At 43.9% G+C, this 144,179-nt stretch overlaps 1 protein-coding gene across 2 annotated transcripts; it reads right to left on the bottom strand.

The window, feature by feature from the left end:
* Positions 1–66,103: 66,103 nt before the first annotated feature.
* On the bottom strand, positions 66,104–126,115 carry TUBGCP6 (tubulin gamma complex associated protein 6). Of its 2 annotated transcripts, none has more exons than XM_040412040.1 (26): positions 126,042–126,115; positions 119,269–120,091; positions 118,620–118,783; positions 117,430–117,640; positions 116,970–117,143; positions 115,746–115,867; positions 114,501–114,576; positions 113,828–113,937; positions 102,040–102,131; positions 101,815–101,954; positions 100,106–100,255; positions 94,393–94,474; positions 94,226–94,314; positions 93,613–93,728; positions 84,481–84,619; positions 84,281–84,388; positions 82,992–84,183; positions 80,774–80,829; positions 79,475–79,673; positions 78,554–78,722; positions 78,319–78,460; positions 74,704–74,898; positions 74,259–74,391; positions 67,235–67,448; positions 66,477–66,676; positions 66,104–66,248 (listed from the first exon to the last, which is right to left on the bottom strand). In XM_040412040.1, exons 2-26 carry the CDS (start codon positions 120,013–120,015, stop codon positions 66,157–66,159), a joined length of 5,112 nt encoding a protein of 1,703 aa, XP_040267974.1. In that variant the 5' UTR covers positions 120,016–120,091; positions 126,042–126,115; the 3' UTR covers positions 66,104–66,156. The 2 variants fall into 2 exon arrangements, with proteins under 2 accessions (XP_040267974.1, XP_040267981.1); XM_040412047.1 differs by having other exon boundaries at positions 79,475–79,664.
* Positions 126,116–144,179: the final 18,064 nt, after the last annotated feature.

Below are 144,179 nucleotides of genomic sequence, written 5' to 3'. Positions count from 1 at the left end.
GCTGAGAGCTGTGTCTAAATAACATAACACATTAAAGGGATTCTGTCACCAGGTTTCACCCCTGTCAGCTAAAAATATGCTGATGTTCAGGGCGTCTTCACGATTCCTAATGTGGGCTTATAAATGTCATCTGTGGGCTTATTTAGCTAAAAAACAGCTTTAACTAACCTGTCAGTCAAACAAATAAGGTGCCCAAGGGGATGTTAATGAATGCAAGGTGTCGGCCGCACCCGCCGCCGTTCGTGCCCAGCGCCGGACTTCTGCGCCGCCTCCTAATCCTCTGTGCCGCCTCTCGCTCTCCCTCCCTCCCCCCTCCTCCTGCTGTAAGATCTCGCACATACAGGGGTTGAGCGAAGTGCCGGCGTATGCGCACTTCGCTGTAAGAAGCCAAATGGAGAAGTCTGCACGGGCGCATCAGGCAGAGCCCTGTGCGCAAACGCGAGATCTTACAGCAGAAGGAGGGGGGAGGGAGGGAGAGCGAGAGGCGGCACAGAGGATTAGGAGGCGGTGCAGAAGTCCGGAAAGGCGGCGCTGGGCACGAATGGCGGTGGGTGCGGTGGGCATCTTGCACCCATTAACATCCCCTTAGGCACCTTATTTGTTTGACTGACAGGTTAGTAATAGCTGTTTTTTAGCTAAATAAGCCCACAGATGACATTTATAAGCCCACATTAGGAATCGTGAAGACGCCCTGAACATCAGCATATTTTTAGCTGATAGGGGTGAAACCTGGTGACAGAATCCCTTTAAAGAAATTACTGTTTCTAGCTGCTGTGGACTGTGGACTAGCAGCTAGAAACAGTAATTTCTTTAATGTGTTATGTTATAGAGACTGAGCTCTCAGCATGCTTAGCCAGTCAGTAATTTTCATAGTGCTGTTATGATTTATGGACACAGCGCTCAGCATGCTTAGCCAGCCTTCTATCTGGCTGTGCTTCTTGAGAGTCACAGTCCACAGGCTGTTTCTGAGCCTGTGGACTGTGACTCTCAAGAAGCACAGCCAGATAGAAGGCTGGCTAAGCATGCTGAGAGCTGTGTCCATAAATCATAACAGCACTATGATTGCCCTCCCTTCCAACTGGATGAGTTTATCTGATACCTGCCCTGCTCCAGAAGCTCCTGCTATCTCACGGGCTGGTGTGGCTGAGCGCTGTGGGCCGTGTGCTGGTCGAAACTGCTGAGTAGGTTGTACACAGCGCAGCGTGCAGGAGGGATAACCGCGGGCGCACTGAGGTCATATCCGGCGGGCCGGCATTACAGGAACCGCACCAGCTGCTCTGACGTCCTGCCGCCGGATATCCTGTGACGTATATCCGGCGACAGGACGTCAGAGCAGCTGGTGCTGTTCCTGTAATGCCGCGGCCCGCCGGATATGACCTCAGTGCGCCCGCGGTTATCCCTCCTGCACGCTGCGCTGTGTACAATAGTGATGGGAAGTTCGGATCTTTCAGATTAATCGGTTCATGAATCGGATCTTCGGTTCACTTGCTGAGTCACTGACTGCTGAGCTGACTCGCAAGTGAACCGAAGACTCTAGGTGCCGGTGCGCATGCGCAGATGCTATTCATTCGATTCACTTGCTGCTGCTGACTCAGTCGGCTCTTCAGCTCTCTAATGAGTGAGTCCGGATCAGGAAGAGTGATTGATTATAGTGATAGTGAAGGGAAGCTGAGGCTGACGCCGGACAGGAGGACTCAGGAGCTGTCACTGTGGTATGCATTGTTGTCTGTTGTGCATTGTTACCCACAGTGACAACAGTCTGACACTGACAGTAGTACAACCAACCAAGTGAAGTGAAATGTGAATGCACGCACAGGGAAAACTATGTGCTGAATTGATAACAGTATTACAGTAACACAGTCACTGGCTGATAATAAAATAGTCCCCACAGTCCCCACTTAACGGAATCCATAAAGGAGATGTGAACCCACCCTTAGTTATATAGCTACTGAATGAGATGCCTTTAACATATATATCTCCTGAGAAGCCAATTTGATCCTAAAGGGTTAATTCAACCTGTAATCTAAACTCTGTGTCATCTGTCACTTCTCTTATCTCTCTGCTCCTGTCAAAGGCGTACATAGAAATCACTGGGCCCCATAGCAAGAATCTAAATTGGGCCCCCATTCCCCTTTTATAGCCCCTCCCACTACCCATTCCAGGCCTCTCTCTTTGTTGCATGAACTATGTTCGCTGCTGTTTTATAATTTATGCCATCAGGGCCGGATTGGCACACAAAAGAGGTATAATAGATACAGTGTGTACAGATGTATACAGCAGTGTACTGATATGTGAGGAATGTGGTATAATATATGCAGTGTGTTCAGGTATATAGTATATACAGCAGTGTACTGATATATGAGGTATAAATTACAGCTCGTACCTCACATATCAATCCAATACTGTATATACAATATACCTGTACACACCATCTATTATACCTCGTACCTCACATATCAGTACACTGCTGTATATACTATATATCTGTACACAGTGCATCTATTATACCTCGTACCTCACATATCAGTACACTGCTGTATATACTATATATCTGTACACAGTGCATCTATTATACCTCGTACCTCACATATCAGTACACTGCTGTATATACAATATATCTATACACACTGCATTACACTGCAGTACACTGCAATATATTATATATCTGTACATATTGCATCTATAATACTGTTTAATATATGCAGTGTGTGTGTATATATATATATATAGATGTGAGGCATACAAGGTATAATACTGTAGATGCAGTGTTTATAGAAATATATGGTCAGTTATACATTATGGTCACTGTGTGTGTGAGGTACATGATGTAGTGGTCACTGTACCTGTCTGAAGTATTATACATGAGTGAGCAATGAGTAAAAACAGGGCATGGAGGGGGGGTAAATGATGAAAAGTGGAGGACCTCCTCTTACCTCTCCATTCCAGTCTGTTTGGATCAATGCAGAGCTGCTTGTGAACTTCTAATACTTGCTGTTAGGGGTTGAAGGACCTGTGATGATGTCATCACAGGTCCTGGCAGATGTACCTTTCAAACCTAGGAACTACACCATTTTTGGTGCAGTTCCTTTGCTAGATTCTGAAGGACCTGTGATGCTGAAGATGATGTCATCACAGGTCCTGGCAGATGCACTGTTCTAACCTGGGAACTACACTTTACACTGTGCAGTTCCCTTACAGGACCTGTGAAGAAGACTCCCTGTACTACTCAGACCTGCTAGTGCTTGCCTTGCCTCAGCTCTGATTGGTTGGTGGGCGGGGAGGGGAGGGGCTGGCAGAAGCATCTTCCACTCTAGGATCATATTACGCTCCTCCCAGTCCCTCCCTCAGGCTCCCTGCTGCCAGCGTGAGGTGAGCGTCTCTGCATTGTCTGTGTGCTGTGTGACGCTGTACAACAGAGGACTTTTAACCCTCCCGACGGCCTTTTGGCTGGCGGATGGGCCTATTTTATGGTAGGGGCCTGGAGCTGCAGCTCCATCAGCCCCTACGTTAATCCGGCCCTGACTGCACCGCTGAACGGCAAATATATATATTTTTTGCCACTATTACACGACAAAAAGGGCTTTATATCATATAATCGTACAGCTGAACGGCAAATATATTTTTCTTTTTCCACTTATACATGCCACAAAGAGCTTTATAACATATATACGGTAACTGCACTGCTGAATGGCAAATATATTTTTCTTTTGCCACTAATACACTCCACAAAAGGCTTTAGAACATATAACTGCACCGCTGAACGGCAAATATATTTTTCTTTTTCCACAAATTTTAGCTACAAAAGGCTTTAGAACATATAACTGCATCGCTGAACGGCAAATATATTTTACTTTTGCCACTAATACATGCCACAAAAGGCTTTAGAACATATAACTGCACTGCACTGCTGAACGGCAAATACAGTTTTCTTTTGCCACCAATACACGCCAAAAAGGGCTGTAATTTTCACACTTCTCAACACAACAGCTAATAAGCCCTTTTTTCCCCACTAATACAAGTCAAAAAATGCTTTAGAACATATAACTGCCAATTGCTCTTTTCTATATGCATATATTGTACAATGATTGGTGGAGATATACTTGTTATATTGTTATATGCTATTGTTTTATACCAATTTTGCATCTGTGATTTGAAAAAATTAAGACATATACTGTCATGTAATAAGTCAATTTTATTTGGTCAATAAAAACGATTTGATTGGAAAAAAAAGAACATATAACTGCACCGCGCAAGGGCAAATAAGACATAGAAATATTTCCTTGTAATAAACCCTGTTAATGGCTGTAACACCCCAATAACAAGAATGGTTTGCTGGAATTACAGAGCTGTATAATGGCAATTTGGGTCCTCAGTCAGTGCAGCAAGGTGTAATAGGATTGTTCCTATTACCCAGGATGTAACCTCCCCTACTGAACCCTGTTTAACATAAATGCTGTGGAATGATTCCTTCCTAGCCTTTCCCTGCACCTTGAATAATCTTCCCCTGCACTTGTAAATCGTTCCCCTGCACAATGAAGTTTTTTTCTAACACTGTCCCTAGTGACTGCTGACGTCTCTCCCTGCACTAAGTACACTGGTACTTGGCAGAATCCAAGATGGCTGAAGCTATTTATAGGGCTGTGACATCACAGGACTGGCTGCTGATTGGCTGCATGCATGGCATTATGGGTGATCCTACCTTCCCAGAGTTCCTTGCTCCATGTCCTCATACGTGCAGCAGCCATTTTAGGGAAAAATGTGATTCGTTACCACGAAGCGTGAGGAAATTCTAAATATCCGAAGTTTAACATCGTCCTAATCATACCAATTTACTGAATAGTTAAATTTATCAATTTCAAAAGTGGCATAAGAAAGTTGCAAATTATGACTCATATGTGAACCATAATTTGTGACTTTTTACACTTCTCTACACTTTATTGACGTGCAAGGAAAAGGGGCGTAGTCTAGCGTGAGGGGCGGAAGTTATAGCTGAAATCTACTGCAGCCAGTAGCTGGCGTAGACTTCAGCTTCTGACGCACAGCAGGACAGAGATGCCCCTGATTTGTTAAAAGACATCTGCCTCTTAGTAAATGTATGGGTACGCCAGTCTTGATAAATGTCCCTCATCATGTTATTTATACCACACAGTGAATGCTGTAAAAAAAAAGCAATAAATCCCACCCTGGATCCTTTCCTGTATGCGTTAAAAGCGTCCTTAAAAGGTAGTATTTTCTGAAATACTACATGTACAATGAGACACACAAGAAAGGCAGCGGGAGATTAGGGAGGTTAACAAATGGCTCAAGAACTGGTGTAGGAGGGAGGGGTTTGGGTTCCTGGAGAATTGGGCCAACTTCTCAGCTACAGCTACAGGGCAACTTCTCAGCTACAGGCTCTATCGTAGGGATGGGCTGCACCCCAATGTATAAGGTGCAGCTGTTTTGGGGGAGAAAATGGCTAGAAGGTTAGAGGAGTTGGGGGGAGGGAGTAGAACAGTTCATAAGGAAAGGTGTAGGGTAAAAAATATATATAAACCTCTCAATTGTATGTATACTAATGCTAGAAGCCGGACTAATAAAACTGGTGAACTGGAATTAGTGATGTGTAAGGAGGACTATGACATCGTGGGAATAACTGAGACATGGCTGGATGATAGCTATGACTGGGCAGTTAATGTACAGGGTTACAGTCTGTTTAGAAACGATCGCCAAAACGGAGAGATGGAGGAGTCTGCCTTTATGTAAAGTCCTGTCTAAAGCCCACACTCCAGGAAGTGAGGAACATGAACATGTGGAGTCACTGTGGGTTAAAATACATGGAGGCAAAAACAATAATAAAATCCTAATAGGCGTGTATTATAAGCCACCTAATATACCACAGAAAATCTACTACTAAAGGAGATAGATGAGGCAGCAACTCATGAGGTTGTTATTATGGGGGACTTCAACTACCCAGATATAGACTGGGAAACTGAAACCTGTACATTTCATAAAGTTAACAGGTTCTTGGCAATAACCAAAGACAATTACCTTTCCTAACTGGTTCAGGACCCGACTAGAGGGACAGCCATACTGGACTTAGTATTTACCAATAGACCTGACCGAACAACAGATGTGCACGTTGGGGGAGACACCTGGGAAATAGTGACCAATCCTAAACTCTAATTGTGAGAGGTACATACCTTATGGGAATAAAAGGGTAAGGAACAAGAAAAAAACTATGTGGATAAATATAATTGTAAAGAAAGCAGTAAATGACGGAAAGAAAGTATTTAAATCACTAAAACAGGTGGGTAGCAAGGAAGCATTGAACAAATATAAGGAAAAAAAATAGAATATGTAAAAGACAAATAAAAGCAGCCAAACTAGAGACAGAGAGATTCATTGCCAAAGAGAGTAAAACTAATTCTAATATGACTTAGTAAATATATTGGAAATAGCTCACTAGTCCCACAACCATAAGAGGTGCACAATCTGATGAATTCACCCTTCAAATTGTATAACTGTCAATGTAGGATTGGCACACTCAAAACATGCGGAGCCCCACGGAGTTGAAACAATTTATTATAACTACGTTTGATAAAATATGATAAAATACAACAAAATACATAAAATAAATTAAACAATGGTAGTAGTTTTGTAATGTTCGAATCAACTTATTGTAGACAAAGTATCCTGGATGTTCTCAATAGTGGATGGATCAATGACACACAATAGATGCTTAACTGCAGATCCTAACAACAGGGTGTTGTCTTGCAAATAAAACGCACTCTAGGTCACTACAGTCCATATGTATACAAGTCACAAAATATTCAGAAGGACTGTTTGAATTCCAGGAGGTTGCATCAAACTCTGGTTATATTCATATGCAAGAAAAACGCACTGAGAGACTCTACATGCAGAAAGGCGCATACAGTGATTTCCTATGCAGGCACTATATTCCTATCTCTGTATATCTACAGTTTCTGCAATCCATGCATTCCAAGGTTGTTATAGGAGTTTTATAAGAATTTTCTGCATGCATTTATATTTGTATTTTTCTCAAGAATTCTATTCAAGAGGATCCTCAAAGAAGTTATTCCACACAAAGTCCCGATTGCAATATTCACATATGAACGCTATATTGTTGTTTCGTTATAAATGTAAGTTTGTAACGATAACCCACACTTGTGGGCTTACCTGGCCTTTTTATTCAGCTGTTTTTTTCTGGGTGATTGTCGCTTCTGACTTTAGGCCGGCGTCCCGGTCTTTGCTGTGTCAGCGGCTTAGTATTCCCCAGTGATGACTTTCAGCTGGTTGCAGGCAGGTTAATATAGAGCGTCTTGTTTGAATCCTCGATATTCTCTGGTTTTTAACAGTGCACTGTTATTTTGGGGTTCAAATCCTTCAGGGGTGAAACTCTCGCCAGACGCGTTTCGAGGACACTCTCCCCTTCCTCAGTGGCATCACCCCTATGAGTGAATGGTGGGTTTTTATATCCCTCACGGTCTTGTGTGGAAAAGGATCATGGGAAAATGGTATTCTGGAAAAGAAGGAGTATGGATTCTCCCAATATAGGTCTTCCCCTACCATATTTCTTTTTCAATCTTATTCATCCATGATCATTCAAGGATTGATAAATGATATAATTTTCTTAATTTTCAAAATATTTTTATGCATGCGTTTTTTGCATGCGTTTTTTTTATTTTTATATTTGTTTACATTCTTTACTCCTGAATCTGCTGTAAACCATATTTTCTCAGAATAACATTCATAGATAGTTCAAAGTTCATAAGTCATACGATATTGTTGCTTTTCATACATGCGGTTTTTGGTTGTGGTTATTGTGCGTTTTTTTAAGATTGCGTTTTTTCACCATTTGTTGCATTTTTTGAAAATTTGTTGTGTTTTTACTTCGAAATGTACTATACCCCATGTTGCATTAAAATAACATTGATATTTAAAATTGTAGGGCAATTTTAGCAGCTTAAAAATGACCTCAAATTGGGTCGGATGGCGATACATGAACGTGTCAGATGTATCGCCATCCGACCCAATTTGAGGTCATTTTTAAGCTGCTAAAATTGCCCTACAATTTTAAATATCAATGTTATTTTAATGCAACATGGGGTATAGTACATTTCGAAGTAAAAACACAACAAATTTTAAAAAAATGCAACAAATGGTGAAAAAACGCAATCTTCAAAAAACGCACAATAACCGCAACCAAAAACCGCATGTATGAAAAGCAACAATATCGTATGACTTATGAACTTTGAACTATCTATGAATGTTATTCTGAGAAAATATGGTTTACAGCAGATTCAGGAGTAAAGAATGTAAACAAATATAAAAAAAAAAACGCATGCAAAAAACGCATGCATAAAAATATTTTGAAAATTAAGAAAATTATATCATTTATCAATCCTTGAATGATCATGGATGAATAAGATTGAAAAAGAAATATGGTAGGGGAAGACCTATATTGGGAGAATCCATACTCCTTCTTTTCCAGAATACCATTTTCCCATGATCCTTTTCCACACAAGACCGTGAGGGATATAAAAACCCACCATTCACTCATAGGGGTGATGCCACTGAGGAAGGGGAGAGTGTCCTCGAAACGCGTCTGGCGAGAGTTTCACCCCTGAAGGATTTGAACCCCAAAATAACAGTGCACTGTTAAAAACCAGAGAATATCGAGGATTCAAACAAGACGCTCTATATTAACCTGCCTGCAACCAGCTGAAAGTCATCACTGGGGAATACTAAGCCGCTGACACAGCAAAGACCGGGACGCCGGCCTAAAGTCAGAAGCGACAATCACCCAGAAAAAAACAGCTGAATAAAAAGGCCAGGTAAGCCCACAAGTGTGGGTTATCGTTACAAACTTACATTTATAACGAAACAACAATATAGCGTTCATATGTGAATATTGCAATCGGGACTTTGTGTGGAATAACTTCTTTGAGGATCCTCTTGAATAGAATTCTTGAGAAAAATACAAATATAAATGCATGCAGAAAATTCTTATAAAACTCCTATAACAACCTTGGAATGCATGGATTGCAGAAACTGTAGATATACAGAGATAGGAATATAGTGCCTGCATAGGAAATCACTGTATGCGCCTTTCTGCATGTAGAGTCTCTCAGTGCGTTTTTCTTGCATATGAATATAACCAGAGTTTGATGCAACCTCCTGGAATTCAAACAGTCCTTCTGAATATTTTGTGACTTGTATACATATGGACTGTAGTGACCTAGAGTGCGTTTTATTTGCAAGACAACACCCTGTTGTTAGGATCTGCAGTTAAGCATCTATTGTGTGTCATTGCAGATCCATCCACTATTGAGAACATCCAGGATACTTTGTCTGCAATAAGTTGATTCGAACATTACAAAACTACTACCATTGTTTAATTTATTTTATGTATTTTATTGTATTTTATCAAACGTAGTTATAATAAATTGTTTCAACTCCGTGGGGCTCCGCATGTTTTGAGTGTGCCAATCCTACATTGACAGTTATATAATTCTAATATGTTCTTCAATTTCAATCAGTTTCTATGAGGAGGTAAATTCTAGACCTGACAGCGGCGAATCAATGGATGTCGTATATCTGGACTTCTCCAAAGCATTTGACACTGTACCACATAAAAGGTTAGTATAGAAAATGAGAATGCTCGGACTGGGAGAAAACGTCTGTATGTGGGTAAGTAACTGGCTCAGTGATAGAAAACAGAGGGTGGTTATTAATGGTACACACTCAGATTGGGTCACTGTCACTAGTGGGATACCACAGGGGTCAGTATTGGGCCCTATTCTCTTCAATATATTTATTAATCATCTTGTAGAAGGCTTGGACAGTAAAATAGCAATTTGTGCAGATGAAACTAAACTTTGTAAAGAAATGACCATGGAAGAAGACAGTATACTACAGAGGGATCTGGTTAAATTGGAGGCTTGGACAGATTAGTGGCAGATGAGGTTTAACACTGACAAATGTAAGGTTATGCACATGGGAAGGAATAATGCAAGTCACCAGTATAGGGAGGCGGAGCCTGACCGCCGAGCATGATGGAGGTCTGAGACGGAGCTCCCGCTTAACAGACCCGCACTTCTAGTTATTAAGATGCCCAAATCCGACTTATAATGGTCAAGATTGGAAAGGATAGATCCAGGGACTCTCCCATGTCCCCCAGGCACAGAAAGGGGCAAGCAGACATGGACCGCTTCGTGAAGAAGAGGTTCGCACGCTCACCAGCGCGCATGGACAAGAAGGTGCAAAGATCCACTATGCCTGACTCGGAGGAGGAAGAAGCTGGAGCATGTGTGGCATAGAGAATGAGAAACGACTCTCAGGTCGTTTCTGTCTTCTTAGTTTGTATATATAGAAGAGAATAATAGCCTAACAAGGGCTTTTCTTACAGAATCTCTCACCCAAGCACTAGCCCCTGTGCTACTGCTACAAGAACTGAGAGAAATGCGGGATGATATGCAATCTTTAGGTCTCCGAGTGGAATCCTTGGGGACTAACCAGGGCATGCTATCAGAACACAGCCTGGCCGTCTCTAAGGCTACTTTCACACTTGCGCCAGGACGGATCCGACATGCTGTTCACCATGTCGGATCCGGACCGCCGCTCCGTCCCCATTGACTATAATGGGGACGGGGGCAGTGCTCCGGCGCAGCGCGGCAGTGCACGGCGAAAGCCGCCGGACTAAAAAGTCCTGCTGCGCCGGAGCTCCGCCCCCATCCCCATTATAGTCAATGGGGACGGAGCGGCGGTCTGGCGGCACGGCGAAATAGCGGAAGGACGGATCCGACATGGTCAACAGCATGTCGGATCCTTCCTTCCACAAGTGTGAAAGTACCCTTAGGCCTCCTGCACACGAACGTATTTTTTTGCGGTCCGCAAAAACGGGTCCCGTTTTTCCGTGATCCGTGACCGTTTTTTAGTCCGTGGGTCTTCCTTGATTTTTGGAGGATCCACGGACATGAAAAAAAGGTCGTTTTGGTGTCCGCCTGGCCGTGCGGAGCCAAACGGATCCGTCCTGAGTTACAATGCAAGTCAATGGGGACGGATCCGTTTGACGTTGACACAATATGGTGCCATTTCAAACGGATCCGTCCCCATTGACTTTCAATGTAAAGTCTGGAGTCCCTTTTATACCATCGGATCGGAGTTTTCTCCAATCCGATGGTATATTTTAACTTGAAGCGTCCCCATCACCATGGGAACGCCTCTATGTTAGAATATACTGTCGGATATGAGTTAGATCGTGAAACCTCATTTCCGACAGTATATTCTAACACAGAGGCGTTCCCATGGTGATGGGGACGCTTCTAGTTAGAATATACTACAAACTGTGTACATGACTGCCCCCTGCTGCCTAGCAGCATCCGATCTCTTACAGGGGGCCGTGATCAGCACAATTAACCCCTCAGGTGCCGCACCTGAAGGGGTTAATTGTACTATCATATCCCCCTGTAAGAGATCAGGGCTGCCAGGCAGCAGGGGGCAGACCCCCCCCCCCCCTCCCCAGTTTGAATATCATTGGTGGCCAGTGCGGCCCCCCCCTTCCTCCCTCTATTGTAATAATTCGTTGGTGGCACAGTGTGCCCAAAGCCCCCACCCCCCCCCCCTTCCTCCCTCTATTGTAATAAATCGTTGGTGGCACAGTGTGCGCCCCCCCATTGCCCCCCCCCCTCTATAGCATTAACAACATTGGTGGCCAGTGTGCGGCCTCCCATCTCCCCCCCCCACCCCGATCATTGGTGGCAGCGGGTTACTAGCAATAGTACAATAGTAAAAGATTCATACTTACCTGCGAGCTGCGATGTTCGTGTCCGGCCGGGAGCTCCTCCTACTGGTAAGTGACAGTTCATTTAGCAATGACACTTACCAGTAGGTGGAGCTCCCGGCCGGACACGAACATCGCAGCAGCCGGTAAGTATGAATCTTCTACTATTGTACTATTGCTAAGTAACCATGGCAACCAGGACTGTAGTAGCGTCCTGGTTGCCATGGTTACCGATCGGAGCCCCAGCGATTAAACTGGGACTCCGATCGGAACTCCGCTGCCACCAATGATGTGGGGGGGGGGAGATGGGAGGCCGCCACCAATGTTGTTAATGCTATAGAGGGAGGGGGGGCCGATGGGGGGCGCACACTGTGCCACCAACAAATTATTACAATAGAGGGAGGGGGGGGGGGGGGCGCACACTGTGCCACCAACGAATTATTACAATAGAGGGAGGGGGGGGGGCGCACACTGTGCCACCAACGAATTAGTACAATAGAGGGAGGGAGGGGGGGGGGCGCACACTGTGCCACCAACGAATTAGTACAATAGAGGGAGGGGGGGCCGCACTGGCCACCAACCTATTTTTACAATAGAGGAAGGGGGGGCCCGCACTGGCCACCAATGATATTCAAACTGGGGAGGGGGGGGGGGGTCTGCCCCCTGCTGCCTGGCAGCCCTGATCTCTTACAGGGGGCCGTGATCAGCACAATTAACCCCTTCAGGTGCCGCACCTGAAGGGGTTAATTGTGCTGATCACGGCCCCCTGTAAGAGATCGGGTGCTGCCAGGCAGCAGGGGGCAGTCTTGTACACAGTTTGTAGTGTATTCTAACTAGAAGCGTCCCCATCACCATGGGAACGCTTCTTAGTTAGAATATACTGTCGGTTCTGAGTTTTCACGAAGTGAAAACTCAGCTTTGAAAAAGCTTTTATGCAGACGGATCTTCGGATCCGTCTGTATAAAAACTAACCTACGGCCACGGATCACGGACACGGATGCCAATCTTGTGTGCATCCGTGTTCTTTCACGGACCCATTGACTTGAATGGGTCCGTGAACCGTTGGCCGTGAAAAAAATAGGACAGGTCATATTTTTTTAACGGCCAGGAAACACGGATCACGGATGCGGCTGCAAAACGGTGCATTTTCCGATTTTTCCACGGACCCATTGAAAGTCAATGGGTCCGCGAAAAAAAACGGAAAACGGCACAACGGCCACGGGTGCACACAACGGTCGTGTGCAGGAGGCCTTAGTGTGTGTCTGCACACATGGATTCAATCAATAATGCATACCTCCTAATAGAGAACTAGGAGAACCGGAGCAGGAGGAAAAATATCCAGTTCAAGGGATTACCGGAATCCATAGAGCCAAACGCACTACGCTCTGCAGCTTTACAAATTTTCACTACTCTTCTAGGTGAAGAGAGGGCTCAATAATCATTGAACGGATCCACAGATCCCTGCTACCCCTTCCGGGGAAAGGAGATCCACCACACAATGTTGTCTACAGTTTTCTTAGCTTCTGCGATACCGCGAATCTGCTTCAAGCTGCAAGGGGCCACAAGGACCTGATGCACAAGGGAACGCATATACAGCTATACCAGGATATAGCCCCCTCAACGCTAAACAAACGCTGTACTTTCAAGCCACTCACAGATTATTTGCAGAGTCACAAGATACTTTATTGTTGGCTCTACCCCTTTGGCCTTACTTTTAGCATAGAGGGGGTACGCTGCACTATTCTAAAGCCTTCAGACCTGCCCACGGTGTGGTCACATCTGGGAATTGACCCCTTGCATATAGACTCATGGCTACCATTAGACAGCACCGCAAGAAAGCTGCCATCTCTGCCCAGGCTGGATCTGTGGACGAATGTCTCCAGATATAAGCCAGCAGCTGCCAAGAAGTCTAAGAATTGAACTTTCCCTCGCGGGCAGCAGTGATTAGCTGTTATCTTCCCTTGTTAGCTAATTCCTTAAAGGATAACTGTCACATTTAGACCCTAATTTCAATTTTCATATATGTAGTTACTAATAACATGATATTCCAGAATCAGTTACTATTAGACTGACTTACTCCATATTTAATAAGATTCAGCCCTTAGCAACCAGTCTGCATAAAACTGCAATTTCACTATTCAGTTAAGATGGCGGCCACTGCCCTCACCCTGAGGCTAATCCCGCCTGCCCTCACTAGCCAGTAACAATAGCCCCCCAAAAGTGTCAGTAACCAGAGCCCTCCCCCCTAAAGGGTTAATCTCCTGCAGCACAAAGGGGTCCTCTTACCACATGTTGCTTTCATTTATACACTGAGCAGATGGTCTGCTGAGGGAGGGAGCGTCTGCCAAGCGCAGGGACAGGGAGAAGTGCACACAGCCCAGGCACTGTTATCAGCTGCTGGGGAGGACCTGGCTTTAATCATTTACTTACAGTCCCTGGCTGTCAGTAATCTGACCTTGCAGGCTGCATTCTCCATCTATCTGTTTAGACAAACCATACCTAGCAACCCTATTTTAAAGGGGTTGGCCACCATACGCAAAAAAAAAAAAATGGCTCCAGATAATAACTAAAGCCAAGAGGTATTAGTATAATGAGAGATATACTGTGTATGTATAATTTTTCTAATGTGTTCAGCATAGTATGCTCCCATAGATGACAGGCTGTGTGGGTGGAGCAGCTGCAAAGTGAAAGTAAAAATCCCAGCATACATCACAGAAAGCATCTTCAGAGGAGTGGTCACATGACATCCCTGGCCAACTGTGATACCATAGTAACAACAGCACCTCAGGTGTCATTTCATCACAGACAAGTGAGCATAATGATGAGAATCTCCCATTACCAGCAATGAATAAAGATTATTACCGTTCACCAGTGGCGTACCGTCAATATAGGCAGACCACGCCGTTGCTATGGGGGGCGGAGCGCAGGAAAGGCCCCACCCAATCTGTTTGGCCCCGCCCACTCCGTTTAAATTTGGCCTCTTTTTCTCACGCTCCCTCTCCAGCCTGGAACCCTGATTCCCTGCCACCCGTGATCACCATGGTAGGCGCATAAAAGAACATCGAAAGTTGAGCAGATATCAAATCGGGTCCCGAACTCGAACTTTTTTCCGAAGTTCGGCCGAACCCGTACATCCAGGTGTCCGCTCAACTCTAGTTATCAATTGAAGCATTTTTATTCGATTTTCACTATAATAATAATAATTTTTTTTTACTTTTTTAATTTTTATATTTTATATACATATTCTTTTTTATACTCTTTTTTCATACCATTTTATATCGTGCATCTCTAATGTTCCATTTATACTATACTATATCTTAACTATACCATATATTCAGTGATGGCAATCACCAACAAAATCTGAATACTACTATTGGTCTCCATATGCCCAATAATAAAGTATCCAGTCCAGGATTTGGGAATGACCCAATTTAATCCAGGCAACACCCCCTTGAAGAAAACTATTTAAAAACCCTCACTTGTTTCCAGTATACAACTATTAACCACTGAGGAATTCGCAGGAATTCGCTCCAAAACATGTCTGGTATAAAGGAACTGTGAGGAATACAAAAGCCGGGATAACTACGAATCGCTGCGGTTTATCACTTAACCAACTGTATACTACGCGACATTAACAACCGCATTTCCCCCGAATCTAGAAGTTTCAAGAAGACCTATCAGGAATCCCGAAACAAGTGACGCATCCCCCGCCCAAGTCACGTGGGACGCCGCGTAGGTCCTTGCAGGACAAAGCAAAGAACAAAGTGGCGAGGGGCGGAAATGTACTCAATCTCTCCTTAATAACTTTAATGCAGGCTGCAATTGAACATAAGTTATCTTGAAATAGATACAGTCTTGCATATATATAACAAAATATTGAACTGTCTACCAGCAACCTTGGTACGAGAATTTTGAGTACAACATAACCAGTGAAATATGAGGAATTGATTTCTCCTTACAAAGTGAGGACTACAATCACTGAAATCCCCATCTTTTAACATACAGCAATCTTTTGGTGTCAATAATAGGCAGACATTCAACTTATGTGATAAGTGCTTATATCTTAATGCTATATACTATCCTATATTATCTTGTCAAGACCTGACATTCTGGATACTTGGCCCATGCCTGAACTAGCTACTTTGCCTCATCATATATAATATTTATATTAACAAATTCTATGCAATTAATCTACCTTTGGATCCTATTCTTGTGTATCTGCATCCAAAATTCTTGTGTATCGAAACCAACAATTCTCGTATACTTAGCTTGTAAATACAGCATATTTCTGTGTATTCAGCCAGCACGCAGCACGTATGTACCCAGCTAGCATTTAGCACCTTTATGTACAATCCCTGTGTACTCAGCCTATACAGAGTCTATTCTTGTGAACCTAGTTTGCACACAGCACTTTTATGTACCCAGCTTGCACATAGCACTTTACTCAGCCTATCTGAACCAAGCACATTCATATACCTAGCTTATACGTAGCACTTTGTATATTCAGCCCTACGCATCTACACATATATGTATTCAGCCCATGCATAGCACTTTATGTACTTAAGCACTTCAATTTATTTTCGATATTCATACCACATTCAGGTAAAAGATAAGCCACACTATCATTGAAACATATAGTATACCAATTCACAAGACCCCTAGAGATCCCCCATCAGTGACCATACATCACACCTTCCAAGGCTTTCTGAATATATTTTATTTCTACCAGCATACAAGATTTTTCCTGTTTTTTATGCCATTAATAAAATATATGTTTTTTTTATCTCAAAACAACTATTTTTTCATTCCATTCTATACCAGATGAGAGTGTGCCATCACATTTTTACATATTACATTTTTTTCTTACCAAATGGTTTCTGGGTGTACTGGTGATTGAGCACCTCTATCCATAATACATAATTGGTGAGCCACTGAACAACTACTTTGCAATATAAATGTTCTGCCCATTTTGTGCATAATAAATGTATGTAATGTGCTGTAAAGATTATACTGAAATGTTATGTTTGACGTTGCTGCCATCTAGTGGTCAAAGTTAGTTTCTACTTTGCCAGAACTTTACATGAAGTGTATTTTTCTCGGAGTCAGAGGCAGTAACCTTTAACCTGGAACTGTATTTCCTCCATTTCATGACTGCTCTTGGATATAGCAGGCTGCATGCAGAGGAGCTCTTGATCTATTCCTGGACTTATGATGGAATTGTCTGTGAGTACTCTCACTGATGGAGTGAGGCTGCTGTATTATGTTTAATGTATTTACACATATGTTTATGTTTATATTGTAGTTTTACAAAGTTATTCAGAAAAAAGAATACATACAGATCTGATGTCTCACGTTTCTTGACTTCTGAATTATTGTTAAGCTGTCTGACTAGTGTTATACAACAGTCAATAACGCGAAGCAGAACAGTAAAAAGACAACCCACGTGGCGGTCTGGAATAAACTGAGACGCCATTACTGCAGCATGAGTCTAAGATCAGGAACAAAGTACCAGGCTGATGTCACGCTACCGCCGACGTAGCAAGGCAGGGAGAACATTCCTAGTGTCCAGCAAGACGATGCAAAGTCGCATGTGTCCAGAACTTCACAGGCTAGCAAGATGTCCTCAGCAAGTTCCTCAGCAGTTAGAGCTCGTGCCAAGGCAGAAGCTGCCCGCGTCCAGCTACAGTACGCAGAAAAAGAAGCCATGATGATGCAGGAGTTAGCAGCAAAGAAAGCTGCCATAGCACAAGAGAAAGCAGCGAGGGAAGCTGCCATAGCACAAGAAGAAGCGGTTTTAGAATCAAAATTGCTCATCCTGCAGCGACAGACTGCAGTTGCTGAAGCAGAGGCTGCTGCCTACATGGGAACAAGTCGGTCAGGAAGTGAAAAATCATATAAAGACTCAGAGGTTCCAGAAAAACTCTGCAGATCGTACAAGTGAGTACGTCCAGAACCTTTCTGATGCGCATACAAAGGAACAGTCTCTTAAACCTGAAGCAAAGGAATTCAGGCCGAGATCAACATACCCCTGAGCAGGCCCAATTACCACACAAGGTCAGCGGCTGCCAGCAAACCAAGAATGAAGCACCAGAAACCTTTAAGAACAAAAAACAAGTGTTCCCATAACCTCAACCTATAGATTACATGCGCGAACAACAATGTGCAGTGGATGTCACCAAATATCTCATCCGCAAAGAAATGGTTAGCTCGGGCTTTCTCCAATTTGATGACTGTCTATTGGGCATGGAAATCTTCCTTTCTGAATGCCACTGAAGGTCTGAACTTATCACCAGCAGAATGATGAAATGGCTTGGTACTGAGTCAGCAGAGCATGCTAAGAGGATGAGAAGAGCAAACCTGTTCAACCCTGCAGTAGGACTCAACATGACCTGGAGAAGACTAGAAGAAAAGTATGGATCCCCAGAGGTAATAGAAGGAGCACTGTTGAAAAAACTTGAAGTCTTTCCCAAGGTGGGCTACAGAGACAACGTGTGGCTACAAGAACTAAGTGAACTTCTACTAGAGATAGAATATGCCAAAGAGGAGGGCTACTTGCAAGGACTTTCGTATCTAGATACAGCTAGAGGCACTCAATCCCATAGTAGAGAAACTACCCTCAAATCTGCAAGACAAGTGGATGTCTGTAGGAGGTAAATTCAAAGAAGATTATGGAGTCGCTTTTCCCCCTTTCTCTGTGTTTTCTAGGTTTGTCCGACAGCAAGCGAAAATCCGAAGTGATCCCAGTTTCGCCTTCACCACCAGCGGCAATCAATCACACAGACCTGAGAGACCTCACAGACCTCACGGTAGGACCTATGTATCCACACACAAAACAGCTGTACCTTCAGAAGTCACAGACTACCAAAGCACCCACAAGGTACACACCATAGAAAACCCTGATAGACATTGCCCAATACACAAAAAAACACATCCACTAAAGAATGCAAAGGCTTTAGAAGCAAACCCATTGCAGAGCGGATTTCCTTCCTTAAACAAAACGGCATCTGTTTCAAGTGCTGCGGATCTACTTATCACATTGCCAAAGACTGCAAAATACTAGTAGAATGTACAGAATGTGGCAGTGAGAGACATATTGCAGCTTTGCACCCTGGCCCTGCTCCTGCCCCACTAGAGACTGTAGAACCCAGGAAAGATCAGGGCAGGGAGCAACAAGAGACCCCACTCTCCTCTGTAATGTCTAATTGCACCGAAGTATGTGGACAAGGCAAGAGTGCACAATCATGTTCTAAAATCTGTCTAGTGACTGTGTATCCCACTGGCAAGAGAGAAAGGGAAGTGAAAATGTATGCAGTGCTAGATGAACAGAGAAACAGATCCCTTGCAAAGTCAGATTTCTTTGATATCTTTAACCTTAAGGCAAGTGCAGTTCCATACACTCTAAGGACATGTGCGGGGACAATTGAAACCACAGGAAGAAGAGCTACTGACTTTACCATTGAATCCTTCAATAAGAAAGTGCAGTTCCCACTTCCTACCCTAATAGAGTGTGGCATGATACCTGACGACAAAACTGAGATTCCATCTCCAGAAGTAGCTTATCACCATCCTCAACCTCCGCTCAATTGCTCACCTTATCCCAGCTGTTGAGCCAGATGTTTCTATCCTTCTACTTCTTGGAAGAGATATCCTTCAGGTACACAAGGTATGCCAGCAAATCAATGGACCTTATAATGCCCCATATGCACAGAGACTGGATCTGGGGTGGGTCATTGTAGGAGAAGTTTGCCTGGGGACAGTGCACCAGCCTGACAACATTAGCACTTTGAAGACGTCTGTGTTAACAAATGGACGCACATCTCTTCTCAGTCCCTGTCACAACAACTTCATTGTCGAGGAAAGCTTTGGCAGGTCAACACAACACTGTGACTCTTCTACACTATATGGTAAAGAAGAAGTCAATTCCAACATCGAGACAGACAATCTAGGGATAACAGTATTTCAGAAAACTAAAGATGATGATAAACAGGCCCTCTTTATAGAGGATCAGATCTTCTTGCAGATAATGGATAAAGAGGCTTACCAAGATGACAATCACAGTTGGGTGGCTCCTCTCCCCTTTCGCACACACAGATGTGTTTTGCCTAGTAACAGGGAGCAAGCCATGAAGCGTTTGCATTCACTCAGCAAAACACTGCAGAGAAAGCCAGAAGTGAAAAGAGATTTCACTGAATTCATTAAGGGGATGCTAGACAATGATCACTCTGAAGTTGCAGGACCACTTGAGACAGACAGGGAACACTGGTATCTACCAATGTTTGGTGTTTACCATCCACACAAACCTAACCAAATCAGAATAGTTTTTGATTCCAGCGCAAAGTATAAAGGAGTCTCTTTAAATGACGTACTGTTGAGTGGCCCTGACCTAAACAATACTTTGCTAGGTGTCCTCATGCGCTTCAGAAAAGAGCCCGTTGCTTTCACAGCAGATGTGCAACAAATGTTTTATTGCTTTCTTGTCAGAGAAGACCACAGAGACTTTCTACGTTTTCTCTGGTACAAAGACAATGACATAGACAAAGAAATTGTCGAGTACAGAATGAAAGTGCACGTATTTGGCAATAGCCCCTCTCCTGCCGTCGCTATATACTGCATGCAAAAGGCGGCCCAGAAAAATGCAGAGTGCTATGGACAAGAAGCCAAACACTTTGTATTGAGACATTTCTATGTAGATGATGGACTCGCTTCTGCTAGCACACCTGAAGATGCAATATCCATCCTTAGTAAAGCAAAACAAATGCTGGCAGAATCCAATCTGCGTCTTCATAAAATCGCTTCCAACAGCCAAAAAGTAATGGAAACCTTCCCTGTAGCAGACAGAGCTAAGGACCTTAAAGATCTTTGCCTAGGTACAGACACCCTTCCCTTGCAGAAAAGCCTAGGCCTAAGTTGGGATCTAGAAAATGATAGTTATGATTTCAGAGTTTCCTCAGAGGAAAAGCCTTTTACACGTAGGGGTATTCTATCCACCGTAAATAGCCTCTATGATCCCCTAGGGCAGTGATGGTAAACCTTTTACAGACCGAGTGCCCAAACTGCAACATAAACCCACTTATTTATCGCAAAGTGCCAACACAGCAATTTACCTTGAATACTACAGTCTAATATAGAATATCTTCCATGTACTTTATCATTTAGCTATAATAGCCTGCCTACATTCAGTGCCCTGCCTGTGCTGTTCATAGTGCGCCCTGCGCTGCTGAATGGCAGGAAAAGTCTAAGGCATATTGGTACACCATAGACTTTTTCCAGGGTGTGGGTGCCCACAGAGAGGGCTCTGAGTGCCGCCTCTGGCACCCGTGCCATAGGTTCGCCATCACTGCCCTAGGGTTTGCATCACCTGTGACAATAAGAGGTAAGGCCTTAGTTCGTGAACTGTCATCTGGGAAAAGTGAATGGGATGCATTGCTTCCACAAGAGAGACTAAGTGAGTGGGTTCAATGGACAGAATCCTTGCAAGCGTTAGAGCACCTAAAGATAGACAGATGCTATGTGCCTATATCTCTATCATCAGCTTGCAGGAAAGAACTATGCATCTTCTCAGACGCATCCACCACAGCTATAGGTGCAGTAGCTTACTTGAAAGTAATTGATGCAGAAAACATGTGTCATGTTGGATTTGTCATGGGAAAGTCCAAATTAAGCCCTAAACCAGCCCACACTATTCCTCGTTTAGAGTTGTGTGCTGCCGTACTTGCAGTCGAAATGTCTGAGCTAATCACAGATCAACTAGACACTGATTTTGATTCTGTGAAATTCTTCACTGATAGCAAGACTGAATTAACCTCACCAGAGCGTTTAGCTTGGGGGGAAGCATGGGGGCAATGACACCTTAGGTAGATTTAAAGTTAGGGGTAGCTTAGGTTGTTCTTTTTTCCCTTCCCTGTCTCTCTTTTCCCGCCTTTTTTCTATTTTAGGTAAAATCACCTCAGAAAGCTGTTTACCTGCATTCTAGATGATTCCGGCTTCTGTGAGTCAAGAGTGCAGCTGATTGGTCGCTGCCTATTGCTGGGGTAGATTTCCAGCTCCCTGATTTGTTGCTGGTCTGGCGGCGGGAATCTGTTCCCCTTTATATTTGCAGGTTTGGCGGAGCTTGCTCAGATGTGCCTGAAGAATTGAACAGCGTCCCACCCCCCCTTCCGCCCACTTTTTTCACTAAGTCACCTGTCGCTGGGCTTTAGAAGGGAAGTGTCGCTCAGCTCATGCTGAGTGGATCTTGATCTTTATATGGTTAATTTATTATTGGTCTTTTGGTAACTGTTATGGTGGCATTTTTAAATTAATTAATTTAATTTATTGTTGTAAAATATTTTTAAGTGACCCTTAATAAAGCACAGCGGCTATTTCCTCCACTATGTTGTTGGTGTCAATTATTTATTTAGTGGCTAAGTTAGTATTAGAGTGTGTCATTTGCCCCCATGTCCTAGGGTACATTTGCAACACCACTAGGAGGTTCTATCTGTATGTCTCCAACAGAGTGAATAGAATCAGGCAATCTACACACCCAGATCAGTGGTTCTATGTATCTACAGAGCAAAACTCTGCAGATTATGCCACTAGGCCTACTCAAGCAGCAATCCTGCAGAACTCTATTTGGTTCTCAGACCTATCCTTTCTATACCAACCACACTGTGAGCAGATAGACACTGCTAATGTTTATCCACTCATAGAGCCTGAAGCTGACCATGAAATCAGATCTGAAATTGCAAGCTTCAGCACCAGAGCTTCTGAAGCCACACTTCACTCACATTGCTTTGATAGATTTTCTTGCGGGAAGATATTAGTTAAGACCCTAGCCAGACTCATCCATGTCGCTAAAACCTTCCAGAGGGAAAACAGCAGCAATCAGGTCAGAAGGTGGGAAAGTTTCCATGAACAAGTTCATGCTAAACAATGGAAGCAAGTACAATGCTTGGCAGACACATTTGGGAAAAGATGGAAGAGGGAGTATATGTCAAATCTGCAACGCCGTAGGAAATGGACTGAGGATCGCCCAAATGTAAAAGTGGGTGATGTTGTTCTGTTGAAGGACAATCAAGAGAGCAGGAACGAGTGGCCTGTAGGACTTATTGTTAATGCTCTACCAAGCAGGGATGGCAATGTTAGGAGGGTGGAGGTCAAGATTGCAAAGAATGGGACTTCCAAAATTTATCTTAGACCTATAACTGACATTATAGTTTTAGTTTCAGATTAGCTAGGATTCCATTTCCTGTTTATATGTTTTTTCTGCATAGCAGTAGCTATTTAGGTAGTGACATAATAAATTATGCCAGGCAGGGAGTGTTCTGCCCATTTTTTGCATAATAAATGTATGTAATGTGCTGTAAAGATTATACTGAAATGTTATGTTTGACGTTGCTGCCATCTAGTGGTCAAAGTTAGTTTCTACTTTGCCAGAACTTTACAGGAAGTGTATTTTTCTCAGAGTCAGAGGCAGTAACCTTTAACCTGGAACTGTATTTCCTCCATTTCATGACTGCTCCTGGATCTAGCAGGCTGCATGCAGAGGAGCTCTTGATCTATTCCTGGACTTATGATGGAATTGTCTGTGAGTACTCTCACTGATGGACTTAGGCTGCTGTATTATGTTTAATGTATTGACACATATGTTTTGTTTATGTTTATATTGTAGTTTTACAAAGTTATTCAGAAAAAATAATACATACAGATCTGATGTCTCACGTTTCTTGACTTCTGAATTATTGTTAAGCTGTCTGACTAGTGTTATACAACAGTCAATAACGCGAAGCAAAACAATAAACATTTTAGACAACAACCTTGATCATGCTATCCTTTTTGTTTTAGAACTGACAAAAAATGGCAAGAAAGCGGATTACAGTCAAAAAAATTTAGCTGGAATTTAATTTTTCCAAAGAATCTACAATTTAATCTCTTTTTCATCTAATTTCTTATTAAAACAAATATTAAAAGGTCTAAAAAGAGGCAATTCAGTCAAATTCAGAACTAGGCCTTTATCGCTAAAAAACTTAAAAAATTTCCTTGACTACTTACCTTATATCTGTATGTCTTCTTACAAAGTTTCCTTATTCAAAGCTACATATTTAACTGCCTTTTTCAGAGCTTTCTGAATCAGCGAAATCGTAGCTGCGAATAAATTAAAAGAAGCACATTACAAGTTAGTGATTTACTCTTACATCCGGACTACATCAAATTGTACTTAAAAAGATCAAAAACTGACCAATCAGCAAAAGGAAAAATGGTAAAATAAAATAAATTCCAATAGTCAGCACTGTACCCAGTTCAGGCCTTGAAAGAATAGGTAACCAATAGGTCATGTAAACCAGGCCAACTATTTATGCACAAAGACAGATCCCGAGGGCGTGGCTTGGCTGCCGAAGGCAATGGCCGCATGAGTGATCAGCTCCCACAGCAGAGCGACTTATCTACAGCTATACCTCCGCTAAAAGGCCTTTAATAAGCAGCCCCACTGTTTAAATATCTCCCTAGCATCATGGGGAAGACTAAAAGGACCCTGCCAAGGATAAACAGTGCAAACCTGGAGTCCTTCTTCGAGAAGGGGAAAAGCAAAGATGGCGCCGACTCCCAGAGCAAAAAGGCATCCCCCGCCTCCATCCGCAGCATGTCTCCCGCGCTATCCCCGCAGATGAGACCGGAATCCCCATCCTCCCTAGAGCCCTCCATACCTTCACTACCTCCCACGCCTGAAGGAGAAAGGCCTCCACCATTGCCAGGGAGGGTTTCTCAGCATGGCGCCCAGCATGAGCGGACCGCATCGTCTCCGTCTAGCAGCCCTTAGAAGCAGAAGCCAAAGTTGGACAAACCAGACATCTCACAGGTCATTGCCTCCTCAGGGAGTTGTACACAACAAGATGCCCAAGCTGACTCGCTCCTTAGCCTACCTACCTCAGATAAACCACCAACAGAGGCGACTCTAAAACACATGTTAATGGTGCTAAAAGCCTCCATACAGCAAGATATTGTCGCAGTGATCCACCCTGTATCTGCTAGATTACAGGAGATGGAAACAAAAATGGGCGAATTTGCCGCATCTCAGAACACTGTGATAGATGCCCACAATGATATTACAGAGGAGGTTGAAGCTATTAAAAGGAAAATGGCGATCACGTAGGAACAACATCAAGCTTAGGGGCATTTCTGAAGATGTACCCCCCCAGGACCTGTCTGCCTACCTTAAAAGGCTCTTTTGCAAGCTCTTGCCGGAGCTGACACGACAAGATCTCATTATAGATAGGGCTCACAGAGTCCCAAGGCCGAAACACCTAGGCCCTGACATTCCCAGAGATACCTTGGCGAGGGTTCACTTTTTTCATGTAAAAGAGGCTATAATGTCGGCTGCCAGGAAAGCTGGCACCTTTCCTTCTCCTTTTCAGTCAGTAAAATTATTCACCGATTTGTCCGCAATGACCCTGAAACAACGGCGTACCAACCTACCTATTACAATGTCTTTACGCAACTTCAACATCCCTTATCGCTGAGGCTTTCCCTTAAAGCTATTAATATCTAAAGATGGACACATCCATGTAATCCACACCTTTGAGGAAGGCAAAAGCCTGCTCCAGGACTGGAAAATCCCATTGTCTCACCCGGAATCCAGGAACCCCCCTACTGTCTCCTCAATCCCACAAGAATGGAAGCAAGTGTCCCACAGGAAAAACCGAAAAACCTGAGGAGACTTATAGAGGCTTTATAATAGCCTTTTACCTGACCCTCATGACCCTTTATTGCAGGCCTTACTGCCTGCAAAGACCCACTTGTGGTGGAATGTAGTTTCTGATGGGGCTTATAAGTCGATGTTATGGAGGTTTTCTTTCCTTTTGTTGTGCTTTTTTCATAGGTGCAGTCTTTTCAATTGCCTTGAAGGGAGCTGAACCATCCTCAAGTTCCTACACTCTCAGCTTCCTTGCAAGGACTTTTGCCCCAATTAACCTCATACTGTTAACATCGATCTGGTTATTATATTCTTCTTTCTGTCATTCCATTGGTTATGTTTCTTTTTGCTGTTGACCTCTTTAAATTGTTTACAGGCACATTATGTTGATTCTCTCAGGCAGCGCGCCATTTACACCAAGTGGTGCCACTCTACAACATGGGAATCAAAATAATGTCATTGAATGTCAAGGGGTTGAACTGCCCTAAAAAAAAACATTCATGTGGAGGGAAGCATTGTCTTTGAAAGCTGATGTTTTATGCATACAGGAGTCTCATCTTTTGAGTAATGATGCCCATCAAATCAAACACCGTCTGTTCCCCAAACTACTCCATTCACACCACTCCAAAAAAGCTAGAGGAGTCTTCATAGCCGTTAAGAAGTCAGTATCCTTTACACTTATTTCCCAAAAGGTGGACCAGGGTGGGAGATATATCATTATGGTTTGCTCTATCAATAATATTGTTTACACTTTGGTCAACATTTACACCCCTAATGAACGCCAGCTATCCTTTCTCCACAAAGTAATGAGGCATGTACACAAACTCAAACAAGGTAAACGAATTAACTCATTTTATGCGGGAACTTTAACTCCATATTAGACCTCTCCCTAGACTCCACCAACCCCACTAGACGCTCCACGAGCAGTTTGTCCTCCTTTATCCACTCTGAAGGCCTCATTGATCTTTGGCGCAGACAGCATAGTCTTGAGAGAGACTACCACCTTTTTCTCCCCTTTCCATAGATCATATTCCCGTATAGACATTTTCCTGGTGGATCAAACCACTCTCCTTCACGCCACATCATTTGAAATTGGTCTTATTAGTAGCTCAAATCATGACCTCATCATAATTACTTTAAACGATCAGTACCAGCTTCACACAGCCCCTGTGTGGAGGAAAAACTCCTTATTTAACATCCCCTCCTATCACACGGAGATTGTACAATCATTGCAAGAGTACTTCCTCTTTAATGAGGGGTCAGTTTCGGACCCTTTTAAAATTTGGCAAGCTCACAAGGCCTTTATTCGTGGCCTTCTTATTAAGATAAATCACAAAGAAAAGAAAAGAAAAGAGCAGACAGTTAAGACGCTATTAGAAAAAATCTTCAAACTAGAAAAAATAAACAAGCAAAAACCGTCAGCCCCAATCTCAGAAGAGTTAAGAACAGAGAGGGATAAACTGAGATCAGCGTTGTTACAGGACAATGAAAAGGGATTACTTAGACTAAAATCTAAATATTATGCACAAGGCAATAAAGCCGGACGATTGTTAGCTAAACAACTCAAATCCCAACAAATCAAATCTAGGATCCCCTATATAATCCATCCCCAATTGATAGATGCCAGAGATATTGCTGAACAATTTAGACTTTTCTATATACCTCTAGGATCTTAAAAATACTATCACATTGCCAAAAAATTACACCACTCTAGTTTCAGACTTCCTAGTCTGAGGCTGCACTACCCTCACTTACTCCAGCCCAGCTGGAAGCTCTGAACTCCCCTCTTACCAAACTGGAGATTCAAAAAAAAAATTCAGCTCTGCCACAGGGAAAATCCCCAGGACTGGATGGCCTATCAAATGAATATTACAAGCAGTTCCACTCCATACTTATCCCCCACCTATTACCTATTTTTAGACAGTGTACGCTGGGTACCCCTTTCCCAAAGAACATGTTACATGTTTATTATAACGCTCCCTAAACCAGGCAAGCTCAACTACATTCCACAAAACTTTAGACCTATCTCCCTGCTAAATTCGGATATCAAGATATTCGCGAAACTGTTGGCCTCTAGGCTTTCTCCTATCCTCCCTTCATTAATAAAAGCGGACCGAACTGGCTTTATTAAGGGACATTTAGCTTCAGAAAACATCCGCGGAGTAATAGATCTCTTTAATTATGCTGAAGCACATAAGTCCCCACTACTGGCGGTGGCTCTGGATGCCGAGAAGGCATTCAACCGTCTTCACTGGCCATTTGCCTTCTCTGTTCTGGATGGGATGGGTTTCCAAGGCCCTAATTTAAATGCCATATCTAGTCTATACTCTAACCCGACTGCGAAGGTTTTTGTGAATGGTGTGATATCTACTAGTTTTCCAATTACTAATGGTTCCCGTCAGGGATGTCCACTCTGTCCCCTCCTTTTTATTTTAGCCTTGGAGCCCCTGGCACAATACACACGGAGCACAGATGGGATAGACGGTTTTGTAGTGGGTTCATCCGTCCACACCATTTCGCTATACGCGGATGACATTATACTTACCCTGTCAAATCCATCCAAATCCCTTGGGGTCGCACTAAAAAGTTATCTCCCACTTTGGTTCACTGTCTTATTATGAGGTTACTGAGTCAAAATCACAGGCAAGCTCCCTAAACCAGGCAAGCTCAACTACATTCCACAAAACTTTGGACCTATCTCCCTGCTAAATTTGGATATCAAGATATTTGTGAAACTGTTTGCCTCTAGGCTTTCTCCTATCCTCCCTTTGTTAATAAAAGCGGACCGAACTGGCTTTATTAAGGGACATTTAGCTTCAGATAACATCTGCAGAGTAATGGACCTCTTTAATTATGCTGAAGCACATAAGTCCCCACTACAGGCGGTGGCTCTGGATGCTGAGAAGGCATTCAACCATCTTCACTGGCCATTTGCCTTCTCTGTTTTGGATGGGATGGGTTTCCAATGCCCTAATTTAAATGCCATATCTAGTCTATACTCAAACCCGACTGCGAAGGTTTTTGTGAATGGTGTGATATCTACTAGTTTTCCAATTACTAATGGTTCCCGTCAGGGATGTCCACTCTGTCCCCTCCTTTTTATTTTAGCCTTGGAGCATAGACGGTTTTGTAGTGGGTTCATCCGTCCACACCATTTCGCTATACGCGGATGACATTATACTTACCCTGTCAAATCCATCCAAATCCCTTGGGGTCGAACTGAAAGTTATCTCCCACTTTGGTTCACTGTCTTATTATGAGGTTAATGAGTCAAAATCACAAGCACTTCCGTTCAACATCCCCCTCACTGAGACTAGACGACTAAGGGCTCTTTATCCCCTAGATTGGCAAACATCAGAGTTAACATATTTGGGAATCAGACTTACTAACCCCAACTCTCTTTTATACAAACAGAACTACGAACCCCTCCTGACCACCTTAACACAAGATCTTAATAGCTTTGCTATGAAGGAAAAATCCTGGGTGGGTAGAATAGTCTCTTTTCAGATGATGACTCTACCTAAAGTTATCTATGTATTCTGGGCCCTCCCCATTCCTGTACCTGAATCTTTCTTTACGAAAGCACAGATGCTCCTGAGTAGGTATCTTTGGAAATTGGGTCATCCCCGGATAGCCCATAATTTGATGACGCAGAGAAGGGGAGCGGGAGGATTGGGCCTTCCATCTATAAAATACTATTACTGTGCAATAGGCCTATCGTTCCTGAGAGAATGGTGGAGTGAATCATCTGGTAAACATTGGATTCAAATTGAATCAGAGTCCATAAAGAATTGTTCTTTGAAAAACTACTTAGTTAAATTATTATGGAACCCCAGACCTCCTAAAACTACATTAATCACAGTAGCTTACGCGGGGACTATATGGCAACGATTTCACCACTCTCATAGAGAGTTGGGTAAAATCCCGGATAGATGGGTCTCTACCCACACCCTAGAAAGAGGCTCTGAGGTTCTTAACCTCTCCATTTGGCGTACAGCGGTAATACACACCTTGGATTAGATTGTCCAAGGGAATTCACTGCTTTCTTTTGAGTCTATAGAAGAGTCTTCCATATCCCTCACAGGGAATTTTATAATTACTTAAGAGTGAGACATTATTACGATACATGCTTAAAAACATCTCCAAAAGTTAACCCTGATATTATTAGACTCTTCCAAAATCCAATGCTACACAAAAAAAAATCATCAAGGTACATATATGACCTGATTAGCGCCAACGCAAAGTTTGTCAAATCCAAGCCCTTATTAACGTGGGAATCAGATCTGGGACAAATATACCCAGAGGTGTCTCAGGCCATTAGCTTTCTCACTTCCAACTTCAAATGCGTTACACACTATGAAGCAGGAGTGAAGACCCTCCTGAGATGGTATTTCACGCTTGACAGGTTGAGCCAAATGTATCCGGGAGTGTCTGCTTGCTGCTGGAGGGACTGCGGAGGCATTGGCACTCTGTACCATATCCTGTGGTCATGCCCTAAACTGCATAACTACTGGCAACAAGTCTTTACTTTGGTGTCTCAAATCACCTCAACCACAACTCCTCTCTCCCCGGCACTGGCCCTTTTATTTATGGGCATTCACAAATTCCACTGCACTCCTACAAACCTGGTAGGGCATATATTATTAAGCGCCAAGCTAGTTATTACTAGACATTGGAAGTCAGTGACCACTCCAAATATACAAGAAGTCAACTGTGAATACTACATGTAGATATAAAAGACGCCTTCCACCCTCCATTATTGTTCCCCGTAAGAGAGATACAACCTGGGCCCCTTGGTTAGCTCATTCACTTTAAACCCTATGAAGAGTGATTTGTACCTTTTATGAAACTTCCAGATACTACCACACGGCTTGAGAGAAATGTTCCTTACACCGATATTAATTTTTCTGTTGTTTTTTACAAACTGTATGTTAATATGCTGTATTTACCTTCTGAGGGAAAGTGAAATTGAGGAACAATCTTCCCCTCAGAAAGATCTATGTATCATCCTTATTTCCACTATTGGGGGATACCCCTGAGTATATACTAGTGCCCATTGCACTCTCCTTATCAATTGTACTTGCATGCTGATAATATTCTTTATGTTATGAATGATATACTTTATTGTTTGTTGATCACTTCTGCAAAACTTAATAAAAATGATTATTCACAAAGACAGATCCCCATGAACTAAATTTCAATACAATTCCATTTTGTGTAAATGTAAAAACCATTCGGTTTACAAAAATAAAAAATTACAGCACATTCTTTCCGCATGGTGCGGCAACTTTAGCTTCTAAGATAGGTTTAAAGGGAAAAACTATAAATAAAATTGGCAGATGTAATTATACAACAACATAGTCCACTCGAAGAGTGACTTAACCCATACCGGGTTAAGTCACTCTTCGAGTGGACTATGTTGTTGGTTAAGTTATTATGTTTATTGGATTGCAAAATGTGATTGAAGTAGGCTTCGGTGCATGTTAGCCATACAGCTTCGCTTTATGGCGGTATGGGTTAAGTCACTCTTCGGGTGGACTATGTTGTTGGTTAAGTTATTGTGTTTATTGAATATGGATAATTTAATTGGTTAGTTATATTATATAATAGGTAACATTAAGCACTGTGGCCAATATCTTTCCACTAATAAAATATTTAACAAATTTAAGGTGGTGTGGGGTTTCGCTCTGGTAGATAGGGTAAGCAGGCGCAGTACAGAGGCAAAATACAAGTTCTTAACTCAAAACTTCAGTGTGTATTCACACTTGAGGCATTCGCACAAAACAGCACGTAACTTTGCAGTCTTGGTGTTAATTCACACACAATGGAAAGTTCATATAACACAAGTCACCTTGCTGGCAGTTCTGCCTCCAGTAGTACACAGCAGGCTTTAGGGGGCCTGTTTCCCTAGCGTGCGGCTCTCAGCCCTCCAGCACGGCACAAAGCCTCAGATCCTAAAAAAAGAGAAATCTCTGCTGAGCGCAGCTGCTTATTAAGGACAGCCAGGTGCTGCCAAAATCCTGACCAGCACTTAAACTCCGGTCCGGTATTGGACCTCACCTGGCTGTAAACCAGCCCAGCCACACATGCTGAGAGGAAAATACCTGCCTTGCCAGACACAACCCCTCACTGTGTCACAGTGGTTAATCATTATTTACTAATGACTAATAAATAATCACAATTGGGATCTATGACACCATGCACACATAGGTGCGCTCCATCCCCAGACTGCACTGGATTTTCTGATACTATGTCAGCAGGGCCGGTTCTAGGTGAAATGGGGCCCTGGGGCGAAAAACAATAAGGGGCCCCACCCCACACGACACTTGCTGACTTTAACGTCCCCCCAGATCACTACAGAAATACAGCGCCCGATACCTCTTACATCCAGTGACATCTCCTTTGATGTACTGTAGATGTTCTCTGTCCTCGTCTTCTCCTTTCAGACCTTCAGACCAGACCACCATTTCGTCGCCATTTTCCGTCTCTGCAGTTTGACAACAAAAAAAAATCTTAGTTTACTACTTTTCCATCATCCTCTCATCTTCTGGACAAATCATCCTACTACCCCCAATACTGTGCCGCTGTGCTCCCCAATACTATACTGCAGAAACAGATAATACCCCTGATAATACTAGTACCACACAGAGCCCCCCATATAAAATACCCCTTTCTTTGTGGCCTCAGTAGAAGCCCCCATAGTGCCCCAAAATAATGTGCCAGTATCAAGTGCCTCTCCATGCCCCCCATGTGCCAGTAACAAGTGCCTCTCCATGCCCCCCATGTGCCAGTAACAAGTGCCAAACCCCCCCCCATGGCACATTTCTCCCCCTCCATGAGCCAGTGGCAGCAGCACATATCTCCTCGCCCCCCCTCCCCAATAGCAAATTTCTCCAGCACATAATTCTAACCCCTAATCTACCCCCTGCCCAAATGCACATTCCTCCAGGCTAGCACATCTCTAGGCTTCCCTGGCAGACAGTGGCTGGCGCTCGCTCGCTCCTTCTTCTTCTCTGGGGGTGGAGCTGGCAGTGGTAACGTCACAGACGCCAAGACGTGCCTGTGCGGCAGCGGTGGCACGCTCCAGCAGCCACTGCTCTCTTAAAGGGGCAGGCATCAGAGAGGGGCTCAGAGCGGCCGCGGGCCTCGATGCAGTGTGTCTCGCCGGCACCGCCTCAGTCTTTCCATTAATCCAGACTCCAGGACCATCCGCTTAGCGCAGACACCACATTCCCTCCATGCACTCAGGCACACTCATTTCATGCCATTGATTGTTAGCCCTACAAGGATGCATTCATTGATTCAGATGCTTTTTCTCTCTATTTCTGGATGCTCATTTGGACCAGCTAGCCTAAAATGCCTTGCACAACCCTCCCGACATGTTTTGCAGACTATGTGGCTTCATCAGGACATGGCAAGTTGTAGCACGAGGACTCCAAATCCTCGCTCTCAAAAACCTTGTATCACACTCGTCCCTGGAGCCGCACCAATGAAAGAGCGCTAATATGACCGGCAGTACGCTGGAAATAATCTGCTGTTGGTGTATTTTGTGTCATGGATGGCGCATCTGTAACCTAGGTGACACGTCCAATAATAATCCCCCAATTACGGGGTAACTACTTGTACATACATTCCGGGCTGGCTCCAGGTTCATGTGGGCCCTTGGGCGATAAAGACACTGTGGGCCCCCCTTGTGGTATTTTGCACAAATTACTCAGCAATGAAACTGCAGTGGGGGGTCATACTGTATGGAGGGGGCACTAGGGGACAATATACTGTATGAGGGTCACTGGGGATAATTATACAGAATAGGGGGCACTGGGGGTCATATTCTGTGAGGGGGCCAAAGGGGGTCATTATAATGTATGGGGTGCTACTGGAGTCATTATATTGAATGGGGGGGGGGGGGAACTGGGGTTCATTATACTGTATGGGGGCTCTGGAGGTCATTATACTATCGAGAGGGCCATTGGGATCACTATACTGAAAGGGGGGCACTGGGGGTCATTATACTGTATGGGGGGCACTGGGGGTCATTATGTTAGGGGCAGTATACAGTACACAGTATAATTACCCCCCAGTGGCCCCCTCACACAGTATAATGATCCACCCCAATGGCCCCCTTACACTATATAATTCCCCCCCAATGGCCCCCTCACACAGTATAATGCCCCCACAAATGGTCCCCTCACATATCTATTGCTGCTGAAGTGCAGGGAAGCCACAGCTCATCTCCCTATCAACTTAATTGCAACCTGAAATTTCCAGGTCAGGAAGTGATACCATACACTGTCCAGCAGAGGGGTTCTCAGCGTCATAGTCCAGTCCAGCAGAGTGGATCACACTCCATGCAGAGTGTCTGGTGGGATCCAGCACCTACCTGCTGCTCTTAAAGCTCCAGAGTGCGGGGGAGCACAGCTCCGGGTGCCCAACCCCTCTACTCCCACTCTACACAAACAGAGTGCTGGCCACTCAGATTCTCCTCCCCCTGACAGCAGCTCCAATGTGTTGGGCGTGGTTACATAGAACAACCATGCCTCTATGCAAATATTGAACAGGCCTTCCCCCTCTTCTACTACTAAACACGCTCCTTTGAGTGGTGACGTCACTGCATCATGCAGAACGTATGTCTACTGCTCAGGGATCGGGACGGGGAGTGTCAGGGCCCCAGCCCCCCCCTCTTGGCACACACTGTGCAGTGGGCCTCCCCAGGAGCAGTGGGCCCCAGAACTTGCCCAGGTTGCCTCAGATCCCAAAAACAGAGAAATCTCTGCTGAGCCCAGCTGCCTATTTAAGGACAGCCAAGTACTACCAAAACCCGGACTGACTTAAACTCCGGTCTGGTATTGGACCTCACCTGGCAGTAAACCAGCCCAGCCGCACATGCTGGGAGAAAAATACCTGCCTTGCCAGACACGACCCCTCACTGTGTCACAGTGGTTAATCATCATTTACTAATGGATAATAAATTATAATCACAATTGGGATCTATGACACCATGCACACATAGGTGCGCTCCATCACCGGACTGCACTGGATTTTCTGATAAAATGTCAGACACCACAATCCCTCCATGCACTCAGGCACACTCATTCCCTGCCATTGTTTGCCCTACAAGGATGCATTCATTCAGACGATTTTTCTCTCTATTTCTGGTTGCTTATTTGGACCAGCTAGCCTAAAATGCCTTGCACAACCCTCCTGACATGTTTTGCAGGCTATGTGGCTTCAGTCTTGTATCACCCTCCTCCCTGGTGTCGCACCAATGAAAGAGCGCTAATATGACCGGCAGTATGCTGGAAACAATCTGTTGCTGGTGTATTTTGTGTCATGGATGACGCGTCTGTAACCTAGGTGACACGTCCAATAATATTCCCCCAATTACGGGGTAACTACTTGTACTTACATTCTTTGTTTTTCTCTGTTATTTCAACTTTTGAAATAAAGGTTATGTTTTTACAAATACATCCTTTTTGACCTTGAGTTTTTTTTATAAAATTAGTTAGGTCAGTAAAATGCACTTGAAGGAGTTGTCTGATCTGGCTGTTTCCAGGGGGAGATGGGGCTTCACTCTGGCTCTAGGTCTTCATGCTTACAGAAACAGCCAAGCAGGCTGGCTCTCCGCTGTTTCTGTAACTTCCATTGTAGTGAATGGTGGCTTTCAGACGAGCGAGTTGTACACTCCGGACTCGGAGCGTGAGTATAACACAGATCCTGTCCTGGACTTCCAGCACTGCTGGGGTCGCATAGCATTATATTGATTTATGATGCCATGTAACCCTTAGAGGTTTGTAATGTATTGGTTAACACTGACAGCATTATTTCAGTGTTAGGGCTCACGCACATGACCGCATGTATTTTTCGGTCCGCAAAAATACGGATGACATCCATATGCATTCCGTATTTTGTGGAACGGAAAATATGGCCCAAAATAGAAAAGTCCTATCCTAGTCCATTATTCAGACAATAATAGGACATGTTCTATTTTTATGCGGAACGGACATATGGAAAAGGAATGCACGCGGAGTAACTTCTGTTTTTTTCCGCAAAAAAAACGTAATGGACATAGAAATAAAATACGTTCGTTTGCACCGCAACATGTGAACACAACCTTAGTTTAATGAATTGGATAAACCTTTGGATATGCCAAAACCATTTTTCTCTGATATTTGGATAGATGCAATTAAACATGTAGAATGTATATGCAGGACTATATAAAATATATGAAATGGAATCAGTCATCAGTTTTATGCTGCACTATCTGAGGTGAGAATAAGGGCTCATGCCCACGAGCGTACTTGCTCAGTGCCCGTATTGCAGATTATAAACAGCAAGTCCACAATATACAAGCACTGGTCATGCGCACTCCGTATCACGGAATGGGTCCTCATTCGCCAGATAGACTGAAGATAGGATTTCACATATCTTTTTGCGGTACGCAGGCATGGATCGGAAGCCCACACAAGCACTACAAAGCATTTCCGTAGTCTTCTGGCCCATGCCTCTGAACCGGAAAAAGATAGAGCACGTTCTATCTTCGGCGGTATGTTGCGGATTGCAGACCTTTTCAAGTCAATGGGTGTGTATCCAAACGCAGGGTGCACACTGGGCAAGTTTTTGCTCGTAGGCAGGAGTCCTAAATTAGTGATAGAGATTCTGATATGAAACTGTGGATGACTTTTATTGGCTTGTCATTGCCTTACCGTGGTTATCTATCCAAAACAGCTTAACCTGCAGAGGGCGCCACACACATAACTAGGGCATGGCTCACAAATCTTCATAGATACAGGGATATTATTCCTTCCACATTATTATCTCCATATATACTGATAACATATGTCACATGGCTAAGAGAAAAGCTATATACAATAAATGACATTAGAAGCTGCAGCTTTAAAGCATGAATATTTTATTAATAACATAAAGCATATGATGTAATATCAGTAATATTAACTCTTGCCGGGTCAGTCTTCTTCCTCTTCCATCATGGCATACAGTTCTTTAGCCTTTTTCACAGGGAGTTTTTCATATTTTGCGTACATATTTCTCAGGCGACGTATGCCCAGATAGATGCCCGGACAAATTAAAATGATTAGTACACCCAGTCCTATAAGTAACCATTTGGTCAGGGAAGATACAGCTTCTTTAATTTTTACCTAAGGATGATCTTGATTGAATGGTCTTTTCCTCAGCGTGGTCCTTGTTTGGTGGGTGGTAAGATATATCCTCTTGTATTTCTGTAGGGGACGCAGTGCTTCTTCCCATCAGTCTTCCACACAGTGTGTTCTTCCTTGGCTTGACTAGGACTCTAAATTGGTGTCTATTTAAAGGAACAGTGTCATAGTAGTCCAAGTAGTCATCGTCATATTCGTTAGTCTGTTCCTTTGGTAGTGGCCTCGTTTCTAGAGGACCCTCAAGGAGCAGGCAACAAACAAATATAAAGCAGCGAATAAACATATTTGTAATCCTCGGCTCCAGTAACTTTTGAGCTTGAAAGCAGGTGAGATCGGTAGCTGGACACTTACTCGTGAAGAGGCACCAAACAACTGAAAGAATTACAGTGTACATTCACTTACCTAATGCTAACTGCTTATGACATCACTTGATTGTAACTTCATCTCATTATAATATTTCTATGACCTCACCTCATTATAATATTTCCATGATGATTATAGTGCACTTTCACTTACCTAATGCTAGTCACTTATGACATCAGTTGACTGCGACATCACCTCATTATATTTCTATGACATCAACTCATGTTAATATTTCCATAATGATTAAAGTTCACCTTCACTTACCTAATCCAGCTGCCTGTGACATCGCCTCATTATCATATTTCCATGACATTACCTCATTATAATGTTTCCATGATGATTATAGCGCACCTTCACTTACCTAATTCTTGCTGTGACATCACTTGTTTCTAACATTCCAATGGCCCTATGGATGTGACCTTTGAGGAACTTGGTCTGAGGGAAATATAAGCTAATTTTAAGTTGAATATGAATATTTTATTAATAACATAAAGCATACGATGTAATATCAGTAATAATAACTCTTGCCGGGTCAGTCTTCTTCCTCTTCCATCATGCCATACAGTTCTATAGCCTTTTTCACAGGGAGTTTTTCATATTTTGCGTACATATTTCTCAGGCGACGTATGCCCAGATAGATGCCTGGACAAATTAAAATCATTAGTACACCCAGTCCTATAAGTAACCATTTGGTCAGGGAAGATACAGCTTCTTTAATTTTTTTACCTAAGGATGATCTTGATTGAATGGTCTTTTCCTCAGCGTGGTCCTTGTTTGGTGGGTGGTAAGATATATCCTCTTGTATTTCTGTAGGGGACGCAGTGCTTCTTCCCATCAGTCTTCCACGCAGTGTGTTCTTCCTTGGCTTGACTAGGACTCTAAATTGGTGTCTATTTGAAGGAACTATGTCATAGTAGTCCAAGTAGTCATCGTCATATTCGATAGTCTGCTCCTTTGGTAGTGGCCTCGCTTCTAGAGGACCCTCAAGGAGCAGGCAACAAAGAAATATACAGCAGCGAGTAAACATATTTGTAATCCTCGGCTGTAATAACTTCTGTGCTTGAAAGCAGGTGAGATCGGTAGCTGGACACTTACTCGTGAAGAGGCAGCGAACAACTGAAAGAATTACAGTGTACATTCACTTACCTAATGCTAGCTGCTTATGACATCACTTGATTGTAACTTCATCTCATTATAATATTTCTATGACCTCACCTCATTATAATATTTCCATGATGATTATAGTGCACTTTCACTTACTTAATGCTAGTCACTTATGACATCAGTTGACTGCGACATCACCTCATTATATTTCTATGACATCAACTCATGTTAATATTTCCATAATGATTAAAGTTCACCTTCACTTACCTAATCCAGCTGCCTGTGACATCGCCTCATTATCATATTTCCATGACATCACCTCATTATAATATTTCCATGATGATTATAGCGCACCTTCACTTACCTAATTCTTGCTGTGACATCACTTGTTTCTAACATTCCAATGGCCCTATGGATGTGACCTTTGAGGAACTTGGTCTGAGGGAAATATAAGCTAATTTTAAGTTGAATATGAATATTTTATTAATAACATAAAGCATACGATGTAATATCAGTAATAATAACTCTTGCCAGGTCAGTCTTCTTCCTCTTCCATCATGCCATACAGTTCTATAGCCTTTTTCACAGGGAGTTTTTCATATTTTGCGTACATATTTCTCAGGCGACGTATGCCCAGATAGATGCCTGGACAAATTAAAATGATTAGTACACCCAGTCCTATAAGTAACCATTTGGTCAGGGAAGATACAGCTTCTTTAATTTTTTTACCTAAGGATGATCTTGATTGAATGGTCTTTTCCTCAGCGTGGTCCTTGTTTGGTGGGTGGTAAGATATATCCTCTTGTATTTCTGTAGGGGACGCAGTGCTTGTTCCCATCAGTCTTCCACGCAGTGTGTTCTTCCTTGACTTGACTAGGACTCTAAATTGGTGTCTATTTGAAGGAACTATGTCATAGTAGTCCAAGTAGTCATCGTCATATTCGATAGTCTGCTCCTTTGGTAGTGCCCTCGCTTCTAGAGGACCCTCAAGGAGCAGGCAACAAAGAAATATAAAGCAGCGAATAAACATATTTGTAATCCTCGGCTCCAGTAACTTCTGTGCTTGAAAGCAGGTGAGATCGGTAGCTGGACACTTACTCGTGAAGAGGCAGCGAACAACTGAAAGAATTACAGTGTACATTCACTTACCTAATGCTAGCTGCTTATGACATCACTTGATTGTAACTTCATCTCATTATAATATTTCTATGACCTCACCTCATTATAATATTTCCATGATGATTATAGTGCACTTTCACTTACTTAATGCTAGTCACTTATGACATCAGTTGACTGCGACATCACCTCATTATATTTCTATGACATCAACTCATGTTAATATTTCCATAATGATTAAAGTTCACCTTCACTTACCTAATCCAGCTGCCTGTGACATCGCCTCATTATCATATTTCCATGACATCACCTCATTATATATTTCCATGATGATTATAGCGCACCTTCACTTACCTAATTCTTGCTGTGACATCACTTGTTTCTAACATTCCAATGGCCCTATGGATGTGACCTTTGAGGAACTTGGTCTGAGGGAAATATAAGCTAATTTTAAGTTGAATATGAATATTTTATTAATAACATAAAGCATACGATGTAATATCAGTAATAATAACTCTTGCCGGGTCAGTCTTCTTCCTCTTCCATCATGCCATACAGTTCTATAGCCTTTTTCACAGGGAGTTTTTCATATTTTGCGTACATATTTCTCGGGCGACGTATGCCCAGATAGATGCCTGGACAAATTAAAATGATTAGTACACCCAGTCCTATAAGTAACCATTTGGTCAGGGAAGATACAGCTTCTTTAATTTTTTTACCTAAGGATGATCTTGATTGAATGGTCTTTTCCTCAGCGTGGTCCTTGTTTGGTGGGTGGTAAGATATATCCTCTTGTATTTCTGTAGGGGACGCAGTGCTTCTTCCCATCAGTCTTCCACGCAGTGTGTTCTTCCTTGGCTTGACTAGGACTCTAAATTGGTGTCTATTTGAAGGAACTATGTCATAGTAGTCCAAGTAGTCATCGTCATATTCGATAGTCTGCTCCTTTGGTAGTGCCCTCGCTTCTAGAGGACCCTCAAGGAGCAGGCAACAAAGAAATATACAGCAGCGAGTAAACATATTTGTAATTCTCGGCTGTAATAACTTCTGTGCTGGAAAGCAGGTGAGATCGGTAGCTGGACACTTACTCGTGAAGAGGCAGCGAACAACTGAAAGAATTACAGTGTACATTCACTTACCTAATGCTAGCTGCTTATGACATCACTTGATTGTAACTTCATCTCATTATAATATTTCTATGACCTCACCTCATTATAATATTTCCATGATGATTATAGTGCACTTTCACTTACCTAATGCTAGTCACTTATGACATCTGTTGACTGCGACATCACCTCATTATATTTCTATGACATCAACTCATGTTAATATTTCCATAATGATTAAAGTTCACCTTCACTTACCTAATCCAGCTGCCTGTGACATCGCCTCATTATCATATTTCCATGACATCACCTCATTATAATATTTCCATGATGATTATAGCGCACCTTCACTTACCTAATTCTTGCTGTGACATCACTTGTTTCTAACATTCCAATGGCCCTATGGATGTGACCTTTGAGGAACTTGGTCTGAGGGAAATATAAGCTAATTTTAAGTTGAATATGAATATTTTATTAATAACATAAAGCATACGATGTAATATCAGTAATAATAACTCTTGCCGGGTCAGTCTTCTTCCTCTTCCATCATGCCATACAGTTCTATAGCCTTTTTCACAGGGAGTTTTTCATATTTTGCGTACATATTTCTCAGGCAACATATGCCCAGATAGATGCCTGGACAAATTAAAATGATTAGTACACCCAGTCCTATAAGTAACCATTTGGTCAGGGAAGATACAGCTTCTTTAATTTTTTTACCTAAGGATGATCTTGATTGAATGGTCTTTTCCTCAGCGTGGTCCTTGTTTGGTGGGTGGTAAGATATATCCTCTTGTATTTCTGTAGGGGACGCAGTGCTTCTTCCCATCAGTCTTCCACGCAGTGTGTTCTTCCTTGGCTTGACTAGGACTCTAAATTGGTGTCTATTTGAAGGAACTATGTCATAGTAGTCCAAGTAGTCATCGTCATATTCGATAATCTGCTCCTTTGGTAGTGGCCTCGCTTCTAGAGGACCCTCAAGGAGCAGGCAACAAAGAAATATACAGCAGCGAGTAAACATATTTGTAATCCTCGGCTGTAATAACTTCTGTGCTTGAAAGCAGGTGAGATCGGTAGCTGGACACTTACTCGTGAAGAGGCAGCGAACAACTGAAAGAATTACAGTGTACATTCACTTACCTAATGCTAGCTGCTTATGACATCACTTGATTGTAACTTCATCTCATTATAATATTTCTATGACCTCACCTCATTATAATATTTCCATGATGATTATAGTGCACTTTCACTTACCTAATGCTAGTCACTTATGACATCAGTTGACTGCGACATCACCTCATTATATTTCTATGACATCAACTCATGTTATTATTTCCATAATGATTAAAGTTCACCTTCACTTACCTAATCCAGCTGCCTGTGACATCGCCTCATTATCATATTTCCATGACATCACCTCATTATAATATTTCCATGATGATTATAGCGCACCTTCACTTACCTAATTCTTGCTGTGACATCACTTGTTTCTAACATTCCAATGGCCCTATGGATGTGACCTTTGAGGAACTTGGTCTGAGGGAAATATAAGCTAATTTTTAGTTTCATAGTTTGTCAGACAAATGGTCTAAGGGCTACCAATAAAGACCAGATTTTTTGCAGAAGCATTACTAATATTACCACTGCCACCAAGGGAAAACTCTGAAGTTGCCCCTCCCAAATAAAGTGTCTTGTCTGACCCCAATTTACTATTTTGGGAATTTGTACCATTTCACTGTACCTCCGTGTGCCTTCTATTTCACCAAGTGAAAGCAATAGCAGAGTTTGATGAGTGCTGCCTGCCTCAGCACAGTGGTAGGTCACTTCTCATGACTGATGTGGTCTATTAAGACGGTGGGTGTTATAGGTGGCCATAGGCCCCCCTAGGACAATTTTATTTCAGAGACTGACTGAGCCTTAAATTGTTATATTCATGTATATTTAATTATGTAGAATCTGGAATCCCTTTAGTACATAGCAGATGGAAGTCTCTTTACATGTTGTCCAGTATCTTAGTATGATAATTATTCAGATATGGAAAAAGTTTAACCTACAGTCAAAAGTCTGCTAAATCTTAAAGGGGTTCTCTGGGAATTAAGAAAATTAAACTACGTAAATATTACTTTATTATAAATATATTTCCAAATACCTTTCCTTAGTTATAATGACTTGTTTTGTCACACAGCAGCACAAGTTACTTCACAACACTGAGCTAAAGAGCTGCCTCATCCTCCTCTCTGCTCTGCTTGTCAGGGATTATGATCCTGAATACAGCTGAGAAGAACTTTATCTGTAATTACTTTGTAGTAATGGAGTTCATGAGGAGACATGAAGTACAGGGAGGAACGACAAGACGGACTGTAGAAATGTGGGGCTCAGAAGCACTTCCATGGGATTTTGGGTCTGTGCCTCTGCACTGCAAAACATAGGACATCCTATCTTTTGCTGTAACTAGTGGATCGCTGACTCATTCAAGTCAGAGGGTCCGCATCCGCAAACCGAGTGCATATGGCTGGTGCTCATGCACTGCGTACGCTATTTACGGTCCGCAGCACGGGAATGGAGCACCTACGTTCATCTGAATGGAGGGGATGAATAAGGGATGGATGATTGTTACTGAGCAGAATACCTCTTTTATTACTTGTGAAGAAGTTAATTGTTGAGCTTTGAACACAAGTGAAGATTGACTAGAAGTAGTAATAATGGAGAGTGACACTTAGGGTGGGTTAACATCACATTTTATGCCTCTGTTTGACGTATACGTTACAAAAAAAGATACAAAAACGCAGCACACCCCGTTGCTGTATCCTGCACAGTCCACTTTTCTTTTACACTGGAACTCTATGGTGAATGGATGCCACTATATGGCATCAGTCTGAGGCATTCGTTTAACATATAAGTTTTTTGTATACATTAAGCGGATGTGAACCCAGCCTTAGTTTGAACAGCATAGAATACTTGTAGATTGACACTTGAACAAGAGACGTTTCGGTCCCTCTAAACTTTTATCCCAGTGTCACTGTGAAATTACATTAAAAACCAAATATTAGTATCCAAGTGGGAATAAGTAAATATTAACCCCTTCAGGACCCTGCCATTTTTCACCTTAAGGAACAGGCCATTTTTAGCAAATCTGATATTTGTCACTTTATGTGGCAATAACTAAAACACTTTTACTTATCCAGGCCATTCTGAGATTGCTTTCCCGTCACATATTATACTTCATGACAGTGGTAAAATTGAGTCAAAAAATTTCATTTTTATTTATAAAAAAAATGCTAAAATTTACCAAAAATTTGGAAGAATTAGCAAATTAGCAAATTTCCATTTTATCTACTTTTATAATAGATCGTAATAACTCGAAAAATAGTTATTACTTTACATTCACCATATGTCTACTTCATGTTTAGATCATTTTAAAAATGACATTTTATTTTTTGGGGACGTTAGAAGGCTTAGAAGTTTAGAAGCAAATCTTTAAATTTTTAAGAACATATCCAAACCCCAATTTGGTGAGGACCAGTTCAGTTATGAAGTCACTTTCTGGGGCTTACATATTAAAACCACCCAAAAATCACCCAATTTTAGAAACTACACCCATCAAGGTATTCAAAACTGATTTTACAAACTTGGTTAATACTTTAGGTGCCCCATGAGAATTGAAAATGGGAATGAAAATTCTAAATCTCACTTTTTTTTGCAGATTTTAAATTTGAATCTATTTTTTCTACAACACATCAATGGTTAACAGCCAAACAAAACTCAAAATCTATTATCCCGAATCAGGATTTTACAGAAACACCCCTTGTGTGCTCAAAAACTGATGTATGGGCGCACAGCATGCTTCAGAGTGGAAGGAGCACCATATGGCTTTTGGAGAGCAGATTTAGCTGGAATGGTAATTGGGAGCTATGTTGCATGTGAAGACACCCTGAGGTGGCCCTACAACCCCAAAAAGTGACACCATTCGAAAAACTACACCCCTCAAGGAATATTTCAAAGTGTGTAGTAAGCACTTTGACCCATCAGGCGTTTCACAGAATTAGGAAACAATTGGCTCAAAAAATGATATATGGGTGTATGGTGGGGCTCTAGAGTCAAACAGCTAAATATGGATTTTACTGACCTGAATTGGCAGACATGTATTTTAGGTGCCATGTCGCATTAAATAAATTCCTGAGGTCCCCAGAAATGAAAAACCCCAAGAACTGACCTTATTTCGGAAAGAGCACCCCCGTACGAACATTTTAAGTGGTAGAAAGGGTACTTTTCAGCAAACAGGTGTCTCACAGAAATACTTGGAAAGCATTTCAAAGCACATATTTGTGAGAAAAAAAAAATTACTAGCAGACCCCAATTTTTTTTCCACAAGAGGTTAAAAGAGAAAATGTACCCCGGGTTGTGTTCCCCATTTTCTCCCCATTCAGGGAACACTTCATATGTGCTTGTAGCCTGCTGTATGTGCGCACAGCAGGCAAATGGCAAAATATAAATTTTGCTGACAGGCCTGAATTGGCAAACATGGATTTTAGCTGCCATGTCGCATTAAATAAATGCCTGAGGTCCCCAGAAATGAAAAACCCCAAGAAGTGACCCCATTTCGGAAAGAGTACCCCTGTACAAACATTTTAAGTGGTAGAAAGGGTACTTTTCAGCAAACAGGTGTCTCACAAAAGACAGAAATACTAGAGAAAGGATTTCAAAGCCCACATTTGTAAAAATGAAAAATTACTAGCAGACCCCAATTTTTCACTTTCAAATGGGTTAAAGGAGAAAATGCACCCCAGTACATGTTTCCCATTTTCTCCCCTTTTTGCAAACACCCTATATGTGATTGTAGCCTGCTGTATTGGCGCACAGCAGGTCTCTAGAGGCAAAGTGCAAAAACTGTTTTTTTGCAGGCCTGATTAAATAGACATAGATTTTAGCTGCCATGTCACATTAAATAAATTTCCTGAGGTCCCCAGAAATGAAAACCCCCAAGAAGTGACCCCATTTCGGAAAGAGCACCCCCGTACGAACATTTTAAGTGGTGGAAAGGGCACTTTTCAGCAAACAGGTGTCTAACAGAAGACAGAAACACTTAGAAAGCATCTCAAAGTACATATTTGTGAGAAGAAAAAAAAAATTACTAGCAGACCCCAATTTTTTCACAAGGGGTTAAAGGAGAAAATGCACCCCAGGTTGTGTTCCCCACTTTCTCCTCATTCAGGAAACACTTCATATGTGCTTGTAGCCTGCTGTATGTGCGCACAGCAGGCAAATGGCAAAATATTAATTTTGCTGACAGGCCTGAATTGGCAAACATGGATTTTAGCTGCCATGTCGCGTTAAATAAAGGCCTGAGGTCCCCAGAAATGAAAAACCCCAAGAAGTGACCCCATTTCGGAAAGAGTACCCCTGTACAAACATTTTAAGTGGTAGAAAGGGTACTTTTCAGCAAACAGGTGTCTCACAAAAGACAGAAATACTAGAGAAACGATTTCAAAGCCCAGATTTGTAAAAATGAAAAATTACTAGCAGACCCCAATTTTTCACTTTCAAATGGGTTAAAGGAGAAAATGCACCCCAGTACATGTTTCCTATTTTCTCCCCTTTTTGCAAACACCCTATATGTGCTTGTAGCCTGCTGTATTGGCGCACAGCAGGTCTCTAGAGGCAAAGTGCAAAAACTGTTTTTTGCAGGCCTGAATAGCTGCCATGTCACATTAAATAAATTTCTTGAGGTCCCCAGAAATGAAAACCCCCAAGAAGTGACCCCATTTCGGAAAGAGCACCCCCGTACGAACATTTTAAGTGGTGGAAAGGGCACTTTTCAGCAAACAGGTGTTTAACAGAAGACAGAAACACTTAGAAAGCATTTCAAAGTACATATTTGTGAGAAGAAAAAAATGACTAGCAGACCCCAATTTTTTTTAACAAGGGGTTAAAGGAGAAAATGCACCCCAGGTTGTGTTCCCCATTTTCTCCCCATTCAGTAAACACTTCATATGTGCTTGTAGCCTGCTGTATGTGTGCACAGCAGGCAAATGGCAAAATATAAATTTTGCTGACAGGCCTGAATTGGCAGACATGGATTTTAGCTGCCATGTCGCATTAAATAAATGCCTGAGGTCCCCAGAAATGAAAAACTCCAAGAAGTGACCCCATTTCGGAAAGAGTACCCCTGTACAAACATTTTAAGTGGTAGAAAGGGTACTTTACAGCAAACAGGTGTCTCACAAAAGACAGAAATACTAGAGAAAGGATTTCAAAGCCCACATTTGTAAAAATGAAAAATTACTAGCAGACCCCAATTTTTCACTTTCAAATGGGTTAAAGGAGAAAATGCACCCCAGTACATGTTTCCCATTTTCTCCCCTTTTTGCAAACACCCTATATGTGCTTGTAGCCTGCTGTATTGGCGCACAGCAGGTCTCTAGAGGCAAAGTGCAAAAACTGTTTTTGCAGGCCTGAATAAATAGACATAGATTTTAGCTGCCATGTCACAATAAATACATTTCCTGAGGTCCCCAGAAATGAAAACCCCCAAGAAGTGATCCCATTTCGGAAAGAGCACCCCCGTACGAACATTTTAAGTGGTGGAAAGGACACTTTTCAGCAAACAGGTGTCTAACAGAAGACAGAAACACTTAGAAAGCATTTCTAAGCACATATTTGTGAAAGAAAAAAAAATTACTAGCAGACCCCAATTTTTTTTCACAAGGGGTTAAAGGAGAAAATGCACCCCAGGTTGTTTTCCCCATTTTCTCCCCATTCAGGAAACACCCCACATGTGCTTGTAGCCTGCTATATGTGCGCACAGCAGGCAAATGGCACACTATGAATTTTGCTGACAGGCCTGAATTGGCAAACATGGATTTTAGCTGCCATGTCAAATTAAATACATTTCTTGAGGTCCCCAGAAAGGAAAAACCCCAAGAAGTGACCCCATTTCAGAAAGAGCACCCCCGTACGAACATTTTAAATGGTGGAAAGGGTACTTTTCAGCAAACAGGTGTCCCATAGAAGGCAGAAATACTAGAGAAAGGATTTCAAAGCACACATTTGTAAAAATGAAAAATTACTAGCAGACCCCAATTTTTCACTTTCAAATGGGTTAAAGGAGAAAATGCACCCCAGTACATGTTTCCCATTTTCTCCCCTTTTTGCAAACACCCTATATGTGATTGTAGCCTGCTGTATTGACGCACAGCAGGTCTCTAGAGGCAAAGTGCAAAAACTGTTTTTTTGCAGGCCTGATTAAATAGACATAGATTTTAGCTGCCATGTCACATTAAATAAATTTCCTGAGGTCCCCATAAATGAAAACCCCCAAGAAGTGACCCCATTTCGGAAAGAGCACCCCCGTACGAACATTTTAAGTGGTGGAAAGGGCACTTTTCAGCAAACAGGTGTCTAACAGAAGACAGAAACACTTAGAAAGCATTTCAAAGTACATATTTGTGAGAAGAAAAAAAAATGACTAGCAGACCCCAATTTTTTCACAAGGGGTTAAAGGAGAAAATGCACCCCAGGTTGTGTTCCCCATTTTCTCCTCATTCAGGAAACACTTCATATGTGCTTGTAGCCTGCTGTATGTGCGCACAGCAGGCAAATGGCAAAATATTAATTTTGCTGACAGGCCTGAATTGGCAAACATGGATTTTAGCTGCCATGTCGCATTAAATAAATGCCTGAGGTCCCCAGAAATGAAAAACCCCAAGAAGTGACCCCATTTCGGAAAGAGTACCCCTGTACAAACATTTTAAGTGGTAGAAAGGGTACTTTTCAGCAAACAGGTGTCTCACAAAAGACAGAAATACTAGAGAAAGGATTTCAAAGCCCAGATTTGTAAAAATGAAAAATTACTAGCAGACCCCAATTTTTCACTTTCAAATGGGTTAAAGGAGAAAATGCACCCCAGTACATGTTTCCTATTTTCTCCCCTTTTTGCAAACACCCTATATGTGCTTGTAGCCTGCTGTATTGGTGCACAGCAGGTCTCTAGAGGCAAAGTGCAAAAACTGTTTTTTGCAGGCCTGAATAGCTGCCATGTCACATTAAATAAATTTCTTGAGGTCCCCAGAAATGAAAACCCCCAAGAAGTGACCCCATTTCGGAAAGAGCACCCCCGTACGAACATTTTAAGTGGTGGAAAGGGCACTTTTCAGCAAACAGGTGTCTAACAGAAGACAGAAACACTTAGAAAGCATTTCAAAGTACATATTTGTGAGAAGAAAAAAATGACTAGCAGACCCCAATTTTTTTTAACAAGGGGTTAAAGGAGAAAATGCACCCCAGGTTGTGTTCCCCATTTTCTCCCCATTCAGTAAACACTTCATATGTGCTTGTAGCCTGCTGTATATGTGCACAGCAGGCAAATGGCAAAATATAAATTTTGCTGACAGGCCTGAATTGGCAGACATGGATTTTAGCTGCCATGTCGCATTAAATAAATGCCTGAGGTCCCCAGAAATGAAAAACTCCAAGAAGTGACCCCATTTCGGAAAGAGTACCCCTGTACAAACATTTTAAGTGGTAGAAAGGGTACTTTACAGCAAACAGGTGTCTCACAAAAGACAGAAATACTAGAGAAAGGATTTCAAAGCCCACATTTGTAAAAATGAAAAATTACTAGCAGACCCCAATTTTTCACTTTCAAATGGGTTAAAGGAGAAAATGCACCCCAGTACATGTTTCCCATTTTCTCCCCTTTTTGCAAACACCCTATATGTGCTTGTAGCCTGCTGTATTGGCGCACAGCAGGTCTCTAGAGGCAAAGTGCAAAAACTGTTTTTGCAGGCCTGAATAAATAGACATAGATTTTAGCTGCCATGTCACATTAAATACATTTCCTGAGGTCCCCAGAAATGAAAACCCCCAAGAAGTGATCCCATTTCGGAAAGAGCACCCCCGTACAAACATTTTAAGTGGTGGAAAGGACACTTTTCAGCAAACAGGTGTCTAACAGAAGACAGAAACTCTTAGAAAGCATTTCTAAGCACATATTTGTGAAAGAAAAAGACCCCAATTTTTTTTTCACAAGGGGTTAAAGGAGAAAATGCACCCCATGTTGTTTTCCCCATTTTCTCCACATTCAGGAAACACCCCACATGTGCTTGTAGCCTGCTATATGTGCGCACAGCAGGCAAATGGCACAATATGAATTTTGCTGACAGGCCTGAATTGGCAAACATGGATTTTAGCTGCCATGTCACATTAAATACATTTCTTGGGGTCCCCAGAAAGGAAAAACAGACATAGATTTTAGGTGCCATGTCGCATTAAAAAAATTCCTGAGGTCTCCAGAAATGAAAAACCCCAAGAAGTGACCCCATTTTGGAAAGTGGACCCCCGTACGAACATTTTAAGGGGTGGAAATGGCACTTTTGACCTAACAGGTGTTTCATAGAAATGAATATGTAGTGGTTGGTGAAAAGTGGATATGTAAGCTATGTGGACTAAATCAGAGGTATAGGGTTGTAAAATTACAGGGTACATTAAGAATGAAATTAATACTCCATGGATGTGTGGTAGATTCTAAAACACTCCTGCATGCACAGGCCAGGTTTTTCTGGGCAGGTTTCACAGTGGTAAATGGTTTCTTTCCCTATCCCCCTTTTGGAACACACCTTGCATCTTTTTTGGGTCCTTCCCTTCCTTGCTGTCTGGGGGACTTGACCTAGAAAATGTTGCCCTGGTACAACACGGGCACCATGACTTCCTGAAATACTGGGACCCTCCCCGGCCTGGCTTTGAAAAATTAGGCCCTTGATAACCACCGCTTGGAACTGGAGGAAAGTTCCTGTGTGGCCTGCAGATTGAAATAGCACATACACATTGTACATTGCCAACTGTACAATGTGTACGGCCAGCTTTTTGTACCACACTTTTGCTTTTCGTGTTGCACTGTAGGGCTTCAGAACTTGATCTGAAAGATCAACCCCTCCCATGTGCTTATTGTAGTCCAGGATGCAAACTGGTTTGGGGACAGTGGTAGTGGTACCTCGCACATGAGCAGGGGAGCTGGTATTTGTGTGAATGGTGGTCAGTAAAAGGACATCCCTCTTGTCCTTGTACTTAACCGTCAGCATGTTCTCATGGAGGAGAGCCCTGCTTTCACCCATTCTCAGTGGTTGCCCTACCAGGGATCTAGGGAGGCCTCTCTCATCTTTGCGCACTATGCAGCAAGCCACAGTACTTCTGGCAGTTAGGGACATGAATAGGGGTATGCTGGTATAATAGTTATCCACATAGAGGTGGTAACCCTTATCCAGCAGTGGGTGCAGAAAGTCCCACACAATCTTTCCACTAACTCCTAGGATGGGGGGGCATTCTGGGGGTTCTATGCGGGAATCTTTCCCTTCATAAACATGGAACTTGTGGGTGTACCCGGGGGTACTATCACTAAGTTTGTAAATTTTTAGGTCATACCTTGCCCGTTTGCTAGGCAGATACTTGCGGAATCTAACCCTCCCTTTGAAAAGTAACAGGGACTCATCTACACATACATTTTTATCAGGGGTGTACACCTCAGCAAACTTGGTGTTAAAGTAGTCAAGGACGGGCCTAACCTTGAACAGACGGTCAAATGTCGGGTAATTTTGGGGTGGGCACTGTATATTGTCGTTATAGTGTAGGAATTTACGAATTGACTCCGGGTCATGGTGTTACTGTAAATTGGAGTCTAGTAGAAAATGTCCGAACTCCAATATTGTCTGACGTTTGGCTTCTTTACTACGCCCATATGCAGCACGAGTCCCCAAAATGTCATAATCTCTGCTGCACTTTCTGGGGTCCAACCTAGGGGTCTAGCATATGACGAGGTAGGGTTCTGAGCTATAAATTGTTGGGCGTACAAATTGGTTTGGGCCACCATTAAATTCACAAAATCTTCAGGGAAGAAGATTTTGAAAAAAAATCTTGTTTTGTGAAGCCTGCACTGTCTATCTGTATTCCGGAGTTGCCCACATACGCATATCAGAGGCAAGATATGCGTATGCCTCTTCAGCTGAGTAAACTCCTTGGGACGGACGGGCCATTTTTATTTTATTGGGGTGTTTTGTGCGAAATGTGTAAAACTTTATTTAGTATGGGGTGTGTATGTAGTGTTTTCACACGTGAAGGGGCTTGTTATAAACTTGAAATATAGAGAAAAAGAGTAGAAAAAAAATTGCTGGATGCACGCACAAACCTACACTAACACTACCTAACTAAAATTGATTTATATATATATGTATATGGAGATTTTTTTTTATATATATATATATATATATATATATATATAAAGGAAAAAAACTACCGGCAGCACCACCTTGAAAGCAATTGCAGGCGGGTGAAAGGTCCATGTACGGCAACTGGATCCTACCCACTTGAAGATAATGGAGAAAATTGGACTGCACTCCAGACGGTTTCTCCAGTAAAACAGGTAGTGTTTATTCACTCATGTGGTAGCAGCAAAGAAGCTTCTTTGCTGCTACCACATGAGTGAATAAACACTACCTGTTTTACTGGGGAAACCGTCTGGAGTGCAGTCCAATTTTCTCCATTATATATATACACTGCTCAAAAAAATAAAAGGAACACTTAAACAACACAATGTAACTCCAAGTCAATCACACTTCTGTGAAATCAAACTGTCCACTTAGGAAGCAACACTGAGTGACAATCAATTTCACATGCTGTTGTGCAAATGGAATAGACAACAGGTGGAAATTATAGGCAATTAGCAAGACACCCACAATAAAGGAGTGGTTCTGCAGGTGGTAACCACAGACCACTTCTCAGTTCCTATGCTTCCTGGCTGATGTTTTGGTCACTTTTGAATGCTGGCGGTGCTTTCACTCTAGTGGTAGCATGAGACGAAGTCTACAACCCACACAAGTGGCTCAGGTAGTGCAGCTTATCCAGGATGGCACATCAATGCGAGCTGTGGCAAGAAGGTTTGCTGTGTCTGTCAACGTAGTGTCCAGATGTGTCTGTCAACGTAGTGTCCAGAGCATGGAGGCGCTACCAGGAGACAGGCCAGTACATCAGGAGACGTGGAGGAGACCGTAGGAGGGCAACAACCCAGCAGCAGGACCGCTACCTCCGCCTTTGTGCAAGGAGGAACAGGAGGAGCACTGCCAGAGCCCTCCAAAATGACCTCCAGCAGGCCACAAATGTGCATGTGTCTGTTCAAACGGTCAGAAACAGACTCCATGAAGGTGATATGAGGGCCCGACGTCCACAGGTGGGGGTTGTGCTTACAGCCCAACACCGTGCAGGACGTTTGGCATTTGCCAGAGAACACCAAGATTGGTAAATTCGCCCCTGGCGCTCTGTGCTCTTCACAGATGAAAGCAGGTTCACACTGAGCACGTGACAGATGTGACAGAGTCTGGAGACGCCGTGGAGAACGTTCTGCTGCCTGCAACATCCTCCAGCATGACCGGTTTGGCATTGGGTCAGTAGTGGTGTGGGGTGGCATTTCTTTGGAGGGCCGCACAGCCCTCCATGTGCTCGCCAGAGGTAGCCTGACTGCCATTAGGTACCGAGATGAGATCCTCAGACCCCTTGTGAGACCATATGCTGGTGCGGTTGGCCCTGGGTTCCTCCTAATGCAAGACAATGCTAGACCTCATGTGGCTGGAGTGTGTCAGCAGTTCCTGCAAGACGAAGGCATTGATGCTATGGACTGGCCCGCCCGTTCCCCAGACCTGAATCCAATTGAGCACATCTGGGACATCATGTCTCGCTCTATCCACCAACGTCACGTTGCACCACAGACTGTCCAGGAGTTGGCAGATGCTTTAGTCCAGGTCTGGGAGGAGATTCCTCAGGAGACCGTCCGCCACCTCATCAGGAGCATGCACAGGCGTTGTAGGGAGGTCATACAGGCACGTGGAGGCCACACACACTACTGAGCCTCATTTTGACTTGTTTTAAGGACATTACATCAAAGTTGGATCAGCCTGTAGTGTGTTTTTCCACTTTAATTTTGAGTGTGACTCCAAATCCAGACCTCCATGGGTTAAAAAATTTGATTTCCATTTTTTTATTTTTGTGTGATTTTGTTGTCAGCACATTCAACTATGTAAAGAACAAAGTATTTCAGAAGAATATTTAATTAATTCAGATCTAGGATGTGTTATTTTTCTGTTCCCTTAATTTTTTTGAGCAGTATATATATATATATATATATAGATATAGATATAGATATATATATAGATATAACTAACTATATATATGTATATATATACAGTGCAGACCAAAAGTTTGGACACACCTTCTCATTCAAAGAGTTTTCTTTATTTTCATGACTATGAAAATTGTAGATTCACACTGAAGGCATCAAAACTATGAATTAACACACGTGGAATTATATACATAACAAACAAGTGTGAAACAACTAAAAATATGTCATATTCTAGGTTCTTCAAAGTAGCCACCTTTTGCTTTGATTACTGCTTTGCACACTCTTGGCATTCTTTTGATGAGCTTCAAGAGGTAGTCCCCTGAAATGGTTTTCACTTCACAGGTGTGCCCTGTCAGGTTTAATAAGTGGGATTTCTTGCCTTATAAATGGGGTTGGGACCATCAGTGGCGTTGAGGAGAAGTCAGGTGGATACACCGCTGATAGTCCTACTGAATAGACTGTTAGAATTTGTATTATGGCAAGAAAAAAGCAGCTAAGTAAAGAAAAACGAGTGGCCATCATTACTTTAAGAAATGAAGGTCAGTCAGTCAGCCGAAAAATTGGGAAAACTTTGAAAGTAAGGGCTATTTGACCATGAAGGAGAGTGATGGGGTGCTGCGCCAGATGACCTGGCCTCCACAGTCACCGGACCTGAACCCAATCGAGATGGTTTGGGGTGAGCTGGACCGCAGAGTGAAGGCAAAAGGGCCAACAAGTGCTAAGCATCTATGGGAACTCCTTCAAGACTGTTGGAAGACCATTTCAAGGGACTACCTCTTGAAGCTCATCAAGAGAATGCCAAGAGTGTGCAAAGCAGTAATCAAAGCAAAAGGTGGCTAGTTTGAAGAAACTAGAATATGACATATTTTCAGTTGTTTCACACTTGTTTGTTATGTATATAATTCCACATGTGTTAATTCATAGTTTTGATGCCTTCATAGTCATGAAAATAAAGAAAACTCTTTGAATGAGAAGGTGTGTCCAAACTTTTGGTCTGTACTTTATATATATATATAGAAATAACTAACTACTTGAAAAGAAAAATGCAAAGTAAACTGAGCAGACCGATCAGAAAAATTGATGTTTCTGATCTGCGCTCCGCAGGTGCAGGACTCACACACGCACACAGATATTATGTGCGTGCAAAAATCGACACTAACACTACCTAACTAAAATTGATTTCTATCTAACACTAAAAGTACTATTTACACCAAAAAAAGAAAACAAACTGAGCACAAAAGCGACCAGTAAAAAAAAAGTTACTTATTGGTCTCCAGGGCTGCAGAACGCACGCAAGCTGACACTGCAGTATAAAAATTTACTGCAGATACAAAAAAAGAACACTAGCTAAAAATGTACATATATATATATATATATATATATATATATATATATATGATTCTAAGTATTACTTCTTAAAAAAAAAAAAGGGACAGATGAAAAAAATATATATCTGCGCCCAAAAAAAGAGCCCAGGTGCTGAGCAGTGAAGAACGGACTGATCAGTACTTGGTGTTTACAGCTCGCACACAGAAAAAGTGGTGCAGAGCAAGGGAAAAATGATAAACGTGACAAAAAAATTCAACATTTATTCGCCGCAGGCAAAATCAGATGGGGGGGGGGGGGGGGGAGGAGGGAGAGGGGGGATAAGGACAAGGATTAGGGCTTGGGAAGGGGGTGGATTAGGGATCTGGAATTTATGCTGCAGAAAAAAGAAAATCACTGCAGCAGATGTTCCAGATGTTCTTCTTCATCTTCTTCTATACAGGAGCTGTAAAGGCAGTGAAAGCTGTGGTAGAACCACAAATCCCAGCAGATCGAGCACAGAGAAGCACAGAACCTCTCAGCATGCAGTCACCAGTTAGATTGGCTGCATACAGGGAGGTTCTGCTCTTTCCTGTGCAGCTATAGTGTTGCCATTGGCTGGAGCGTTGTTCCAGCCAATCGCAGCACTGACAGGGGACTCCAAACACTGGTGTCCCCTGCCTCACCTCAGAGGTGACCGGTGCTGACCAGTTCAGCACCGGCCACCTCCCCCTGACCCACCCCGACCCGCCCCGCAGCTTACATGTGCTTCCGGCACTGCGATGTGACGTCTTCACCGATCAGCCAATCGCAGCGCACAGAGCTGCAGGGGGGTCGAAATAGCCGATGCTGCCCTTACCTGGCATGGCTGCCTGTTGGTAAGAGCAGCCATCGTGCTCCGTTCCCCCCCGCGATTTTCACCCAGAACCCGGCGGACCTCGGTCCGTACATGTATGGCGCTGGTCCGTAAGTCACGTCCGGTTGCGCCGTACATGTACAGCCCGGGTCCTCTACGGGTTAAATAAGTAAAAATTAAATAAATCTGGAAAAAATAAAAAATAATGGTCAGTTGTAATCAATAATATAGAATGCAACCGAGCTAATGTTGTAATCATATAAATAATGTAAGCGCAGGGAATTCTTTACTGTATCTGACTTGTGCACCACGTTGAGGTAGAGTGCTGGCCTGTGTTTGGACTTACCCATGTTCAGGATCAATGGAGATTAGTCAGACTGTATTGCTTATTAGCATCATTATAAATATGTACTCGAGGCACTTTGTGTACATTTTGATCAAAATGCATAGGCTCACTCACCATATCAAGATGGCCTCTTTTGATTAGGTCCCTACTCTAATTTGGTGAAAAACTACATGGCGACCAACATAACGCAGCACCTGCAGCTGGCAAAAGATTTGCATGAATTTCCATGTGGATTTCTTTTCATTTTGCACGCAAACTGAATTTCTAACAGCAATTTTTGGTGCTGATTTCATTTGGTTTTGCTGCAGATCTCACCCTTCATTAGAAAAGGGTGAAATCAGCAGCTAAAACAGCAAACGTAATTGACACACTGTTTTTATTTAGAAACATAGAATATGTCGGCAGATAAGAACCATTTGGCCCATCTAGTCTGCCCAATATACTGAATACTATGAATAGCCGCTGGCCCTATCTTATATGAAGGATGGCCTTATGCCTATCCCATGCATGCTTAAACTTCTTCACTGTATTTGCAGCTACCACTTCTGCAGGAAGGCTATTCCATGCATCCACTACTCTCTCAGTAAAGTAATACTTCCTGATATTACTTTTAAACCTTTGCCCCTCTAACTTAAAACTATGTCCTCTTGTAGCAGTTTTTCTTCTTTTAAATATTCTCTCCTCTTTTACCTTGTTGATTCCCTTTATGTATTTAAAAGTTTCTATCATATCCCCTCTGTCTCGTCTTTCTTCCAAGCTATAAATGTTAAGGTCCTTTAATCTTTCCTGGTAAGTTTTATCCTGCAATCCATGTACCAGTTTAGTAGCTCTTCTCTGAACTCTCTCCAAAGTATCAATATCCTTCTGGAGATATGGTCTCCAGTACTGAGCACAATACTCCAAATGAGGTCTCACTAGTGCTTTGTAGAGCGGCATGAGCACCTCCCTCTTTCTACTGGTAATTCCTCTTGCTATACACCCAAGCATTCTGCTAGCATTTCCTGCTGCTCTATGACATTGTCTGCCTACCTTTAAGTCTTCTGAAATAATGACCCCTAAATCCCTTTCCTCAGATACTGAGGTTAGGACTGTATCACTGATTTTATATTCTGCTCTTAGGTTTTTACGCCCCAGGTGCATTATCTTGCACTTATCAACATTACATTTTTGTTGCCAGATTTTTGACCATTCCTCTAGTTTTCCTACATCCTTTTCCATTTGGTGTATCCCTCCAGGAACATCAACCCTGTTACAAATCTAAATTCTCACAGCAGGTCTATTTCCGCATGGAAATATTTGCAAAGTGTATCTGCTGTAAGAAGGTACAAGGAATCATCGTGGATGATAGGTACGTGTCACCGAGGTTCCTGGGCTCGGTGGAGTAAGAGCCGGTTTTTATGTGTCAGCAGCAGTTGCTGTTTGACACTTTAATACTTAGTATGGCTGTATAGCTGATCCGGGATGGCTCTTACTGGGAGTAGTCAAAGTGCTGAGTGGGTAACTACTCCCCATGTTCCAGGCCGGGTTTTGCCAGGCCTAAAAACAGCCAGCACTGCCAGGTGAGGAGGATTACCTCAGTCTGACAGTGAAGCTTAGGAGGTATGTGTGCTGGGATCTGAGGCTTGTGCCGTGCTGGAGGGCTGAGACCCTTCTGTAAGGGAAACGGGCCCTCTAAAAGCCTGCTATGGACTGCTGGAGGCAGAACTGCCAACAAGGTGATTTTTGCTATGTGAACTTTCCATTGTGTGTGAACTAACACCAAGACTGTAAAGTGACATTTTGTTTTTGCTTTATGTGTGAATAAACACAGAAGTTTGATTTAAAAACTGGGAATTTGCCTCTGTACTGCTTCCACACACCGTGTCTACCAGAGCGAATCCCTACACTGCTCAATGTACTATATTTTTTAATCTCATACACTGAGCTGGTACTGGCACACATAAGGGGCATTTTTTGTATTGGCACACATTATTACGGGACATTTTTGTACTTGAACTTTTTTTTTTTTTTGTACTGGCACACTGAAGGGGCATTTTTGCATTGGCACTTATTATGACGGGGCATTTTTTCTACTGGCACATATTACAGGGAGTGCAGAATTATTAGGCAAGTTGTATTTTTGAGGATTAATTTTATTATTGAACAACAACCATGTTCTCAATGAACCCAAAAAACTCATTAATATCAAAGCTGAATATTTTTGGAAGTAGTTTTTAGTTTGTTTTTTGTTTTAGCTATTTTAGGGGGATATCTGTGTGTGCAGGTGACTATTACTGTGCATAATTATTAGGCAACTTAACAAAAAACAAATATATACCCATTTCAATTATTTATTTTTACCAGTGAAACCAATATAACATCTCAACATTCACAAATATACATTTCTGACATTCAAAAACAAAACAAAAACAAATCAGTGACCAATATAGCCACCTTTCTTTGCAAGGACACTCAAAAGCCTGCCATCCATGGATTCTGTCAGTGTTTTGATCTGTTCACCATCAACATTGCGTGCAGCAGCAACCACAGCCTCCCAGACACTGTTCAGAGAGGTGTACTGTTTTCCCTCCTTGTAAATCTCACATTTGATCATGGACCACAGGTTCTCAATGGGGTTCAGATCAGGTGAACAAGGAGGCCATGTCATTAGATTTTCTTCTTTTATACCCTTTCTTGCCAGCCACGATGTGGAGTACTTGGACGCGTGTGATGGAGCATTGTCCTGCATGAAAATCATGTTTTTCTTGAAGGATGCAGACTTCTTCCTGTACCACTGCTTGAAGAAGGTGTCTTCCAGAAACTGGCAGTAGGACTGGGAGTTGAGCTTGACTCCATCCTCAACCCGAAAAGGCCCCACAAGCTCATCTTTGATGATACCAGCCCAAACCAGTACTCCACCTCCACCTTGCTGGCGTCTGAGTCGGACTGGAGCTCTCTGCCCTTTACCAATCCAGCCACGGGCCCATCCATGTGGCCCATCAAGACTCACTCTCATTTCATCAGTCCATAAAACCTTAGAAAAATCAGTCTTAAGATATTTCTTGGCCCAGTCTTGATGTTTCAGCTTGTGTGTCTTGTTCAGTGGTGGTCGTCTTTCAGCCTTTCTTACCTTGGCCATGTCTCTGAGTATTGCACACCTTGTGCTTTTGGGCACTCCAGTGATGTTGCAGCTCTGAAATATGGCCAAACTGGTGGCAAGTGGCATCTTGGCAGCTGCACGCTTGACTTTTCTCAGTTCATGGGCAGTTATTTTGCGCCTTGGTTTTTCCACACGCTTCTTGCGACCCTGTTGACTATTTTGAATGAAACGCTTGATTGTTCGATGATCACGCTTCAGAAGCTTTGCAATTTTAAGAGTGCTGCATCCCTCTGCAAGATATCTCACTATTTTTGACTTTTCTGAGCCTGTCAAGTCCTTCTTTTGACCCATTTTGCCAAAGGAAAGGAAGTTGCCTAATAATTATGCACACCTGATATAGGGTGTTCATGTCATTAGACCACACCCCTTCTCATTACAGAGATGCACATCACCTAATATGCTTAATTGGTAGTAGGCTTTCGAGCCTATACAGCTTGGAGTAAGACAACATGCATAAAGAGGATGATGTGGTCAAAATACTAATTTGCCTAATAATTCTGCACGCAGTGTATAAGTAGAGTTGAGCAAATCGAAATTCAAGAAGCTGAATTCAATCAGAATTTCGGGAAAAATTCGATTCGCACCGAAGCTCAATTTCCTCACGCTTCGTGGTAACGAATCACATTGTTTCCTAAAATGGCTGCTGCACATGTTAGGACATAGAGCAAAGAACTCTGGGAATGAGGGATCAACTACAATGCCATGCATGCAGCCAATCAGCAGCCAGCCAGGTCCTGTGATGTCACAACCCTATAAATAGCCTCAGCCATTTTGGATTCAGCCATTTTCCAGTGTACTTAGTGCAGGGAGAGATGTCAGCAGGTGTTAGGGACAGTGCTAGGAAATAATTTTTTGTGCTGAAAAATCGATTTAGAAGTTCATGGAAAGATTATTCAAGGTGTAGGGAAAGGATAGGGAGGCATAATCCACACATAAAAGGAGAACAGGGTACAATAGGAGAGTGTACATAGGACCGATTCTATTACACCTTGCTGCACTAATTGGGTTTTCAAATGTCAGTTATGCTGCTGCTTTTAGGTTGTTTGCACTATATGATACATCAGTAATTCCAGAAACCTTGCTTGTTATTGGGGTCCAAGTTCTGTGTGAAACAGCAATTGATGGGGTGTATTAATAGGAAATATACGTACATCCTATTAGCCACTCTGCGTTGATTTTATGTTATTTTTCATTTTTTGGGGGTGTATTAATAGGAAAAAAAGAGGAAAAAATATGTCATAATTGCCGTTGAGCGGTGAAGTTACATTGTACTACAGCCATTTACGGGGTGTATTAATAGGAAAGATATGTACGTCCTATTATCCGTTCTGCGTGAATTTTGATTGTTATATTTTTTTGAGGGGGTTTATTAATAGTAAAAAGAATATGTCTTAATTGCCGTTCTTTGGTGAAGTTACATTGTACTACAGCCATTTACGGGGTGTATTAATAGTTAAGATACGTATGTCCTATTAGCCGTTCTGCGTTGATTTTACATTGTTTTACTTTTTTTTGGAGGGTGTATTAATAGGAAAAAAAAAGGAAACATATATGTCATAATTTCCGTTCAGTGGTAAAGTTACATTGTACTACAGCCATTTACGGGGTGCATTAAAAGGAAAAATATGTTCGTCCTATTAGCCGTTCTGCGGTGAATTGTGATTGTTATATTTTTTTTTTGAGGGGCTATTAGGGGAAAAAAAGATATGTCTTAATTGCCATTCTGCGGTGAAGTTACATTGTACTACAGCCATTTACGAGATGTATTAAAAATATACACACGTCCTATGAGCCGTTCTGCGGTGAAGTTACATTGTACTACAGCCATTAACGTGGTGTATTTATAGGAAATATATGTACGTCCTATTAGCCGTTCTGTAGTGAATTGTGATTGTGATATTTTTTTTGGGGGGGGGGTGTATTCATAGGAAAAAGAATGCGTCTTAATTGCTGTTCTGCGATGAAGTTACATTCTAGCTTCCATTTTTGGGGTGTATTATTTGTTTCTGTCACAGGCAGAAGGGGGGGGGGGGGGTGGCAGCAGGAGTCGCAGTGAGAGGCCTAAGCTCCCAGTGTCATCTAGTGGTCGTGTCTTGACCAGCAACCCAGCGGTGCATGAATGGTTCACTCGGTCTTCGACTTTGTCGCAAGTGACATCAGACACCCCCAGCCAAGAGTCGGTGGGTTCCTCTGACACGATGCTTACTTGGCATGGCCCGGGAGCAGGCACTGTGCCCCCACCTGTCCTGAACCTGCCTCTGTCCTTTTCTGTTCCCTCAGCGCCAGAAGTATTATATGCCATAAGCTCGGCTCCACTTTTCAGCAAGGACGAGCTACTAGATATCTGGAGGAGACATCCGCCGCTTCCTCCGGTAGGCGGGCAAGTAGTGATGATGAGAGTCGCGTGGGAACAAGTGTTGCGAGCGGTCAGTCTTCTGGCCCTGAGACCGCTGAGGGGGACATCAGTGACGTGCAGACAGTAGCAGATGATGATGATGATGATGTAGCTGATCGCACTTGGTAGCCGTGTGACGAAGGCGCTTCATCATCATCATCATCATCAGGAGAAGAGGGTGGCAGCTTGCACGTGAAGCAGGGTGGCAGCAGTGTGGAGCCAAATGTGCCCGGGGTAGACCACCATCTTCGCAGGAGCCTTCCTGGAAAGTAGCGGTGCAGGGGTTCACGGAGGCAGCGGTAGCAGGCAGTCAGCATGTAGTGTTTTTGTTAAGCCGCCGGAGGTGAACATGACCATTTGCCGAATTTGTGGGCAGAAGGTGAAGCGTGGCCAGGGTGCCAATGTTGGCACCACAGCCCTGCATCAACACATGCAGCAGTGGCCTGGGAGAACCGAGGCTCGAATGTGGTGGTCCAGCCTGCCGCAGCAACCGCTGCATCACCCAGTGGTACGCACCCAATTTCATGCAGTCAAGGCTCCACCACCACAACCGAAGGTAGCTGTCTGTCCTTCCCATCAACTGCTGGTCCTGATGCTCCTGCTCCTCGTCCTCCTAATCCGTGTCAGTCATTCCGTAAGCAATCGATCACCGAAGCGATTGCTAAGAGACCACAGTATGCATGCACTCATCCAACGGTGCAGAAGCTGAACGTGCTCCTGGCCAAGTTGCTGGTGCTGCAGTCCCTTCCTTTTCAAGTGGTAGACTCTGCACCTTTCAGAGAACTGATGGCTTATGCCGAGCCAAGGTGGAGAGTACCAATCTGTCATTTCTTTGCAAAAAAGGCAGTACCAGCCCTGCACACATAGTCTGATCTGCAACTACAGGAAACGTTTGGTTGCAGTTATTGCTGCCAAAGGAGGTTCAACCAGTTATTAAATCCAAGGGTTCACATAATTTTCCACCTGCACTGTGAATGTTTACATGGTGTGTTCAATAAAAACATGGTAACATTTAATTCTTTGTGTGTTATTAGTTTAAGCAGACTTCGATGGTCTATTGTTGTGACTTAAATGAAGATCAGATCACATTTTATGACCAATTTGTGAAGAAATCCATATCATTCCAAAGGGTTCACATACTTTTTCTTGCAACTGTATGTTTTGATGTTCAACCCTGTTGGGCATATTGCCTAGAAATTGCCCTGCTACTGTGTGGAGGCATTAAGGGGGAGCACCACTATGATGATGGACTAAGGAGGCATAACTACTGTGTGAGGGTAGTAAGAAGGCATAACTACTGAGTGGGTGGGGTTTTTTGAAAAGTGTGCACGGTCTTAACTAGTAGTGGGAGGAAGTGCTGCAGGGAAGTTGTTTGGGCGGAGTGGTGTTGGGGGGTTTCAAAAATTTGCTGTGGGGCCAGCCTCTTCTAGTTACGCCCCCGAGAGAACATCTGAATTATGTGCAGAAGGAGGTGGGCCAGGATCTCTAAATGTAATCATCGTCATGCTTGGCCTTCCTGGCCCGCGTCCTTCTGCAATTTTACACAATACGGATCATTACTGAGAGCTTCTTCCGCGGGGAAGTGACCACCAATGTTGTGTTGGAAGACACTTGTTAGCGACATCAGAAGAGAATTCTACTATAAGAGGACACTAAAAGGAGCATTCTACTTACAGGGCATTATATAGTGTGGAGTACTAAAATGGACATTCTACTGTGTGAGGGCACTAAAGGGGGCATAACTACTATGTGGGGGCACTAAGGGGGCATTATAATGTATGGGTGTAAACTTAGGCACTGGGCAGAGTTAGAGGCGTGACTTAGTGTAAAATAAATTTGCCGCACCAAGCTATGTGTGCCGCCAATTTTGTCCCTCCTTGGACGTTTTAAAAGTTGGGAGGCATGTAACAAAATCTTTGCAAAAACTTTTTAAAAGCTAAAAGTACTAAAAGTACAAATATTTTCTACAAAATGTATAGGGTAGGTTCAAAGAGGGTAAATGGGTCGTTTTCAAGCTGGTTTCACATCTGTGATTAGAACCTGTATTACTTACATGTCACAGCTGTATGTGAGTAATCCAGGCTCAGTCACCGCTGTGTATGGAGCTTTGGAGCGGCTGTTGGGATACTTGTGTGCATCCCATTACTATAACTGTGTGATATGTGTTATAGTGTAGTATAACAACACAGTTGCAACCCGATCGCGACCTCCGCCCGGGGCAAATGTCTGTGAACAGCCATAAGAAAAAAAAAGTGAATAAAAGAAAAATGAATAAATAAAAGTTCAAATCACCCCCCTTTCCCCAAAAATTTAAATAAAAATAAATAATTTAAAAAGCATAGGCATTGCCATGTCCAAAAATCCATATTATTAGAATATAACAATATGGATGGCATATGGCAAATAGAAAAAAAATCGAAATGGTCAATTTTATATTTTTGTCACTTTACCTACCCCAAAAATTTAATCAAACGTTATCACTGAATTATACAAATCGCACGCAGTCCTCAAACAGCTCTGTACACATAACTCCCAAAAAGTTATAGGGGTCCAAATAGGGCGATGAAAAGAAAAAAAAATCATTTTTTGAAAGTTTTTTTTTTTCTGTATTAAAACATAAGAAAATTACACAAATATGGTATCGGTGTAATCGTTACTGATCCGAAGAATAAAAGTAACAGGTCATTTTTACCGCATAGACAACACCATAAAAACAAAAACGTGGCAGAATTGCATTTTGTTTTCTAATTCCCCATTTGTAAAAAAAAATCCTGCTCCCACTACATCATATGCAATATTAAATGGGGCCATTAGAAAGTACAACTTGTCCTGCAAAAAAACAAGCCCTCATATGGCTATGTGAATGGAAAAAATAGCTATGGCTCTGAGAAGGCGGGGAGTAAAAAAACTAAAATGCACAAATGGAAAATCTGAGTTTTTTTTATTGTACCTATATTATTCACTATCCGTATTCTAGCAATATCATTCGTTATGTCCTAATTCAGTTGCCTCTATACATTTTGAACATTTTCATTTTGGGAACCTGGTCAAGTGATCTCAAGGCTGACTGCTTGCTCAATGTATAAACAGGAACTCTGTCTCCCCCCTGTGGCTGACTTCATGTGAACTGCAGGATGACATCATCACTAATCAAATTCCTCCTGGCAGACCCCTCCTTGTTCCTCTGTATATGTCTTTATTCTGTTGAAGATAAAATATCTCCCTTATCTAAAAGACCAGAAGTGCAGATATATAGTAGGTGGCCCCAGTAAGGCAGGGAGTGAACATAAACATAAACAGAAAAAAACTTACGGGGCTGACAGGGTTAAAGTTGTTGAATTTATTTGTATTAAGAACACACCTAATTAAACTGTGTCTTTGTATTTGAGCTTGTTTAGTGAAAAATGGAAAAAATAAAATTTGAGAGGCAGAGCAGCAAACATACATCTATCACCCATTCTGTGGATAGGAGATAAATGTCCTAAAATACTTGTAATAAAAATGTAAAAGGGTACACTATAAAACTGAAGTCTAATAATTCAATGAATGTTGACAATGGTCTGGTGAACAAAAAACTGTAACAGCGACTGCTGTGCGGTCCTGGGCGCCGTGCTTCCCAGTTACCGCTGCAGTCCGGGACACTCTGTGTGAGTTATGTTGCTTCTGAGGATTCCGCTCCACAGCTTCCATTCAGCCCTGGACACAGCATGAGTTCGGCTGGTTTCATGCGTCACTGCTCTAATGGCGGTACGCATCACTCCCTGGGCTGGGCTGGGTTGGATCAGGTGACCTTACTGACCAACCGTGGCTCTCCTACACATACTTAATGGGCTCAGCCCTTTTCCCAGATGTCTGAGGGTCAAGGTCATAGTCTGTTGCTAAAGAGCTTGATAACCACTTGTGTTCCTGACCTATACTTGGTCCCTGGACTCCGCTTATCGTTTGATCCCTGCCTGCTTGCTTTGTCTCTCCCGTTGCCGACCCGGATTGCCTGACCTGTACCTGTGCCACCTGCCCTGACCTTCTGCCTGTCTACCACGCCTGTACTGCTGGTACCTATCTCAGGTATCTTCTGGTCCGCCTAGACCAGCTGCTACTGACTCTGGGACTGCACTGGAGTGGCACCTGGCAACTACCCTAACGGCAAAAGTCTATCCCCACCATCAGAGGCTCTAGCGAAGACCAGGTAGTTGCTTAGTCACGCCCCTCCAGGGTACAGCCAGTCAGTAGCACAGTGGGTTCACACCCGCTGATCAGTGACAAAAACACACTTTACTCTATAATTTGGTATAATAATTTACAGCGAGGGGGGCTGTTTTGAAACCTACATCACTGCATAGGGGAAACATGATGTCTATGGGAGTTCTTCAGGATCACAGTGAGGTTGCTCCTGCTATTACCCAAATAGCCTCTTATAATAATGAATATTCATACCTCTCTAAAAGAGGGCTAACTGCATGCCAACATAAACATGAGAATAAACTAATAAGGTGGACACACTTCTACATTATGAAAGTATTGTACTGTTTTGAACTGATGTGAATAGAGATTCAGCCAAGACTCTTATCTTTAAGAAAATCATAATCTTTATTTTACATTCATATATTGCATATATTACAGGGAAGCATCTGTCAACTGTTCAGTTTTCTTTATAGTAACTATTGAAGTTAATTCTCAATAAGAAATCTTCCAGATGTGGTTGGTATCCTCGATTTACTAGCTTGGTCACCACTAAAACACAAAAGGCAAATAATGTTTTAAGTTACCACAGAAAGTAATGGTTTACAAGCATTCAGTCGGTATCCAGTATTAACTATGAGATTCATCATTGGTTTTAGCAAAACAAAAAAACTGTACCAAAACCTAAAGAGTTAAACCCGTAGTGAACATAGGGGTATAATATATTAATGGCTTGTCCAAGCTAAAAGATACAAGGAAAGAGCTAGTAATAGACATTACCTTCAAACAGAAAATCTGAGTAATACTTGAAGGTGTCATAAGACTGCTGCATCAGTCCATAGTTGGGATGACAAGTCATCTGCTTTTCCTTGTCCCACGTCCATGACTGAGAGATTAACTGTGTCCGGAATTTAAGAATCAGATTGAAGATGCTGTGGATGACGTGCATTAGTGGAGCAGCTTTCTCAGTCAGCAGACCCCTGTAGAACAAATATGTTACCGGAAAAAGCCATCATTTGTAAACTGCTGAAAACACTTCGGCCATGTTCACATGGGGTTTACTTCAATATGGATTCTGCACCAAACCAGATTCAATAAAGTACAGTACTATACAAATCAATGGGTTTCAGAAAACCTCAATAAAAGGTGTAGTGGAACAGTGATACATTATAGATAGGTGGGGGTCTGAAAGATGGGACCCTCACAGATCCCTAGAATGGGGGACCTGGTGCCACCCAACCACAGCTAGGACTATTAATGGAGCGGCTGTGAAGCCTACACCCTGCCACTCCATTGAGAACAGAATTCTGCTATTTTCAGCAGTGCCATTGACTTTAAATGGCGTAGCAGGGTGCATGCTTGACCACCACTACATTTAAAGTCCTCCTACCTGGAGTCGGGTGACTGGGGAGAATGGGGTTATGCAGCCTAGTTATCAGTGGGACTCCCATCCAGTGTACAGATGAAGAATACCCCCAAGTGCATGCTGTAGGTGAATTTTGTATTCAAATATAGGTTTATAATAATTTGGTTACTACCTAAAGAGTGCCTTATTGAGGTATTCCGTGTGCGTCTTGCGAATCTCCTCCAGGTTGCTGACTGTACGGAGTTTATTTCTGAATTCACTCCAAGTCACATGCAGAATCTGGTTGGCAATGTAACTCTGAATAACCTTCACAAAGTGCTGCATTTCATGCCGGTAAAGCTGGAGCTGCCGATACTGGACTGAACTAGAAGCTTGATTCACTAGAGCTGTGGGGAAACAAAAAAGTATAGCTGTATTCATTTTATTTTACTATTCTTGTAAAGAATCTTTTAATTTGACCCTATAAAGATAGGGTTGTTTGCCAAAACAACACAGAAGTGAACAGAGCCTCAGAGTAAGGTTTACATTTTATGACCTTTATGCCTACAATTCTTACTTATATATATGATGTTTTACAATAAAAGTGTCAAAGAATTAAACTGATTTTAAGCTTCAATCTACATAGAAATTGCACAACTTTGCAAATACTTTTCTGAACTGTTTCACTGAGTTATATCTTATAGTGTTTTACAAAGGGTGATGATCGCCTGAGCATTCCTGATCATTGCCAAGAGTAGCATGCCCATAAAACGCATGTCTGTATCTAACATGTGACAATGACAAACATCTGAAATGTGCTTTTTCTGACAAGTATTCAAAGCACAGGCATAGTTCTGTGGCTGGGGTGACTCCCTGGCAGGTCAGTGGCTGCCATATAGTCGCTCAACCCCAACGCACACTAGGGTCAATTTTGGAGGAAGCTAATTTGCCTACTTGTATATTTTTGGAGTGGACATAAAACTCATCATTTGTTAGAAGCACATCCCCTCATGTAAAAAGTGATGTTCTGCAGAAAATAACGTTAACTGTATGAAATGAACAATTGCACAAACAGGCCATTCTTTGGTGAAGGAGTGTGACAATTAAAGGAGTTTTCCGACTTTTTTATACTGAGGATTTATACTCAGGATAGGTCATTGGTATCTAATCAGCAAGGGTCCAAAACATGGATCCCCACCGATCAGCTGTTTGAGGAGACCGCAGTGCTCCAGTGAGCGCCGCTGCCTCCTCACAGCTTACCAAACACAGATCTGTACATTGTATAGCGGCTGCTCTTAGTATGGCAGCTCAACCCTGTGCCTAGGCCACCTGACCGATGAGTATGATGTCACTGGGGCACCATGGCCTTCTCAAACAGATGATCGTCAGGGGTTCAGATCTCCACAGATCAGATACTGATGACTTATCCAGAGCATAGTTTATCAGTATAAAAAAGTCTGAAAACCCCTTTATTGTAAACGACTTGCTACACTGTCGATCGGCACTCATTGCAGGTCAGCGGGGTAACCATGCCTGTAGTATATACTGCAGTCTGTTCTAGTATTTGTATAACATATATTGCACTGTGCTATGATTAATATGTAACTGAGGTAGTTTGCCAGGTATCTGTCTGCTTATATATAGTACGCAGATTGAATATATTGCAGAGTGGCATATTGTGCTTGGTAGGTGGGCTTAGATGTGTTTTGATCAAAATGTATTGACCAAGAGTCTCTATGTTATGCCTGCATCTACAGGTGATATTAGAAAAATTAGAATATTCTGCAAAGTTCATTTATTTTAGTAATGAAACTTAAAAGGTGAAACTAATATACGAGATAGACTCAGTACATGCAAAGCGAGATATTTCAAGCCTTTATTTGTTATAATTCGGATGATTATGGCTTACAGTTTATGAAACCCCAAAGTCACAATCTCAGGTACCCTTTGCTCAGGGGGTATGGATTAATCAGCTGACTAGAGTGAGACACTTTGAGCCTAGAATATTGAACCTTTTCACAAAATTCTAATTTTAAGCTGCATTAAAGCAATTCGTTTTAATTTGCATTACTGAAATAAATGGACTTTTGCACGATTTCACCTGTATTATTATAGTGCATTATTTTTTGTGACTGTATAAATGTAGCCATGCACATCCGCAACATTCATTATCATATCGTGCAGGATGTTTTATATATTTTTTTTTCCCGTGAATTGTTTAACTTGTCTTGAAGAAGTGGCATCTTCATTTGTGAATGCGTTCCTATTTTGGGAGTAGCATTAACGGGCACTTTTGCCCCACCTATCTAATAGGCGACCTTGATTAAGGTGGTACGTATTAAGCAAATATATTGCTGCATTTGTGGGAGGGGAGGCTGATTACAAGGCTGGTTGTATGTTTTCCGATACCTGCGTTACATGCGGGGTGCGTGTTTGCAGTTGGCTCAAGCTACGCATGCTGGGTTTAAGTGATGGTAAATGTGGATAAATGGTTGATGATTTAAAAAAGGAAGAAAAAATAAATAAAAAATAAAAATAAAAACTCCTGCAGCATCATGTGGAGGTTCGGTTGCGCCTGGGCAATGGCAGAAGGTGCCAGGCGAGTGCTGGCATTCACGGTAGGATTGGACTTGGTTACACGGTCCGTGACTTGTAGCGCTCTGGGGCGAAGGGGGTTGGGCTTCAATGGTCAAATGATCGTGGTTAGGATTGTTACCTACAAAGCTACGTCCGTGTGTCTGCATTTACATTTTGTCCTATACACCATTCACTACTAGAGCTGCGTTCATGTGTCCGCTGTTGCATTACATTAATACTCTGCTCACTTTCAGATAGCATTCATACGGCTGTTTTATACCATGCTCCTCATACTCATACACAGAGCTGTGCCCATACCATGTTTTTAGGCACCACTCACATCCAGAGCTGCATTCACCCACTTGTTCTTACATCATGTGTTATACTCTGCTTCCACTTAAAGCTGCATTTCTTTTCATTGCTACATAATGGTTACTCAGTATTCTTACTAGGGCTATCAGCACACCACTCTGATATTGCTCTTCCGATAAAGATAGCCGCTTTCTTTTCAGGCTTACGTTTCTTTCCTCGGTGGTTTGTTACATTCCTTAGGCTTACCTTTTTCTGTTTACTTGGGGGGAAGAGAGAGGGGAAAGGGGAAGGGGGAAAAAAATAAAAAATAAAAATGGGTGGTGTTCTTTAATCCTGGTTTGCATTCACTTAGACTGGTCTCCTTTACTTCTGGTTCGCATTCACTCAGATTGATCTCCCGCCCCAGTTAACCAAATAGCTCCCTAGCAGACAGTGGGCCAATAGGAGTAAGTTCCTACTATGTTGTTCATTCCTTTGTCACAAAGAGGGTCTTTTCTTAGCGAACTGCAATGCCCCTGGCTCTTGTTTTTCTCCCATCTGTTTCAATTTCGCAGTTGGGTAATGTTTCATTCATGCAAGTGGTTCGGATCACTAATGTCTATGCATTTTTCATTAGGTCTGGCGTTTTAATTACTTATCGTCACTGTAAGGTCATCCAGGTCAATCTCTTGGCTTCAGGGGGCCTCATGGCTTCGGAGGCCCAATGACCGTTCTTCATGTTGTTCGTTAGGGGTACAATATGGTTGTAGGCTGGTTAGGGTCCTAGGTTTATTGTCGGAGAGGGTCATGGTCATGCGAGTCCCCAAGTCATACTGGTGCTGCATAAGTGGTTTAAAAAAAATAATAAATAAAATAAATAAATAAATCCGCCATTAGTCTCTCACGCATGGCTTCTCCGTTTTAGTTTTATACATATGGCTCCGCCATTAGAGCCTCTCACGCATGGCTCCTCCGTTTTAGTTTTACACACATGACTCCGCCATTAGAGCCTCTCACGCATGGCTTCTCCGTTTTTAGGTTTACACATATGGCTTCGCCATTAGAGCCTCTCACGCATGGCTTCTCCGTTTTTAGGTTTACACATATGGCTTCGCCATTAGAGCCTCTCACGCATGGCTTCTCCGTTTTAGTTTTACACACATGACTCCGCCATTAGAGCCTCTCACGCATGGCTTCTCCGTTTTTAGGTTTACACATATGACTCCGCCATTAGTCTCTCACACATGGCTCCGCCTTTAGAGTCTCTCACGCATGGTTCTCCTTTTTAGTTTTACACACATGACTCCGCCATAAGAGCCTCTCACGCATGGCTTCGCCATTAGAGTCTCTCACGCATGGCTTCTCTGTTTTAGTTTTACACACATGACTCCGCCATTAGAGCCTCTCACGCATGGCTTCTCTGTTTTAGTTTTACACACATGACTCCGCCATTAGAGCCTCTCACGCATGGTTCTTCTTTTTAGTTTTACACACATGACTCCGCCATAAGAGCCTCTCACGCATGGCTTCGCCATTAGAGTCTCTCACGCATGGCTTCTCTGTTTTAGTTTTACACATATGACTCTGCCATTAGTCTCTCACGCATGGCTTCTCCGTTTTAGTTGTACACATATGACTCCGCCATTAGTCTCTCATGCACGACTTCTCCCTTTTAGTGTTACATATGACTCCGCCATTAGTCTCTCACGCATGGCTTCTCTGTTTAAATTTTACACACATAACTCCGCCATTCGAGGCCGGCTGCGTGGTCCCACAACAAGTAAGTTCCATGTCTTTTTCTGTCCTTAGACCCGCTCGCATGGCTCGGTCATCTGTGGCTCGCAATACAATTTTCTTGTGGTGGCTCGCATGTGTGGCTTGTGCCATTAGAGTCTCACTCACGTTATTGTTTTCCCTGACTTTTTTATTTTCTAGGTTGTTGGGTTTTCATTGTTTCTTTATAAGCAGTCATCCCAAGCCTGCCTTTGCGGACATAATCTTCTCCCAGGCATGCTTACTTCATCTACAAACTCGGGCTGAGGGTGTTGGTGTCCGGCCTAAGACCTGGGTATCGGTCCATCTTCCAGTAGGAGGTACAGTATAAGGCGCAGCTTACGAAGTCTGTCATGTCTTCTGACACGACAAGTCCTGTCACGACTACAGGCGCAGCATACATAGTTTATCACGACCTTAAGCTTATTTTCTGTCACAACTGCAGGTATCATGTGTACGTTCTGTCCTTATTACAGGCAACATTAGCTCGTTAATCGAAATAGCCATGTATTCCTGTGGATGGTTCCCCAGGCCTGGTGGGTTTACACATTTCACTTAATTTACTACTACAGTAAGACGGCAGACGCCATGTTCTAACTTTTGGGCCCTTAATAGAAAGTGTGGCCTGGGAAATAAGTAGAGGTTAAGTATTTGCCACCAGGAACAGTCGGTGCCTGATCAGGGCCTTGGCGGATGGTTGGAGTTCATCTAGGCCCTTCCAACAGATTCACCATTGGTTGTTTCAGTCTGCAGCTTTCAGGATTCAGACCTTCTCGTAATATGGTCATATGTTAGTCAACATAGGAGTAAATCGTTCCTGGTTACCGGCCACTCTTTCAATTGCATCAGCATTAACCATCTCCAAGAACGATGTGGCGGTGCACATGACAAAGAGGTAAGGTAGGGGGAAGTCACTGTGATATATACGGTATATTTCGCACCTTCATAGTGAAAGGTCTTTCCGTTCAAAATCGGGTGTCGTAACGGTATGTATATATTTACTCTAAACAAGGTCTGCTCTTTTTGGCCCCTTTAGGCTGCCCTACCACAGCAGTTATGGCATAATTCTACTGCTTGTTGTAGATGGGGTTAGATATGTTAGGTTCACCTTTCTGATAGCCTATCCGACCACAAGTATTAAGCAAATATATTGCTGCATTTGTGGGAGGGGAGGCTGATTACAAGGCTAATTACACGCACCTGTGAGCCCAGGCTGGCTGATTACTAGGCTATTTATAGGCACCTGTGGGCCCAGGCTGACGATGATTCAGCTGATTTCACCCACCCACCCACACCTTCTTACAGTCACTTCACATTAGGGTGGCCCCCTTTAGGCTGCCCTACCACAGCAGTTATGGCATAATTCTACTGCTTGTTGTAGATAGGGGTTAGATATGTTAGGTTCACCTTTCTGATAGCCTATCCGACCACAAATATAGGTGTGTGTGCTCCTCCTCCCACCGGTTGCGGCTTCACATGGAGGTGACTAGGAGCAACACACTATATGTGCGGGGTCTGCACTCCTGAACAAAGATGCATAACGGCATAGGCAGGTTTAGCGTAGGACCTGCCTGACCTGAGACCACCTTGTCGCTTGGTAGGTGGGCTTAGATGTGTTTTGATCAAAATGTATTGAACAAGTGTCTCAGAATTTATCAATAGAGTGAGGGCTTAGTCCGTATGTTATGCTTGCATCTATTATTATAGTGCATTATTTTCTGTGATTGTATAAATGTAGCCATGCACATCCTCAACATTCATTATCATATCGTGCAGGATGTTTAATTTTTTTTATTTTTCGTGATTTGCTGCACATGCTCAGACAGCCCAGTATCAGATGCTATAGAAAGCGCTGAAAGAGAGTAGGACAGTGAGGACCTGTTCTGGAGGGGTTATGGGGGGAGAGTATATGGAAAGACTGTGATGAGACCCCTGAGAGGACAGTAGTCAAGGAGAGAACTGGGGAGACTAAGATCGGAGTGCAGGAGAATACAGCTACAGGAGAGCGATTGAGAACTGTGTCACTGCTGAAGTAAAGGTATATAAAGTCTGCCACCTTTCTGGTTCCTGTGCTCAATATATGACACTGGTTGTGCCACCTTTAGTTAATATGCCATGTAAAAGGAACCTCTTAAAGGGATTATCTGACACACATCCTTTTTCTAACCTGTGAGTAGAACCTCTCTGACTTCTATGGGAGAATTTTCTACACATGCTTTAGGATCTGTGCAGAGGTCAGGAGGGCGTAGATAAGCCATGTCACTGTCATACTGTAATCCTGCTTGTGATGAGAATGAGATGAAAAGTGATCTGTACAGACCAAGAAGTTGTGCCTATTATTAGGCCACTTCTCGGTAAAGATCACTTTTCTGCTGTTATCTCATTATCATCACAGGCAAGATTACAATGACAGATATCATACAATTCACAACAGGGGATATCATACCTTATCTACTCCCTCCTGACCGCTGCACAGGTCACAGAGCATGTCTAGAAAACTCTCCAATCGGAAAACAAAAGCAGTAAAAAATATAGGCAACATAACTAGATTTCAGTGTAACGAAGCGGAACTTTACCAGTCTGTTTTAAATGAAACCAGACGTCTCTCAGAGTCCAGACCATGTGCTTCAGTTGTAGGAGGAAAGAGAATATCTTGTTGTACCTGTTTATGCAGGTATCCGTTATGACTATGTTTAGTGGCCAATCGACCTGCAGAAGAACAGAAACAGAATTTAATAACTTTATACCCCTCTCAATCTTACACGCTATTTGACTGGTCATCACCTCTGGGATCAGCCATTTCTCATATAAGTAATGTAGAGATACTATCAGAGATGTAAAACATTATATTAAAAAGTCAACCGCCTTCCAGATGATATACTGAATGGCTATGACTGGCACCACATTAACAAATCATTTCATAGAAGTTTATAAAATAGCAAAATAATGAATTTCAGTTCTGCAATCATTTAGGGTTCATGCTTTTCGTTTCAACGTCGTGCAAAATGTAGAATCATTTACCTTATATCTTAATTCCAAACAACTGAATGTATCAGGAGCTGTAGACGCGAAGACTTCTGGGATGTACTTAAGTGCAAAAGAGAGATTGGAGGCGAGATGAGAGTCGCCGTGTAGACTGTACTGCAGAGCCTTGTTCAATATGGAATTCAGGACCAAGGGAGTGAACAGCTCACCGAGCGTCTGGCCCGACACAAGCTGGGAAATAAAAGGACACCAGACACAGACAGAAGGGGGTCAATAAAACTCACACTTTTTACAGTACGTGCAGGTCTTGCTTTTGGATTGGTCACATATTATTATTTTTCAAACCTTCCATTCACAACACTATAACGTTAACAGAAAACAGTCAAAGGGCTGCATATTTAAAAACCGCAGCATACCATACCCCAGACCGAAGATCAGACAAAATGTGTCTGATGCCCAGCTCAGAGCATACGATCTTGTTTAGCCCAGTCCTTCAAACTCATGTATCTTCCACTGAAGACACAATTACAGGGGTTATCCCATGATTGATGTACAAAATAAAAATCAGACATATAGTACTCAATAATCTCCTTCTACAAAAGCTAATATATATTACACGTGATTACCTATCCAATAATACAAAGACCCTGTGACCCTGAGTTAATAAAGGTCCAACCTCCCCACGAAAGCCTTAAAGGGGTTGTTTTACTTCAGTAAGTGACATTTATCGTGTAGAGAAAGTTAATACAAGGCACTTACTAATGTATTGTGATTATCCATATTGCCTCCTTTGCTGGCTGGATTCATTTTTCTATCACATTATAAAATGCTCGTTTCCATGGTTACAGACCACCCTGCAATCCATCAGTTTTGGTCGTGGTTGCACAATATAGGAAAAAGCACCGGCCTATATGCGCTCCCATGGTCCCGGCCACCAGAGAGGCTGATGCTTTTTTCTATTGTGTGCAAGCACGGCCACCACTGATGGATTGCAGGGTGGTCTGTAACCATGGAAACGAGCAGTGTATAATGTGATAGAAAAATTACGCAAGACAGCAAAGGAGGCAATATGGACACTCACAATACATTAGTAAATGGCTTGTATTAACTTTCTCTACATAATAAATGCAACTTACTGAAGTGAGACAACTCCTTTAATGCAATGATAAAGGTAAATGTATTGTATGTAATCAACCTTGATGATAAAATATCCATGATTGTAATCATCTACACTGTTACCATGGTACACAGTACGTTGTATTATTATTTCTGGTTAAAAATAATAAAATAAAAAACTTTTTGTCTTACATAGCTAGAACCAGAGCTCTCCCCATTCATTGCTCTAAATAGTCTGCTAGATTTATTGCAAGCTCAGGGAGCAGCAGCTCTCAGGAGACAGGCAGCTCTCTCCCCTTCACAGCTCAGGGAGTTGTCCTTTCTTCTACAGCTTTCTCCCCGTCACAGCTCAGGGGGTTGTCCTTTCTTCTACAGCTCTCTCCCCGTCACAGCTCAGGGGGTTGTCCTTTCTTCTACAGCTCTCTCCCCTTCACAGCTCAGGGGGTTGTCCTTTCTTCTACAGCTCTCTCCCCGTCACAGCTCAGGGGGTTGTCCTTTCTTCTACAGCTCTCTCCCCTTCACAGCTCAGGGGGTTGTCCTTTCTTCTACAGCTCTCTCCCCTTCACAGCTCAGGGGGTTGTCCTTTCTTCTACAGCTCTCTCCCCTTCACAGCTCAGGGGGTTGTCCTTTCTTCTACAGCTCTCTCCCCTTCACAGCTCAGGGGGTTGTCCTTTCTTCTACAGCTCTCTCCCCTTCACAGCTCAGGGGGTTGTCCTTTCTTCTACAGCTCTCTCCCCTTCACAGCTCAGGGGGTTGTCCTTTCTTCTACAGCTCTCTCCCCTTCACAGCTCAGGGGGTTGTCCTTTCTTCTACAGCTCTCTCCCCTTCACAGCTCAGGGGGTTGTCCTTTCTTCTACAGCTCTCTCCCCTTCACAGCTCAGGGGGTTGTCCTTTCTTCTATAGCTCTCCCCCCTTCACAGCTCAGGGGGTTGTCCTTTCTTCTACAGCTCTCTCCCCTTCACAACTCAGGGGGTTGTCCTTTCTTCTACAGCTTTCTCCCCGTCACAGCTCAGGGGGTTGTCCTTTCTTCTATAGCTCTCCCCCCTTCACAGCTCAGGGGGTTGTCCTTTCTTCTACAGCTCTCTCCCCTTCACAGCTCAGGGGGTTGTCCTTTCTTCTATAGCTCTCCCCCCTTCACAGCTCAGGGGGTTGTCCTTTCTTCTACAGCTCTCATCCCTTCACAGCTCAGGGGGTTGTCCTTTCTTCTACAGCTCTCTCCCCTTCACAGCTCAGGGGGTTGTCCTTTCTTCTATAGCTCTCCCCCCTTCACAGCTCAGAGGGTTGTCCTTTCGTCTACAGCTCTCTCCCCTTCAAAGCTCAGGGGGTTGTCCTTTCTTCTACAGCTCTCTTCCCTTCACAGCTCAGGGGGTTGTCCTTTCTTCTACAGCTCTCTTCCCGTCACAGCTCAGGGGGTTGTCCTTTCTTCTACAGCTCTCTTCATGTCACAGATCATTGTGTGTCCTTTCTTCTGCAAATCTCTTCCTGCCAAAGCTCAGAGGGTCAGAGTCCTTACTACTGCAGATGTGTCAATGTCACAGCTCAGAGGGTGTGTCCTTTCCTCTGCAGCTCTCTCCTTGTAACTGTGACCGCTTCTGATAGAAAATATGGCTGGTGGCATTTAAAGGCTGTAAGTCAGCATTTGTAACCATGCTAATCCAGCTCAGTAGGATGTTACTATTATAACATGTTACTATAATAACATGTTATTATTAGTAAATTCAATTATTTATAATAGCTCGTTCTGTCTAGGGGGCAATCAGTGGAGGAATTAAAATGGCCGCTATCAGGTTCCTTTACATGGAATCCGTCCTAATGAAACAGCAGGACAGCCTGTGTCAGGATGCAGAGCACTGAGCAGTAGCCCTATGTAAGCTCAGTTCTCTGCCTGTATCATCCCTGTAAAGAAATATATTATCTACCCTCATGTGTGTCTGTCAGCCTAGGAACAGAGCTCACCTCATACTCACAAGCTGGAATGAAGACGAGGAACACTTCAGCTTGAGAGTACAAGGTGACCTCCAATTTGAGGTAGACACAGATGAGAGATTATCTCAGGTGTGATCTGTGCTTTACAGAGCTGATGCAGGTAGAGACAGGAGTTTACATAGGGCTCCTGCTCTGTATCCTGACATAGGCGTCCTGCTGTGTCATTAGGACGGATTTCATGTGAAGAAATTGGACAGCAACCATGTTTTTTCCAATGATTGCCCCTAGGCAAAATGAGCCATTATAATTAATTAAAGGCATTTCGGAGATTATTAATGATAACGTGGATGACATCAATGTTCTGTCAGTGGTTTTCACTGACCACAGGAGATGTTCTGGAAAGCCTTTTTCAGTCTAGCAATGCGTGTGGAATACGGATGGTGCATAGAGGATAATAAAATGCATGGATCAAAAACTGACCCTTCATGGAAGAAACACTGACCGTTTCTGCACAAATGTCAAACGGACACAGACCGTGAAAAAGGCCTAACAGTCATAAATAGTAGCAATATACAGTATTTTACAAGCTGATCAATAGAAACAGTTTACCTTCTCAAAGAGCAAATCACTAAGTGACTGGGCAAACTCTCCATCTTCCATTAGCAAAAAATGTCTTATTGCTTCAAAATGTTTTTCCATATTCAGTTCCACAAAATAGTAATCCACCACAGCTTTGTTAACTAGAGAAACACTGGAAAATAAAAGCAGATTTCAAAAGCAGTGATTTTATAAAACAAGGGACTTAGAAAATGGGACCTAGTAGATGGGAGTTATAAGAACGCACCTGGATACAATTGGAGCAGTGACAGAATATTTCATCAGCACCGGTAGAGACAGAAGCTCGATGAGCTGGACAGCTGTTTCGTCAGTAGCCGAATCTACGTCAGGGTCCACAGAAAAGGAGAACTCTCGTGGCAGAAAATGACTAAGCAAGCGGAGAACCGGAGGCTTTGCTGTACGCCATAAACCAACAGGAGAGAAAGCCAAAATATTACTGACTTTTCTTTAACAATTAAAACAGAGGAAAATATCAAGAGATAATTAAAGGGAATATGTCAGGAAATTCACTGTTGCCAGATATCTCCTTTACTTCCATTGTAATACATTTGGAGTGCTAGGTCATCCGAATGTAATGATACCTTTCACTTAGGGATCTGGAAAAACTGTACATTTAGTCCATATGCAAATGAGCAGTTAAGAGCACCGAGGGCGGGCCAAAGCCAGTGTGTGCAACCTTGTTCTTTCTGCTTCTTCTGCCAGCCCCTCCCTCTCCTTGAAGGTGAGATGTCTGCAGGAACCTGGCCCTGTCAATGAAGGAGGCGATGGACGGGCAGAGGAAAAAGAAGGAGCAAGGGTGCACAGAGTGGCTTGGACTCATTCACATATGGATTCTCCAGAATGAAGCACTGGATCGCTAAGTGAAAGGGATCGGTACATTCAGCTGAGCTAGCCCTACAACTGGCAGTTCCCTGGTGACAGGTTCCCTTTAAGAAATAGGAAAGACAAGAAGGGAAAAAGGAAGGGGGAAGAGGAGTAATAATAGGAGTAACAGGTAGATAACGACTTGGACAGTTCAAATTTATGAAAAGTTTGGATTTTTGAAAGATAAGTATTAACTTTTTCTTAGGCAATGCATGCCAAGAAAGCAGAACATAATGCTAAAGGACAAAATGAAGATGAATTGTATTTTTCTGCAGTAGCTTACACATCACGTCATAGGTGTCTTGATATTTTTCTAGGCAATAGTGGTCTGCCAGCGTCTGTAGATAAACCTGCTGTTTCTGCCAGGCGTCATCATTAATCCTGTCCTCTCCTTCAGGCTGATCATCACATGGGCCCTCTGTGTTCTGCGTCTTATCGGCGGATCCTCCTTGTGTGCACTTTAAGGTGTCACTCTGTTCAAACAGAAAAACACACTCATTGCTTATCTGCTGCAAGTCTGTGTACAAATGTCAAAACTAAAAGGCATAAAAAACTGCATCAAATAAGCAGACTGGGCCCAGGGCCATAGGATGCAGGTTATGCAATGTGGTTAAGAATTACACACACTTGATATCATATCTTAGATTTTATTTTTAGAAACGGTAACCTTCCCTATACTCAATGAATGGCATATTTACCTGTTGACTTCAATTTGGAAAAAGGAAAGAAAATAAAACTCCTGATTGAAACCAACTGATCATGAACCTTCAGCACTGCAGTTGCTGAGAAATTACAACTCCCAGCATGCAAACATACTCGGCTGTTCTTTTAACGGCCACAGAAGTGAATGAAGCATTCTGGGAGTTGTAGTTTCTGAACAGCTGGAGTGCCGGAGGCTGCTAATCCCTGTCCTAAACTTTTGGCCAAGATTCATTAACCTAACTGAGGCAGACATTCATAATGAACTGGCAGGCTGCTATAAATTTGACTACTAATATACTCATCACCTTTTTTTGGGACACAGAAGCTAGGAGTTTTCTGTGCTTATTTTTTTAACTGATCATCAGTTTCTGATCAGTGGGGTCCGACATCAGCTGTTTGAGAAGGCACCAGCGCTCACCAAGCACAGAGCCATATATATTGTACAGTGGCTGTGCTTGGTACCACAGCCCAATCCCATTCACTTCTATAGGACTGAGCTGTGTCTAGGCCATATGACCGTTGAAAGTGACGTTTTACGGCCTAGGCAAAGTTAGAGAAGGCCGCGGTGCTACTGTGACCATCAGAGCCTTCTCAAACAGCTGATCGTCACAAGTCCCAGGTGTCAGACCTCCACTGGTCAGATACTGATGACCCATCCAAAGGATAGGTCATCATTTAATTAATCCTGGAAAACCTCTTTAAGGACTTTGAGAAGAAAGTGACAGCTAAGAAAATTAACTGCAAATCTATTTACCAGATGACCATTGTAGATGCAGTAAAAGATAAAAAAGAAATTCCAGAAGCACTTCTTCATACCAGCGTAAAAAAGGAATACATATATAAACAATATAATCATGTTCCTAAGAGGACAGCGTCTTACCTGCACATCTACTGGGGCTCCTGGAGAAGCCGTCTTGCTGTCTTCAGGTATGTTTTCTGGTAGTAGAACAAAAACGAATATATTACTATAAAATAGTGACAATGATGGTACCTACATGACTGTCGACATGTAATATGTGTATTGGCTAGTCTGAAATCCTGAACAACTAAATATCTCTCTTATCCGTACTCCAGCCTTTGGCATGTTCCAATCTCTCAACTCCTGACTATGCGCGTGGGAAGACTTAAAGCTTAACAGTGTTAGGCAACTTTTGTATCTGGCAAGTCATTTTTTTTCTTTCTTGTGAACATAGTTGGATTTCTGTCTGCCCATACACAGGACATGGAGAAACATGCGATCCTGCTTGTGGCCCCTTTCATCGGGTGAAAGCACTGTTAATGCCGACACCAACATCATTGTTTCTGGGCAGCAGATTGTCTTATGTAAACAGGGATGTACTGTATGAATCTGTATGGGAATGACCTGCGCCTAGGCCACGTGACCAATGAACGTGTCATCATTGGCCTCGGAAAAGTTGTGAGAAGGCCGCCACTTATCAGGCTCCTCTCCATCTCCTGAACTGTTAACACACTCTAAATTCACTGATCCCTCTGGAAACAGCTTTTCATCTGCACTGAGAGGTCAGGTTACAGTCGCCCAAAGAAGTCTTTGGAAAGGGGATCAAAAGCCTTAGGCTACTTTCACACTAGCGTTTTTACTGGATCCAGCAGGGTTCAGCAAAAACGCTTCCGTTACTGATAATACGACCATCTGCATCCGATATGAACGGATCCGGTTGTATTATCTGTAACATAGCCAAGACGGATCCGTCATGAACTCCATTGAAAGTCAATGGGGGACGGATCCGTTTTCTATTGTGTCAGAGAAAACGGATCCGTCCCCATTGACTTGCATTGTGGGTGATTACGAATCCGTTTTGCTCCGCATGCTGCGGTTTTCTCTCCGGTATGAGAACGGAACGGAATGCATTTTGGAGCACTCCGTTCTGTTCAGTTACGTTTTGTCCCTATTGACAATGAATGGGGACAAAACGGAAGAGTTTTTCTCCGGTATTGAGAAAATATTAACGCTAGTGTGAAAGTAGCCTAAGGGCTGTATTACCCCAACAGATTATCTGACACATTTTCTGACCAATCATTGGTCAGATGGCCTATTACACACAGAGATCTTTTGTTATACACACCAGCTATTGGTCTGATTGGACAGATAATCTGTTGGTGTAATACAGCCCTTACTGCTATGACATTTCCCATATGTCAGAGGAGATCCTGCTAATCCTGAATACAGCACTGGGGTGAGATAGTAAACATACTAGAGCCAGCTGCATCTCTCTCTGCAGCATACCTCTCCTCTCCCTTCACATAGACTTCTATGGGCAACTGTGACCTGATTTCTTAAGGCTCAATGAAGCGTTCTTTCCCTGACAATCACAATTTACATGCAGCGATCCCCTCCACAGTATGTTAAGACAGCACGATAAGCTGCCAGCAAACTATGACTTAGGTGTCCGCACTAACGATCCTATTACTCGAAGAACGAGCGTTTCGTTCTCTCATTGGGTAATTGGCAGCACCTTTACACTGGCAGATTATTGCTTATGAGCATTTATGCGAATGCATGTTAGTGATACTCTGCCCATACATTGGGCGCTATAAAGAGGCATTTCGTGAGGCTAAAAAAGCAGTCTGCTCTCTGGAGATGGATTTGATCTGTGAATTCAGAGCGAGTGAACAGTTCGAGAGGCGAGAATGAGTTAAGCAGAGAGAGTTTCTTATCTGAGCTGGTAGAATTAATTTATGGGAAGTTTTTCATAATCGGTGTACATTTAACCTTTCAGATTGAAAGGCTGCACATAGTAAATGGTTTGGGAATATAAGTTGTGTATGTAAGGCTACAATGCACACGACCGTTGTGTGTTTTGCAGTCTGCAAATCGCAGATCCGCAAAACACGGATGGCGTCTGTGTGCGTTCCGCAATTTGCGGAACGTCACAGACATCCTTTAATATAACTGCCTATTCTTGTCCGCAAAGCGCGGACAAGAATAGGACAGGTTATATTTTTTTTTTGCGGACCACGGAACGGAGCAACAGATGCTGGGTCCGCATCCGAGCCGCCAAAACTGCGGCTTGGATGCGGACCAAAACAACGGCCGTGCGCATGAGGCCTAACAACCAGGTAAAGGATGTAGGACGTACCTTCTTTAATGCTTTCTTCATTTTCTTTCACACTTGGTAGTGACAATACGTTTACAGTTTCAGAAGAACCTGTTTGATTGGAAGAAAGATCTTCTGTTTCTGAGGTTTCAGTAGTAATGGTGGAAGCCAATCGTTCACCATACAATATATTTTGAACTGTAGAATCAGATGAATGACCAAGTCCTGATTTCGGCTGTGCAGGCTCATTAGTGTTCACTGCTGGAGACCATTCTCCAATTTTAATGCTTGACTGAGAGGCATGGCCAAAGGGATTCCAGCGTGGTTTTGACTGCTCCGTATCAGACACAAGCTCTCCAAGCTGTATATGAGACTGTGAAGCATGTCCGTGTATATTCCACCTAGGTCTTGCGGATAAAACATTAGACACATTGTCTCCAATCTTGATATTGGCATCAGAGGCATGTCCATGGACGCTCGACCGCGGCCTCGAAAGTGTCACATCAGATATATTTTCACCAATCTTGATATTAGCCTGAGATACATGTCCATGGACATTTTGCTTTAGATTTGAAGTCTCTATATCAGAAGCATACTCTCCTACCTTTATATGACCTTCGGAGATATGGCCATGCACATTCCATCGAGGTCGGGCAGGCTTCACTTCGGACATGTAATCGCCAATGTTTATGTGGGAATCAGAAGAATGGCCATGCTGACTAGGTTGAAGCTTGGGCACAGCAGTGTCAGAAACATATTCTCCAACTTTAATATTGGAATCTGACATATGCCCATGTATATTCAAACGTGGCCTTCTAGCTTCTTCATTAGAGACATATTCCCCAATCTGAATGTGTCCCTGAGAGACCTGTGTAAATGCCACTGGCTTCAAAACTGTGTTGAAGTCATACTCACTTACACCGAGAGTAGAGTCTTTGCTCTCTGAGGATTTTGGAAGATCAGAACCTATATCTTGTAAAGCATCATCAATATGAGACTGATGTTCAGCTAGCTGTGTGTCCTGTCTCTCTGTAGGGGGTACGGGCAGAAAATCGGCAAATTCCAAAGCAGGTGTGGCCAAATTAATGCTTTCTACTGCATCTTCTGGTGAATTTATAGAGTCACTTTCCTTTTCTCGAGGTGAAGTTACAGTGTTTTGCATAGTCATTAGACTCCTATCTCTCACTTCTTCATGATCCATATCACCTGAAGACTCCTTTTCCAAAGGAGGTGCCTACAGAAAATATGTATCATTAAACAGCATACCATCATATTTCATATATAGCATGCATGAAATGACAAAATATAGAATACCAAATCACAAAACAAACCATATCTATTTCATCATCCAATGGAAAATGTGATGCAGGTTCGGGATCAGAGGTTTCTGAATGTAATCGTTGTCTAGATGAACCCACTGGATTCTGTTCAAGTAATTCCTATAGAACAGGACACAATCACCATCAGGGTATGGTAAGGACAGATTACTCTGCACTATACTAACCTAAAATAAAACAGGAATCAGAAATACCTGTAAGGATTTTTCTTCGTCCAAGAAAAATTTCAAGCGAGCGGTCTCTAATTTATGACGCTGAAGCTTCCACAGAGCTCTCTGTTCTTTCTGAGTGGCCTCCTCAGATAACTGGCTGTAATGCTGAATGAGTTCTTGTCTGGTATGTAAAGAATGCTATTCATTATTTTCTCTACACGTATATATACACCAAAAAATCTAAGGCAGCAGCTAAGGGTACTTTACACTTGCGTTGTTGGATTCCAGCAGGCAGTTCCGTAGCCGGAACTGCCTGCCGGATCCGGAAATCCATATGCAACCGGATAGCATTTGCGGATCCGTCTCACAAATGCATTGCAATACCGGATCGGTCTCTCTGGCGTCATCCGGAAAAACTGATCCGGTATTTCTTTTTTTCACATTTTTAAAGGTCTGCGCATGGGCAGATCGGGAAATCGGATCTGTTTTTCCAGAACACTTGGTGCTGGATCCGGCATTAATGCATTTCAATGGAAAATAATACCGGATTCGGCATTCTGGCAAGTGTTTTGGACAGAGAAAATACCGCAGCAAAAAACCGTAAGAGTGACTGAACTGAAAACATCCTGATGCATACTGAACGGATTGCTCTCCATTCAGAATGAATTAGGACAGGGATGCTCAACCTGCGGCCCTCCAGCTGTTGTAAAACTACAACTCCCACCATGTCCTTCTGTAGGCTAATAGCTGTAGGCTGTCCGGGAATGATGGGAGTTGTAGTTTTGCAACAGCTGGAGGGCCGCAGGTTGAGCATGCCTGCATTAGGATAAAACTGATCAGTTTTCCGCAACAGTCTGCAAAAATACAGATTTTTTTTTAGCCCTTTTATCTTAAAAACAGCTGAACATTTTTAATAAAGACCAATTTAAAAAATGATTTTTAGCCTGAAATGAGTAAAATGAAATGGCCTTTGAATCACATTGAATATGCACATATAAAGCAGATCAGACTAATGAGGAAAATTATAACCTGGTATGTATTGGTTTTAACCCCTGCTCCCCGGTTTAGGAGGCCAGTCCTGCTCAGGGACTCAGCAGAATTGTATATATGATGAGACAGGTAAGACTTTCAATCATTTAATGAGACTGCCCACTAGACACATAAGCTGAGAGTGGGTAGGGAAATAAACTCCAGGAAATTTTGTATAATTCGTGCATCAATATTTAACATACCAGTGCCATTCGTTTTTCGTACATTAATGCTACGGACAATAACAATTACTGCTATATGTTAATGGGCTGTCCAGGAGGAGATGCCAAATTGACACCCCTTTCTCTGGTATCACTTTTCTGCAGCTATTGGCTGAAACATCCTGTTTTATTCTACATTTTAGCTGCCATGTGGGCACAAATAATTAAAGGGGTTGTCCAAATTATTTAAAAAAAAAGTCCTCCAAGGTAAGAATGGTCATAAAATAATAAAATAATATATACTTACCTATTTAACCCCCTGTTTCCAGTGCCACCGCTCTAATCCTCCCCCAGGCTTTGTTTGGGTACAGCAATGACGTGCCCGTATACTCCTTGTAACTGCTGCAGCCTGACCGCTGAGGCTAGTGATATGTGCTGCTTACTGTGAGGCCAGTGATTGGCTGGTGTCTGGGGTACCGTATATGGGCATGTCACCAACGCATCCAACCATCCAAGAAGATAATGTCATTGCTGCAGCAGCATGGAGGAGCAGAGCACCTTTGGAAGTGGCAGTGGATGAAATGGTTACCTTTTTTTTCAGACAACACAAAATTAGAAAAAAATGAGATTTTTGTATAACTTACCAGTAAAATCTCTTTCTCGCTCTTCCTTGGGGGACACAGGAAACCTTGGGTATAGCTCATCTCCATAGGAGGCGTGACACTAAGTGAAAGACTGTTAAGCCCCTCCTCCAGCAGCTATACCCTCAGCCTGGAGAGAGAGACTTCCAGTTATGTGCCCAAGTAGTTAAAACAAAGGCAAGGATCAACCAAAATAACACCAACAAGTCAAAACACACGTTAGGGCAACCAAAACAATGGGTGGGTGCTGTGTCCCCCAAGGAAGAGCGAGAAAGATTTTACTGGTAAGTTATACAAAAATCTCGTTTTCTCGCCCAATTCCTTGGGGGACACAGGAAACCTTGGGACGTTCAAAAGCAGTCCAAAAATAGGGAGGGACCACAAACCCAAGATGCACTAAAACACCATAGGCATTAAGGCACCGCCGCCTGCAAGACCAGGCGGCCCAAAGCAGCATCCGCCGATGCATAAGTGTTCACCCTGTAGAACTTGGTGAAAGTGTGCAAAGAAGACCAGGTGGCCGCCTTACACAATTGTTCAGCCGAAGCTCGATTTCGCTGAGCCCAGGAAGCCCCGACCGCTCTGGTAGAATGAGCGGTAACACCAAAGGGCGGCTCCCTGCCCTTAGCACGGTAAGCCTCAGCAATAGTCATCTTGATGAAGCGGGCAATAACCACTTTAGATGCCGCCAGCCCCCTGCGCGGACCCTCCGGAACCACAAATAGAGAATCCGAGCGCCGAAAGGGTCTAGTTACATCCAAGTAGATCCTCAGAGCCCTAACAACATCCAGACGGTGAAGATCCCGTTCCCGAGGATGAGACGGGGACGGGCACAGAGAAGGAAGGACAATATCTTCATTTAGGTGAAAAGCGGACACCACCTTCGGAAGGAAATCCGGAACCGGGCGGAGAACCACCTTGTCCTGGTGAAAAACCAAGAGGGGTTCTACGCAAGAAAGTGCCGCCAATTCAGATACACGCCGAAGAGACGTGATGGCAACGAGGAAAAAAACTTTGCAAGACAACAAGCGAAGGGAAACCCTACGCAGAGGCTCGAAAGGAGAAGATTGGAGAGCCGTTAGCACAACATTAAGATCCCAAGATGGAACGGAAGCGCGATACGGGGGAGCATAGTGAGCAACCCCCTGAAGAAAGGTCTTAACTGGACCGAGCGGAGCCAGAGGGCGCCGGAAGAGGATCGAAAGCGCTGAGATCTGACCCTTTAGGGTACTGAGACCCAAACCCAAGTCCAGACCAGACTGCAAGAAGGATAAAATCGTGGGGAGAGAAAACCGAAGGGGATGAACATCCAAGGTCTCACAGAAGTTCAAATAGGCCCGCCAGGTTCGGTAATAAATCCTGGACGATGCCGGTTTTCGCGCACGAATCATGGTACGGACCACGTCAGCAGAAAACCCCCGCCGCGTTAGGACTGCGGTTTCAATAGCCACGCCGCTAAACGTAGCGACCCTAAATGCTGGTGGAAGATCGGCCCTTGAGAGAGGAGATCTTCTCTTAGAGGCAGAGGCAAGGGAGCGTCTGCCAGGAGCAGCATAAGGTCGGCGTACCAAGGACGACGAGGCCAATCCGGGGCTATTAGGATCGCAGGCGTGCCTTCCGCCGCGATCTTCCGAAGGACTCGTGGAAGAAGAGGCAGGGGCGGAAAAACGTAGAGGAGAGAGAACCCTGTCCAGGGAAGGACGAGCGCGTCCGCGCCGTAAGCGTCCGGATCCTTGGCTCTGGCCATGAAGGTGGGAAGCTTGTGGTTGAATCTGGAGGCCATGAGATCCACGTCCGGACGACCCCAACGAAGGCAAAGAGACTCGAAGACGTCGGGGTGCAGAGACCACTCGCCCGGGTCGATCGTCGTCCGGCTGAGGAAATCCGCCGCCCAATTGTCCACCCCCGGGATGTAAATGGCCGAAAGGGCTGGAACATGAACTTCCGCCCAGCGAAGGATTAGAGACGCCTCCCTCATCGCCGCCGCGCTGCGAGTGCCCCCCTGATAATTTATGTATGCCACAGCCGTGGCATTGTCCGATTGGACACGAACAGGGTGACCTTGAAGCAGCGAAGTCCAATGTCGGAGTGAGAGGAGAACCGCCCTCAGCTCCAGAACGTTGATCGGCAGTTTGGACTCCGATGGAGACCAAGTGCCTTGTACGGACCGAGGAGGAAACACCCCCCCCCCCCAACCCCGCAGACTGGCATCGGTGGTAATCACCAACCAAGTTATCGGCAAGAAGGACTTCCCCTGGAGAGGGGTCCGCAACCACCAGAGGAGAGAGGAGCGAACCTGGGGGGGAAGGGGAAAATGCCGATCCAGACTCTCCTGGGACTTGTCCCAGACGGACAGAATGGCAGTCTGAAAGGTGCGGGAGTGATACTGCGCGTAGGGGATTGCTTCGAAACAGGACACCATCTGTCCCAAGACCCGCATGCTGAACCGGAAAGAAGGATGGCGGTGGGTCAGAAGGCTCCGAACCGACCGATGAAGGAGCTGGCGCTTTTCTGACGGAAGCCGAACCTCCGCTGCCTCTGTATCCAGCAGCATCCCCAGAAAGATTAGTTGCTTGGATGGAACAAGAGAGGATTTGGGAAGATTGATAATCCAACCCAACCGGCGTAAGGTTTGTAGCGAGAGGTCCACACTGGCAGATGTCAGTGACAGAGAGGGTGCCTTGATATGGAGATCGTCCAAATATGGAAGAAGAAAAACTCCCCTGGAACGAAGTAAGGCGAGGACAGGGGCTAGGACCTTTGTGAAAACGCGAGGGGCCGTCGCCAGCCCGAAGGGGAGGGCAATGAACTGGTAGTGGTCGGACCCCACTGCAAAGCGCAGAAAGCACTGATGACACCGAGCGATTGGAATATGAAGGTAGGCGTCCTGGATGTCGATAGAGGCCAGGAACTCCCCTTTTTCCAGAGAGGCCACCACCGACCTGAGAGACTCCATCCGGAACCGCTGAAGACGAAGGAAACGGTTTAACCGTTTTAGATCCAGAATGGGACGAACCGAGCCTTCTTTTTTGGGGACCACAAAAAGGTTCGAATAGAACCCCTTGAATCTTTCTTCCATAGGAACCGGAGCGATGACCCCTTTGTCCAGAAGGGTACGAGTGGCAGTAAAGAAATCGGCCGCCCCTTGGGGATCCCGGGGAACCCGGGAGCGAAAGAACCGAACTGGGGGGAGGGACGCAAACTCGAGTTTGTACCCGGAAGACACCACCTCGAGAGCCCAGGCGTCGGAGACGTGCGCCTGCCAGAAGTCCCTGAACAGGAGGAGACGTCCCCCCACCCGGGTGGGTGGGGGCGCACCTTCAGGTAGGGTTCTGCTTGGTCGCGGGAGGGCGAGCAGGCTGTGACTTGCGCCAGGAGGGCTGGGTCCGAAAAAAAGGTTTCTTACGTCTGTCTTGGACAGGGTTAGAGGATGGACCTGAAGTGGTGCGAGGTGTGGGAACCCTGCGGGAAGACCTGAAGCGAGAAAAGGTGGGACGGCCTCGAGTGGTGCTCCTAGTCCTGGATTGGGGAAGATGTGTACTCTTCCCTCCCGTGGCTTCGGAGATGATATTATCCAAGCGGGTCCCGAACAATCGAGAACCAGTGAAGGGAAGGCCAGTAAGAGACCGCTTTGACGTGGCGTCCGCCGTCCAAACCTTTAACCAAAGCTCCCTCCTAGCCGAAACGGCCAGGGCAGACGAACGGGCTATGAGAGCCCCCGCATCCAGGGATGCCTCACAGACAAATTTACCGGCTTGAACGATAAGTTGGGCTAGAGCACGGAGGTCCTGAATAGGGACGTCGGATTCAAACTCCTGATCCAGCTGAGACGCCCACTCTGAAACCGCTTTTCCAGCCCAAGCGGAGGCAAAGACCGGCCTGAGGGCGGAACCGGAGGCTGCAAAGATACCCTTTGTAATGGCCTCTATCCGGCGATCTTCAGTGGATTGAAAGGTAGAACCATCTGCAACGGGAATAGCCGTGCTTTTGGACAAACGGGCCACAGGGGGGTCGACTTTAGGTGGTGACGCCCAGTTTGTAGTGCAATCCGCTGGGAATGGATAACAGATATCCAACTTCTTAGGCGGGGTAAAACGGGCATCAGGACGGGCCCAGGCCTTAGAAACCACCGACGAGAAGTCAGCGTGGAGGGGAAAAACCGCAGACGCCGGTTTTTGGCGAAAAAAGGAAACACTGTTTTTTTCAGAATTAGGAGGGTCATCGTGAATCTTAAAGGTATCACGGATATTGTTAATAAGATGGCCCACGGCAGAAGCCAGCTTTGAAGGCAAGGCCGAGTCCATATCCCAATCAGAATCGGCTAGTTCCCCTTCAGAAGGCCCGACTGAGGGCGCACCCTTGGGGGTGATACCGAAGCATCCGAGGATGATAGGTGCTCCGCCCTGGACCGCTTCTGGGGTTGACGGGCTCTGGAGGTGTCGCCTGGAGAGAGAGACTCAGACGGGTCAGCTAAGGTAGCGGACCCGGAGGGCCCAGCAGGGGAATTATCCGGCTGCGGTAAGGGCAATGCATCTGCAAGGCGGCCCACAACGTTAGTGAGACTGACCACAGCCTGGGAAAGGGATCTAGCCCAGTCAGGGGGATCCAAGAGGCCAGGGGGTGACACAGCAGATGGCGGACCCTGTAATGGGGCTTTGCAAGCCGAGCAATGCGGGTCAGGCTGCCCTTGAGGAAGGGGCGCCTTACATGCGGTGCAGGTATGATACCAAGGACCAGCAGGCACTGAGGGGTCAGACATGTTGGCTGGAAGTAATATACAAAACGTCCAGGCCAGAGGGCTGCAGTGCTAGAAGGGGTCAACAGTCCTACCAGGTCACAGTGGGAGCAGACGGCACAGCAGCGGCAACAGCAGCGGCAACAGCAGCGGCAAAACGGCAGCGGCAACACCTGAGGTAAAAATGATCCGTCCTGAGAGCAGGCAGGCACGAAGAGGAGGCGGGGCTAGTGAGGAGCGGGAAGAAGAGACGTCCGCCCCTTGACTGAAGCCTAACATGCACAGGGGAAGCGGAACGAAGCTCCGCCCACAGATGAAACTTTTCGCGCGCGCGATTCAAAAAAAATAAAAATACATGCCGCCGAAACCCCACAGAATATTGTCCCCCGTCCACCTCCAAATAAGCGGAGGCGAACGCACACCGGTGGCCGGACAAGAGCGTGCGCTTGTCAGAATGTCAGCCGGCAGTTGAACACAGCCGCAGTACTAGCCGAGATAACGAAAGGCGGCCCCACGGCCGCCGCACCTGAGGTAAACTGCGCTGTAACCCTCCCCCTCGAGCACCGCTCAGCTCTGCCCCACACACAAAGGAGCCGCAGGACTCACAGCTATGAGAGCTGTATATTGTAATCGACAATGAAGGTCAGGCAGAGGCGACAGCAGGATCAGGCCCCTAACGTGGGGGGAGGGGGGGTAGGAACGGCTGCACAGCCACCTCACCATTCGACGTTTTCACCCTCTGTCCATCCAGCAGGGACGCCCCTTCAGCCACTGGCCCCGAAGTGGCAGAGAGCTGGAGAGGGGCTTGCAGGTGGGCGACCCTTGTGCTGGCGGGATGCAGGGGAGCTGGGCTGCCCTGGTCCTCCTTTTCTTCTGTGGGGGAGGCAGCAGTGCGGATAACCGGCACTGGCGCAGCTCAACCCCGGGAAAACAGAGAGGTCTATTGTGACTCTGTTGTCCCTGTTGAAAAAAAGCAAAAAAATTGAAAATAAAAAATAAAATCTTTAGCAAAGACAGCTCTGCAGTGCAGAGAGTGTCTTGCCTCCTTGACACTAAGCAAAAAACTGGAAGTCTCTCTCTCCAGGCTGAGGGTATAGCTGCTGGAGGAGGGGCTTAACAGTCTTTCACTTAGTGTCACGCCTCCTATGGAGATGAGCTATACCCAAGGTTTCCTGTGTCCCCCAAGGAATTGGGCGAGAAAATATTTTTTACTTACACAACTTTTCCTGGTGGTTTAATGGAGTGAAGGGGTGAAGGTCACTAACTTTGGGGTCTAGCGTAGAGGTGGTTAATAGTTTGGTCAGTTAACCTTCATGTGTCATCTAATGACCACTGTAAAAAACAGCTATGGCACATGTGGTCACCCGATTAAATGTAACTGTGCCTCTTGTACTTGCTCTGCAGTGCTTGTTCTGCTAGATTTTTAGGGTTTTAACACTCCGTGATCATGGTATTATACTAATACACACAGTCTGTAGTACACACATTATACGCACAGCTTTGCAATATGCATATTATATATACACACAGCTCTGCACTACGCACATAGCTTTGGGATATTAACATATATACACACACTGCAGTGCAGTACGCAAATGATACACAGCTTTGCAGGACAGATATTATACATAAACACAAATAGACAACTGACAAACACAGCACTGCTACACCGATAACATATACACACAAACACAGCTCTGCTCCATACACACTTCACAAACAAAGCTCTACTAACACAGCTGACATATACAAACACCTCTGCCACATACTGGACACAAATGACAAACACTGCCTCGCTACACAGCCGACACACACATATATACATACATATACACACACGGCGCTGCTGCATACACAACTCTCTCTCACACACAAATACACTATTAACTTTAAGCTCATTTACAAGCACTGTACTGTCTTCCCACTCATGACATCTTCAGGGGTCCTTCAGCTGCAGTTTAACCGTTGCTTTTTTTTTTCTTTTACTCCAGTGTGAAGACCTTCAAGATGGAGAGGGCTGTGTTTCTACCGATCATTCAGCCTCTTCTCCTGTCTGAACAGTTGGGTAGGGGAGAGAGAAGAGTGCAGACACACACCTCTCTCAATGATCCAGTAAAAGGCTGTATGAGCGCTCTGCCAGATCATTAAAGAAGCAATGTGGAGGTCTGGCATTGCTGGTCGACCCTGTGAACTATAAGACGCAGGCACTTTTTACGTTTTTCTGGCTAAAAAGTGTGTCTTATAGTCCAAAAAATACAGTAAGTATACTTTTGGAGGCTCATGCACACGGACGTAGCCATGTTTGTGGCCCGCAAATTGCAGGTCCACAAAACACAGATAGCGACCGTGTGCGTTCCGCATTTTGCAGATGGGTGCGTCCTGCCATCTGTTAGAACTGCCTATTCTGGTCTGAAGAACGGACAAGAATAGGACATATTGCATCTTTTTTTGCGTGCCGTCTGCATCTTTTGTGGCCCCATTGAAATGAATAGGTCTGCATTCGATCACTCCTTTAACATTATTATGTGCTGGGAGTGAATGACTTGCTATATGACAGAATTGGTATAGAAGAGAATAATGAACATCAATGATTCAGTAATAGGATTACCTTGCTTTCAGTTTCAATTCCTCCTCCAATGCCTTAAACCTTTTTTCACGATCACGAAGCTCCCGAGCATAGCTGAATTCATTATCAGCTTCCTCCTGCTTGGCTGCAAGTCGTCTCTATTTTCAAAATTGAAAAGTTACAATTAGTCTTTAATAAAATAAAAAAAAGTGAAAAAAAAACAACCCCAAAAAACACCATTTATTCAATAAAAAAAATCCCATGAAAATACACTTCCTAAAACAGTCAAGTGGCTGGTAATAGGCATTGGCACAGGTATGAAGGGACTGGGGGCAGGTGATTTTTTATTTTTTTAATCGAGCATAGGTTACTACCATTGGATTAGCAACTACTAGGCCAGAAAGTCCCTTTAAGCAAAATTATTCAACATATAGGGCATTTTTCTGCAGATTTTCTGACATTGACATTGTGAGTGTCTTTAACATTTGAGGGGGAGGATGGGGGCAGCCATTTGACTTTTCACCTCAGGCAACAGAATAGCTAGGTGCACCCCTGTCTTTCCCTGCCACAGAGTATATTATCCATTTATCATGTCTGAATTGTGGCATGTTATATGACCTGTTCTTGCAGAAGTACTACAGTATTATAACTTTACCTCTTGATCTTTCTCATATTGTTCTTTCAGCTTCAGAAACAGTTCCCTCTTTCTTGCATCTGAAGATATTCTCTCTGTCACCAGTCGATCTGAACAAGAGCAAAGTACAAAAAAATTAGCAAACAACTAGACTTAAAAGAAACTTGGCCTAGAAGAAAGAATCAAACCTTTAAAACTTTCTAGGAGTTTTCCTGATGTTTCACGAGCCTGAATGATCAAGTCCTGTTTTGCAATTTCAGCTTGTAACATCTAAAATACAGCATAAAAAGTTATTAGGAAGATGCTGTCAGCAACACATCGAATTACAGCATTTCAGAAATGATAATGTAGAAATACAGCCAAACTATAATGGTTGTTATTGTCTTTCAAGTTAAAACTAAAGTCTCAATATTTTTTTCATGGAAACATTCATTTTGTAAAGATCTACAAAATGCTAGGCTTGCTACTCTTCCTATATGATCATTTTGTAGTAGTAGGGGTGTATTCCCGCCAGTCTGCATTACATCGAGATTTGTTGCATAGGGGTTGTTCCACGAAGAGGAAATAAGTGTCTGATCGGCGGGGTCCGACCACTTGGGCTCTTGCTGATCACAAGAACAGGGTCCTGTTCTCGCCCATTTGAATGGAGCAATGGTCATGCATGCACACTGCCCCCATTATGTGTGACATTATTAACTGCCCAAAAACCGCCATTTTGTTTGTGTCAGTACATCGATTGATACTGTTTCTGAACTGGTCGATCGTATGCAGGGACTGTCTTTGGAGGTAGCTGACCTTCGCATGGCAATCTCGCAGTTTCAGAGACCACAGACGGCGTGTTCCGGCAGCGGGAACCAGGCCTGCCCTGAACCAAAGGTCGCTCTCCCGGATAGGTTTTCCTGAGGAAGAGACAGCTTTATTCGTTTCAGGGAGTTGTGCAAACTATATTTTAGACTACGTCCCAACTCTTCTGCGGACGAGTCAAAGAGTGGGGATGATTATTTAGTTACTGAAATGCGACGCTCAGTCTTGGGCTTTTTCTTTGCCGACCGGATCACAATCCCTCCGGTCGGTAGATGAATTTTTCAGAGCTCTGGGATCTATCTACGATGACCTAGATCGGGTCTCACTGGCCGAGACTGTTGCGTGGCTTTCGGCAGGGAGAGCGTTCTGCTGAGTCTTATTGCTCTAAATTTAGGAGATGGGCAACTGATACTGAGTGGAATGACGCAGCCCTCTGTAGTCAATTCTGTCAAGGGTTATCCGAGAACCTGAAGGACGCGTTGGCATTTCATGAATATCCAGAGTCATTGGAGGCGGCCATGTCTCTGGCTGTACGTATTGATAGACGCCTGACGGAGAGATCTAAGGTTCCTCTCGCTCGGGACGCACTATCATAGGGGAAGCTCCCTCTTCCGACACTTTGGGTAGGGAGGCACTTGAGCTCATGTCTGATGATGAGCCAATGCAGTTGGGGGAGGTCACTCCTGGACCTGGTGATAAAAACTTTAGGGTTATGAAAAGACTCTGCTTTTTTTGTGGTAAAGGGGGATATTTTGTTAACGTATGTCCTTATGCTAAATGTCAAGGTAAAAAAGAAATAAAAATAAAAAACTAATGTGTTTAGTCCTCTTCTCACTCTTGGTAGTGTGGGTGGGGAACCTGAGAATGTACTTTTGTAATTCATCGGTAGTACCAGATTTCTCCTGCCTGCCAAGATGACGCTAGACTCCAAAACTGTGGGAATTGAAGTATTTATTGACAGTGGGGCAGTGGTTAACCTTCTGGATGGCCAGTTCGTCCGTATGCATGGTTTGACAACAAGCGCATTAGACAAAAATATTTGGGTGTTTGCGATTTATTCCGCTCCACTCTCACAAAAGTGTTTGTCACAAATGATGCAGGGCATTCGCCTAAAGGTGGGAGATTCTCATCAAGAATCCATTTCCTGTTTTATGCTGGAGGGTCTGCCTACTCCTCTGGTACTAGGCTTACCGTGGTTAACCAAACATAACCCTACCATCGATTGGCAAGCGAGACGGATTCTTGATTGGAGTGATTACTGCATAGACAACTGTCTTAACACGTCGCTTTCTGTTGTAACCACTAAAATAGGACCTTCTTTTATTTTGGATTTTTCTGATGTATTCTCTGAAAGTGGAGACCAAGAGTTACTTCCACATCGGGAATATGATTGCCCCGTCAACCTTATTCCCGGAGCTAGGTTGCCCAAGTCTCGGTTGTATAATCTTTCTGAACCCGAAAGAGTAGCCATGCAAGAGTATATCACCGAGAGCTTGGCTAAAGGTCATATTAGACCATCCAAATCCCAAGAGGCTGCAGGGTTCTTCTTTGTTAAGAAAAAGGACGGAACTCTTAGGCCATGTTTGGACTTCCGTGAGATTAATCGCATTACTGTCCGTGATCCCTATCCCCTTCCTTTGATCCCAGATTTGTTCAATCAAATAATCGGTGCCAAGGTGTTCTCTCTTACTGAGGCTCTATTTAGTCCTGACTCACACTGCTGACCATGCGGTTGATATTTCCTGCTTGATGTAGGTTGAGCTGGTGTGTTGTTCCTTTGGATCTCCTGCTTCTCCATTCTTCTTTAAGATAAGTGCATTTCGTTTTGCATTTTGTTGTTGGTTTGTGCGTTTTGTTTTCTAGGCCTCAGGGAGACACTGGTTCCTTCATCTGGGACGGAACCAATAGTCTCATTCCCTGCCACCGTTCCTAGGGATTTCCAGGACTAAAGTTCCGGTGTATGAGTATTTCCACCTTCCGGGTCTACTCATACTGGCAGGAGTCAGGGAGAGGCCTAGGGATTCCTAAGAGGTCACATCCCTCTTCCTTAGCTTTGAGGCCTAGACTCTGGTCCATTTCCTTCTGTGTACATTCTGGTGTAATCCCCTCCCCATTACGTGTGACACCTAGGTGTTGGGAGAGTAAATAAATATGTCTGACTGATTGATGTTACTATACACTTTGAACACCAGGTGGTGCCATACTATAAAAATACCGTAAATGTCATTATTCTTTATTGGATCTTTTATTTAACAGCATGTAAATGAAAATATACTTCATTTTCTATTATGTATACAATGAATACATTTAATGGTGTGGTAGTACAGAAACTATTGTTAACCCTATGCCATTATTAAATATGCATTGCTCATTTTTACTAAGGGCTACTCATTGTAGACTACTATCATAAATTTGAGGAATTATAAAAAGTATGTGTAACATTGTGTTAACAGTTTCAAACTGGCAAAAAAAAAAAAAAGATAAACTGCATGCAAAAAACTATTTTCAGGAGAGCGAGGTAGTAATGTGTCTAATAAATAAAAAATCCATGGCATTCACCACTCAATAAAATCCAATTCATTATATCCTTTCCATAGAGTGCAGAGGAATAACCCAGTCGAGCAGGATAACCCAGTACACATAGAACCAATTTTTGCTCCAACTGCAGGAATCTATGTTCATTAACTAGTCATATCATAGGTAGGACTACACACATAAGACTATGGTATAACTAATAAATAAATACCTATAAATTACTACCAGACCGCTTTATAAATCAATATCAATTTACCGCTTTATAAATCAATATCAATTTATTACATGATTGCAAAAACATATACAGTCAGGTCCATAAATATTGGGACATCGACACAATTCTAACATTTTTGGCTCTATACACCACCACAATGGATTTGAAATGAAACAAACAATATGTGCTTTAACTGCAGACTGTCAGCTTCAATTTGAGGGTATTTACATCCAAATCAGGTAAACGGTGTAGGAATTACAACAGTTTGCATATGTGACTCACACTTGCTAAGGGACCAGAAGAAATGGGACAATTGGCTTCTCAGCTGTTCCATGGCCAGGTGTGTGTTATTCCCTCATTATCCCAATTGCAATGAGCAGATAAAAGGTCCAGAGTTCATTTCAAGTCTGCTATTTGCATTTGGAATCTGTTGCTGTCAACTCTCAAGATGAGATCCAAAGAGCTGTCACTATCAGTGAAGCAAGCCATCATTAGGCTGAAAAAACACAACAAACCCATCAGAGAGATGGCAAAAACATTAGGCGTGGCCAAAACAACTGTTTGGAACATCCTTAAAAAGAAGGAACGCACCGGTGAGCTCAGCAACACCAAAAGACCCGGAAGACCGCGGAAAACAACTGTGGTGGATGACCGAAGAATTTTTTCTCTGGTGAAGAAAACACCCTTCACAATAGTTGTCCAGATCAAGAACACTCTCCAGGAGGTAGGTGTATGTGTGTCAAAGTCAACAATCAAGAGAAGACTTCACTACAAGATGTAAACCATTGGTGAGCCTCAAAAACAGGAAGGCCAGATTAGAGTTTGCCAAACGACATCTAAAAAAGCCTTCACAGTTCTGGAACAACATCCTATGGAACGATGAGACCAAGATCAACTTGTACTAGAGTGATGGGAAGAGAAGAGTATGGAGAAGGAAAGGAACTGCTCATGATCCTAAGCATACCACCTCATCAATGAAACATGGTGGTGGTAGTGCCATGGCGTGGGCATGTATGGCTGCCAATGGAACTGGTTCTCTTGTATTTATTGATGATGTGACTGCTGACAAAAACAGCAGGATGAATTCTGAAGTGTTTTGGGCATTATCTGCTCATATTCAGCCAAATGCTTCAGAACTCATTGGGCGGCGCTTCACAGTGCAGATGGACAATGACCCAAAGCATACTGCCAAAGCCACCAAAGAGTTTTTTAAGGGAAAGAAGTGGAAAGTTATGCAATGGCCAAGTCAATCACCTGACCTGAATCCGATTGAGCATGCATTTCACTTGCTGAAGACAAAACTGAAGGGAAAATGCCCCAAGAACAAGCAGGAACTGAAGACTACTGAAGTTGCAGTAGAGGCCTGGCAGAGCATCACCAGGGATGAAACCCAGCGTCTGGTGATGTCTATGCGTTCCAGACTTCAGGCTGTAATTGACTGCAAAGGATTTGCAACCAAGTATTAAAAAGTGAAAGTTTGATTTATGATTATTATTCTGTCCCATTACTTTTGGTCCCTTAACAAGTGGGAGGCACATATGCAAAATGTTGTAATTCCTACACCGTTCACCTGATTTGGAGGTAAATACCCTCAAATTAAAGCTGACAGTCTGCAGTTAAAGCACATCTTGTTTGTTTAATTTCAAATCCATTGTGGTGGTGTATAGAGCCAAAAATGTTAGAATTGTGTCGATGTCCCAATATTTATGGACCTCACTGTATAACATACATAATTAAAAAGGCGTATGAGTGCAGGGAAAAGGCGACATCATCTGGAGGAAGGACACAGCGTATACAGAGTTAATATATATGTCCATATACACAAATGCAAAAATTCACAATAAAGTGCAAGTGCAATTATATCACATAACAATCAAATGGACAAAGAACAATTACCCATGCTGTGCTCCCTCCAGGATGGCGACAGCCCCGACGCGCGTTTCGGCGAACCTTCGTCGTTTTTGCAATCATGTAATAAATTGATATTGATTTATAAGCAGTCTGGTAGTAATTTATAGGCATTTAACCCAGTACACAGCCAACAGCTGTTATGCGTCCTCCGATGCATTCTCAAGGCCTTGAGGAAGTGTTGGAGGACGCAAAAACGGCGTCTGGCTCGACTATTCCTCTGCACTGTAGGGAAAGGATATAATAAATAATATATTGGATTTATCGAGTGGTGAGCGCCGTGGATTTTTCTTATTTACTGGACTTGTTGATCTATGATCTTTCACCAATAAGCACCCACCATTTATATCCATGTGCCCAAGTTGCCTTCTTAACACCAAGACGACTATCCTCTATCTTTAAGTAGTAATATGCATTGGATTTTAGCATTTTGGCATTACCTTCTCCTCTATGCTGATGCTGCTTTGCCTTGCAATTCTATCCATTCTAGCTATATAGAGGGCACAGTCTTTTCTTATTTCCTTTAATTCTTCTAAGGAGAATGTAACAGATATTCGAGGTACAGGGATATCAGACCAGCAAATGTAATGCTGAAGAAAAAAAAAAGAACAAACATGTAAGCTCACCTTCTACATATGCAGCGTGTTCACTAGGGCTGCAACGATTAAATCGGCTTTATCGATAATATTCGATAACGGGATTCGTTGTCGACGAATCCCGTTATCGAATAATCGCCGATTCGTTGCTATGCGGGCGGTTTACTTTAAATCACTGCATCTTTATTTTACCTTACAATGAAGCTCCAGTAACAGGCAGAGCGGGCGGCGGCGTTACGTCACTTACTCACGTGACGCGCCTGCTCCGCCTCCTTCATTCATAAAGTGGGCGGAGCAGGTGCGTCACGTGAGTGATGTTACGCCGCCGCCCGCTCTGCCTGTTACCTGAGCTTCATTGTAAGGTAATAAAGATGCGCTGACGCTGAGTAAAAGTTACTGCCAGAATAGTCTGCTGTGAGCAGCAGGGCCGGGGCTGTTATGGGGAGGGGGATCTGTGTATGGCACTGCTATAGGGAGGGGGATCTGTGTATGGCACTGTTATGAGGAGGGGGATCTGTGCACCGTTATTGGGAAGGGGATCTGTGCACCGTTATTGGGAAGGGGATCTGTGCACCGTTATTGGGAAGGGGATCTGTGCACCGTTATTGGGAAGGGGATCTGTGCACCGTTATTGGGAAGGGGATCTGTGCACCGTTATTGGGAAGGGGATCTGTGCACCGTTATTGGGAAGGGGATCTGTGCACCGTTATTGGGAAGGGGATCTGTGCACCGTTATTGGGAAGGGGATCTGTGCACCGTTATTGGGAAGGGGATCTGTGCACCGTTATTGGGAAGGGGATCTGTGCACCGTTATTGGGAAGGGGATCTGTGCACTGTTATTGGGAAGGGGATCTGTGCACTGCTATTGGGAAGGGGATCTGTGCACTGCTATTGGGAAGGGGATCTGTGCACTGTTATTGGGAAGGGGGATCTGTGCACTGTTATTGGGAAGGGGATCTGTGCACTGTTATTGGGAAGGGGATCTGTGCACTGTTATTGGGAAGGGGATATGTGCACTGTTATGCCATCCACAGATCCCCCATAACAGTGCCATCCACAGATCCCCTCCATAACATTGCCACCCACAGATCCCCCATAACAGTGCCACCCACAGATCCCCTCCATAACAGTGCCATCCACAGATCCCCTCCATAACAGTGCCATCCACAGATCCCCTCCATAACAGTGCCATCCACAGATCCCCTCCATAACAGTGCCATCCACAGATCCCCCTCCATAACAGTGCCATCCACAGATCCCCTCCATAACAGTGCCATCCACAGATCCCCTCCATAACAGTGCCATCCACAGATCTCCCGTAACAGTGCCACCCACAATTTGTTTTAATATGGCCTTTGAACATAATTTTTCAAGTAAAATCATATAAACCTCTTTGTTTTGTAATTTTGGTGTTTTTTCCCGATTAATCGATTAAATTATCGACAACTACTCGATTATTAAAATAATCGTTAGCTGCAGCCCTAGTGTTCACAAATACAATTTAGCCACATCAAACATAAAGACCAACTAGAACTATAGGCATTGGTACCGACCTTTGGGCAGCAGAGTTTTAATAAATTTATAGTCTTCCCACACGTATAGATTTCATTGGCTAGATGCTTCAAAAAGACTGGCACACAATCTTCCACATCTTTTGAGATCAAAACATATCCGTGAGTCCAGTAACGTTTATCTAAAAGAAAAAGAAAAAAGTAAATGGGGGTGAAACAGAAAACTGAATTTTAAAAGGCCAATTCCACAGGATTCTAAAACTGTACCTCTAAACCCAAGGTAGTCTTCATTCACCTGGATCATGAATTCTTTACAAGCATCTCTTAAAACACCAGTGTAGACCCAATCATAGATAAATCTGGAAAAAGAAAATCAACAAATATGCATTTTTATCAAACCTGGTGAGGAACAATTATTTTCTGTTTATGGAAAGTTTTTTCCTGCAGTTACGAGGGACCGCCATGGGGTCAAATGTGGCGCCCACCTACGCCAATGTCTTCATGGTGGCCCTCGAGGAGGACCTTGTCTATGTATCCCACCACTTCAGTCAGGTACTGGGGTGGTGGCGGTACATAGACGATGTCTTCCTAGTTTGGCACGGTGACTCCACTTCCTTGGAGTCATTTCATTATTTTTTGAATAACTTGGATCCTGGTATTGCGTTTACCTTGATATATTCTGACACTCATGTCCAATTCCTTGACACTACTGTCACTATTGTTGGTGACAAATTATCCACAGATATTTTCACTAAGCCTACTGACTTCAACACGTTGTTGCACTACAATAGTTGCTACCCGAGGTCCACTATTGATTTACTACCTTACAGTCAATTCCTTAGGGTCAAAAGGATAGTACAGGATTCAGAAATGCTACCTACTCGATACGCTCAGATGGCGCACAGGTCTAGAGAGCGGGGGTACCCTATTCCATTCATATCCACATACTCTGAACAAAGTGGGATAGTTGCCCAAATTGTCCGCAAACATTGGTCTATATTGAAGAGTAATCTGCCCAATATTGTAGCGTTCACGGTGCCTCCCCTGCTTTCCTATAGGCGCCCCACCAATTTCCGTGATAAATTGGTTCGGGCGGACATTCCAGCTAAAGGTTTGGTACAAACTTACATTGGGCCACGGAGGAGGGGTTGCTATCCCTGCCTTAATTGTGTGAATTGTTCATACATGATTAGGGGGGATAGATTCACTCATCCTGTTACGGGAAGCCACTATGATATTGGTCATTTTTTGACATGTGACAGCTCATATGTTGTTTATGTGCTCTCTTGTCCATGTGGTCTCCTGTATGTTGGGGAGACCAAGTGTGACATGAAGACACGTCTAAACAACCATTGTTTTTCAATCAGACGCAAGAGGAAAGACTTGCCAGTCCCTAAACATTTTGTCGAGGCAAATCATAGGGAGAAGGATCTAAAATTTATGATACTGGACCAGATCAATTTGTCTAGGAGGGGAGGTGATAGGACATTGGCTCTCAAACAGAGAGAGCTACGATGGATCCATCGCCTCAACACTCTGAGACCAGTTGGACTTAATGTCGATTTTAAATGGAGTGTGATATAAGATGGGGCTCCTCAGTATTCTCTGTTTTCTTTGCTCACTGTGCCCTTGATGTGTGAATTCAATTGGTGTCATCTACTTTATAACTAATTATGACGACTGGATGTTTAGTAATTTTTACATTTATCTCTTTCTTCTCTTTTTTTAGAGTTTTTTTGTCAATGCTTCTGCGGCGGTGCTGTTGGATGGCGGATGCGTAACTCCACGTCTCATCTTCTATCTCTGTGGATGGAGGGGATTCATGGGGAGTAAATACCTACCACTATTGCTAATTTCGCTGGTCGACTGTATAGGGTTCCTTGTCAAATGAGTGGTGGTTCTAATCTATCTTATTCTAGAGTCGAGGGGAGATATTGGGTTTTGAGGTGTTTGGGCATGGACGTGTCCTTGACCTCGGACCCGTGGTGGGCCTATGGTGATGATCATGGAAATGAAACAACCATTGGCCTCCTTTTCCCTTTATATGTATGGCACTCATCCTGAAAGGTCCTTTTCTGTGTGCAGATATACTCCAAATACCACGATCGCTCTGTTTCTTAACCTGAATACAGCGACCAGTTGGGTGCTTTTATGCATTCATTTGTGTGTCTTTAAATTTGACATCCACTTTATTGGTCTTTGACCTCTTTTTCATAATGGTGTGCCCCCTGTTTCTTCGCTCTGGTAGTTAGGATAAGCGGGCGCAGTACAGAGGCAAAATACAAGTTCGTGATTCAAACTTCAGTGTTTATTCACACATGGTGCCAAAAACAAAACGACACTTTTGCAGTGTTGGTGTTACTTCACACTAGGGTCAGGGCCGGCGTCATAACCCGGCATCCCCGGGCAAGTGCCGGGGCCCAATGCTCCTGGGGGGGCCCACTGAGCTGCTATGAGCACTTCCATCAATACAGATGGGAGCTCTCACTGCTGTCATTTCACATACGCAGTACCCCTTTGGTGGGCCCTCTGAGCTGCAGAGACTCAGGACACGCCCGCTCTACACAGGACACACGCTGCCTGAGGAGAGAGACCGCAGGGCTGGAGCTGGAGCAGAGAAGTGTGAACACAGTCTGTAAGTCTGCACTGTGACTGTCTCTTCTCTGTGGGACAGAAGGAAAGGGGGGGACACTGCTGCTTCATTCTATTTAGTTGTGTTACTGTTTTATTAAGCTGATTGTCTCCATGACACCTGCCCCCCCCCCCCCCATATCCTGTCCTATATCACCCTCATGGAGCCCTTGCCGTCTCCTTTCCTCCCTCATGTATCCAGGGCTCCTGTCCCACCCTCCTATCTCCTATTGCTGCCCTGCACAGACCTCCTGCCACTACTTGTATGAATCCCCCTCAGAGCCCCTTCCACCTACTTGCTGTGTCCACCCCTCCTGTCCATCCAGGGCCCCGGGCCCCTGTCTCACTCCTCTGCCTCTCATTATGGTGGCATCTGAACCGCATTCACCATAAGGACCTTCTAACATCACAGGGTCATGTGACTGTGCCCCCCACCCCGTACTGTGCCCCTTTATACCCTGCATTGTGCCCTCTTACCACACTCTGTGCAGTGCCCATAGTCATTCCCTGTACTATGCCCTCTTATACCCTTTTATCCGGTCACTGTATGGCGGTGTTATCACTATATGGCGGTGTTATCACTATATGGCGGTGGTATCACTATATGGCGGTGGTATCACTATATGGCGGTGGTATCCAATAACTGGATGGCCATAACTGTATCCCTTTCTGCCCACACCACTTTTTTTAGACCTGGCATGAGCGGGAAAAGATACAGATTGCGGTGTTAAGGACCTTTGCGCCACATCTGTGTCAGAAATACGCCTAATATAGACGTATTTCTATATAATAAATGACCCCCTAATCGTATGATTATTCGGGGGTGGGGCTAATATCTTTATATTATATAGATTCTAGTGTATTATACTGTGCCCTGTATTTCCCAGTAGAAAATGATCCTTGGGAAGCACAGTCCTCATCCCTGACCACCAGGACCAGGTAGCGCTCTGTCAGTACATGGCGGCCTCCCCTCTCCTCCATGCTGCTCCGCTGTGTACTGGTGCTTATTCTGACACTAGGGCTGGGTTCACATCACATTTTTGCCATCCATTTAATGCATACTGAAAATGTATGCGTTAACAGACGCCTCAGACTGATGCCGTACAGTGGCGTCCGTTCACCATACAGTTCCATGGTAAAAAAACATATACGTTAACGTCTGCATTTTTTACTTGACTCTGCAGGATACAAAAACGTGGAGTGCTGCACATGTGTATACATCAAACCGATAGGAAAAACGTAATGTGAACACACATTGGGGGGGAGGGGGGCGTACTAAATTTCGCTGTGGGGCCCAGTCAGTTCTAGCTCCATCACTGCACATCTCCTTCTTTCCTCCAGGCCTGGCTCACTGCTGCAGCGGGCCGCCGTAGAGAAGGAGCGCAGGGAGCTGCGGTTAGTGAATGACAGGACCACCAGCTCCCCTGCAATGATAGGTATGTGAGGGGGCCACTGGGGGGGTCATTCATCACACTGTGAGGGTCCCTTACACAGTATAATGACTCCCAGTGCCCCCCATTTAGTATAATGATCCCCATTGACCCTCCATTTAGCATAATGACCACCAGATCCCCCATTAAATATAATAACCCCTCGTGCCCCCTCCATACAGTATAACCCCCAGTGTGGGGGCGACTGGGGGTCATTATTCTGAATGGAGGGTCACTGTGGGGTCATTATACTGTGAGGGCCCTTTACATAGTATAATGACCCCCAGTGTCCCCCATTTAGTATAATGATCACCAATGACCCTCCATTCAGTATAATGACCTCCAGAGCCCCCTCCATACAGTATTCCCCCCGTGTGGGGGCTACTGGGGGTCATTCAGGGCCGGCTCCAGGTTCATGTGGGGAGCTGGGAGCTGCGGTTAGTGAATGACAGGACCACCAGCTCCCCTGCAATGATAGGTATGTGAGGGGGCCACTGGGGGGTCATTCATCACACTGTGAGGGTCCATTACACAGTATAATAACTCCCAGTGCCCCCCATTTAGTATAATGATCCCCATTGACCCTCCATTTAGCATAATGACCACCAGAGCCCCCAGTAAATATAATAACCCCTCGTGCCCCCTCCATACAGTATAACCCCCAGTGTGGGGGCGACTGGGGGTCATTATTCTGAATGGAGGGCCACTGTGGGGTCATTATACTGTGAGGGCCCTTTACATAGTATAATGACCCCCAGTGTCCCCCATTTAGTAATGATCACCAATGACCCTCCATTCAGTATAAATACCCCCAGAGCCCCCTCCATACAGTATTCCCCCAGTGTGGGGGCTACTGGGGGTCATTATTCTAAATGGGGGCGACTGGGGGTTATTATTCTGAATGCAGGGCCACAGGTGGTCATTATACAGTGGGGGGGGGGGGAATTGGGGGTTCATTATACTGTGTGAAGGGCCACTAGTAGTCATTATACTGTATAGGGGCCACTGGGGGTCATTATACCGTGTAGGAGCCACAGGGGGACATGTCAATGTAAAAAAATGCCTCATGGGGGCCCACTGGGATTTATCGCCCAAGGGCCCACATGAACCTGGAGCCGGCCCTGACTAGGGTTGTTGCAGGCATTGAAATCTCGATACCCAAATCGATACTTTTGTCCCGGTATCGATTTTTTCAATTTTTTCGATACTGGGCTGCGCTGCTGCGCAGTCTAGTATCTCCGAACATGAGCGAGCTGCTGTCGGCGCACTCGTGTTCTCTCAGCACAGGGGAGAAGGAAGCAGTGTCTCCCTCCCCCCTGTGCTGCTGCCACCAATGAACGGAGAGAGGGGCGGGCGCACTGCGCCACCAATGATAGGACTTTTCCTGGGTCTGGACTTAATTATTAGGCTACACAGAGCGGCGCCCAGAAAATGTCCCTGCCCCCTGTGGTTGGGGCATCATGGTTTGGGGCTGCTTTGCTGCGTCAGGGCCTGGACGGATTGCGATCATCGAAGGAAAAATGAATTCCCAAGTTTATCAAGACATTTTGCAGGAGAACTTAAGGCCATCTGTCCACCAGCTGAAGCTCAACAGAAGATGGGTGTTGCAACAGGACAACGACCCACAGCATAGAAGTAAATCAACAACAGAATGGCTTAAACAGAAGGAAATACGCCTTCTGGAGTGGCCCAGTCAGAGTCCTGACCTCAACCCGATTGAGATGCTGTGGCATGACCTCAAGAAAGCGATTCACACCAGACATCCCAAGAATATTGCTGAACTGAAACAGTTCTGTAAAGAGGAATGGTCAAGAATTACTCCTGACCGTTGTGCACGTCTGATCTGCAACTACAGGAAACGTTTGGTTGAAGTTATTGCTGCCAAAGGAGGTGCAACCAGTTATTAAATCCAAGGGTTCACATACTTTTTCCACCTGCACTGTGAATGTTTACATGGTGTGTTCAATAAAACCATGGTAACATTTAATTCTTTGTGTGTTATTAGTTTAAGCCGACTGTGATTGTCTATTGTTGTGACTTAGATGAAGATCAGATCACATTTTATGGCCAATTTGTGCAGAAATCCATATAATTCCAAAGGGTTCACATACTTTTTCTTGCAACTGTATATATACACACATATATATATATATATATATATTGATAGTATCATGAGTAGGCCAATGTCAACAATGCATCCCTACGATCAGGGCTACTGGAGTGGAAAGAACATATGCAAAATATTTTTTTTATTTTACTTTTAGGGTACATGGGGAGGATTTTCTGCAGCAAAATCCCTGATGAAACCTACATGTGAATGCATCATGGATTTTGCAGTGGATTTGCTGGGCCTTTTATCTGATGCATTGCAAAAGGTGAAATCTGTGGTAGAAATCTACAGCCTAAACTGATGTACTCAGTTTCTTTTAACCTCTTAAGGACACAGGGCGTACATGTACGCCCTGTGTATTTTCGATCACTGCTGTGCGGCTGGCAGTGATCGGAACCCGGTGCCTGCTCAAATCATTGAGCAGGCACCTAGGCTAAATGCGCGGGGGGGTCCCGTGACCCCCCCATGTCGGCGATCGCGGCAAACCGCAGGTCAATTCAGACCTGCGGTTTGCTGCGATTTCTGAAGTTTCTGGTCCCCGCAGTCCCTGACCGCAGGGATCAGAAACTTTATATGCCAAAAAAAAAGTTTTATTTACCCCCCCCTGCACCCCCGAATGATTTTTATGGTGGCGGGAGGTGCAGGGGGAGGGTTGCGGGCGGTGCGGGAGGCGGGCGGTGCGGCAGGCGGGATCGCGATCCCCCGCCCGCCTCCCCTTGTATAATCGTTGGTGTCTAGTGGGGATACCAGGGTGCCAGCACATTGCTGGCACCCTGGTATAAACGGCTGACATCTGCGATGCGATGTCAGCCGTTTAACCCTTTCCATACAGCGGTCCGTACGGACCGCTGTATGGAAAAGGTTAACAGCGCAGGGAGCTCCCTCCCTCTCCCATCGGGGGGCTGCTGTGCCTTTGCAGCCCCCCGATGGGGAGGGAGAGAGCCCCCAGAGAGCCCCCCGAGAGATCCCCTCCTTACCCTTCCCCGTCTGCGAAGTTCTGAGCAGTACTGAGCAGACGGGGAAGGTTCCCATGGCAACAGGACGCCTCTCAGGCGTCCTGCTGTCCATGGTGCTGAACAGATCTGTGCTGAATGGCATAGATCTGTTCAGTGTAAGTAAAATACAGTACAGAACAATATATATTGTACTGTACTGTATTATTCAGACATCAGACCCACTGGATCTTCAAGAACCAAGTGGGTCTGGGTCAAAAAAAAGTGAATAAAAGTGAAAAAAAAGTAAAAATCAAAAAACACATTTATCACTGATAAAAAATGAAAAAAATAAAATTCCCTACACATGTTTGGTATCGCCGCGTCCGTAACGACCTGATCTATAAAACGGTCATGTTACTTTACCCGAACGGTGAACACCATAAAAATAAAAAATAAAAAACTATGATGAAATTGAAATTTTGCCCACCTTACTTCCCAAAAAAGGTAATAAAAGTGATCAAAGAAGTCGCATGTACGCCAAAATTGTAACAATCAAACCGTCATCTCATCCCGCAAAAATCATACCCTACCCAAGATAATCGCCCAAAAACTGAAAAAACTATGGCTCTTAGACTATGGAAACACTAAAACATGATTTTTTTTGTTTCAAAAATGAAATCATTGTGTAAAACTTACATAAATAAAAAAAAAGTATACATATTAGGTATCGCCGCGTCCGTATCGCCCGGCTCTATAAAAATATCACATGATCTAACCCCTCAGATGACCACCGTAAAAAAATAAAAATAAAAACGGTGTAAAAAAAGCCATTTTTTGTCATCTTACGTCACAAAAAGTGTAATAGCAAGCAATCAAAAAGTCATATGCACCCCAAAATAGATGCCAATCAAACCGTCATCTCATCCCGCAAAAAATGAGACCCTACTTAAGATAATCGCCCAAAAACTGAAAAAACTATGGCTCTTAGACTATGGAGACACTAAAACATTTTTTTGGTTTTAAAAATGAAATCATTGTGTAAAACTTACATAAATAAAAAAAATTGTATACATATTAGGTATCTCCGCGTCCGTGACAACCTGCTCTATAAAATTACCACATGATCTAACCTGTCAGATGAATGTTGTAAATAACAAAAAAAAAACGGTGCCAAAAAAGCTATTTCTTGTTACCTTGCCGCACAAAAAGTGTAATATAGAGCAACCAAAAATCATATGTACCCTAAACTAGTACCAACAAAACTGCCACCCTATCCCGTAGTTTCTAAAATGGGGTCACTTTTTTGGAGTTTCTACTCTAGGGGTGCATCAGGGGGGCTTCAAATGGGACATGGTGTCAAAAAAAACAGTCCAGCAAAATATGCCTTCCAAAAACCATATGGTGTTCCTTTCCTTCTGCGCCCTGCCATGTGCCCGTACAGCTGTTTACGACCACATATGGGGTGTTTCTGTAAACTACAGAATTAGGGCCATAAATAATGAGTTTTGTTTGGCTGTTAACCCTTGCTTTGTAACTGGAAAAAAAATATTAAAATGGAAAATCTGCCAAAAAAGTGAAATTTTGAAATTGTATCTCTATTTTCCATTAAATCTTGTGCAACACCTAAAGGGTTAACAAAGTTTGTAAAATCAGTTTTGAATACCTTGAGGGGTGTAGTTTCTTAGATGGGGTCACTTTTATGGAGTTTATAATCTAGGGGTGCATCAGGGGGGCTTCAAATGGGACATGGTGCCAAAAAAACAGTCCAGCAAAATCAGCCCTCCAAAAACCAAACGGCGCACCTTTCACTCTACGCCCCGCTGTGTGCCCGTACAGTAGTTTACGGCCACATATGGGGTGTTTCTGTAAACAGCAGAGTCAGGGCAATAAAGATACAGTCTTGTTTGGCTGTTAACCCTTGCTTTGTTAGTGGAAAAAATGGGTTAAAATGGAAAATTAGGCAAAAAAATGAAATTCTCAAATTTCATCGCCATTTGCCAATAACTCTTGTGCAACACCTAAAGGGTTAACGACGTATGTAAAATCAGTTTTGAATACCTTGAGGGGTGTAGTTTCTTAGATGGGGTCACTTTTAGGGAGTTTCTCCTCTAGGGGTGCATCAGGGGGCTTCAAATGGGACATGGTGTAAATAAACCAGTCCATAAAAAAAAACAGCCTTCCAAAAACCAAACGGCGCACCTTTCACTCTACGCCCCGCTGTGTGGCCGTACAGTAGTTTACGGCCACATATTGGGTGTTTCTGTAAATGGCAGAGTCAGGGCAATAAAGATACAGTCTTGTTTGGCTGTTAACCCTTGGTTTGTTAGTGGAAAAAATGGGTTAAAATGAAAAATTAGACAAAAAAATGAAATTCTCAAATTTCCTCCCTATTTGCCAATAACTCTTGTGCAACACCTAAAGGGTTAACAACGTATGCAAAATCAGTTTTGAATACCTTGAGGGGTGTAGTTTCTTAGATGGGGTCATTTTTGGGTGGTTTCTATAATGTAAGCCTCGCAAAGTGACTTGAGACCTGAACTGGTCCCTAGAAATTGAGTTTTTGTAAATTTCGGAAAAATTTCAAGATTTGCTTCTAAACTTCTAAGCCTTATAACATCCCCAAAAAATAAAATATCATTCCCAAAACAATTCAAACATGAAGTAGACATATGGGGAATGTAAAGTCATCACAATTTTTGGGGGTATTACTATGTATTACAGAAGTAGAGAAACTGAAACTTTGAAATTTGCTAATTTTTTTCAAATTTTTGTTAAATTAGGTATTTTTTGGTGCAAAAAAAATTTTTTTTTTGACTCCATTTTACCAGTGTCATGAAGTACAATATGTGACGAAAAAACAATCTCAGAACGGCCTGGATAAGTCAAACCGTTTTAAAGTTATCAGCACTTAAAGGGACTCTGGTCAGATTTTCAAAAAATGGCCTGGTCCTAAGGTGTAAAAAGGCTGTGTCCTTAAGGGGTTAAAATATGCACTGCAGGTTATTTTCTGCTGTTGTTCCACAATGTGCTGGTACTGTAACACGCTGAGGATTTTCCATACCCAAAGTGTATTTATAAATCTGTTTAATAATTTTAAAATTGGCCTTTGTTAAAAAGGACCAGTCACTTCTCCTGACATGTTAGTTTTAATAAATATTGCATTCCCATGTAGTAATAGTTCTGGAAAATCTATTCTTATATTTGTGTTGTGCCACACCTCAATTATTACTACTAGACCTTTATGAATGAATTGCCAGCAGTCTGCAATAAAGGTCCATCTGGGTGTTACCAGTTGAGTGGAAATCCTTGCACAGTCTGCCATTATGCAATCAGTGCTGCTGGTATCAGACTGTGCACGTACCCCCTCCCCAAACTGGTAACCACCTTTATTGCAGACTGCTGGTGATACATTCATATGCTTCTATTAGGAATAACAGAGAACTGGCACAATATAGATGGTAGGAATAGATGGCAGGAATAGACGCTCCAAAATACATGGGGAATGTAAGTAATTACTAAAACAGACATGTCCGGAGAGGTGACAGTACAAAAAAATAGATCGGAGCAGCACTACGTTACCTAATAAGGTTAAGGTCCATCCATAGGGGGTAATCCTCCAAACGCCAGATCCTCAAAAAGGATTTGTGGGTGCACGCAGTATAGGGCCTTGGCTCGGTGGTCCCAGTACTAGTATCCAAAAGAGATTGGCAGCACTCCTTATAATTTCAAAGCATCAAGTGTGTTTATTCACCAGGTAACATCATATCAGAGCGACGTTTCGACTCACATGAGTCTTTCTCAAGCCAGATTAAGACTTATGTGAGTCGAAACGTCGCTCTGTTATGATGTTACCTGGTGAATAAACACACTTGATGCTTTGAAATTATAAGGAGTGCTGCCAATCTCTTTTGGATACGGAGAGGTGACACGGCATATTTAATAGTAGAAAATGTAATTTATTACAAGAAGCTTATAGACAGGAGACAATGGAAAAGTAAAACTAGACAGATGTGCACTAAGTCATCCACCAAGTGAACTAACAGGATCAAATGTGAACAACGTACATTTCTGTTCAGTAAACACTTCCATAGCATAACGAAAAACCAACCTCAGCTTAAAGGCTCATTCAGACGGCCGTATGTTTTGTTCCGCATTTTTGCGGCACGGGTCCGGACCCATTCAGTTCAATTGGGCTGCAAAAGATGCGGACAGCACACCGTGTGCTGTCCGCATCTGTTGTTCCTTTCGGCAGCCCCGCAAAAAATATAGAGCATGTCCTATTCTTGAACGCAATTGCGGACAAGAATAGGCATTTTCTATAAGAGTGACGGCCATGTGCGGTCCGCAAATTGCAAAGCGCAGAAGGGCCGGTATCCATGTTTTGCAGATCTGCAATTTGCGGACCGCAAAACACATACGGCCGTCCGAATGAGACCTAAAACATATCTGTTAGGCCTCCTGCAAACAACCGTTTTTTTTCCCCGTTTACTGGCCGTTTTTTGCGTTCCGTATATGGAACCATTCATTTCAATGGTTCCGCAAAAAAAACGGAATGTACTCCGCATGCATTCCGTTTCCGTATTTCCGTTCAAAGATAGAACATGTCCTATTATTGCCCGCAAATCACGTTCCGTGGCTCCATTCAAGTCAATGGGTCCGCAAAAAAACGGAACACATACAGAAATGCATCCGTATGTCTTCCGTTTCGTTTTTGCGGAACCATTTATTGGAAATGTTATGCAAAGCCCAATTTTATCTATGTAATTACTGTATACTGTATATGCAATACGGAAAAACGGAACAGAAACGGAAACAAAAAACGGAACAACGGATCCGTGAAAAACACTGAAAAAGCCATACGGTCGTGTGCAGGAGGCCTTATATGGCAGAACCAGGCACAAGGAGCCTCAAACCAATGACTCTGTAGGTTTGGAAAGCTACTCACTCACCTTGTGTATGGTTCACAACTAAATTTTAAAAGCGATAACAAGATGGGGTAATTTTCATTGCTGTTGTTTTCAAGGGCTTCTTTGTAAAGGTATGATAGCAATTTAACACCCTGAGGAGAAACAAGAAGAACATAATGTAAAAACAAAGTAACACAAAGAAATCACAAGCTGTCTTGGGGATATGCTTGCTGATGTCCCCTGCACCTCCCAAGCCTCCACTGTACCCTGTGGATATTAGGACAGCACACACCTCTATGGGCACGCTCTTTTGTCCTGTATACATATACTGCTCCACGTCACACAAATCCATGCACTACTTTCAGCAGTGCAGCCTATGTGAGGGAGAAAAGCTTTGGAACGATCAATTCTTTGATGATCAAACTCCATCTTCACTGATGAGAACATGGAACCAATGTCCACTGCAGAAGACGTATGGCTAAATGGAAAGTATCTATGTGTAGGGGATTCCCTGTTCAAGTCCTAAGACAAAAAATGATGGCCATTTCCCTCCATACCTCTGTAAAACTGGCCCATAGGAATTATATAATAGCACACAGTAATAAGCAATACAGGCTACCTGTGTCAAACAAGCGGTACTGAAGAATATTTTTGGAAATAAACTTCAAAATGCAGGTAAATGAACAAGATGACAGCACTTAGCCAGGGGACTCACTGTAGGAAAGGAAGGGTGGCTTGTCCTAGTGGATCCTGGACCAACTGTCCCAATGCAGCAAAGTTCAGCTAAATACCTGTAAGGATATAAAATAGGCATAACTGATTGATCAGATAACACGCAGTGAAAAGTTCATCTAAAACTGCAGGGAGCACCAAAAATTCATTCTACTGCTAAGTTCACATGTCCGGTATTATTTTCTGTTATCCTGATCTAAGAATGGAAAAATGAAATAACCAGAAGCACCGGATCTGTCATATGATGGACACCACTGGCCCCCCGTTAGTTTTTTGTATTTATTTTTACTGCACTGCTAATGTGAACCAAGCCTTAGACGGCTGATAAGTGTGGGCCCAAGCTGCATTCCGGCTCTATGGAAAAGACAGGATGTTCCCTCTATGGCTACATGTTCCCATAGTATAGAGAAGCATAACCTTACTGCCAACCTGAAGGCTCCAGTACAGCGTAAAGTCCTTTTCTTTTAGCCTTGCAGTTTGCACAGGATGTCTGAAATTATGTCATCTAGGTGTCTCTGCCAGTCCTCATCAGTCCCTGCTCCCTTTCATCTCCATACTACCCTATGTAGGTCTTTTCATATGCCGTTGACCTGTTTTTTCATACTTAATGTTTCTGTACTATTTTCTTAGGGTACTGTCACACTAGCGTTATTCTTTTCCAGCATAGAGTTCCGTCACAGGGGCTCTATGCCGGAAAAGAACTGATCAGGCATATCCCCATGCATTCTGAATGGATAGTAATCCATTCAGTTTGAATCAGTATGCCTTCCGTTCAGTCACTGTCAGGCGTTTTGGCCGGACATAATAGCGCAGCATGCTGCTGTATTATGTCCGTCCAAAATGCCTGATCAGTCGCCGGAATGCCGGATCCGGCATTAATTCCCATGGACTTGCATTAGTGCTGGATCCGGCATTGCAAAACAACTGAAGGACGGATCCGTCCTTCCGGTCTGCACATGCACAGACCGGGAAAACTGTGAAAAGGACTGCAAGACGGATCCGTCCATCCGCATGACAAGCGGGGAGACGGATCCGTTCTTGCAATGCATTTGTAGACGGATCCGCACCCGACGACGGAACGGCCTGCCGGATCACACTGACGCTAGTGTGAAAATAGCCTTATATATGAGATTGAAAAAGATGATAGTTCTCTAAATCTCTGTGCTGTAAGAACTTTTTTTTTTGGTTCGAAAAATTTGCTTGATGTCATATACCCATTAGTAGTCACCTTAGTTGACGTCCTAGTTTCCGGAAAAGAAAGCTGATTGTAAGAAGAGAGAGAGTACTTGAAGTTGATAAAACACATGCCCGGTAGTACTGCAGGTATTTTCGCAGGCCACTTTTAAACGCCTGCAAATAGAGATATATATAGAAAATTTACCGTAATTCTATGTATTTATTCAAATACACATGCAGAACAGATCTGAAAAATGGTGAGGAGCTGAAATACACAGCAGAACTCTTCACTATTCAATATAAACAGCTATGGACCACCTTTGGAGTCATTTTTAATTGAATTGGCTGTATATATCTGCATTTTATTATTATTATTTTTTTATAAAAATGTTGCTGCTCTCGTTTTGCAGCTCACTCTGCCATCTCTAACGTATTGATTGAACATGATGGAGTTTATGCATTATGGGGGTCATTTATGACCAGATATACGTCACTTTTGTGGTGTATATCTGGCGCATATTCTGTTGCATGTCATGTTGCGGCAGAATCTGTGACTTCTTCCCCACTCATGCCAGGTCTAAAAAATGTGGGCTTGGCATGGGCAGAGGCGGTCGGCAGGCCCGTCTCATTCATCATTTAGATCATAGAAAATGATCTAACTGTAAGACAGCAGGGAAACTGTCTTACATTTAGAATCAGCGTGGCGCCTCTACATAACTTGGGCGATCTACCGCCAGCTATAGGGCTTATTAAGACCGGCGTCTAAAACGCCAGTCTTAATAAATGTGCCCCTATGTGCTTCATTGTCATATCCGTATTCCCTATATGAAAAAAATGCTTTATTTATGTATGTTCTGCAGCCTTCACGCATTCTCAAACATTACAAGCTGCTCAGTTCCATTCAGTGTCAAATTTGTCAAACGTGCGCTCTGACAACTCTCTCTGCTGTTCTGAACATTCATAAAGCGGACATTCTTTTTAAGTTTATTTTATTTGGTTCTAAAGATGTCAGCTTGGATATGGATCGAGCTACAGAGAGCTGTGACTTGTCAGACAAATTTCCCACTGAAAGGGACTGCGCAGCCTGCAATGTTTGAGAATACATGCAGGCGACAACAGAGAAAAAGTGTACATTTTTTCACAAAAATTGCAAAAAAGTTTTTTTGTTCTTTTTTTATCCCGTAATACAATAAAGGCCAATACAATAATTAATTCACTGCAAAGGAGATCATAGTTTTTTAAACTTTAGCTTCATAAAGCCTGTGGTCAGAATTACCTGAAATACAAGGCCTTTATTTTGTGATGAATCAAGAAGTGTCTGCAGAGAGAAATTGCTCAGTCTGGTGTAGTAGGTGCCATAGTCTGCCACTTGTGCCAACAGGTTTCCTATGTTTTCAGGGGACGTCCCAGAGACATAGATGCCCTGCTTAACCAGGAAGGTCTGACTGGACTGCAAATATAGATGACATAGTGATTACATGATTGATGCCTTTAGACTATATTACACAATTGCTCTGTGGAAAGTTGCATTGATCTTGGTAAGGCTGTACCTTACAAATGGCAGCATAATAAGGGTGAGTTCAGACACAGCCTTATAATCATGGCTGTTTCTACGGTACATAAATGGGGTCTAGAAAGTCCCATTCACTTAGAACTGTACGGAAGTTTGTTGTGCAGAATCCTTATCAAATACCGGCAACTTTAATGTTAGTAAACGGACGGAAACACGGATTTACCTGGTTGAAAGAGAATGTCGCAGACACAACTCCAATGAGAACATTGAGCACATCCTTTACCAGCTCCGATTCTTTAAGCATCACGTGTGCTGGGGACTGCATCACCGTATTAGTGAGGATTTGTAGATTTCCTTCATAAATTTTATACATCTTGTCGAAAGCTTCTCTGCCTGCCTCCGTGAGGTAGGGATCTTCTCTTTTGCCTGGAGGACTACAGCAGAAGTGGCGTGTCTGTGCATTGATCCATTGTAATACTGCATACAGTTTATTACAGCATATGAAGGCAAGGAGGAGCTAAACCAAAGAAGCTTGGAAGAAATAGTTTACTTAAAGAGGTTCTCCAGGATTTAACATCTGAAGGATAGCTCATCCATATCAGATTGGTGGAGGTCTGACACCATCCACCCCCGCCGATCAATAAGTGCTGGAACTACACAGCTCTGACCATTGTGCAGCGCACGGTGCTGGTTACTGCAGGGCTGCTCCCATAAAAAAAACTCTCAACACAGCTTTTCCAATTCAATTATACTAAAAAGAAGTCAATAAGCATAAATTAGACAGAATTATAGGATCAGACTGACTGATAATGTGCCAGTCGTCTCAAATCCAAATCCATTGGCAGACCACAGAGGTAGTGAGCCTTCACCGCCTTTGGGTAGCAAAACTTAATTTGGTATACATAAAGAAACTATTGAATTTTAAAGAGGACCTTTCACCTCTCCTGACATGCCTGTTTTAATAGCTTCATGCATTCCCCATGTAATAATTCTGAAACATCTATTCTTATGGCTGTATGTTGTGCCATTCCTTTATTATTTCTACTAGAAGTTATTAATGAATTGCTAGCAGTCTGCAGTAAGGGTACAGAGGGGAGGTAACTAGTTGGGGGGGGGGGGGTGTACCTGCACAGACTCTCTCTATCCAGTCAGTGCTGCCATTGTCCATCTGTTCAGGTACACACCCCCAACTGGTAACACCCCTCTGTACCCTTACTGCAGACTGCTAGCAATTCAGTCATAACTTCTAATAGAAATAATAAAGGAATGGAACAACATAGAGACATAAGAATAGATGCTCCAGAATTGTTATTACATGGGGAATGTATGAAGCTATTAAAACAGGCCTGTCAGGAGAAAGGTTATCTTTAAATTTTTTAAGATATTTAAAAGTAAAAAATATGTACAACTTACAATCCTATTCTTTCCCAACAGCGCCGTTTACTTGGACCATATGTGAGGATGGCCTCCCAGAGATCAATGTCCGGTGTCGCACTTGGCTCTGACTGAGAATCAGGAGTCATATTTGATGCAGATTGGAACCCTTCATCTTCAGACTGATCAATACTCTGTGGGACCTGGAAGCAAGAACACTGTCACATCTCAGGGGTGGACAGATGACTGTCTTTTGGAAACCCCAAGATGTCTAGAGGCTGGAACCTCAGTCATATAAGAATATGGTACTGGAATTTTTTTTTAAGTAATCCTCACTTATTATCTACCCAGAGAACCAAAACTAGTTGTCACCTCAAAGCAATTCTACTTTTTCCTGTGTGCTCTGACCTAGTAATGAATATAATGCCCTCCACTCCATGGGCAACTGGAATTCTCAATACAGTCGTGCGCATGAAACCTGAGGCTTCAGAATTGATAATGGCATCCAGGTTTGTGCATCATACTTAGTATTTCAGGGACAAGCTGTTTAGCTGTACAAAGTGGGGGTGTTGGGAAAGTCCGATATCAAGCCATATCAATTTTTATTCTTTGTCTGGATGTTGGACAAAATGTATCTATTTTTTTTTGTATTTGTTATGCATCAGGATACAAACAGAAAAATACGTACTTTTATGTCTAATCCAGAGAGGTCCGCACTGTCCGGTACTGGAGGAAAATCCAATTTAATATCCATATCATTTGTTCGGGTGTGAACAAGGGCTCCGAAGAGGGATACACGCGTTTCCTTCTCAAACTTGTCACTAGTGTAAAAGTTCTGGGAAAAGTCACCTATGGCTGGAAGACCAGTACCCGGTGCAGCCTCCATGATCTGAAGAGTACTGTTGATTGTGTTGCTTATGTCAAACTCTTGGTAAGCCAAAAATGCCCCAATGTCAGCTTCAAATACGCTGACATCGTAATAGTCATAGCCTTGATACTGTGGGTTTCGGTCCACATACTTGTTGTTCTGAAAAAGGTCTCGTTTTGGTGGAAGAACCTGAGGTGGACCTGTGCCTGCAAGATCTACTAGAAGCTCTAGTACAGCACAGAGATTTGTGAACTGTTCACCACTAAACTTTTCCACATATTCCATCAACTCCTCCAGACGATCTGCCTCTGAATTCATGCCAGCAATACGCAAATTAAAGGACAGCATTATCATTTTATTTTTCACTGGCAACTTGGGCGTTTTTGACTGCAGCTTACGAGTCTCTTCTTGGTACAAATGGATAAAGAGGGTGTCGTAGGCCAATCTCTTGAGATGGTTTTTGGTTCTCTTCTTGCTTTGGCTTCTAACACCTAGACCAGCTTTCCATGGGAATCCTGTCAAGTGCGATTCGCACAGGTCACCAAAGAGCTGAGTGATGCTATTCATCTTGATGGCTGCACGGTTATCTCTCAGGAACAGACTTTACCAACTTCATGTTGATGAACCGCATGAATAGTTACGTCTGAAACACAATGTACAATAATGTATACATTATCACAAGTAAAATACATACAGTTGCAAGAAAAAATATGTGAACCCTTTGGAATGATATGGATTTCTGCACAAATTGGTCATAAAATGTGATCTGATCTGCGTTGTGCTCTTGCAGTCATCTTTACAGGACGGCCACTCCTAGGGAGAGTAGCAGCAGTGCTGAACTTTCTCCATTTATAGACAATTTGTCTTACCGTGGACTGATGAACAGCAAGGCTTTTGGAGATACTTTTATAACCCTTTCCAGCTTTATGAAAGTCAACAATTCTTAATTGTAGGTCTTCTGAGAGCTCTTTTGTGCGAGGCATCATTCACATCAGGCAATGCTTCTTGTGAAAAGCAAACCCAGAACTGGTGTGTGTTTTTTATAGGGCAGGGCAGCTGTAACCAACACCTCCAATCTCATCTCATTGATTGGACTCCAGTTGGCTGACACCTCACTCCAATTAGCTCTTGGAGATGTCATTAGTCTAGGGGTTCACATACTTTTTCCACCTGCACTGTGAATATTTACATGGTGTGTTCAATAAAAACATGGTAACATTTAATTCTTTGTGTGTTATTAGTTTAAGCAGACTGTGATTGTATATTGTTGTGACTTAGATGAAGATCAGATCACATTTTATGACCAATTTGTGCAGAAATCCATATCATTCCAAAGGGTTCACATACTGTATGTGCGATAATATAACCCCCACTGTAAATACGAGGAGTTCCATGAGCCTTAACCCACAAAGCTGCAGGACAAGCCCATTTTAATATCCTTTAAAATCAGAGTCTTTATTTACGCCAAGTTAAAAAAATGCATACACATGGGACTCTATGCGTTTCAAGCCCCTCCGGGCTCTATTCATGACTAAGAGCCCAGAAGGCCTGGAAATGTGTACAGGTGTACGCACTTTTTGCTTAGCATAGATTATGGACAAGGTTTATCAAAACCGGTGTGAAAGGAAAACTGGTGGCTTAGTTGCCCATAGCAACCAGTCAGATTCCACCTTTCATTTTTCAGAGCTCCTCTGAAAATGAAAGGTGGACTCTTATTGGTTGCTATGGGCAACTACTCCAGTTTTCTTTTGCACCAGTTTTGGTAAGTCTCCCCCAAAGACTCTGGTTTGCAGGGATTTCCTATGTGCTGGAATCCAAACCTATTCTATTGTTATGATGTTCCAGCATCTTTCCGAGACACGCCATCCATCCGCCCAATGAAGGTAATTCGAGCAATTAAAGCTGATCAATTTGGATTTGTCCAAATTCTAATAAGTTACATAATACATAGAAAATTGCTGCAGAACCTTTCCAAACAGTAATGTGGTGCTTTTTAAAAAAAAATTTTTTTTAACCTTTACCGCACAAGTGATCTGTAACAATCTGCTTCGCACCTATAGTATCACTACACAAATATCATTTAAAGACATGGCGCTACACAGCTGGCGGTGACTGGCTGAATGGTCATTGACTGTGCGTCAATAGGGACCTGGAAGCAGTGGAGCTAGTGGCTAGGTTAGTATGACTTATTATTTTATACCACTAAGCCTTTAAATCCGCCAGGCAATCCTTTCTAAGGCTATACTCTCTATCTTAGGTGTTAGCGGAATAAAGCTGACCTTAAAGTAAGGTGCAGGTCTCCTACCAATACTGGGTAATGCTATGTTACCAAGTAGCATGGTGTCACTCTAAGGCCTCGTTCACATCACCGTTTCTCCTTTCCGTTCTCCGGCTCCGTTGAGGAGCAAGAAAACGGAAAGGACAGATTCTGCAGATAACTGAGACCTAACTGAGCATAACGGAGCCTAAAGACCCCATAGACTATAGACTCTGTTACGCTCAGTTAGGTCTCAGTTATCTGCAGAATCCATCCTTTCCGTTCTCCTGCTCCTCAACGGAGCCGGAGAACAGAAAGGAGAAACAGTTTTGTGAACGAGGCCTAAAATATATATTGGGGGATACCCACAATTTACCATTCCCTCATATAATGCTATTATTTAAAACACTAACTGCAAGTGTCCAGAATACAATCTGCGGGAGCAGAGACATTCTCTGAGAACGCCTTGCAAATCTGCAAGGAAAGAATTAAAGGGGTTGTCTCATCCCAGACATTGATGGCATATTTCTAGGATATGCCATCAATGTCAGGTAGGTGCGGGTCCCACCTACTGGATCCGCAACTATATCATGAATGGGCTCCCTGAAGAGAAGGAGAGCACACCACCAGGGTCGGCGCCACCCATTAGGCCACCGCGTAGAGCGCACTCTGCCTGGGGGCGCCGTCACTCTGGAGTCCGAATCCCAAGCAGTAGCACCCGGCCGCCGCCCCCATCTGACATCATCTCCTTCTCTTCCTGTACTTGCCGGCCGGATGCGCTCGCAGCATCGCAGTATAAGTTTGTTCAGTCACTTCGGGCAGAGCAATCAGCTGACACACAGCTACGAGACTGGTGTATTTAAATCTCCTTTAGGCTGTCTTTCAGAAAAGTTTATCCTGGGATTCGAACTCACGACCTTTCACATCAGAGGCAAGGCATTTACCCACACAGCTATGAAAGTTGTATTGACAGTTACTTTAAAAAAAAGATATAATATATATATATATATATATATATAACTATAACTTCTACTGTAGGTAACTTTGATACCTAGTATACATCCATACACATGACAGCTGCCCCAACACACCCAGCTCTGCTACATGCATACACAGTGTACTGGGGCAGCTGTCATGTGTATGGATGTACACTACCAAAGTTATCTACAGTAGAAGTCTTATTTTTTTTTTTAAGTACCTGGTTATACTGCTCTCATAGCTGTGTGGGCAAATGCCTTGCCTCTGATGTGGAAGGTTTTGAGTTCGAATCCCAGGAGAAACTTTTCTGAAAGTGTTTTTTTTTTAAATACCGGACTGTTACTTTACTGCCACAGGGGAGGGGGGGCTATTGGCGCCATGATACTGGCACATGGAGGGGGCAGGAGAGAGGCACTTGATACTGGCACATTAGGGGGCAGGGGGATAGGATGGCACTATGATATTAGCACATGAGGGGGGCAAGAAATGGACATGAATCATGAGGGGCAGAAATGTGAAATGATGGGGGGGGGGGCAAGAAATGGACATGAATCATTAGGGGCAGAAATGTGAAATGATGGGGGGGGGGGCTTGTGTTGACAAAAATCCTTGCACCGGCCCTGACTTCGGGCGCGCACTCAAGCAAGACCAGTGACCTCCAGAGGTGGGTCTCGCGGGATCACGCGCCGAAGACACATGATCTTGGCAAGAGCCAAGGCAATGTGGACCTGGAGCACAGCGAGGAGCAGAACCTGGTGAGCACCCCTGGCAACCGCACTCTGACAACCTGCACTAGGGTGTCAGAGGCTGCAGGACAGTGACTGGCAGCAGGGTGGCACACACTTGTGTACAGGGGTAAGGCCACACCTGCTGCTTGACTAGGGGCCATAGATTCTGACTGGCACAGGGTGCCCAGCAGTGGCACATGGAGCCTAATAGGTGGCACAGACTGTCTAAAGGGCTATGAATGGTACAGGGTGCAGGACAGTGCCAGACTGGCAGAGGGCACAAGACAGCATACTGTTTTATGTTGCCCTGGTGGCACAGGATTTCAGACAGTGGCTGAATGGCGCCTGGCAGTGAATAGGTGGCACTGCTCGTGTTTGGTGCGCCAACCTGCTGAACAGCGCAGAGTGATTGGCATCACTGGGATGGTACTAGGTGGCAGACAATGGCTGGATATTATATATACATGACCATAGTCAGTCTGGCACAGGGTACGCGACCATAGACTGGCACAGGGTACACGACCATAGTTAAATGTTGCATGCAATAGGTGGCTGAAAAAGGGGCGGGTAAAGGGGTGTGGTCAATGGGCAGAGTCAAGGGGCGGCAAAATTAGCTTTTGCCTAGGGTGGCAAAAATCCTTGCACCAGCCCTGCACACCACGCAAGACAGCCACCCTCCATTCACTTATATGGGAGTTTCATAAATTGATGAGCGCTGGCTTGGATATTTCTGGGAGTCCCATGCATGGTGTGCTGTTATGGGCCTGCAGAGAATAGCCAAGTGCACTCGCTTAGCTATTTTTGGAACTACCATAGCAGTGAATGGAGAGTACCTGAGCATGCGCTGTGTGCTCTGCTTCATTTTGGATCCAAGAGGTGGTACCTATCGGACTTTGATGGCATATCCTACAAGTATGCTATCCAAGTCTGAGATAGGCCAACCGCTCTAAAACACTGTGGGGGTCATTTACTATAATATATACACCAGTTTTTTGGTTATTTGCACCACAATCTGCGCCTTTTCTCTGCTCTCGCCAAGTCTAAAAAGAAGGGGAAAGGCCCGTCTCATTTACCATTTTCTATGCTTGTTTTGTCTAAAACGCTGGTCTAAATAAATGACTGCGTCTGTATGCTGCCCAGATGCTGGTGAAGGTTTTATGGCTATAATGCTGTGACAACTCTGGCATCCCTGTGATTTCCATGGCTGTGCACCAGGAATGATTTGTAATTAAGGGGGTAAACCAATAGCAGATCGGCAGGGGTCTGACACCCTGCACCCCCGATGCTTAAATGTTTATGTGTAGCTCCACTGCTGGACACAAGGTGCTGAAGCTACACTGCTCCCCCCATTGTGTAGTGGACAGTGCTGGTCACTGCACCCTTGCTCCTAATGCAATACACCCACTACACAGTGTAGTCCTGAGCTGCTGATCACTGGAGGGTCAGATCCCTGCTGATCACTGGGTGGTGCGGAGGGTCAGATCCCTGCTGATCACTGGGTGGTGCGGAGGGTCAGATCCCTGCTGATCACTGGGTGGTGCGGAGGGTCAGATCCCTGCTGATCACTGGGTGGTGCGGAGGGTCAGATCCCTGCTGATCACTGGGTGGTGCGGAGGGTCAGATCCCTGCTGATCACTGGGTGGTGCGGAGGGTCAGATCCCTGCTGATCACTGGGCGGTGCAGAGGGTCAGATCCCTGCTGATCACTGGGCGGTGCGGAGGGTCAGATCCCTGCTGATCACTGGGCGGTGCGGAGGGTCAGATCCCTGCTGATCACTGGGCGGTGCGGAGGGTCAGATCCCTGCTGATCACTGGGTGGTGCGGAGGGTCAGATCCCTGCTGATCACTGGGTGGTGCGGGGGGTCAGATCCCTGCTGATCACTGGGTGGTGCGGGGGGTCAGATCCCTGCTGATCACTGGGTGGTGCGGGGGGTCAGATCCCTGCTGATCACTGGGTGGTGCGGAGGGTCAGATCCCTGCTGATCACTGGGTGGTGCGGAGGGTCAGATCCCTGCTGATCACTGGGTGGTGCGGGGGGTCAGATCCCTGCTGATCACTGGGTGGTGTGGGGGGTCAGATCCCTGCTGATCACTGGGCGGTGCGGAGGGTCAGATCCCTGCTGATCACTGGGTGGTGCGGAGGGTCAGATCCCTGCTGATCACTGGGTGGTGCGGGGGGTCAGATCCCTGCTGATCACTGGGTGGTGTGGGGGGTCAGATCCCTGCTGATCACTGGGTGGTGCGGGGGGTCAGATCCCTGCTGATCACTGGGTGGTGCGGAGGGTCAGATCCCTGCTGATCACTGGGTGGTGTGGGGGGTCAGATCCCTGCTGATCCCCTATACATTTCTGCAGGCTGGGGACACAATATGCTGTGCTGGGATAAGGAATGATGGCGATCACCACGGCTGGTGTGTACAGGGAGGACAGCATGCCCACTCATCACTTTACATGGTAATATTCCGGTGACCTGTACATTGCACTTCAGATCGTACACGTTACTGTGGCACAGAACAGAAATCTCTATGCAGCTATCTAGAGGCGGGCACACGGATAAAAGGATGGCATACAATCCCATAGACAGAAATACATTGCCTTGCAAAACCCCAAATGACGTCACAGCCGCCTCTCACCAGCGCACGGATCCGGCATCCCCGCTTCTAATTGAGCCGCCGCGCTCCATTCCTTTCTACTTCCGGTATCTGTCACAGAACTGCAGGGTACTTCCGGGGGCGGCTGCTGGTTGCTTGGTAACGGAAGCAACGCCAGTTCTCGGCCAATCGCTTTTTGTTTATCGTTCAGAGCAGTCCGCTCACTGTTCTACCGGGCAGGAACAATGCTGGCACACAACATTCCGGCTGCTATCTCTACCGTCTTCCCCGCCTAATCATAATAATAGTGTCTAAATCCCATTCGCCTTAAAGGAGATGTGCCCCGAAAAATATTTAGCAGTTTTAACTCCAGCACCTGCATCTCAATTCTTTTGTAATTGCATGTAATTAAAAATGTTGCACTCAGGCTTAGTCTTCTTGCATAAATCATTTATTGCCACATATTGGTTAAAGGGGTTATCCAAGGCTGGGGAGGCTCATCCCCATCACCGTCTGCCATTGGCTGCTCTCCCCGACACCGGATGTTTTCATCGGCGCACGGAGTGAAGCATCTGCAGCAGGGCGGGGACCAGGAGCCAGGTAAGTATATTCAGTATGGGGGGCCATTTCCAGCCTCGAATAACCCCTTTAACCAATATGTGGCAACAAACAATTTATGCAAAAAGAGCACAATGCTGAGCGTGAGCTACTGAAATGGACCAGCGCCAGATGGCGGACATGGAGTCAGAAAACCACACATCTGGCCACCCTACACGTCATCTCCTGTGGACTAGTGGCATAGTGAATGGAGCAAATACTTGTATTACACTGCACTTCCGAGACAACATGCAGTGTAATGAAGAGGAAGCGGCGCTCGCATGGTCAGCAGTGACCGTGGCAAGTGCAATGTGTGTGGACCCGATGGGATGTGCTGTGACGGGGACGGGGACCCGATGGGTGGGAAGTAGAGTTGTTGCGATACCAAATTTTTGATTCGGTTTCGATACCATGAAAAAGTATTGCGATACTCGATACCATTCGATACCACGCGAAAAAAATAAACAAAAAAAGCCACGTGCATTCCTCATTTTTAAAAATGGCGAATCGCGCAGTTTTTATTTTATTTTTTCTGTTCCGGCATTCACCACCTAGATTTTTTTTTTATATTTTAATAGTTTGGACTTTTCTGACGTGGCGATGTAATATGTTTATTTATATATTTTATATGTGAAATTGGGAAAAGGGGGATGATTTATACTTCATATTTTAGTGTTTTGTTTTTTTTCACTTTTTATTTAATAACTATTTCCCCCCTTAGGGGCTAGAACCTGGGATCTTTCATCCCTTTTCCTATTCACCCTGATAGATCTCTATCAGGGTGAATAGGACTCCACACTGTCCCTGCTGCTCTGTGCTTTGTGCACACAGCATCAGGGATGTTACCATGGCAACCAGGGCTTCTGTAGCGTCCTGGCTGCCATGGTAACCGATCGGAGCCCCAGGCTTACACAGCTGGGGCTCCGATCAGAAGCTGCCACTGCACCACCAATGAGGGGGAGTGGAGAGGTCCCTGTGGCCACTGCCACCAATGATTTTAATACTGGAGGGTTGAGAGGGGCCGGCGCACTGTGCCACCAATGATTTTAATTGGATGGGGGGATTGAGGGGGGGGCACACTGCACCACCAATGATTTTACCCCTTTATACAGGAGGCGGGTACTAGCAGATCAGCGGCAGTTAACTGCCGCTGATCGCAGCTCCCTGTCAGGGGCAGGGTGCCGGCAATGCGATTCTGCTGCCGGCACCCGCCTCCTGTATGTGTTAAAGACTGACTACTGTATATGAGTCCAGACTTTCACTATTAGGCCACACAGAGCGGCGCCCAGCGATGTCTCAGCACTCACCATTTAGTCCTGGGCGCCGCTCCGTTCGCCCGCAGTGCCCCATTACTGTCTCCTCTCCTGCTCCACATGCTGCTGATTACTATCGGAGCGATGGGAGGAGACATCAGCTTCACTAGTGGGCGTTCCTTCTCCCTGGCTGTAGCGCTGTCCAATCGCAGCGCAGGGAAAAGGAACGCCCACTAGTGAAGCTGATGTCTCCTCCCATCGCTCTGATAGTAATCCTATCATTGGTGGCGCAGTGCGCCCGCCCCTCCTCCGCCCCTCTCTTCTCATTGCCGCCCCTCCTCCACCCCCTCTCTTCTCATTGCCGCCCCTCCTCCGACCCTCTCTTCTCATTGCCGCCCCTCCTCCGCCCCTCTCTTCTCATTGCCGCCCCTCCTCCGCCCCTCTCTTCTCATTGGTGGCAGCGGCAGCAGCACAGGGGGAGGGAGGACTGCTTCCTTCTCCCCGTGCTGCTGAGAGAGAACATGAGCGCGCCGATAGCAGCGCGCTCATGTTCAGAGATACTAGACTGCGCAGAAGCGCAGCCCAGTATCGAAAAAACGGAAATCCCGGTATCGTATCGATACCGGGACAAAAGTATCGATTGGGTATCGAAATTTCGATACCCGCAACAACCCTAGTGGGAAGGCAGCCCGATGCCTTCCTTAGGCATCGTGGCTGCCTTCCCTGTAAGCCTGTGAGATCCAGCCTTGGGATCTCACAGGCAAGCAGGCTGAAGTGTATATTACACACTGTAATACACTTACAGCCAATGCATTACAATACAGATGTATTGTAATGCAATGTACCGAGCGATCAAAAAGGCATATGTAGCCCAAAAGGGTACCAATCAAACCGTCATCTCCTCCCACAAAAAATGAGCCCCTACCTAAGACAATTGCCCAAAAATAAATAAAATATGGCTCTCAGAAAACGGCAACACAAAAACAAGATTTTATTCTGTTCAAAAAGTCTTTCACTGTGTAAAACTTAAAAAACTAAATAAATGATAGACATATTTGCTATCGCCACGTCCGTAACAACCTGATCTATACAAATATCACATTATGTGCCCCCTCAGGTGAATGCTGTAAAATAAAAATAAAAAACTATACCAAAACTGCAATTTTTTTGGGCCTTGGCCTGGCTATGGAGGAGTAGAGACGCACTTCACTTCAGCTCCTGCCTCTAGACTACTTAAGAGACCCTCTCTCACACAACTGACATCACCAAACCACCTGAAATGGGAGTTAAGAAGAAGAACACGCCTGTATCCCTCAGCCAGCCAGAGAATCCTCCAATACAGGACATTGAAAGGTTCCTTTCTCCTGGCCTGCAGCGCTCAACTCATGCGCTATCTTCCTGGGAGGCTCTTGTTGAAGAGTTGGCAGAGATATCCGGAGCCTTTTCTCCACCAGAGGCAGGCGACAGGGGCCCCCGCAGGGCCAGGCGGAGAATCCGGGGCACCCTACAAGACAGCCGAAGCAGTGGAGATAACAAGGGGGAACTCGATGCAAGGGACCCATGTCCCACTCACATGTGGTCTAAAACAGGAAGCGGGGGAAACCGCCAACACCCTCATAGCTTCCACTGAGCAAGGAGAGGTGGAGTGGGAAAGTTCCCCCCTATATAATCAACATCTCCCAAGCTCTCCAATACTCTTAATATCACCTGCCTCCCATAATAGCAGACCCTCAGAGATGACTCTCATAGCGTCACAGCAAAGAGATATGACATCCTCTATTTCAGAATTGAGGGACCTTCACGCAAGGATTTCCTCCATCCCCACTAAAAAGGACATGGAGATATATATCTCCAGATTGGAAAAAGTATACAGAGCGGAGGTCAACAACATTAAGCATGAAATGCTTTCACTTGGGGAGAAAGTGACAGATATAGAGCAATCCGTAGTGGCAGTGTCTGCCAAGCAGGACATATAAGAGTCCATCATAGAGTCACACACGTATCAGCTGCACTACCTCGCAGATATGTTGGATGATGCAGACAATAGAGGTCTCTCCGTCACCCTAGAGACCTACCATAGTTCTCTGCGACACTGGATATTCCTTTAGTGAAGATTTCAGAATGGCCCGCTCTCCCAAGCAGCTCCATGATGGAAACAGCCCACTTGCCCCAGAGGGAATCCTCTCCGCCGTAAAGTCCGCCGTACCGCCAGAAGCCCGAACGGGGTGAGCGAAACTAGTATTTCATGTGCAGTTTTCTTTAATTGGCCTATATTCCTAGCAGGGTCCTTGTGTTCACTCACTTAATATATTGAAGGCTGAGCCGTTTCACCTTCAAAGTGGGGAATGGCTCATCACTGCAATTAGTGGGTCCCATTGAATGTTGGGGGTGCTTACTGGTATGGGCGCATGCCCAGATGTGTTTCCGGCTGCCTTGTGCTCTGGACTTGTGACTGACCCCTTTGGCCATTTTGTGTGGGTCTGACATCGGGCCTAAGTGGTCCCTTACGGGGTGGGGGAGGTGATGGCGTATAAGTAACTCCATTTTGTCTTATTCAGCCACATGTATTACGATTGCATCAGGCCAGTGCACTATTCTAAGATTTCCATTTGTGTCTTTCTCCCTCTGTAGTATTGAGACCAGATTAGAAAAGGCCCATACATTTGTTTAACCAGCCTTACTTCACAAGGTCATTCTCATGTTTATACCTGAATGATTAACTGTCGCTACTATGAAACATCTATTTCTGTAAGTGCAGAGCTCATGTGTATTCAGGCCATACGATAAGACTAATGCTAACATATGATTGGATGTAATGGGAGGCCAATCCTCCCCTATATTAAGTGTTGGCACGCAGTGAATAAACCAGAATGGATCAGAGAAAGACACGTGTTTTTGGTCTCCATCTAATTCATTCTCTCGGTACCGAATAGGGCTTAATTCAAGCTGATCACCGAAATCTTGTGGGACACATTTAGGCAAAGGGCCTAATTTAGCCTTACAGCTTTTGGCGGCTCGTCCGTGATCGAGAGGGCCATCTTTAGGTACAAGAGACATCAATTGTCTTCTTCGGACCTGGAGGCACTGACCAAAATCTCGACTTAAAGTAAGTTGAACCATCTATTTATGATTTCGGTGAATTGCGGTGTCTGGGGTGTCTGGGGCACACGCAAAAGTTGATTGTAAGAGGCTCCGGGAGTCCATATCGTGAGATATAAAAAGTGCACTATGAATATGAATAATCTGTTCCGGGAACAGAAGGTACAAGCTTGGATTAACTCCTATATATATATATAGTATAAGTATTTTAGAAGTAATAAGATTATCTGTTTGTGTGAGATACTGACCGGGTGGTAAGTGTACGGTCGCATCCCACTGTTATTATCAAATTGATGTATTTTGGGTTAAACTACTGTTAATGTGTAAAATTGTTTGTGTTGTGGAGGACTGCAAGACGCCCCAGTTTTTCGGCTAAGAGTAATCTGTTGACCCGGAAAATTTGAACGCAAGTGGCGGTCCGAAACAACAATAGTCGATAGGGGTCCAAAGAGTATAGAGAGACATTAAGATACAAATCAGCTGATCAGTTGACAGGTCTTGTCGGCGCTATTTCAGTGCAGTACAGCCAGTCCTGACAGCGATTGTCTCACTTACTCTTTGAACTATAAATACTAACATGGGAGGACAAGGGTCTAAAACTAAATTCCCTAAACCCGAACCAGGAGAAACTTGCAAAGTCTATGTAGCCCGTGTTAGTCCAACAAACTATTACCTGATCAACCCGTGGGTAGATAATCTAGCAGGCTGGACTGAGGTAATGGATGCTGCAGATCCATTCCCCAGGGACGGTGATAATAGTATTTATCATATGGATATGGTCAAAGGACTATGTCTAGGTGATAAAACAGCCTGGCCGCATTTCAATGCCGATCCTTCCTGGGACATGGAGTACATGTCCAGGGGTGCAGAACAATGGCTGGAAATAGCCCCCCACTGGTATGATGCAGGTAATAGCAAGAAGAATAAGAATCTAAAAAGTCCCAAAAATGATAGGTCTCTACATGAAATAGAACAGGAGGTAGGCACAAAGAAGAGAAGTCAGAAATCCCCTCCACCTTATAATAAATCCACCCCCACGGCACCTCTGTACCCAGTTCTGACTCAGATTGAGGAAGATGCTGTAACAGCGGTTATACCATTAGAACTAGAAGAAAAATACCGACCCCCCATGCCAACATTTGGAAACATAGCAGAGCGCAGTCTAAATACTGGCACACCACATACTAGTTATACTACACGCAGTACAAGTAGAATGAAAGATGAAACAGAACAGGGTGAATCAAAGGAAGGAGTCCAAGTAATTGCTCCCTTTCTGACAGTAGGACAACACTTAGTAAAAAAGCCCATAGAAATAGAGGATCTCAACAAAATTATAAAGTATTGTCCCAAACCTTCCATAGCCCCACTAGGGACTATTACATACCTAAAAAAGGCCTGTAGAGGGCGCAACTACACACAGGAAGATTTAAGGCTTATCCTGGATGGTATTATAGGAACACACACAACCTGGAATTGGGACAAGGTTAGCTCCATATCTACTATTACACAACGCGGTGATGCTCTAGATTATGTATGTAATACAGAAGTGGGTCAGAAAAGGATATGGGCGGAGATTGAGGAACATATGAATGAGGTATTCAAACAAAAATCTTCATTGCCCGTAGCAGTAGCCTGCAAACAGAAATCTGCTGAGTCGGTCACTGAATTCTGGAAAAGATTCATTGATTGCTGGAAGACTGAGGCGGGGCTACCTGTGCGTGACAATGACAGTTTGATTATCTCCACATTTGTAAACAATCTATCAGATAAATTGATCCTAACTGTGAAACAAAATGTGTCCTCTTGGACTTCAGATACAACTGATGAGTTTGAGAAACATCTCTTTGAAAAAGAAGCAGCAGGATGCTTTGAGATAAGGAAAGCAACATCCCCCACACACGCATATACTAGCAGAGGCAGGGGGAGGAGGGGTGGGAATAATAGCAGACCCTACAATGGAAGACATGACTCATTGCCAAATAATTGTTGTTATAACTGTGGAAAAGAAGGACATTGGGCACGTCAATGCCGCGCACCAAAAAAGGGTAAGGGGAAAGGTCAAGATTACAACACACAGAAACCTGACACTCAGTCACAAAACAACCAACCAAGTCAGATAAACCACAGACAAGGTCCACAGAGTCAGCCCAGATTCCCATTAGATTGGCATCAGCAAAACTCATACTGAGGATGCCCTGAGGGACAAAGCCCCGCTTTCACGCAGGTCACCACACATTGGAAGGACACACCAGTAATTCTACTTAGAGTAGGAGGAAGAAAAGTGGGATTTTTAATAGATAGTGGAGCTACTTCTAGTGTGTTAAACAACTCAATGTACAAAGGGCCTTTAAGGAAGTGTGCGCCCTCTATGGGAATAAATGGGGTACTGACGAGGACATACAGAACAGATTCCTTACCAGTAGAAACCATTGATAGGGAATACATTACAGATCATGCTTTTAGCATCATACCTGAATGTCCTGTGAGCCTTCTGGGAAGAGACTTATTCATTAAGTTAGAATTGCAAATCACTGTTGAGAACAATGGCATCAGTGTATACTCTGATGCTTTGCCCATAATAACCCCCACACCTCTGATCCTTACAAACTTACAAGATCACTCAGAATTAGAGGATATAGACCCATCATTATGGGCAAAGGGGGACTATGACACAGGATTCATTGACTGCACACCATACAAAGCAACCATCAAAGAGGGCAGTACACCTGTATATCAGAAACAATACCCGCTGTCAAAAGAGAAACTTGATGGACTTAGGCCAATGATAAAGGAATTCCTACAAAAGGGAATCCTGGAAGAGGTGATTTCACCCTACAGCACGCCCGTGAATCCAGTGACAAAGGCAGATGGTACTACCCGCTTTGTGCAGGATTTAAGGGCAATAAATAATATCATTGTGCCTATTGCTCCTATTGTCCCAGATGTCACCTCACTTCTTTCTGCAATTCCTGCAGACGCTGTCTATTTCAGTGTGATAGATCTGAAAAATGCTTTCTTTTCTATCCCAGTTGATAAGGCAACCAGACTACTTTTTGCTTTTTCCTTTGATGGACGACAACTGACCTGGTGCAGAATGCCTCAGGGATTTGCTGATTCACCTGTAGTGTACAGCATAGTCCTCCAAGCCACGTTAAAACTATGGTACCCCCCCCCAAGGCTCTGTGTTGCTGCAATATGTTGATGATTTGTTACTGTGTAGCATGTCAGCGGAGGCCAGCATTCAGGATGGTTTATCACTGTTAAAATGGTTGTCAGGATGTGGTCACAAAGTGGCACTTAAGAAAATGCAATGGTGTAAAATGCAGGTTGAATACTTGGGCTTTGTCCTCACAAAGGGTGAAAGGAGAATCAGCGCAGAAAGAGTCCAGTCTATTGCGGGTTTGGTCGCCCCGCACACCAGGAAAGAAATGTTATCTTTCCTTGGTATGATAAATTACTGTAGACAATGGATTCCTGATTGTTCTTACTACGACAATGTTTTGAGGCAAGCCACTCTGGATGGAAATCCAGATCTGATTAAATGGTCTTCTGAAATGTACAATGCATTTGATTGTCTGAAATGTTCACTCATGTCGAGTCCAGGGCTGGGCCTCCCTGACTATAATATGCCCTTCCACATGTTTGCACGCCAAAATTGTAAAACCATGGCGGGGGTACTGACACAAGAACACGGAGGCAAGTTGCGTCCTTGTGCGTTTTTCTCAAAGGTTATGCCCACCTCTGTCCAGGGGATGCCGGCATGTCTGCGTTCCCTTGCAGCCTGTGCAATGATGGTAGAATTAGCAACTACTTTCACCCTGGGACATTTAACCTTCTTGCACACTACACATGATGTTGTAGGCTTACTCAGAGGTGTACATACACAACACATGTCAGCGCAAAGATTATCTGGATATGAGATCCTGTTGCTCAGTAACCCTTCACTCCAGATTAAATATGCATCCAACATTACAGGACCAGCACCTATTTTGAATGCATTACTAGGGCTGAAAGGAACAGAAGATGCCCTTCCTGACACACATGATTGCCTACAGGTGCTCAATCATGAGACGTCACCCAGGGCTGACTTATCAACTGTTCCCATACCTGATGCACCAGAAGTTTTTGTTGATGGATCATGCTCTCGCCCCACTGATACTATATTCTGTGCAGCATATGCTATTGTTATGCTGCCAGATATAGTCTTGGAAGCAAATCCAATTCCCATCCAGTCTGCACAGGCAGCTGAACTCATTGCACTCACAAGGGCTTGCATACTACACACCAATAAACCTGTCACTATTTACACAGACAGCAGATATGCTCATGGTGTAGTATGGGATCATGGAATGATTTGGCAGAGGAGAGGATTCACTGCAGCAGACGGTAAGAGAATCTCACATGCACAGCTAGTCACGGACCTCTTGGCTGCAATCAGATTGCCTTCAGATTTAGCTATAGTACATTGCAGGGCACACACAAATGGAAAAGACAGAATTTCAAGAGGTAATGCATTTGCAGATAGTGTAGCTAAAGACACAGCCAAGAGTAATCCAAATAGAATGAATCATGACAATTGGGAAATGGCAGTCTTACACCCACCCTCACCTGATTTGACACACATGCTAACAGACCTACAAAGGTATGCCACTGAAACAGAGGAGAAGGATTGGTGCTATCCAATCTTGCAGAAAAATCCAAAGTCTGGATTGATCTGCAAGGAGGGGAAGCCTTGCATACCTCAGCATAGTGCATCCATCTTCATTGCACACTTTCACGGTGTAGGACACAACAGCATACAAACCACCCACATGTTGCTGAGCCAAAGTTTTTACATTACTGATAGCAAACAGCTAGTCACAGACTACATACACAGATGTATTACGTGCTTAAGAAACAACCCTAACAACCCACTGAAAATACCTCACCAACACCTTGACTACCCCACTACACCATTCACCCACTTGCAGGTGGATTATACGCATATACCTAAAACAAAAGGGAAACAAGAGTATGCATTAGTGATAGTGGACATGTTCTCAAGGTGGCCAGAAGTCTTCCCTACAAAGGCAGAAGATGCTAAAACTACAGCCAAAATTCTGACTCAGCAAATAATCCCAAGGTGGGGCTGTCCTCTGGTTATTGAATCAGACCAGGGGCCGGCCTTCACCTCAAAACTTAACAAGGAGGTAGCTAGACTGTTACAGGTGGAATGGAAATATCATATTCCGTATCACCCACAAAGCTCAGGCATTGTGGAAAGAATGAACAGGACAGTTAAAGACAAACTCAGGAAGGCCACTGCTGGTACATTTGAAAAATGGAAACAAATCCTACCCATAATACTTGCAGAAATTAGAATGACGCCTAATAAGAAGTTAGGGATTTCACCATTTGAAATTCTCATGGGTAGGCCTTTCCCCACACCATGGGCAAGAAACCCCCTGGTAGTGCAGGAAGGGGACTTGGACCTGATCAGAGAGGAGTATGTTACTAATCTGATCAAAGTCCTCAGTAAAACTGAAGAAAAAGTTGCTTGTAAGTCTCCTTCTCTTTCACAGGAACCAACCCATCCATTCCGGGTAGGCGACCAGGTGATGATCAAGATCTTAAAGAAGGGAAAGGAACCAGGAAGCTTCACCTACGGACCACCCACCGAGGTAGTCGCGATCACCAGAACAGCAGTCCTCACTGAACAGTCACCCACGTGGATCCACGCCACAAGGATTAAGTTGGTGAAGAAAAGAGAGGTACTAACGGGGGCAGACAGCCCTGACCTCCAACGAGGCCCAGAGGTACTAACGGGGGCAGACAGCCTTGACCTCGAAGAAGATACAGAAGGGGTACTAACGGAGGCAGACAGCCTTGACCCTCAACGAGATGACGCAGTTGGGAAATTCCTCGAGATGGCTGAGATGCAGTGCCTTAATAATTGCAATTTTGTGTCTCCTACTTACTGTCCCATGGCTGTGGGACAGACAGATATACTTGAAAACAGAATGCAGAGGGGAAGACAATCTGTGGAAGACAAAGGAGAACTTATGGCTGTACCTGGCCAAAACTCTGAACTTAACTGACTTTTGTCTCCAAACCACTTTATCGGCATCTAACATTTTGGAGACATGTCTGGTAGCAGTCCCCACCCCAGTAGCTGTATGGACGGGGCTCCTACGTTCCCAATGGAATGACACTGATTTGGAGGATCATGATGTTAAATATGGATATGTAAATCCTTATCATGCTTGTTATGACTGTCCTACATATGAGACTCTGCAAAGTAATATGATAGAAATAATTACAGGTCTTGTCACAGCAGCAGAAATATGTTATAACTTCACCTGTGATGAGACACTATTGCCTCCCTGCATACAAGCAAAAATGCAGAATAAGACTAAGCCAAATATTTGTGATAGAGATATAGATAGTTGTAAAAAGATAGTATCAGGAAAAAATATGCAATGTAATATTACTAAAACAGTACCATCCCTAGACAAACATGTACCTCTACCAGCAGGATGGGTATTGGCCTGTGGAAATACTAGTTACACATACATACCGGCCAATATTACAGAGGGACCCTGTACAATAGCTAGGCTGACATTAGCAATGTTACCACTATTCCCAGCAATGCAGACACGACACACGAGAGACACTTCCCTACAGCTACCAGAAAATTGTGATTATAATGTGAATCTCCTCTCTAGATCAGAATATATGAGTTTAGGGATGTCTTTGGTAGGAGTACCAGGGTTGGCCGTATATAACCACAGGACAATATCAAAACTTGCCTGTTTTATGGTAAAACAGATAAATGTCACTAGTGCAATTCTGCAAGATATGCTGCTGGATATACAATCGTATAAAAAGGCTATCTTGCAGAATAGGGCAACTATTGACTATTTATTGCTCCAACATGGTGTAGGATGCTCAGCGTTCGCAGGGATGTGTTGTTTCAATTTATCAGATCACTCCCGTGGTATAAAAGATAAAATAGGCCAACTAGAAGACATGATTAAACATATAAAACAAGATGTTGACCAAGGTTGGTGGGACTGGCTTTTTGGCTGGATACCTGACTTTGGTCAAATAAGATATGTTGTAGGAGTGGCATTTGCCGTGATCGCTGCAATAGTGGGTCTCTGCTGTTGTCTACAGTGTGTGCCCTCCCTTCTGGCCGTATGTAAAAATGTGTCCGAAAGAGGGGTACATCCAACATTCCTCTATACTCCGGTAGAGGTAGAAGAGGCAAACACAACCCCAACAAAGCCTGAGGATTATACTCCTGAAGGGTATATGGAATATCTAAAGGCTTACAAGCAAACAAAGGAAGAGCAGAGAAAGAACCATATAGTTTAAGATAAATATAAGGTTCTAAAGAGAGGATTGATGGCGTATAAGTAACTCCATTTTGTCTTATTCAGCCACATGTATTACGATTGCATCAGGCCAGTGCACTATTCTAAGATTTCCATTTGTGTCTTTCTCCCTCTGTAGTATTGAGACCAGATTAGAAAAGGCCCATACATTTGTTTAACCAGCCTTACTTCACAAGGTCATTCTCATGTTTATACCTGAATGATTAACTGTCGCTACTATGAAACATCTATTTCTGTAAGTGCAGAGCTCATGTGTATTCAGGCCATACGATAAGACTAATGCTAACATATGATTGGATGTAATGGGAGGCCAATCCTCCCCTATATTAAGTGTTGGCACGCAGTGAATAAACCAGAATGGATCAGAGAAAGACACGTGTTTTTGGTCTCCATCTAATTCATTCTCTCGGTACCGAATAGGGCTTAATTCAAGCTGATCACCGAAATCTTGTGGGACACATTTAGGCAAAGGGCCTAATTTAGCCTTACAGGAGGTAGTAGGGCCTGGATGGCAGACTCATATGACCATGGCTTTATATGTGCCAGGTGCAGCGGTTTTTCTTGCAATGCTCTTGTTGTGATGAGCTGGTTACAAGTATGGAGACCTGTCGGTTAATATTCTATTGTATAATAGGAAAAAGACAGCAACGATTGAGAAGGGCTCCTGGTCAGGTTCACATAATATTGCTTTAGGTTACATGCACACGAACGTTGTTTGTTTCTGTGTCCGCTTTTTTTTTTTTTTCTTTACGGATAGGATGTGGACCTATTAATTTCAATGGTTCCGCAAAAAATGCGGACCACAACGTGTGCTGGTCGCATCGGTATGTCCGTTCCGTAGCCCCGCAAAAAAAATAGAACATTACCTATTCCGTTTTAGGCATTGTTACAATGGATCCGCAAAAAAAACAGATGGCATACGGATGTCATACGTTTTTTTTGCGGATCTGCAATTTGCGGACCGCAAAACACATACGGTCGTGTGCATGTAGCTTTAAGCTTATAGCCCCAGATCGATCTTACCAGCCGTCTCATGTGGGCCTATCAGCAGGTTGGAGATCCCCCCCATTGGGAAGGGGAGGAGTGTGCTTGGGTGGTGGAACCACACGATTATGGCTTTACCTGAGACAAGAACGAAGTCTCTCTTTGCAATGTCTCTACCTAGATGAAGGCTCCACAAGTTTGGAAATTGTTCCCTTCAATTGTAGTTTGAGGTTATATAATTGTGATTTTTTTTAAAAAAAACTTACCATTATTCTGTAAAATATTATTTAGGGTCTCTTTTTGTATGTCTGGGGAGGTTGCTCCTCTGTGGAAAGTCCGTCCCCGCATAGGGACTCACTTCTATCTGACGTTTACCTGACGTGGAACACCATCTCTATTGCTACATCAGAAGGGATTGAGGCTGGGTTCACACTTGAGCGTTTTACAGCACGTTCAAACGCGCTGTAAAACGCTCAACACATGAAAACCAATGCTTCCCTATGGCCCTGGTTCTCACTTGAGCTTTTTACAGCGCTGAAAAACGCGCTGTAAAACGCCCTACGCTCAAACAAGTACTTGAGCTTCTTTGGGGCGTTTTGACGCGCGTTTGTGGCCATAGGACATTGCAGTCAATCACACAAACGCGCGTCAAACGCGCGTTTACTATTGCAAAAAACGCTCGTCAAAAACGCGCGTCAAAAACGCGCGTTAAACGCGCATATCAAAGACGCTCAGGTCTGAACCCAGCCTTAGTGTGTCCACACTAGATGTGACTTACTACCAGCGATACTTTTATCTTGCAGCTAAGCGTTCCTTACTTTTTCTTCTTCTCTTCTTCTACTATATTCTTTCTCTTCTTTAGCTGTCTTTTTTCTTTTTCTATCGCCTTTTTTCCTTCTTCTTTCCCTTCTTCTTCTCTATACCCCGCATTTTTTTCTCTCCTCCCCTCTACCTAGCTTTAGACCTTCCTTATCCCTAATACACCACATTGTATCAGGCAGAAATGTCAACCATAAAATTTGGGTCCATGAATGTCCGGGAATTTAGTACCCCCCAAAAGCGTTCGCAGATCCTCTACCATATGCATAAACAGAGAGTGCAAGTATTACTCTTACAAGAGACTCATTTCAAAAAGGGACACGTGCCGTCGTTACGAGATAGGTATTTCACCTAATGGTACCACAGTCCCAGCACAGACTCAAGGTCAAGAGAAGTCTCTGTGGCCTTACATAGGTCTTTGCAGAGGAGCGTGGTGGATGTTGGAATGGATGGAAAGGGGCGCTACGTTTTTATCAAGATGCAGATTTTTTCAACTTTAGTTACTTTGGTCAACTGGTATTTGCCTAATCAAAAAAACAGCTTTCTACTTGCAGATCATTCTTGCACCAATTATCTGATTTTGCGGAAGGTCAGGTGATAGTCAGTGGAGATTTCAATTTCACGCTGGATCCTACTCTGGATTCCACCTCAGGTCAGGGCGCTGAGATCCCTACTCTCTCATATTCACTCTCTACAGTTGGTGGATGTTTGGCGGATTCTCCATCCTCAGAGTAAAGACTACACATTTTATTCACTTTCCCCCCCCCCCCCCCCCCCACACTCACAGGTCATATAGCCGTATAGATCTTTTCCTTATAAGTCACCATACCCTGGCATGGAGACCCCAGGCCTCCATTGGAGATATATTGCTCTCTGATCACGCTCCAGTATTTCTCTCAATGGAGTTTCCAGTTACTATGCACAGGCCTTGGAACTGAAGACTGAATGACAACCTCCTTAAGGACACGGTGTGCGTGGCTGACATTCAAAATAGGATAGAGAATTTCTTGCAGATACACGCCTCTGATAACACTCCTTTACCAATGAAATGGGAGGCGTTGAAGGGTGGGTGGCCTTAGGGGAATCTTTATCAAACACGGTACCAGACTGAAAAAATAAAAATCCTATAAAATATCCGCCCTTCTTGACCAGGCTAGCAAATTGGAAATACAACATAAAAGATCCTTATCCCCCACAGTTCACGTTGATATTTTGAAAGTTGGAGACTCCATTAAAGCCTTGATAGACCAAAAACATAAAAGATACATGGAACAGGGGAAGTGCTTCTTCTATGAATATTCTAATAAATGCGGTAGACCATTGGCACGGCTTATACACCCCAGGTCACCTAAAACTTTTATTCCTCTTATTAGAGGAAATAACGGCAACACCACTCATAACCCAGTGGAGATTTTGGAAGAGTTCCACTTCTACTATTCCCAACTATATAATATTAAGGCTCCATTCACACATCCGTAATAATGGGTCCGCATCCGTTCCGCAAATTGCGGAACGGGTGCGGACCCATTCATTCTCTATGGGGACGGAATGGATGCTCTATGGCAGTGTTTCCCAACCAGCGTGCCTCCAGCTGTTGCGAAACTACACCTCCCAGCTTCCCTGCACAGCCAAAGGCTGCCCGGGCATGCTGGGAGTTGTAGTTTTGCAACAGCTGGAGGCACGCTGGTTGGGAAACACTGCTCTATGGGGATGGAATGGATGTGCTCTCCGCATCCGCATTTCCAGAGCGCGCCGCTGATCTTCTGGTCCGCAGCTCCCGATAAAAACATGTTCTATTCTTGTCCGCAATTTCGGAGAAGAATAGGCATTTCTATGGGGGGGCGGCCGGGTGTATTACTACGAATGTGTGAATGGACCCTAAGGGTCAATTCTCTGATATGACTCCTTCTTCCATTAATACCCATATAGACGAATATGTTTCAGAAACTGCATTACCCACTTTGTTAGACCAGGATAGGGAGACACTGGACTCAGACTTTTCTGACACAGAGGTTCAGACAATTATTAAGAGGTCTCCATCTGGGAAAAGTCCGGGCCCTGACGGTTTCACACCTGCATTCTATAAACAATTTAGAGACATTATATCCCCCTTTTTGACGAAAGTGTTTAATAGCATTGGCCCAGATTCTCAATTTGCTAACCAGTCTTTAGAGGTGCACATTAGTGTTTTACTCAAACCCGGTAAAGACCATTCCATGTCCTCAAACTACAGGCCCATCTCTCTGATTAATATTGACATCAAAATATATTCTAAAATATTGGCCGAAAGATTGACTCCACTGCTACCGAATGTAATACACACAGATCAAGTGGGCTTCGTACGCGGGAGGGAGGCACGAGATAACACAATCAAAACCCTACTACTTACAAACGCAGCGTGACACGGTGCTTCTCCCTCATGCCTGTTGTCAGTGGATGCCGAAAAGGCATTTGACTGGGTCCACTGGAGTTTTTTAGACTCATCCTTGAGACAAATTGGGTTGGGGCCTAAGTTTCTAAATAAGGTACGCGCTCTATATTCTAACCCCACGGCCAAAGTGCGGGTAAATAGGCTTTTATTTCCATCATTTCAGATCCAAAATGGTATGAGACAAGGGTGTCCACTGTCATCATTATTTTTTGTCTTGATGATGGAACACTTGGCCAGTGCAATCTGCAGGAACCCGTCCATCCATGGTATTACTGTTAGGGACTCCCAGTACAAAACAGCATTGTATGCTGATGATCTCTTGTATGTTACTCAACCACGTATCTCTATTCCTTCAATTCTGAAGGAATTTGAATGTTTTGGTCACTTAAGTAACTTCAAGGTAAACTATACTAAATCTGAAACCCTGAATATAAATGTCACCCAGGGGGAGTTTGCTTCACTTCTCGCCTCATTCCAGTTTAGACATCAACCTTCTTCAATTAAATACTTGGGGGTGCAAATTCCATTGGACCTGGATCATTTGTTTAAATTAAATTACCTCTCTTTACTTGAACAGACGGTGAAGGATCTCATTGCTTTTAATAAAAAAGGTCTATCATGGTTTAGACGAATAAACATCCTTAAAATGGACACTCTTCCAAAGTTTTTATATACTTTTCAAGCCATTCTGTTGACACCTCCCCCATCCTTTTTCCAAACCATAAAATCAGCAATTATAAAGGTTTGTATGCGGTCGCCTGAATCCACAGATAGGTCTGGTTAGAGTGGATAAACCTAACTCCTTCGGAGGAGCATTCCAGACTTCAAGCTATATCACACAGCCGCCTCCCTCCTTAGGCTCCTGGATTGGCAATATCATAGCTCGTCAAAACAGTGGGTAGGGCTAGAACAGTCTTTTTTTTCTCTTCCTCCTAAATCCGCCCCATGGATTGACCCTGAGGTTAGTCCACACATCAATAAACAGAATACTTTGATGAAACAGACTCTAAAACTCTGGGATTCTTTAGCTAAGAAGGGCATATGTGTTAGAAAATCCGTCCCTCTTACCCCAATATTTCATAATCCGGCTTTCCCAGCTGGCATTAGAAGAGATGTTTTTCTTGGTGTGCGGGCATCTCAAGACCATCTTTTGTCAGGGGTTCCATTACCTTCCCTATCAGAACTGACCACAAAATATCCTAACACCCGGATCACTTGGTGGGAATTTGAGCAAATGAAGTCATACATTTCGTCGGGGAAGGGGGGGGGAACAGTGCTTCTTTGGGGCGTCCTTATCTGGATTCGAGAAGCTGTTTCTACGGTCATCTCCGCCGACACACTTGATATCCTTGCTTTACCAGAACTTGATTGCCGATTCTCATAAAGATCCACCAGGTTATATAGTGGGGTGGGAGCGGGAACTGGGAACCAAAATTGCACAGGCAGATCAACAAAAAGCCTTCATATTTTCCCACAAGCTCTCAATGGCCTGCTTTGCACAGGAAAAGAACTATAAGATTATGTCATACCAAGATGGTATAGATATCCAACCAGACTACACATGATTTTTCCTACAGTCTCTGATTCTTGTTGGTGCTGTGGCAGGGATAGAGGTACTATG

Source organism: Bufo bufo, chromosome 1, assembly GCF_905171765.1.
Source record: "Bufo bufo chromosome 1, aBufBuf1.1, whole genome shotgun sequence".
In the NCBI taxonomy this organism is placed as follows: domain Eukaryota; kingdom Metazoa; phylum Chordata; class Amphibia; order Anura; family Bufonidae; genus Bufo; species Bufo bufo.
This window is presented reverse-complemented; position numbering and strand designations above follow the sequence as displayed.

Excerpts from the sequence above, each read along its gene's own strand:
- TUBGCP6 (XM_040412040.1), bottom strand. The coding sequence starts at position 120,015 with ATGAATAGCATCACTCAGCTCTTTGGTGACCTGTGCGAATCGCACTTG. Across the intron at positions 102,132-113,827 it reads AGTTGTGAACCATACACAAG|ATTTATCTATGATTGGGTCT; the intron begins GTGAGTGAGTAG and ends TTCTTTTTCCAG. Across the intron at positions 84,620-93,612 it reads GAATTGAAACTGAAAGCAAG|ACAAGAACTCATTCAGCATT; the intron begins GTAATCCTATTA and ends TTTACATACCAG.